A 139251-nucleotide genomic window follows, 5' to 3' on the forward strand; every position below is an offset into this window, starting at 1 on the left:
TTTCTCATGTGTGGGGACACAGTTATGTGGGACACTGTTGCCACTATCTGTAGAATTTTCTAATAAAAACAATGCTTTTTGTGTTACTTGGCAAAAACCACACTCAGTTTCTTAAATTTCAGGATTGCTTTTTGTGGCATAGTGCTGAATACCTGACAGCACTGAACACCATTGTTCGCTCAGTTCATTCCCAGTGAGCTTTGTACAATGTTACAACTAGCTGGTGAGGGTAATATTTATCCTTACATACTTGAGGATTCTTTGAAAGCATTTCCGTCCCCAAAATATCAATGTTTCTGATTTACTTCCTGTTATATCATTTAACCACCTTCCCTACACATTTGGAGGAGCTGTAAGGCAACTAACACAGAAGAAAAAACCCTCAACAGAGTTAAAAGATCAAGATTCTGAGTTTGATTCTAACTAAACAAATCATGGGCTTTCTCTGAGCTGGTTTCCTCCTCTGTAACATGAAAATGATAATCAGATTTACCCCACGATTGTTATTAAGGATCAAATGAGATTGTGGATGTGGACCAAATTGTTTCTACCACCAACACCGTGTTAGAAGAAGTCACGTGCACATGAGGCTTCTAAGAGCCGCTCAGTTAAAATGTTACTTTTTATAATCAGTCTTAATTAGCTCATAAAAGATGAGCATCCTGATAGAGCCTATAATCTTAATTTCCTAATCTTGCTTTATAGGCCAATAACCTTATTTTATCTTCTGATATTCTCTTTTGCTACCTTTGCTATCTGAAAATCAGTCTTTTCTTAAGATGACAAACAATGGGGAAAATAGCATCTAACCACTCCTCCAGGGAAGACCAGGGTAACAATCTTAGTATGTCATAGGTGTTGTGTTAAATTAGGCAGCCAAAAAAAAAGTGTTAAGAGTTGGATGACATAGTGGTTAAGAGCCAGTGCTCTGGGCTGGGACTGTGGGTTCAAATCTTGACCCACCCTTGATTAGCTATGTATTTTCCTCAAGTCTCTGACCTCACCTACAAAATGATATAATAACTACCCCTATTACATTATATTTTAAATTACCTAATTTGTGTAAAGCATTTAGCACAATGAGCAGTACGTACAAAACACTCCACACGTGTTGGCTGTAAGTATAAAACAGATCCAGATTCAGAAACACAAAACCACAGAAATCTGGAGACACAGAAGCACACAGCGGTAGACACCCATGACCCTTCCCAGGAAGTCTGTGGATTATCTGCACTTCTCCCTTTTCCCCTGACCACCCACTTCCCTGCACCATTATCCTCCAAAATGAGGCAGCATGGTAGACCAGCCAAGAGGGGAGTTCCAACCTCTAGCCAGGTGCTTTGTGGGAAGCAGGCAAGTAGAAAGCGGAAAGACAATTGAATTAAGTGGTGAATTCATATTCTGCTAAGGATACTAAGTTGAGAAAAGAAAAAAGGAAAGTAAAAACTTTGGGAAGGAGTTTGGCCACAGGCATTCAGGGCAGTAAAAACTTTCACTTTGCTTGTCTCAGTAATGACATTCCTTAGAATTCAGCTAGAGGAAATAACCCCAAAAGAAGGAAAAACTACACCCAAGAAGATAGAATTTTATATATATATATATATTTATTTATTTATTTATTTAGGGGCACGAGCTCTAGGCGCGCGGGCTCAGTAGTTGTGACACACGGGTTCAGTAGTTGTGGCACACGGGCTTCAGTAGTTGTGGCTCACAGGCTTAGTTGCTCCACAGCATGTGGGATCTTCCCAGACCAGGGCTCGAACCCATGTCCCCTGCATTGGTAGGTGGATTCTTAACCACTGTGCCACCAGGGAAGCCCAGAATTATATTTTTTAAACAGCTTTATAGAGGTACAATTCACCCCTTTAAAGTGTAAAATTCAATGGGTTGTGTTTGTTTTTTGGTGTATTCACAGAGTTGTACGAGCATCACTACTACCTAATTAGAAAACATTTTCATTAACCCAAAGCAATAAATCCATTCACAGTTACTTCCTATTCCTCCCTCTCTCCAGCCCTTAGCAACCACTAATCTACTTTTTTGTCTCTTAAAGCATTATTTTTGATGACCAAGAGGAAAAAAAAAAAGAAAAATTGAATAAAATAAACTCAATGTTACTGAATAACATAATATAAAGGTCTGTTAAATTATGGTATATCCATTCAATAAAATATTATCTTATTGGCTGTTAGAAATTACTACAATAAAAACTATATCAAAAGGCAATTCTGTTACAATGTTTAAAGTTTTTTTAAAGATAACAAAATGGTGAACATACTCTGATCTCAACTAGAGTATATTCTGGTTTGTGTGTGAACAGACTGGAAGAAATGTATAGAAATTTTAAGTGGCCATGTTAGGGTAATGAGATTGTGGACAATTTTTTCTTTAGCCTTTAAATATTTTATAACATTTTATATTTTTTTTAAAATGGAATTTTTAGAAAATCTATTTAAAATTATTGAAATAGAGAATATATTGTAGGGCACAGCCAGACAGCAGTCCAGCCCCTATGACTTGGATCCAGTTCTTACTTAACAAATCTCTCTAGTGCAGCCTCCTTCTAGCAACCAAGAGCCTTAAGCTACAAAGGTCCCACCTCACCCAGGCTGCATGACTTTTCACACTGTAGTCTTTCAGGCCTTCACCCTTTGGCCCTCTTACCTCTCAGCTGACACTCCCTAAACCCCCCAGAACTCACTCCTTAACTAAGCCTTCTTAGTTATCATCGCACACCAATGACTCTTGGCCAGTTTCCTTCTATTAATATATTCACTGTAGGTCCAAGTCCTTCTGATCCCAGCCATACTTTCTCCTTACGAGCTGAATAGTAAGAAAATTGGTGGAAACAAGATAGTCATCCCTCAGTATTGGTAGGGGATTGGTTCCAGGACCCCCAAATGTGATGGATGTGGAAAAGCCTTCATTCGAAGCTCACATCTCATTGGATATCATAGAGTACACACTGGAGTGAAACCCTACCAATGCTCAAAATCTGAGGAGGCTCAAGTCCCTTACATAAAATGGTGTAGTATTTGCATATAACTCAGCACATCCTCCTGTACACTTTAAAACCATCTCTATGTTACTTATAATACCCAACAATGTAAATGATTTGTAATAGTTGTAAATACAATGTACATGTTATATAAATAGTTGCCAGCACTCAGCAAATTCAAGTTTTGCTTGTTGGAACTTTCTAGACTTTTTTTTTTCTGAATATTTTCTATGCGAGGTGGGATGAATCTGAGTGAATGCGGAAGCCGCAGATTTAAAGGGCCAGCTGTAACTGAAACCGTGTCCCTCAGATTGGGACTTGAACTCAGCCTAAACCCAGATTGGGACTCGAACCCATGCAGCTGGGACTCAAACCCAGCCAAAACCCACAGTCTTCCAACTGAGATCACACACCCGGTTTCAGGACTTAATGAAGCTCAGGTTCTTGATGTCTCATCGCAGAAAGAATTCAGTGAGAGACAAACGGATAGATAAGAAGTGGATTTATTTAGAGAGAAACACACTCCACAGACTGTGGGCCATCTCAGAAGGCGAGAAAGGCACCAGGGTATGGGGTTGTCAGTTTTTATAGGGGTGGGTAATTTCCTAGGCTAAAGAGTGAGAGGAGAATTCCAGCTATTTTGGGAAGGGGCGGGGATTTCCAGGAATTGGGCCACCGCCCACTTTTTGATCCTTACGGTGGGTCTCGGAACTGTCATGGCACCTGTGGGTGGTGTCATTTAGCTTGCTGCTGTGTTACAGTGAGTGTATAGTGAGGCTCAAGGTCTAGTGGAAGTTGACTTGTCCGCCATCCTGGACCCATTTGGTTCTAATCAGTTTACATCATGTCCTCGGGCTATGTCATGCTTTCAAAGGTTGTGCCCTGCCCCCTTCCCTCCGGTTTCACAACAACCAGCTCTCCTCCAGTTACTGAGTCCAAGCTCCCTGTGCTCGCCACACGATGGGCCAGTAAATCGGGAGGCAAGGTGCTGAGGCAAGGAACATGGTTTTATTCGGAAAGCCGGTAGACCGAGAAGATGGCGGACTAGGGTCCCCCAAAAAACCATCTTATTGGGGTCTGGATGCCAGTTTCTTTTATAGAATCAGAGAGGGAAGTAAAGTAAAAAGGTAGACTAGAGAGAGAGAGGCAGGGAGGAAGTAAAGTAAAAAGGACTATCAGTCTTGCGAAACATCTCTTGGAATGGCCAGCCTCGGGGAGGGGATGTGTTAATTTCTTCTTTCTTGCAGCCATTCACAGGTGGGTAGGGTTCCCTGAGGCAGGCCACTATGTATGATTATAATAACAAAGGCAATGAGAAAGGCTACAGTCAAAGAAACAGATCCCACACGGAGTCAAAATTGGCTCTCTTCCCTGTTACACTCCCACCCTGCGTTCCCACTTCCTCGAGAGACACAGCTCACTTAGACTCCCATAGCCTTCCTGTTACGTCGATCTTCTCCCTCTCCGTTGTCAGTCTGGGACAGAGAATCAACACTGACGCCCCACCACTACGTACACACACAACCCCAGGCACACTCACTCTCATCCATGTCCTCATTTTGTTCTCCTCCTCTCTCTTCCGCCCCCCCCCCCAACTCCACACATCCTCTGCTGCAGTAGCCCTGGCTGTGCCCCAGGACTGCTACCCCTTCCGTTTGTCCACTAGTAACATTCTGAAGGCAAAGAGTCCAGCCCTGTCTCAAGAACAAAGTACACCTCCAGCACCTGCCTCACCCAGACTTACTGCCAGATCCATAACTGAAAAGAGTGGGTTCCAGAGCTCCAGTCTGTGGTGAGGCCAGGTGGGACGGGAGCCTTCTCATGAGAGCATTCAACTGTGTTCAGTGAGCACCTACCATGTGTCAGGAACTGTGTTAGCTTCAAAGATTCAGGATGGTTGACACTAATCACTCACCTTGAGAAGCTCACGACAGAAGTGTTGCCCAACACAAGTTCCCTTGTCTGCTCCTCAGTGAGGCCCAAGAAGCCCAAAAGTCAGCGTCTGGGGCAGAGAAAAGTTATTGCAAGGGCTGTGCAAGAAGAATGGGCAGCACTTGCTCAAAAGACCTGAACTCCTTGATGGTTTGGGGGAAGAGTTTTTAAAGGCAAAATATGAGGTGAGGGCTGTGATGTGTGCGACTTTCTTCTGATTGGTTGGTGGTGACGTAACACGGCAGTGCTCCAGTAATTTTGTGCTCAGCCTGAAGTTACCATCCTCCACCTGGGAGGGGGCCTTAGCTCCTGTAGAAGAACTCAAGGATAGATTGTTACTATATCCCCTGAGGAGGAACCAGGACTCGGCTTTATCGCAGAACTATTGTTTCTTGACTGCTCCTCCTCGGTTTCTACATTGCCTTACTTCCGTAATTAGAAACTTTGAATCTGCCCTTCGAAACTCAGGGAAAGTCTAGGAGGCTAAAGCCTTTTTCCTACCCACAAGAAACAGGGGACCCAGCAAGGCTTTTGTACCCAGGAGGGCTCCTCAGGGTCCTGCTCAGTTTCAGAAGGAAGGTATGTAAACAGAACGTCACTATATAGCGGGGAAAGGTGTGTGCAGGGGAGGAAGGAACGCCGTGCAAAAGCAGTGGAGACAGTCTCTGCAGCAGGCGGCACCTCGGAGGTGGCCTGTGAAGAATCAAGAGTTAACTGGGCCAAGAAGCATACACACAAACACGTCTTACTGGTCTGCAGAAAACAAGGAACTTACAGAAATGGTACCTTGGCAGCAGAAGCGGGACACATCACTCCATGCCCACAGCGGTGCCTACAGTGTGCAGAGCACTGCGTGATCCGCAGAGATCAAATAAACCGTGGCCTCTGCTCCCAGGCACAAAACGTATCACCTAATATAATGCAAACTGCTCGGGATACCAAGCGCATTGAGAAGGGAGAAGAAATGTGAATTTAACTCTGGTTCGAAGTACAAAGATCACTGGGGGTGAGTTTGGGGAGTACCCTCTTTAGGGCGCTGTAGGGGATGGGTGGAGTAAATAAGAGGCAGAAAAATCAAGGTGGGGCAGTAGTAGAAGTTCAGCCTTCAGCAGAAAAGGGGAGGAGGAATCTCTCGCGCAGGACTGGGGCAGAAAAGTGGGTGGAACCAGTGGGCTCCACCCCGTCTCCTCCTCCCACCCCCCTACCACCTACCTACCTTGCAGTCTGGTGAGACTGGTGAGGGAGGAACTCCTAGCGCTGGTAAGAGGGGCAGGGGGGTCGTGGCTTTGGGGCTGGCATGTAAGGAGGCGGTCTGGCCCCTTTGTAGAATCGGTGACTCCTTCCTCTGCCGAGCTCAGGGAGCTCCTGACAGGCTGGCTGGGGGTAGTGGCCGCCTAGGTGCTGCTGCTGTGTTGCAGGGGAATGAAAAGGCTTCTCCCCACCAGCCTCCCAGCCCCCGTGCTAAAAACTCCAGGCAGGAAACTTGAAATCTGAGTTTACCGAGTGAGGGCCGGTAGAGGGCGGGGGACCGTGACAGACATGGGGCACGGAGAGGTCAAGAATCATCTGGGCCTCTGTCCATTACCCTAGACCTCTGTCTATCGCCTTAGACCTCTGTCTGTAAGATTCTCAGGTAGTTGTGTCCTGTGGCTTTGTTGTGTCTATGTGCACTTTCTCCCTCCAGCTGGAGCGTGGGGCTGACGGGAGGAAATGGGAAGACGGGGTCAAACAGGGTAAGTGGTGCCCTACAGGGTCAGACTGAGGGACTCAGGCTGGGCAGGTGGGCGGTGGACCTTCGATGCAAGCAATAACAAAGGGTGGGGCCTGCCTATCACCTGGATTCCTGAGATGCCGTGAGTACTGAGGCCCCAGGCAGGGCCTGCCCAGGACTGGATCCTGGAATGGGTAGAAATACAGAGCTGGAAGGGAGCCCATAGGGAAGAAGGACAAAAGTAAGGAACGTAGGGCTCTGACATAGTAAACTCACATGAGGGCTGGGAGTCAGAACTCCCGGGCTGGTTTCCTGGCTATTCCACACATACTGATACCCTGGGACAACAGTGTGATCCTAGAGAGAATTCCAGAGCTGAAGGGGACCCTGCAAATCATTTCTTTGGGCCATTTATTTGATTTGAGATTGAAGAAACAAACCCAAACAAATGTGTCTAATATGCTTACTTTGAAATCTAACCCAGCGGTGATGCCAATTGCTAGTTTAGACACAACAGCTGTGTGTCTTTTTGCAGGAGCCTGGGGAGGGGCCATGGTGCCAAGCCAATTGTGGGGGACTCTGGAGAAGCCGCTTTTCTTCCTGTGTTGCACCTCCTTCCTCCTGGGGCTGGCTTTGCTGGGGATACGGCCGGACATCGCCCCTGTTGCTTATTTCTTTCTCACCTTGGGTGGCTTCTTTTTGTTGGCCTGCCTCCTGGCCTGTGTTTTGGAACGGGGGTCTCAATCAATGCAGACCGAGAGCCCAGGGGCCTCAAGCAATGCACGGTGAGTTAAAGGGTGGGCAGGATTGGAGGATTACATGTGGACCCATTCTCCCTGTGTCCCTCTAGACTCTAGGCGGACAGCCTCTGCTTTCCCCTGTCACTGGTAGCAGGGTCAGGGGCTAGTGGAGGGGCCTTTTGCTGGTAGAAGATAGAAAAGGGAAAAAAGGCTTCTTTCAGGAAGCCACTAATGACCTTATTTCTCATCCCCCCTCAGGGACAATGAAGCCTTTGAGGTGCCAACCTACGAAGAGGCCACAGTGTTGGAATCACAGCGCCACCCCCCAGAGGTGGATCAACCACCCTCCTACACCAGTGTTGTAATCCCCCCAGGACTTGAAGTGGGACAGCCTAGCCATCCAGAGGAGCCCAGGAGAGCCAGACTGGACAGGCGAGTGGGCTCAGAGGGGTCTGTGATCTCAGGAAGCCCTGGAAGACCTCCAGTCAGCCTGCGGCTTCGGGGACCACGAGTTGCGTCCACTGTTCCTGATCTGCAGAGCTTGTGGACGCCCCCCAAATTGGAACCTCTTACTCCACCCCCTGCCTATGATGTCAGCTTTGGTCACCTTGATGATGATGTTTTCTATGGAAACAACTGGACACGCCCCTAAAGGACTTTCCCAGGATATATCATCTTTCTGCACCAGACCCACTCATTCATTCGACCAATGCTTCCCAGTGCCTGTTACGTGTCAGGAACTGTGTCTCCACCTGGACGTCACAAATGATGACTTTAACCCAGAGGGGAGTGAGGCTATGGTGAGCCCTTCCCAGTTTTACAGTGGTACATCCCAGAGATGTAGGCGGCACAATTTGAGTCTTCAGGCAATATTCAGCGACCTACCCCATACCTGGTATTTCCAGAGTTAGACTGAGGGTGAGATGAGGAGATTCCAGAGAATCTAGTGAAGGAAGAAAAGAAACAATATCTGAGTGACAGCTCTGTTGCTTCCGTTCCAGGTGCTTTGCCTCTATTAGATCACAAAAATGAGGTATTATTGTCCTCATTTGGAAAACGAGGATCCTAAGGATCAGAAAAAATTGATAATTTGCACAGGGGCACACTGCTAGTAAATAACACACAAATGTCTTGAATTCTGCTCTTCTAATCCCATAGCCCTTGTGTTTTCAATACAAGGCAACAGAAGCCAGTTCATGCACACATCTCTCAATTTCTGTCTTGGTCAGTGGCTGGTGAGGGGTAGAAGACTTCATGTAGACAGAATGGGGGACCAGCTGTGTCTGCAGACAGGGAGTGCTGAGTTGGATCAGGAGTGTGCCCAGCCTCCTAGAGGAGCAGAGCTGATCAAAACTGTGATGGCCCCTGCTCCAGATGGGGAGAAGTTCCTGCCCCGGGGGGCTAGACAGCAGTCCCCAGTGCAGGGTCCCATCCTATCTAGAAGCAGTGGAGTAAACTGCCCCAAGGGGAGGGACATCTGATTCTGAGGATGGGTGGATATGATGGTCAGAAAAGAGAAAACCCGAGGTCCTTGGCGAGGGGTGGTGGAGCATCTAAGGATCCCTCTTGCATCATCTATTATGAAGCCCTGGAAACACCTGCACTGTCTGCAATAGCTTCAGCCTCACCCCTGCGCCTGACCCCGCTGGGTTTTACCCCAGGACGCCCTGCCCTGCTTCCTCAGATCCAAACAGAACACCAGCTTCTCTGTAATCATGTGCTGTGCCTGTGATGCAGGTTTGAGCCAACCATCGCCGACCGACGCTCATTCTTTGCGCGGGTATCTGTCTAGCGCCTTCTAGTGCTGTCCTTGTCCTCCTTACCCTTGTCCCAACAGTTCAACTTTAATAAAGTGAAAAGTCCGGCCACACCCATCTCCATACAGTTCTTGCAACAGGCGGGTGAGGAGAGGTGGGCGGTGCCGGGGAGGGAGCTGTGATTTCCGCGGGAACCGACGACCAATCGGATGGCCGAGTAGGGCGGGGCGGCTCCTCGCTTCCCTTTCCGCCGAGCGCGCTCGCTCACCCCATTGGACAGCGAGTCCACCGAGGGGGCTCTGCGCCTGCGCGCGCTCCGGGGACGACGCGGCCGGCCTCGCGTGGGGGCGGAGCTGGGATAGCAGCGCGCAGGCGCTTTGCGCGCCGGCGGACGGGGGACGGATGCGGAGGACGCGAGGGCTCGCGGTTTGTTTGGGTTGTGGGCGGTGCGCGCACAGCCTGGGAAAAGCGGGAAATGGCGGCGCCGAGCGCGGGTCCCCGGTTCGCCCTCCAGCAAAAGGGGCTGATGACCGCTGATAGGGGGCGCAGGTGAGTGGGGAGGGTCCCAGGGGTCCGTAGTGGGGCCCAGGGAGGGAGACGGGGGTTTCAGGCGTATGGCCCTGGCGCCCCCTCCCCTCGGAGCCCCTGGTAGCCGCGGTGTCCACGCTTCCAGCCAAGGGTGGGAGGCCGGCTGAGCCCTCAAGGGGAGCGCGGGCGGGCGAGCGAATCTCTTCTGGGCCTTGTCCCTCTCGAGCAAAGACTCCCCAGCCTCGATTCTTCCAACCCCGGAGGCTCTGAACCAGGGGAGCTCTTTCCAGTCGTGTCAAATCTCGGTTTCTCTTAAAAGATTCTTTATTCTTTCTTTCCCTCGGTTCCCTTTTGAGGAACTAAACTCTGTACTCATAAAAACTGATGAGACCTGCAGATCTCGGAATTCTGCCTGGTGTGCATTTGTTTCAGATTGAATATATCATGATCCGTATTGCGTTGGGTGTAATGACCAGACTTTCACAGCAGTCAACACAGATTTGGGGGTTTGAGTACTCTGAGACAAGGAGGTTCCCGAGGCTCCGAGTGTGTCTCAGCCTCTGCCCCAGTTAAATCGTATCATGGCAGACATCACCCAGGATAACATATTTTAATGCCTTCCGGTCCAGACCCAGGTGATGAATTGAGGACTTTGGAACCAGAACCTGCAGAAGGACACAGAATCAAGACTTAAGAATCGCCTTTGTGTCCTTTTCTCCACCCCCTTCCCCCTTTCCTGATGTGTCCTAAAGTTCTAGGTGATTGTGGTTGCTTTTGGAAAGTCCGCCTTTGAGACTTTCCCCGTAATATGGAATCCTGCAAGGAGCAGGTGTGTGTAGAATGGATAATGCTTCAGATTAAACCTAATAAGTTATTGATTGAAAGCTCAAGTCTACAACTTAGAGTTAAGAACTGGGAGTCGATTAGTGAATTGTGTGGATGATACTGAGTAGGGAGAGGCGTTTTGAGGGGGGTTCCTAATGGAATGTCAACATTTAAGGGCAGACCAAAGGTCCTGTGAAGGAAACGGGGACCTAGTAAGCAGAGAGGGAAACTGGAGAGAATGGTGTCATGGAAACCAAGGGAGAAGAAAGTTTTAAGGAGAAAATGCTACTGGTAAATTAAGGGGAAAAAGTCGAGTAAACCCACCCCACCATTGGTGTGTATCCTGAGGAAATAAATACCCAGAATCCAGCTGCGATGTTATTTTGCGACTGAACTATTAACACGTATTTTTACCAGAGTTCATACATGTTGTCACTGTTAACTGCTTTGGTGTGTTCCAAGGTGATTCTTTTTGTTTTTTAAAATTAATTAATTAATTTATTTATTTTTGGCTGTGTTGGGTCTTTGTTGCTGTGCTCAGGCTTTCTCTAGTTGTGGCGAGTGGGGTCTACTCATCGTTGTGGTGCGCGGGCTTCTCGTTGCCGTGGCTTCTCTTTGCGGAGCACGGGCTCTAGGCGTGCGGGCTTCAGTAGTTGTGCCACATGGGCTCAGTAGTTGTGGCTCGCGGGCTCTAGAGCACAGGCTCAGTAGTTGTGGCGCACGGGCTTAGTTGCTCCGCGGCACGTGGGATCTTCCCGGACCACGGCTCGAACCCGTGTCCCCTGCATTGGCAGGCGGATTCTTAACCACTGCACCACCAGGGAAACGCCCAGGATGCATTTTAAAATAAGTTTTTTAAGTTATAATCTGAAGCTGGTACCATATTTCTTTCTCACTGCTATCAGGTCCTTACTGTTGTCATGTATTTGGAAACTGTGACTAAGCAGGCTGGCACACCCTGGATTTATATAAATTAGGCACATAGATGTTATACACTGGAAATGGGATTCTTTTTTTTTTTTTGTAACATCTCTATTGGAGTATAATTGCTTTACAATACTGTGTTAGTTTCTGCTTTATAACAAAGTGAATCAGCTATACGTATACATATATCCCCATATCTCCTCCCTCTTGTGTCTCCCTCTCACCCGGAAATGGGATTCTTTTAGTTCATCAACAGAAGCTGAACTCTTTCTAAACGAATAGCAAAACTAAGGAATCCTTGAAATGAAGACATCCCTCGTAAACTAAATTACCAAAATAATTTCGCCTTTACATGCTTTAACTCTTTGAGTGATATCAGGTTATGTTGATTGTTTTCATCGTTGGCATTTATCTACTGTGACTTTCCGTCAGACTTTTTACTTAATTTGGTTCTTATAGGATCCTGGTCATTTCTAGTGTTATTTTGTCACAGGAACTTACCGTTTTAAAAACCACAGTTGTAATTGGTAAAAGTAGGCTCAAGAAAATGTGTGTTTATGTCTGATTTATTTTATGTTGAAGCTGTCCATTGGCTTGAGTTTTTGCCATTGTATTAAATTATTTTATCACAAAGGATTATTTTAGGGCTTCCCTGGTGGCGCAGTGGTTGAGAATCTGCCTGCCAATGCAGGGGACACGGGTTCAAGCCGTGGTCCGGGAAGATCCCACATGCTGTGGAGCAGCTAAGCCCATGTACCACAACTACTGAGCCTGCGCTCTAGAGCCCGCGCGCCACAACTACTGAGCCTGCATGCCGCAACTACTGAAGCCCACGCACCTATAGCCCGTGCTCCACAACAATAGAAGCCACCGCAGTGAGAAGCCCGCACACTGCAGCAAAGAGTAGCCCCCGCTTGCCGCAACTAGAGAAAGCCCGTGCGCAGCAACGAAGACCCAACACAGCCAAAAATAAATAAATAAAATAAATAAATTTATAAAAGAAAAAAAGGATTATTTTAGACTCATATCACTGTCAGCAGCTTAGCTAAATAATGTGAAATGTTTTCTGGAATACTTAATTAAAATTGGTCGGTCAGACGAAGGAATATTCCTTCTTGTGAGTATGTGTACTTGTGTGTGTATTATTTTTGTCACGATAGATATTTCCCCTCGTCAGACCATTCATCTCAGAAGATGGTCTCAGTTGAACATCCTCCATAAAGGATTGTATATCATTTCCTTATGATCAACGTGTTACTGCTTAATACTTCTTTGATTTTAAGCACGTTCAGTAAAATACGTCTGATTTTAGTCATTGTAAGTCCTGTTCTTTATGTTTCTCCTACCCACACCTCTTCCGCTCCGCTTCTCTGTGCCAGATCTTGTACTTGACAGCTTTTCTGTCTTTTATCTGTAGGATATTGGGAGTGTATGGCATGCATCCTGACCATCAGGAAGCTCTAAAAAAGAACCGAGTGGTGCTGGCCAAACAGCTGTTGCTGAGCGAACTGTTAGAACATCTCCTGGAGAAGGACATTATCACCTTGGAAATGAGGGAGCACATTCAGGTATCTGAAGGCAAAAGAGAAAAGCCAAGTAAATATATTAGTTGTAGGAAGAGGAACAGAGCATGGTAAAGTGTGAAAAAGATGTAGTGCTTTACTAAGGAAATGAAAATGCTCTTCTACCCTAGCGCATTTAACAGAAAAGACATATTGTTCAAGAATAATGGGGGAAGGACTTCACACGTACATATTTTTCTGTAAAAGGAGTTCTTGAGATGGATGATGCTGTTACTAGGAAGCTCATCTGGAGAAATAGAATCACAGCTGGATAAGTAAACGTGATTCCATGTTTTATTCTTGTATTGTAGGCCAAGGTGTGCAGTTTCAGCCAGAATGTGGAACTCCTCAACTTGCTGCCCAAGAGGGGCCCCCAGGCTTTTGATGCCTTCTGTGTGGCCCTGAGGGAGACCAAGCAGGGTCACCTGGAGGACCTGTTGCTCACGACCCTGGCTGGTCTTCAGCACATACTCCCACCGGTATGGAGCCCTAGACATGTGGTGTGTTGAGAAGGGTTGGTTTGGTGGGAAAGGCATTTTTGAGACTGTGGTGAAGTGGGGAACAGGACTAGATTTCTGTATTATTTGGACTGGACCAGCTCGCTAAGGCCTGCTACGGTGGGTCCTGCTTTCTTACAGTTGAGCTGCGACTACAACTTGAGTCTCCCTTTCCCGGTGTGTGAGTCCTGTCCCCGCCGCAAGCAGCGCCGCCTGTCTCCAGGTGAGAATGGATGGCGTAAAATGGGTCCCGCAGATTGACTTCTGTTTCCTTGACTGGCATCTGACTTTGCCCTAGTGTGAAGCCTATTTTCCTTCATATTGGAACAGTTTCCTCAGTGAATTCGTTAGGGACCAGCAGGACAGTTTAGATGGGCTATGGGTTGGACCTGTTTTTCTTCCATCATAGATGGTTTTGTTTTTTTTGTTTTTTTTTTTTGTTTTTTTTTTAATTTTTATTTATTTATTTATGGCCGTGTTGGGTCTTTGTTTCTGTGCGAGGACTTTCTCTAGTTGTGGCAAGCGGGGGCCACTCTTCATCGCGGTGCACGGGCCTCTCACTGTCACGGCCTCTCTTGTTGCGGAGCACAGGCTCCCGACGCGCAGGCTCAGTAATTGTGGCTCACGGGCCTAGTTGCTACGCGGCATGTGGGATCTTCCCAGACCAGGGCTCGAACCCGTGTCCCCTGCATTGGCAGGCAGATTCTCAACCACTGCGCCACCAGGGAAGCCCCGTAGATGGTTTTTTAATGGTGATTGGCCCGTGGAGCAACTTGTGCAGGTAGGAAGTCCCTGCACATAATTGGCCTATCTCCTCTGTAAAGCTTAGTTATTTTACGATGAGGAAAGGCTACATCGTGGGCCTCTACCCTGCTGATTGAGTAGCCTAGTGATGAGAACACGGGTTTTATCATACACCCCATTCAGTCATTCACTGAGCTGAGCACCTACTACTATATGCAGGCTAAGTGCAGAGGATCCAGTGGTGAGCAAAAGCAAACAGGGTCTCTGCCCCCATAGAGCTTACAAACAAGGGGAGTGAGCAAGACCAGTAATTATTTAAAGGGTGCCTGAAGTTATAATGAAGTACTAGGATTGCTGTGTAGATTGTATGCTAGTTTTTCTGCTCTCTATGCCGCAGATACCGTGGAACACTCCCTAGACCATGGAGATGGTCCTCCCGGCCTTCAGGTGAAGTCTTGCACTCCTGAGTTTTATCAAACGCACTACCAGCTGGTGAGTCTTGCAAAATGGCAAGAGGAAAAGCATTGGGAAATGAGATACCCTTCCTGGGCATCTGACCTTAGTTTGTGTATACATTTCTTTCCTGCCTTTATTAGTCAGAAGATAATTGCTGATTGAATGTCTTCTGTGGGTATTTCTTTATTTGACCTGGTGGGATTAAGAAGAAGAATGTGGTGCCTTTGTTTTCTTGAAATGCCTCATCTAGTGGGGGAGGCATAGTTTCTGTCCTCAAGAAGCTCATGGTCTAATCGGCCTCCCCTCCCCAGGCCTATAGGTTGCAGTCTCGGCCTCGTGGCCTGGCACTGGTGCTGAGCAACGTGCACTTCACTGGAGAGAAAGACCTGGAATTCCGCTCTGGAGGGGATGTGGACCACAGCACTCTAGTCACCCTCTTCAAGCTCTTGGGCTACAAAGTTCATGTTCTTCTTGACCAGACTGCACAGGTACCCGAGGCAGGACATGCTGACGTGTGCATTAGAGAATGGGACAACACTTGGGGGCCAGAAACGTCCATGCGCCTCTGCCTGCTGGGTTGTGCCTTACTAGAGTAATGTTCTCTCCCTACCTTTTACTTGCTGTGTTCTGCCTCCCATCTTGCAATCTAGTTTAAAAAAAAAAAAAGGGCCTCCTTGGTGGTGCAGTGGTTGAGAATCCGCCTGCCAATGCAGGGGACATCCCACATGCAGCAGAGCAACCAAGCCCGTGTGCCACAGCTACTGAGCCTGTGCTCTAGAGCCCACGAGCCACAACTACTGAGCCCACGTGCCGCAACTACTGAAGCCCGTGTGCCTAGAGCCTGTGCTCCACAATGAGAGAAGCCACCACAATGAGAAGCCCGGTTACCGCAACGAAGAGTAGCCCCCGCTCGCCGCAGCTAGAGAAAAGCCTGTACGCAGCAACGAAGACCCAACGCAGCCAAAAAATAAATAAATAAATAGAAAGAAAATGAAAGAAAAGAGAGAAAGGATTCAGGCCAGCCGGCTGCCTGGGTGTTGACTTCTCAGGGTGGCTGTGCACTCCGAGTCAGAATAGTCCAGGGTCGGGTTCTCGCGTTTACATGCTCAGCAACTAGATTCCCAGTCCCTCAGGAGCTGAGATACTGATATGCACCCAACCAACTAAGAAGAGATATTTATAAGTCAGGGTTACACAGGACAGTGACTTCTTGGTCGACGTTGCTGCTTAGGAGTCCAGTTCTCAAGATTACGTTGGCAGTTAAAATTCTTACAAATGAAAGTTTGCTAGAATTGTCCTTGTAAATACTGTTTTGTGGTCATTTCATGAATTAACCTATTCTTTTTTTTTTCCTTTGGGCTGTGTTGGGTCTTTGTTGCTGCGCGCAGGCTTCCTCTAGTTGCGGCGAGCGGGAGCTACTCTTTGTTGCAGTGTGCAGGCTTCTCATTGTGGTGTCTTCTCTTGGTGCGGAGCACGGGCTCTAGGCGCGTGGGATTCAGTAGTTGTGGCTCACGGGCTCTAGAGCACAGGCTCAGTAGTTGTGGCGCACGAGCTTAGTTGCTCCATGGCATGTGGGATCTTCCCAGACCAGGGCTCGAACCCATGTCCCCTGCATTGGCAGGCGGATTCTTAACCACTACGCCACCAGGGGAGTCCCTAACATAACCTATTCTTATCAGTTGTGTGGCCACAAGACAGATCTTAGCATAGATTACTTCTGAACTAGATTCCTGCAGGTCATACGCATTTTTGTTATGAGTTAGTCCCCTTTAGCCTCAATTACCGGGCTGTACCACTGACTTTGTTACCTTTAGGTAGTTCTGTTTTGAAATTGAAAATAGTCCATTGGTAAATTAGTACTAATTCTTTATTTTGATTCCAGAATAATAGTGCTTTCCTAAACTTGCCTTTGGGAATATCCGTGGTAAAATTAAGGTTTCTAGAAGATTCTCTTTGGTCTATTGAGGTAGCGTGGTCAGCATTGTCTGTGGTCTTCATTTCTATTTCTCAGCTGTCTTGCTTCTGTGAGAATAATTATGTATTTGCTAAATTTTGGGTAAGTCCAGATTCATTGGTAGGGACCTGAATGTTGTTCTTTACATGCTATTACCAGCTTCCCAATAATAGCTCAGGCAAAGAAGTAAACCCACCCTTGCTTCAAAGCCATGGCTGGAACAGCTCCTTTCTACATCAAGTATTCACGTAGGTTATATGCTTTCCTGAGAGATCTGCTGGGCATGAAGGGAATAAAGGTGGGACAACAGCTGTAATTCTTACAGAGGGAATCCTGTTAGGTCACTTAACAAAATGAATGCTATTTACATTTCTTTACAGCTTTTGGTCTAGTCATTTTTTTTACTAGGAATTTATTATGTCATGGTTTTCCAAATGTTATGCAGTTGATAAGGGATTTTATGTGCTTGATAGTTAAAGATACATCACTAAGCACCAGGTCAGCTGTGTACTACTGATTCTTATCTTAGAGACAGTAGCTTTGATGGGCCTATGGGCCCACTTCACAAATGCCATTCCCTGATGCAGATTCCAGGACCTGTTGGATTCTGATTCTCTGGTTATGTTGTTCTATAACTTGAATTGCAGTGGAGTTCAATTTTGAGCACCTTATAACAGGGGGCAACTATGTTAGCTGCCAGAGATTTTTTTAAATGTGGACCTTGAGTTCAAGGGACCTCAGTTAGATGAGGGAGTATTGACATCAGTTTAATAAAAAAAAAAAGGCACATCCCCTTATTTCCTAAGGACAACAGAAGACTGGAGACAGTGTCTTCTACAGTAGTTAAGAGGAAGAAACCATCACCTGGGTAGATGTGGTCAGAAGGATAAGTGGAGGATGTGAGACTTAGGCTGCCCATGAAGGATGGAAGCTACTGAGGCAGAGAGGAGGAGTGAAGGGGTCCTACGCGGGGAGAACAGCATACAGATTAGATATGTGTGTGTTAGGGACCTTGTGGGTGAACCAAATGTCTAGGGCACAGGAGTTCCAAAAATGAGAGTGGAGAAAAAGGGACCAGAATGCACAGGGCCTTGAATGTCTTCCCAAAGGAATTGGACTTCCTTGTGTTGACATTAGAACATCGTTAGTAGTTTTTGAATAGAAAGGTGATGCATTCACAGTGATGATTCAGGGAGATTAATATGACAGTAATGAATTAGGTAGAGACCAGTGGCAGGGAATACAGTTTGGAGTTAATATCATAAAGCCAGTATGAGATGGTGGGGGCCTGGACGGGATAGTGGAACAAAAGGAAAAGAATATATGTGAAAAATAGTATAACGGCATGATTGTACTGTCAGTGCTTTGGGATTAAATAACTACCTATGGAAGAAGATGGAAAACGTAATGAATTGAGAGCCTCAGAGGAAGTCAGGACCAAAGATGTAAATTTGGGAACTACTTGTGTAGGAAAAAGACTTTAAGTAATGAGAGATTATGATCTTTGAGAAAAAGCAAAAGGGCTAGGACTGAACCTTCGGGATGTCACCCTCCATGTATCCTAGTCCTCAGCTCTGGAGATTCAGAAACATGAGGAGGACGTTGCAGAATCAATTTCTGACAGTGGCCAATCGAACTTTCAGATGCAGTTAAAACCAGGTAGCGACAGTGGGTGTGATAATTTGGTGCACTAGGCATCTGTACAGGATACTATCTTTCTGATACAACATCTCAAGAGGCTCAATTCTTCTTTTTTTTTAAACTTTTTGGCCATGCCACAAGGCATGCAGGATCTTAGTTCCCCGACCAGGGATTGAACCTGTGCTCCCTGCAGTGGAAGCGTGGAGTCCTAACCACTGGACCTCAGGGGAAGTCCCTCAAGTCTTTTATATAATTATTTGGTGAGCAAAGAGACAGAACCAAGAAAATTCAGATCCTCTTTTTCTCCCCGTATTATTCCTTTTTGCTTTAGAGATAATTCCATTTAAAAATTGGAGCTAGTGTAGTCTCAGAGAATCATTTCGCCTGACAGCGCTGGAGAGCACGCTGGTACCCTCACCGCTCATGGAGGTGTTCAGTGCTCTGTTCATCGTCAGAGTCTTTTCTTCTTGCACCGACCTCATGAGTTTTACTAGTTCTAGAATTACAGTTTATTGTATGTTAGGAAGTGAGACACACTTTAAAGGGGCAGATGTCCTTTCACCATGTGGTGGGATTGGTTTGTAACTTGCATTTGGTTCCAGACGGCTTTGAGGGTGTAGGGGCAAGCTATGGGTCCTCTCTGGAAAATGCAGCTGCCAGTAAAATTTTGGGTATCATTTCAGGGAGTTCACAGGTTATTCTCTTCTTCTGTGTCCCCCAGCCAAAAACACATGGAAGCGTTAAGAGCCCTGCTATTTATAGAAGTTCTGTAATTTTATCAGAGATAGATCTAGAGATCCTATTTTAAGCTATGCTACTTTCGGAAGAATTCCCCCAAATGACTAACCCCCATTTATTGAATGGTTTAATCTTATTAAATTCAGTTACAAAGCCCGTGTGTTCTTAACTTTGGGCTTTGTTGTCTTCTATGTGCTGACCTAGTAATCTCACTTAAGTTCAAAATGCTCCTGAGTGCCTAACCTGTATATTTATTCCCTTCTTGGAGCAAAATGAACTTCACCGATTCCATGTTAAATTCTGTTACAGTCAACTCCAGAGGAGCAGTCATACTTATGTAGACTCTTGAGATGATATATTCTTAAAATGATTGAGTTTTGGATATCTTTTATTACCTTAAGATCTCCAATATTATGGTTGGGTTCTGTTTGCTCAGAAAATACACATGCTCTTTCAGCACAGCCAGTTTCTCCATTTCCAGTGAAATTGCAGACTTTCAAGTCTCTTATTAAGTCTCAATTATGTGCATACAGAACTATTCCAAACAGATAAGCAGTTCTCAAACGTTAGCACATCAGAATTACCTGGAGGGCTAGTGAAAACACAGTTTGCTGGGGGCCAAGACTTTGCAGTTCTTACAGGTTCCCAGGTGATGCTGACGCTGCTCTTTTACGGGCCACACTTGGAGAACCACCGCAACGTATTGTACAAGTGTGTGTTTTATTGGGGGCTGTGTATGGACTGTTAGATGTATGTGTACTATAAATGTTCTGCCTAGAGAGCATATTCTTCATTATATTTTGATCAAGTTCATAGTAAAATGAGCTTGTTTTCTCTCTGCTCATCTCAGAGACAATCCAGACATCTTGAGTTGTAGAGGGAGACATAGGTTTAAAAGTTTGTATCATATTATTATACTGTTAGGTATAATGCTTCAGTTAGAGTGTTATTGATATATGGCAGTCTAGTGCAAGATCAAAAAGATTCTTAAGTTAGACTACACGGTTTCTTTGAAAAAAATAATATTGTTACCCTTCATTAGACAAGCACATTGTAATGGCAGATCTTTGCAATATGTGCCAGACATAGTGATAAGTCCTTTCTATGCCATATCTCATTTAATCTTTACAAACTTGGAGGAAATTTACGCTTAATTGTCTTACAAAATGGGTATTAGAGCCTTGAGGGGCTAAATAACTTGTTCTAATTTATGAACCTAGGGATCCAACTTAGGTCTGTCTGATCCCTTAGCCCATATATGTAGTCATGACCCTGTACAGAATCCTCCATAGAGTGTCTTCCTCCATGGACAAAGCGTTTTATACAGACATCATCACTGTCTCTGGGAACTTAAATTCTCAGACAGAAAATAGCAAAGAAGTACTGCTGTTCTCTACTCTCACGATCCTGTGAGCCCTCTGTCACACAGCAGTTCCTGTAGCTGTTACAGTTTACCTGGCGGTCCCCCTTGTGCCACTTATAAGGGCATATGCTCTGAAGAAGGATCAGGTTGATGATTGGAGAATGGATAAAGTTAACTAGCTCGTGCATACTTAGCTTCATTAATAACTTGCTTTAATCCAGGAGTTCTTAACATACCTCAGTGAGTCTGTGAATTGTAAAATTATATTCAGAATTTTGTCTGAAGTCATGCAGTTTCCTGGTGCATCTCTGACTTCACTTATTATTGACCACAGGAAAGTAGGGAACACACTGTACCTTCTAATAGCTTAGGGTTTCAGACACTGAAGAAAAGCTTACATTGGTGCTGACTAGTGAACAACGCTAAAAGGTGTCTTTCTTCTAGGAAATGCAAGAGAAGCTCCGGAATTTTGCCCAGCTACCCGCTCACCGTGTCACGGACTCCTGCATAGTGGCGCTCCTCTCGCACGGTGTGGAGGGCGGTGTCTATGGCGTGGATGGCACACTGCTTCAGGTGCGTGCCATCCCGTGGCCGCAGCTCTGCAAGCTGGGCCGCTTCACCTCCTGCCTGCCCCTCTCTCCAGTGATGGCTGCTGTTGTGTGTAGGACTCAGGAGGTCCCACTGACCACCAACCTCCCCTCTCCCTTATTTGTTTCTGGCAGCTACAAGAGGTTTTTCGGCTCTTTGACAATGCCAACTGCCCGAGCCTACAGAACAAACCGAAAATGTTCTTCATCCAGGCGTGCCGTGGAGGTGAGTGCCCTGGCAGACCAGCACCTGGGTGTGGCTCCTGGGCAGCCTCCCACCAGCTCTCACTTTCCTGTTTGCTCCTCTCAGGTGCTATTGGATCCCTTGGGCACCTCCTTCTGTTCCCTGCTGCCACCGCCTCTCTTGCTCTGTAAGTGTCTCCCGATGCATGGGGTGTGCTGGGACTTGGGCAGCCCATGGCTCCCAGGTTGGTCAGCTCTCTGTGCACTGCCACGTCCCGTCCTCCAGACGCCCTTTACCAGTGTCTTCGCCTTCCTTCCTGAGGACGCTTCCTTCTCTCTGTGCTTATTAACCCTGATGCGCTGTTTTGGTTACTCATTCCACTTAAGGATTTTCCGGCTGTCTCTGCTTTGTAGCCCTCTCACTTTATCCTCTTCCTCTTTTTTTTCTCCACCTCTCCTCCCCCTTTCCACTTTCTCCCTTTACTTCTCGTCTCACCTACACTCCATTCTTGTCTCCTCCCTCCTCTGCGTCACTCACGGGTCGTGCAGGCAAGCGGCGCAGAAGCCCCGTGTCGGCCTTTGGCTCGTGCTCTTCTGTGAGCTGCTTCCGTCGCTCTTCTTTCTTGCACGCCGTCTCTTTTACCCCTTGCAGAGCCAGGACTCCCCGACTAGGCTCAGAAGACATGGAGGCCTGCTTCTCATCTTGGAGGAAAACAGTAATCATTCAAAGCTCTAAATGCGGAGTCAAATTCTGCCTCTACCACTGACTAGTTATGTCAAGTTAGAGGAGTTGCTCGATGTCCCTGCACCTTCGTTTTCCTCAGTATAAAATGTAGATAATCATCAGACCTACTTCATAAGGTCAGGCTGTTGTGATGATTAAGTGAAATGGTTCATATGAAGGACTTACTTAGCACAGTACCTGGCTCATAGGACATCCACGGAAAATGCCACCTCTGACTGTTAGGACGTGATCCGTGCCCTTAAGGGGCTTGTAGTTTGATTTAAAGGTCAGTTTGTCCAAACATTCAAATAATACATTTTTTACATGGGTGTGGAGTAGCGGATAGATCCTTTCAGGGAAAAGGGGGGAATGCAATATGACAAGCATACCAAGATTAAAAAGATATCCCCCTTCCCCCCCCCCCCAAAAAAAAGGTGTGCTGAGCCAGAAGTATGCCCGAATCTAATTTAAAAACGGAGCATCTGCATCAGTCACATGTAATGAGATGTGGCTGACCACGTGATAATAAACCTTGGCTACAGCTGAGATTTTGGACTTTGGGCTTTGACAGATAATAGTACAGAGCTATTGGGAGCTTAAGTAAGAAATAATGCGATAAATTTTTTTTTCAGGACGATTACCATGGCAGGGAACAGTGCTAAGAAAAGAGTATGTGCAGGCAGGAACTTACTTTTTTATGCACCTGCTGTATCCCCAGGCTCAGAGCACTACGTGATATGTAGTAGCACTTCATAAATATTGGATGAATGGATGGAAATTAATCTGCCTGAAAAGCGTAGCAATAATATAAAAAGCATATATGGGGATACTGTGAAAAAAGCCATTTATTGATTAATAGATCTGAGACACAAAGGCAAGGGAGGAGCCTCCTTTCTCTTGAGGGACACATTCAGTCTCCTTTCTCTTGAGGGACACATTCCTATTTCCTTTAGGAGGTGTCACTAGCAAAATAAAAGGAAATAAACATGTTCATGATCATTTTCTCCTATGTTCAGAGATTATATACAAATACTAGACCTGGATAGGAAAGAATTGCTCTCTTCTGAGCTAACGTGAATCTTCTCTCTAAAATTAAATCCTTCAAGGCATGACCAGTAGCCAGCTGTTCCTTTGAAAGCCTGAGCTCAACTGTCTTCTGCTGTATTTAGTTAACATAATTGATGCCTGTAAGAAGGACCGCCCCACCCCGGTTGACTGGCTCCTAAACTGGAGTGTAAGCTCCAGAAGGGCAGGGACTTGTTCTTCACTGTATCCCTAGGGCTTCAGACAGAAGCAGTGCCTGGCATATGGCAGTTGCTCAATAAATTTTTATTGGATCAGTGAATCCTGGTCATTTTCTGCACAGATCTTTAAGCTTCACTCCCGTTTTAGGCTGTCTTGGGTGTCATACGGAGCAGGAGATGTAAAAAAAAGCATACTTAGTCTTTTACCTTTGGCATGACAAGCTGTGTGTCCTTATGTCTCTCTCCTACCACCCCCAAAACAGTAGCATCAGAAAAAGAACATGTCTCGGGGTAGATAAGGCCTAGGTCAGGAGGTTGGGCATGTGCTCAGGGTATGTTGAGAATCTACTGCTAATATTGAATAATGGTGTTCTTTTTACATTGTGTAGGAGAAAATAGTCAAATTATCCCAATTTTAAGTTTCTTTAAATTTCTCTTAAATTTTGCACGCCAGCTACAATTTGGCTTATGAAATTAATAAACAAGTAATAAGTGATTTAAAAATACCCAAACACCCTGAGAACAGCTGATCATGCTTAGTTTTATAATTTTTTTATTGATACATAGATTTGAGGTTGTAGTTTTCATATAGCGTAAATGTAGTAATCATATTTTTGGTTTATTTTTTTTTTCTTATATAATAAGACTAAATATATCAATATTTTATTGTGTATTGCAATAAGGAGCACTTTGACTTCCAGGAATATTGACAATTGAACAAGTGAATCATGGACACAGATGGCTGTTCATTCTGTTTACAAGGAGTATTTGATTCAGCACTTTCCCTGTCTTACACAGAGTGGACAAAGCTCAGACTGTGTATATGTGCATGTGCTTGGGCACAGTGTCCGGCCTGTCATGGGCACCCTCTGTGTGATCGGTGTACTCTGGCAGAGGAATGGGAGTAATGGCGTTTGTTTGTTTGTTTGTTTTTTAATTCATCAGCCACAGGTTGGAGGCAACACCTGGAAATGGTTCTTCCCAGTCAAGGTTGCAGGGAACTCGGGCTTGCCTGTGACAGGCCCAAGAGAGGAAATAACATCTTTGTCCACTCTGTCTGCCTTTGTACAGATGAAACGGATCGTGGGGTCGACCAGCAAGACGGGAAGAACCATGAGAGGTCCCCTGAGTGCGAGGAGAGCGATGCCAGTAAAGAGGAGGGGCTGAAGATGCGACTACCCACTCGCTCGGACATGATTTGTGGCTACGCCTGCCTCAGAGGTATCGTGAGTTCCAAAGGAGAGATCCAAAAGGTGGCCGCCTCTCTCTGACTGGGGAGGGAGCGTGTGCCGGTGAGGTCCGTCCAGCTGTGTGAGGGTGCCCGGGACCTTCCCTGTGCGCTCACTGCTGTCCTGGTTGCAGGGACCGCTGCCATGCGCAACACCAAGCGGGGCTCCTGGTACGTGGAGGCCCTCGCTCAGGTGTTCTCTGAGAGGGCCTGTGACAAGCATGTGGCCGACATGCTCGTGGAGGTAAGTCGGCTCAGTGGCGCCTGGAACCTTCTGCATCCCCGCGCCGTTCTACCTTGCTCCGCCCTTGCCCTGTTTTTCACAGCCTCCCTACCCTTTCTCTTCTGCTGGGATCATGGAAACACCCGATTCTCAAACCGTGGGCCCTGGGTTTCTGCCTTTGCAGGTGAATGCGCTCATCAAGGAGCGTGAAGGCTACGCCCCGGGCACGGAGTTCCACCGATGCAAGGAGATGTCCGAGTACTGTAGCACTCTGTGCCGCCACCTCTATCTCTTCCCGGGACACCCTCCCACGTGATGCCACCTCCCATCACCCATGCCACGTGGAGGCTGCTGGACCACAGGAGGCGTGATAGAGCCGCCTCTCTCCAGGATGCACGGTTTCTGTCCCTCCCCCTCAGGGATTGGGAATCTCCCAGGCTCCTTTCACACGCCCATCATCTCCGCCCTTGACCTCGGACTGCAGGCCGGCTCCTCCCATGGGAGGCTCTCTCCCTGTGGAACCAGCTCCCTGTGGTTGGACTTGTTGCCAGGAGCATTTGGCCTCAGTTGAGGGACCTGGCAAATGATGTTATGAGCATAGTGTCTCGATGGGGAGAGGGCATGTGGATTTCCTCGATGTGTGTTCAGTTTCTGCCCCCAGGGCTCTTGTAGGAAGCGTTTGGTGATTGCTTTTATTACTTTAGTTGAGATGTCTCAGAGGTCATCTCCCATCTTTTCTGTCACATCCCAGCCCCATTTGTCTCAGAGTGAGAGTTTGGAAGGTGTCCTGGTTTAACATAGACCTTTTTCATTTGGTTTCAAAAGGCCAAGCAGGACAGGAGTCACTCTCTGCTCCTGTGGGTGGGCCCTTACCTGTGCATTCATTCCCTTCAGTTCCAGAATGTCGCCCCCTGGAAGGACCGTCTTCTCAACTCCACTCTTGGCTCCTTGGGGCTCAGGGAATCCAGCGTTCAATGGAGGTTAGGGTTTGGATGCCTTGTATCTGTTACTTGTTGATCTTTACCCTTGGAAGTTTCAAAGATCTTTTAATTGGTTGTTCTCTCTCTGAGCTTTGTACCTGAAATGAGCCTTGCAGGGAGTGTCAGCAGAGGCAGATAAGAGTGGTGTGCTTGCTCATACTTTGTAATCTGTCCCCTTATCCTCGTTTTTCTTCCTATGAAGTGTCCCCTCTATAAAAGCTTCCTAGTTGTTATCTCCCTGCTTCCTGTTTCTCCCCTCTTTACCTTCATCTCATCCTGTTTACTGCTGCCACCAACTCTGTCTAAAGTACTGCTTAATTGGATCATTTAGCTGCTCAAGGATGTGACGTACTACCTTGTTCCCTCTTTCTGCTTCAGTATTAAATCCCCTCTTGATTTTATGTGGCCTATTTCCCCTTCCCGTTATGACTCTCCATTTCAGGGAGACCAGTGCTATATATGTTATTTGTTCACCCTAGAAGCCATCTTTATCTGTGCTTTTATGAAACTTCCCTGTTCTTAAAGACCTTCTTTTTTGCTGCTGTTCTTGCCCCTTTCAATCCAGTCTCTGTATGACAGATTTTGGTTCGGGTTTTTAAATATAAATCTAATGCTGTTACTCCCCTGCTTGGAACCCTCTGGTTTCCTATCACACCTCAAATAAAATCCAGACTCTACCTTGGCCTGCAGGGCCTCATTAAGTGCTGATTTCCCTGTAAGCAACAGCCCACTGCCGTCCTCAGTTTCTCAAACATTCTGAGGTCTTTCCTGCCCTAGGCCATCAGACACTCTTCCAGGGTCCACTGAGCTCCACTCCTCACCACTCTTGGCTCTGGTGGCTTCTTTCTTTATCCTTCGAGTCTGAGCTTAAATGCCACCTTTTCGTGGAGGCCTTCCCAGGCCATTCTGTCTCTAAGAATCACGTTTCTTTATTACTGTGTCCTGTTTAATGCCCCTTATTGCACTTATCACAATGCATAATCATCAAATAGCGTGCTTCACTTGTTCATTCCTGTCTCCACTTTAAGCTCCATGAGAGCAGAAACCTTGTCTCTTTTGTTCACTAATACGTACCCAGTGCCTGGCATGTCGTAGGTCTTCAATAAATGTTTGCGGAAGGAAGGAAACAACCCTAGCTAGACTCCTACATTTTGACAAAATTTCCCTTTTGGCAAAATACCCAGTTTAGTATTTGTACTCTGTATTTTCCCACGTGTTTTGTTTTATCCACTCGAATTATTGGCTCCTGAAGACAGAGGTCACACGTAGGACAACTTCTTCCACACCTCCCGCGGTGCCGGGCACCGTGCTTAGCTCTCGTAGTTCAGGTGCTCAGTGAATACTTGTTCTGCAGGGGTTCGGGAACTTGTTGCCAAGTCCTGCCCTTGGCTCAGTATCGTATGGAAGTATTTGGGTGACAGAACCTTTCCTCTTCCCACTGCCAGGATTTTGTATTGCCATCTGGTGCCAAATAAACACTCATATTTATTACTGATGTGTGCCTGATGTCTCTGTAGATAATCTGTGTTCTGAAGCCCACTTGCTTCCATTGCCTTAGCTTCTTACAGCGTCCCTCACCACCTCACAAGGCATACCCAGAGCTGAACACCTCTTGTTTTGCTGCCAGATCTTTTTTATACAACTAGATCCACACCTCGAATGAGCCCATCTCCATTGTCGTGGCCACAGGCAACTGCCCAAAATATGGCTCCCAGCACTGGGATTCCTCATGGTCAGAAGAGATGGAAGAGTCATTGGCAAGCAGTGTTGGTTCTGGATTGCTTGGATTATGGGATGGAGGCTGGAGGAACAGATTGAGCTAGAATAGGGTGAGGAGGATCCTAGAATTCCCTATCTCACGTGATCCAACTTGGATTTAAGGTTTTCCAGGGTGGGCACAGATCGTAAGAGAATTCTCGGGCAGCATGGAAGAGGTCTAAGCAGTGGGCTGTGTCACCTGGGGAGTTCTCGGAGTGCGCTGTGTCTACGCCCAGAGAGGTAGGTGTACACGTGCAGGTGGGCTACGGGCGGTTAAGACGTTCTGTTGGAGCATTGTGGTAGGAAGCTGCTGTGGGCCCTGGGGGAAGGAAGCTTGTCCAGGAATCCAGAGGAGGGAGAGTTAACAGGGATGAGGTTGAGCTGAAACATCACTGGGTGGAGGAGGGGAACTGACCTGGGGAGTGGGCTGGACCCAGGGACCTTCTCCAGGGATGGGAGGTGGAGACACAGCCTCAGGGAGGGGCACGGGAATAGTGGGAGGAAAGAGTTTGGGAGGCGCGGGGTGTTGGGGATCAGAGAGCAGCTTATGCTGAGCTGGATTCCACGTCCTCCCCGCCCCACCCTTGAATAAGGGTATCAGGTTGAATTTCAGAGCTCTGTCCCCTCTGCCAGGGGATTTTCTAAAATTATACCCCATCCCTGAGCTGGGGGTGGCCGTTTGCTGCCCTCCCCCATCCTGTTTCCTGTAATAGGGAAGAGGAAAACAGGAAGCAATGGGGCAGATGGGATATGAGCAGAGGGGGAAAGTGGTCTGAGGCGAAGAGCTTCATAACAGCTATAGTTGCCCGAGCGCTCCGTGTGTCTCCCAGGTTGCTGTGCAGCTTTACACCATCCTCCCACAGGCCAGGAGGGCGTCATCTCCCTGGGTTCTTTTTCAGAAGTGGAAAATGAGGCTCAGAGACTTCAATTATCAAAAAAAAAAAAAAAGATGTAGCTTTAAGGACATGGACTCTAGAATTAAATAGATGGCAAATGGTGGCTTGGCCTTTTAAGGTATCAGAGACCGTGGCTAAGGTACCTAACCTCACCCTTATCTAAACACGGGGAAGCCATTGCTACCTTAAAAGGATGAAGGACGCTGCCCTATGAGGATGAGCATGAGAATGCATGGTGGATCCCACAGGGTTAGCACATTACAGATGCTGTTAACCATCACAGAATGAGCTTCGGTTTAGCGACACAAGTTAACATTCAGAGCTCACTTTGGGGCAGGCACTATGACTTTTGCATGTGTTCTTTTCTCTCTGTAACCCTCAAGTTACTGCCTTTCTGAGGAAACGGAGGCCAGGATGGGAAACAACCTGTCAACTTGAGTTCATGCTCTCAGCTAACAGTATTGCTTCTGTGACTTTTTTCTTAGCATGAGATTTTCTCCCTCCTCACTTTTTGGGGCCAGAGATTTTTCCCACTGAGCTGGGAGAAGGAGCCTGAGGCCAAAGACTTTATTCCATCTTAGCCCTTTTTGGGCAGAGAATAGGGAAAAAGTGTACTGTATCGTGTTCAGAAATACAGAAGGGGAGAAAGAGCCCTGTCCAGTGCTATCGGGAAGGCCTCATATGCAGGGTATGGGAAGGGACCAGGGATTTTTGAAGGATCTGGAAGGCAAGGTCCAATAAGCAGTAGAGGAGAAATGACTGCCAGTGAGGACAACTGCAAAGGGAAAGTGTGTTCAGAGGAAGTTGCAGTTGCCTAGGTGAAGTTTCAGAAAGTAGGTGGTCATGGGTTCCATGCTAGGCTGGATGTGCAGAGGGGAAGTCATGACTGAAAGCGCCTTAAAGAGAATGTAATGGTGTATCGTCCAATGGTTGGAGAGGCCAGACTTGAAGAGTTGGGAGTCTGAAAACAAGGGTGTAACCCAGGGAGAAAGTTCCTGCTTAAATTGATGTGGGGATGCCAAGGGGCTGGCTTGTTCACGACCACCTATACCCTAACACACGTCCCCTTGCACCTGTGTCCCAGATGGTCATTTCAACAACCTTCCTTCAAATAGAAATTCTATAAGCCTATAGGTTTTAACCTTCTAGTCTCATGGACCTCAAGAAAGTCTACTTAAAACCCCAAAAGAATACATATACAGTATACATATCTCAGATAAATGCATGCTTATGAATTTTTTTCAAAATTTAGGAGCTTTTCAAAGAACTCCCCAGAAACCCATCTTTGGCCTTCCAAATAAGAGCCTAAGCACTGTTACCCATGGGGTGTTGGGATGGAGGGGGGCACCGTTTACATTTTGTTTTCTTCTCTTGCAGGCTGATAACCCATGAGATTTTAACTGGTTCTAATCTCAAACTCAAGGTCATTACTCTCAAATCCTTGCCCTTCAGCACTAGCAGCTGTAGATTTCCTTGACCCTCCTGATTTCAGAATTTGGTTTTTAGAATTGCTGCTGGTTCTTCTAGGTGGCTTGGTGGAGTATGAGGGTTTTCTCAGTGCCAGTAACCTCTGCCTTCAAATTTTGGAATCCATAACCAGGACCTGATTTTCTCAGGAACAGTGAAGAAATAGCAATTGCCCTAGATACTTGTTTCTTGGGATTATTAAGCCCCTACAGAAACTGGCTACCTTCAGGGGAGCCATACTCCACAAAGGCGTGAAAATCTTTTCTGTTTCTGAAGCCCCCCGCAAAGAATGTAATTTCACTTTGGCATTCTATTTTCTTTATTAAGAAAGTATTTCTTTCATCTCACACCAACCCCTTAGATCTCTTTTCTGATATTCTGCCTGCAGAGGAGTGAGATGTTACAGAACCTCCAGGCCCTTAAATCACACATTTGTAATCTTTGTGGGTAGATTACAGGCCTTCAGATTTATGTTAGAAAAGGTGCTTTTAATGGTATTCATTTTCCCACCTGCTTTGGACAGTCCCATTTAGCCTAGAACAAAATGTAATTGTAGACCAGATGTTTGGTGTCCCTGAACTTTGGCTGTCCTGGGACAGACCTCACTTGGTGATGGATCCCGAACCACACATTGGCTCATGTTTATCAATTTTATTCTATAGTGATGAGCTCAGAGGGGAAGGACTGTACTAGGAAAATTGGTTTAAAGAAGTGTGATGCCAGGTAGAGTAGTTTGGCCTTGGCCAAAAATTATTTATTGACCTGAAAAGGGAAGAATGTCAGAGTACTTCCCTGTCATCTTTTATGTTTGTCGGGCTCATCACGAGAAACGCCCTTTCCCTTCCCTCCCCGGCCTCCCTCGTTCCCCTGGCCCACTTCCCCTTCTCCCCCCTTATCTAACCTGCCCTGATAGACCTCCGAGGGATGCGCCACCGTCTAAACGGAGGCTCAGTCCCTCCCTGTGCATCCAGGCTGCTGGCGTGGCTGACGTGTATCAGTCTGGGACGTGGGAGAGATGCCAGAGCGCAAGGCTATCACCCCTGTGTCCCACACCCAGGGGGTGATGAAGGTGTGGTCAAGGGGATGACCCCAAAGCATCACGAGCGGCCTCTGGCAGACAGAAAAGGCAGAGCTGGAGCAGAAAGCTGAACACTGGCTGGGTTGGGGGAGCTGGTCTGACAGATGAGAACTAAACCTCAGGAAGACACAGAGCTGGGAACAACCCCGCAGGGAAAGATGGCAGAGAGGCACCGGTTACTCTCCCAGGTGAGTTGCTCCCCAATGTTTCCAGACCCTAGGATTGCTCCATCCAGCCCCTCAGCCCTCACCTCCCCACAGACTGGAGAAAAGAGGGGGGTTGCTTAGAGGATGCAGACTCGGGGCAGCACACAGGTCTGAGAGCACGTGAAGCCGTTTTCCATCCTGGTCTGGGCAATACTTATAGCCGGGCCAGTCAGTGGCTTGGGGCTGGGAGCCTCCTAGTGACTAAGGAGGGGGACGGTGCTGGCCCTGCTGAGGGAATTCCCTGCGGGGCTGTCCCACAGGTTCTCATCCCAACCCCTCCCCCGCACGCCTCTCACACCTGCTTCGACCCCAAGCAGATCAGATGTGGCAAGGGGGGGGTCATGTGACGGAGAGATGGCTATAAATAGCTGGGGGTGGGCATGCTGCCCCAGACGCCTTGGGGACAGGCAGGCGGACAGGCTTAAGGAGCTGTACTGGGGGGAGGGCAGGGGCAAGCAGGCCGAGGCCTGGCCGGGGGAGGGAGCATGGAGCCATCTGGGTCCCAGCGGCATGGGGCTGAGCCCAGCTGGTGGGGTAGCGCCCCCCAGTACCAGTACATGCCCTTTGAACACTGCACCAGCTACGGACTGCCCTCCAAGAGTGGGGACCTGCAGCACAGGCTCCGGAGGGATGCAGGCCCCCGTCCCAACGCCCGCCCCACACAGGTAAAGTCCTAAGGGGAGGGGGCGGTGGATTCGAGGAGATGGTGGTGCCATGGATTGGGGGAAAAGAGGAATCAGGTGAAAAGAGGGAGCAGTGTGATCTTTTTAACTTGAAAAAGTACGTGGTCATGTGTTCAAAATATGAACATTCTTCAAAGGTCTGGGTTCAGCCTTGTGAGCTCCTTATACAGAGATACACGCGTACTTTAACACAAGCTTTACTAACAGAACCCCCGAATCCTGGGGGGAGATGGCAGAGCCACACATGCATGACAAGCTCGTGCTTACATAACCCACACGAGGTGAGTGGCAGAGGGGACCACACCTCTGAGCTGTCCTTACACCCTCACCCGCGCGCAGACACCACCGGATTTCTCCCTCCCCACCCTCGGCAGGACACACACAAATCAGCACTTCTGCAGAAGACAGAAGAGTTGGGATGAGTGGAGAAAAAGGACTGAATTGCGTATCAGTGATCAAAGATAGACCAGTGTCAAATGAGCAGAAGAAATATAATCAAACTTTCAGGTGGGAGGATTAATTAAGTAAGAACCGATGAAATGGCAGGCACCTGGAAAGGTACAGAGGTCTGTACCCAGAGAGAGGGGCTTGTGAACTAATTAGGGATGTCCAGGGATAAATACCCTCCAGGGCTTCTAGACATCTAGGGAAGGGCAATGGGATGAGCACCGCTGAAAGACAGGCTGGGAGCTTGTCGAAGATAAATACACAGGTTAGGATTAGCGAGTGAATGTGCATGCAGAGAGCGACAGGATGGAACCTGTCAGGAGGACCAGGAAAGCACGATTTAAAAGTGTTTTAGCCAGCGAGGGGGTGGGCTGTGGTTCCTCTAGTTTATGGGGTCTAGACAGGACTGGGAAGCTGAGGGCTGGCCTGGGCTGGTGGTCTCAGCGCAGGGGGTCAAGAGGATCCATGTCTCAGCCCTGATCCGTCCCGAGGGTGGTGGGTAAGGGTGGCCCCGGAGAATCAGGTGGGGACTGGGACACAAAAGCCAGCAGAGGCTCCAATGGTGAGTCAGAGTGGGCTTCCTGGAGGAGGGGACCCTGGAACACTGTGGGGTTGGACAGAAAGACCTCTCCTCATGGCCCTGGGCTCACTGTCACCGTGTAGGTGGTCTGGGTGGGATGACAACTTGAGTAAAGGTGCATGGCACCTTTATGGCACCTTCTGGTGACAGTGAGGAAACCAGGTACACTAGCGTGAAGCTTCCTGTTGAAAAGGAATGCTGAAGTGACTTGGGAAGTAGGGTTGGGCTGGTCTCCAAAGGGCACTGAAAGCAAAGAAGAGGAGTTTGGACTTAAGTTTTTCTCTGTTTAAATTTTATTACGGAAATTTCACACTTATACAAAAGCAGAAAGAGCAGTGTAATGAATGCCCAAGTACCCCTTGCCCAGTGATCAGTTATCAGTATTTTGTCAGCATCGTTTCATCCATCCTCCCAACCCCAGCCCCAGCCCTACACACACGGGTGTTTTTGTTCAGGAATCCAGACGCTGCGAATGCTTTCAGGCTTGACTTCTCCCTGCCCTCCCAGCCCTGCTCGACTGGTGAACGCTGGTCCAGCCAGCACCGATCCGGCTCTCTCAGTGTTTCCCAGCCCAGGTTTGGTATGCAGCACCCTCTTCTCGTCTCCACCAGCCTGGGAACCAAGGGGGCTGAGGCAGCCTGTGTGCTGGCCCCCTGTGGGCAGTGTCTTCTCTCGGGGGCCAGGTGGGGCACAGAGGGAAACACGGCTTCTCTCAGTCACACACCTCATCCCAGAAGACGAAAGAGCCGTGAGCGGGGTGTTAGTGCGCGCCTGTCCAGGACTCAGGCATAAACTCTACTTCTTGTATTGTGAAATCAGATCTCTTCCACCCAGGCTCTCCCAGAACCAGCAGCATGGCCTGGCCTGACCCCGGCTCCAGAGGATGGAGTTAGTGCAGTGGAGGAGGGGCAGTTAGAGACCTTGCGCACACACATGCACACACACACACACCCCCCCCAAACACACAAGCTGTACTTCAGGAGGAAGTGGACTGACTTGCTTTATCAGGACTGGGTCCAGTTTGTGCATTTGAGCACAGGAAGGGGAGGTGGATGGGCTTTCTCTAAGCCTGGCAGGGCATCTGAGGGGCCTCATTAAAGCTAGACACACCAAGGCCAAGAGCAACGAAGAGTCACCTGCTCGTCTTTCCTTACCCCATCCACATCAGTGTGAGGGGGTCTGGGGGAGCAAGAGAGAGGCTGAGACACAGGAAACAGTGACACAAAAACATGTAATTGATGCACATGCCCAGTATCAGCACAGTTTAAAAAAAAATACATTTATGTATGTATGTATGTATTTATTTATTTATGGCTACATCGGGTGTACATTGCTGTGCACGGGCTTTCTCTAGTTGTGGCAAGCAGGGGCTACTCTTCGTTGTGGTGCCGGCTTCTCATTGCGGTGGCTTCTCTTGTTGTGGAGCACAGACTCTAGGCGTGCGGGCTTCAGTAGTTGTGGCTCGCGGGCTGTAGAGCGCAGGCTCAGTAGTTGTGGCACACGGGCTTAGTTGCTCCGCGGCATGTGGTATCTTCCTGGACCAGGGCTCAAACCCGTGTCCCCTGCACTGGCAGGTGGATTCTTAACCGCTGCGCCACCAGGGAAGCCCTTAGCACGGTTTTGTATCCCTACTTCAGAGTAGAAATTGGTCCCCTTGATGAAGGCTGCTGTTGACCAAGATGACTACAGATGTGCAAGGGTGTGGATGGATAGACAAGGGTGAGGAGTGGGAAAAGTGCAGACGGAGAGTGGGGAGTGGAGGGCACGGATGACCACAAAGTGACCCTGCCCGAGGCCCTCAACACCCAGGATTTTAAAAAGCTGTTTGTTTGTTTTATCTGTGGGTCTATATGCTTCCCTCTATTTCTTTTAACTCTTCAACAAGACAGACCTTTCCCATCTCCCTCTGTCCAGATCTATGGCCATCACAAAGAGCAGTTCTCAGACAAGGAGCAGGACACGGGGATGCCCAAGACGACAGACTCCAGTGCTTCCATGGATAACAAGGATGAGAATCACTATTCTAAATGCCAAGGTGATGGGGACTGGGGAGTAAAGGAATGTGGGATGGAAGGAGGTACAGGGATTAGGACACTAACTCAGAAGACCTGTTGCATATTTCTGGCTCACCATCCCCACACGCACACCAAAGCCCTCCTCCAAGTATTAAGGAGAAGACATGGCTCCCATGTCCTTCTCACTCTGCCTTCCTACTATCCCTCCCACGCAGCCCCAAGAAACTAGGGTTTAGAAAGGAATCAAGTGGCCAATGGGGAATTGGACTTTGGTGCCTTCTGAAGGGCAGAGAGGTGAGAAGAAACTCAGGGAATGCGACGTATAGACAAGACGCCGAGGGCCCTACACCTCCCATCCTCGGCCACACACACAGAGCAGTGACTGGTTACCTGCTTCTCTTTACTTTCTTTCCCTAGGTTGTATCCACGGTCTGGGACTCGTGATGAGAAGAAAATTAGGGGAAGACTGGATCTTTCTGGTGCTTCTGGGGCTGCTTATGGCTCTGATTAGCTGGTGCATGGATTATGTCAGTGCCAAAACCCTTCAGGGTAGGTTTAACCTGGCCCTTTGCCCTCAGCCCTCCCCATACTGCAGTTGATCTAGAGTTTCGACCTAAGGTAAGCTGGGGGTGCTTTGGGAGGAGGATGGTGCAAAGAGGAGATCAGGTGTAGCTCTGGCCCAGGATGAGACCAGACCCAGACCCAGACCCAGACCCAGATCCATTTTTTCTGCCCCTCCCACCTGCTACCAGCCGAGCTGTGGGGACCCCTCTCACAGGGTGACCAACTTGTCCTAGTTCTCCTAGGACTTTTCAGTTCAGGCAACTGGAAACACCTGGAGTCCCAGGAGCCCCTCAGTGCCGGGTTAACCGGGGTGGCTGGGTGCGCCACAGCCTCTAATGAAGCGCCCACAGAGTGTGGTTTGCTGCACTGGCGCCCACTTGACCTCCTACAAGTGGTGGGAACTTGAACGGGTCACGTCTCATCCCCCAGCGTAGACCCCCCCCATGTGTCAAATGAGAACAGTGCCATCTCCGAGGTCGAACGGGATAGCCATGGCGGGAGCACGCTCCTAGCACGCTGTCCAATTCCGCGAGTGTGGGATGGCGGCAACATGCCATCCACATAGGACTAAGCCCAGACGCCTGTCTCTGCAGCCTACAAGTGGACCTACTACCAGATGCAGCCCAACCTGCCTCTGCAGTTCCTGGTCTGGGTCACCTTCCCACTCATCCTCATCCTCTTCAGTGCCCTCTTCTGCCACCTCATCTCTCCCCAGGCTGTCGGTGAGAACTTCCCAGATCCTACCCCATCATGCCATCAACATAATCCAGCAGAATCTCATTGGCCTGTAGACCTCGCGCTCCCCTCCCTCCCTCCCCACCCCCCCTGACAGTCCTTTCGCTGCTTTGCTACTGTCCTCCCCCACAGACCTCTCACCCCACCCCCATGTCCACTATCTGGATGTCCATCTACCTTTAACCTCCAGCTTGAACATGCACACAATCATTTTTTAAAAACCCTTTTAGGCTCTGGAATCCCTGAAATGAAGACAATACTTCGCGGTGTTGTCCTGAAGGAATATCTCACCCTCAAGGCCTTCGTGGCCAAGGTTGTGGCCCTGACTGCGGGGCTGGGCAGTGGCATCCCTGTGGGGAAAGAGGTAGGACTCCAGTTACTGTGGGGTGAGCTGGGCAGGTCCTCAGGCAGAGGGCAGCACTGAGTCTAGAGGGAGCTCCGGGGGCAGCCGTGGGCCATGGGGATTCCGGAGGAGAGAGACATGGGAAGGTCCTCATCAGCCCTGGGAGCACCTTAGAGCAGAATCTTGCATCCTGGGCACTGTGGGCATTTGGGGCTGAGTAAGTCTTGGTTCTGGGGGGCCGTCCCGTACATTGTAGGATGATTAGCAGCCTCCCTGGCCTCTACCCCCTACATGCCAGCAGCAGTCCTCCCGCCCCCCCCCCCGCCACCCCCCGCAACCCCCGTTGTGACAATCAGAATGTCTCCAGACGTTGCCAAATGTCCCCTGGGGGCAAAATCTCCCCCCGTTGAGAACCACTGACTTAGAGACAATCCAGACACATTCTGTGAAAACTGAGACCTAAAAGAGGCTGTGTGTTTTTTCAAGGTTATGCTCATGTACCTTCCCCCCCCCCCCCCACCGCTGCAGCCAGGGGGGCTATAGTGATCAGGCTGCCCCTCCTTCCCCGAGCTTGAGTGACAAGGCACTTCCTGCCACTCAGCTGCGCGAGCCTGCCCCCCTCTTGGGGCTCCTGCATTTGCTGTCCCCTCAGCCTGGAACATTCTTCTTCCCGGTGCCCATGCAGCTCACGCCTCATTTCCATCAAGGCCTTACTCAGCTGTGACCTTCGCCATCCCACCCTCAGCTTTCCTGTCTCTCTCTCTCCTCTGACCCTCCCTCAATTTCTTCTTAGCCCCTAGCATTTTCTTTGTTTCCCCCTTTTTTGAAACAAATGTATGTATGTATGTATGTATGTATGTATATATGCATTTATGGCTGCGTTGGGTCTTCGTTGCTGAGCGGGGGCTTTCTCTCGTTGTGGCGAGCGGGGGACATTTTCTGAAATGATAATATGCTGGCGTATCACCCCCCTTCCTCCCTGGGATGAAGCTCTGCGAAGGCAGAACCTCTATCTTGCTCACGTCTGTATTTCGAGCCCCTGGTACAGTGCCTGGAGCAACCAATGTCTGTCCAAGAATGCCACCAAGCCCCCCATCCGGCCCCCTGCCCCTGACCCCTCATCCCCCTCCTCTCTCCCAGGGCCCTTTTGTCCACATTGCCAGCATCTGCGCCGCTGTCCTCAGCAAGTTCATGTCCGTGCTCTGTGGGGTGTACGAGGTAAGGCTGAGAAGGTAAAAGGAGCTGGGGCTGTGCGAGCTGGCGGGTGGGGCAGGGCTGCCTTGGCCGTGATGCTGAGCTGGGCACTGCGCTAACCCACGCTCCCTCGTCCCCACACACGTGGCGCCACCCGCCTACTCCAGCCACGCGATGCCGCTGTTCAGCCTGTGCCCGTTCCTTGACGCCCACCCCCGCCCCCATCCCTGCCCCCGCATCGGGGCTCGGCACGTGGTCCGCTCCTCGGCCGCCCCGGTGTCAGTTCCCCTCCGGTGCCGCCCCGTCCCTTTGTTGTTCCTGCCCCTCCACCCCGTCTCGCGCGCTCTCCCCCGCCCCAGCCCTCCACCCGCCCTGTCCGCGAGCTTCTCTGTTGCAGACTGTGCCTGGGCGGCTTGATCTCCTGGTGTCGGCCTGCGCGGTGGGCGTGGGATGCTGCTTTGCCGCCCCTGTCGGAGGCAAGTCCCACTTCCTCCCTACCCCGGTGGCCTGAGGGGTTGGAGTGGTTGCCACAAGCTTTGGGGTGGAGAGTGGCGCTCGCGGCAGGGGCTGGTGGGGGTGGGCCTTCAGGGTGTGACCCTGGATCACAGGCCCTGGTATCCAGGCACCCGAGCTTTTTTTTTTTTTTTTTCTTACCAGAGAGCTGTTCTTTTGAGGCTGGTGGCTCTTTCTTGCCGGCTTTATTGGTGCTGTTTGTCTGAAGTCCTTTCCTGTCTCTCTTGCTATTGACACTTCTTGCCCTGATTGTCCCCATCTCCAGCCCCTCTCTGGTGACCATTTATTGGCTGACCTTCCTTCCATATATTTGCCTAACATTTATTTCATTTTCTATGTTTGGCCTTGTGCTAGGAGATCACTTCCTGTCTGCCAAACTAACTGAGTTTCTCTTGGCCTGGGATCGCAGGGGGGAGACGGGGCCACTGTGATTCCCTGTGACTTAAGCCGCTCCTTCTTTATTCCCCACCTTTGCCTGTTCTCCTCTCCTCTTCTGCCCCCCTGCCCATCCCTCCCATCTGGCTCTTTGTCTGTGTCTCCCCTAGTAGCAACCATACTATTACACTGACATGCTGACCGTGGGCTGTGCAGTAGGAGTCGGCTGTTGCTTTGGGACACCACTTGGAGGCAAGTGATTTACCCCCACCTACGTCTGTCCACTTGCCTGGGCTTGCTCCCAAAACAGTTTTTGTCAGCATCCCCAAGTTCGAGTATGAGCAGTTGAAACAAGAGTAAAGCAAGAATAGCGAACTTTTAATGAGCATTTACTATGCGCGGGCAATGTTCTAAGGACTTTACATCCCTTCCTGCCCAAAGCTGGATGAGATCTATATTAAGGAAGAGAGAGAGTTAGTGACTTGAGCAAGGTCATCCTGTTAATAAGTGGTAGCGCCAGGAAGGAAAACCGAGGCGGCCTTTATGGGTCCCGTACTTATATTAAAACCCTTTGTATTGTTGGATATTTTTGCCCTTCACTTATTACATCTTCTAACAGGGGACTTCTATGTATGTTCCTCTTGGTTTTTTGCTCTTGAATAATTCATTTTTGTCATTGTTGGTTTTAATTGAAGTATAATTGACATCTCTATGTATTTTCTTCTCCAAGGGAAGACTTACCTTTGGTTGTATGTTGTTAAGGACACAGAAGTTTAGATGGACCTTATTTAGATTAATAGTCAGCTTTATTTTTTGTTTTATGGCCGTGCCTTGGGGCATGTGGGATCTTAGTCCCCCGACGAGGGATCAAACCTGTGCCCCCTTCATTGGGAGCGCGGAGTCTTAACCACTGTACCGCTAGGGAAGTCCCAATAATCAGCTTTAAATGAGGACTACAGGTGGAAGTTAAAGTGTCGTTTTTCCTTGGCAGCAATTTAAGATTGAGTTTAGCTCTTTCTACTAATGTTAGACAAAGGGTAACCTTTCAGATTATTTTCCTTGTCCTGAATAACTAACAAGTGGGCATGGTCAGAGAAAGCTGTTGTATCTGTTTATTTACTCATTGGTAACAGTTATAACCAGATTAACAGAGCAAAGATTATATAGATCATTCATTGGATTCATTGGTGATAAAAAAAGACACCGTGTTGACAATCTGAGAAGCAAAACTGCAGGAAAGGCATATGCTTCTTAAACGCACCAGCTGTTAGAGGTATCTTTCAATTATGAACATGTAATCAGTCTTTTCATAGAGGAGTCTTCAGGAAACTCAGATGACTTGGCTCAGGAACGATATATGGATAAACATTTACAGTTAATGAAAATGTACCATGCTCTCTTGAACTGACACTGCACCAATGTCAGTGAACACGTCAGCTGGCATCCTGTTTGCACTCTTGTTGTCAGCTCTTGTCATTAAAGTCATAGTCTCCAGCCAGGGAAGGGTAGTGTGTTTGAATTTCTGCACACATTAAATGTTCACACTTGCATTTATACCCGCTTTCACCTTTATTTGGTCTTTTGCCTTACAAATCCAGAAGGTCTGAAGAACATTTTTAGAAAGGTAGCATTTTTTTGTTTTTATTTTTGTTTTTAATCAGATTCTTTTAAAGTGAAGAGAATATGAATTTTTTGCATAAAACTGGAATTTCTGGGGTGAATGAGGAAGGTTCTTCATGATCCTGTGTAGAGAATGGGAGAGGCAAATAGAAAAGTTACAGATAAAACATGGCTCTTGAGAAAATGTTAAGCATTGAAAAGTTAAAATGCTGTTTTCAAGATGTTTGTAATAAGTGGCAAATATTAAATGAATTTGCAGATAACATTACTTGATTGCTTTTATTTTATGAACATAGGCTAATTCTAAAATAAAAAAATTAGTATTAGAATATTTATTCACTATATGGTCAACTCTTAATTCCTTACACCGATGAAAGAAATTTGCTTCGGTGTTTGGCTAAAATGGCAAATATGTTTTTGCTTCCATATGTGCCCTGTGCCGTGAGCCCTCTGGGCGCTGTGCTGGTTCCTGTGCTCTCAGGTACCCACGGCTGAAAGGGTAGACAGGAAGGCAAGCAGACCATCACAGTTTACTCAAGAAGCATCCCAGTGGCAGCCTGGGCAAAGTGCAAGGAAGATATTCTGGAGAGAGAGGAGACAGCATTGCAAAGTCAAGATGTAAGGGACTAAAATTAACATATATGTGCATTTCTAGAGGATACAGGGGAAGGAATGACAGAAAATGGGTCTGGATAGGTACGTGGGGGCTGAATCATGAAGGTCCTCATAGGAAATGCACAAGAATGTCGATTTCATTTTCTAGGCTAGAATTAGCCCGAATGTGTTTTATGGAACACAGTTCATGGTGTTAATAGACATAACCTGTAAACAGTGCTCCAAGATCAGATAAGTTGGAAAATACTGGGTTCAAAAGGTAGTTTTTTAAACTGGAAGAGTTATCAGAACGTTTGATATGCTGACATGTATTGTGACTATCCCAAGTGTAGCATTTCCCACAGAATTCTTTTTGCAAGGACCTTCTTATGGAACTCATAGTATCTCATGGACCTGACCTTGGGAAACGCTGTCACGGGTGAAGGGGAGCCATGGAAGAATTTTAAATAAGGAAGTGACATGGCCAACTCTGGCAGATCTGTGCAGGACAGAACTGGCCTGTGGATTAACAGGATTTATCCAAGATTAACAAGAAGACTATTGTCATAGTGCTGATGCTAGATGATGAGAGACCGAACTGGGCAGAGGCAGAAGAGATAGAGAACAGGATGATATATATGGGTGATAGAAAATAAAATCGATGGGACCTGGTGGCTGATTTATGTGAGGATGTGAAAGGTAAGAAAGGAGGAGGAATCTACGCTAACTTCCATTTTTTAAGGAGGGAAATGGTGTGGATGCAAGCAAGATAGGGAATATAGGAAGTGAAACAGGTCTGGGGGAACTGATACATTTCACTCTGAATACCTTGCGTTTGAAGTTCCTGTGGCGGCTCCAAGTGATGTCAAATAGGCAGCTGGCTTGGTGAGTCTGAAGTTCAGGAACTGAGCTGAAAGCATGGCTTTGTTAACCAGTAGGTTAGCATGGAGGTGGTAGTTGAAGCCGTGGGCATGAATGAAATTGAGAGAGTGTGTCTATGAGTAGCAATTGTCGGAGACCAAGGACAAGGCGCTGGCTGGGCAGAGGCAAAGGCGCCAGGGGAGAAGACAGAGAGGAGCCTTCAGGGTGGGAAAGAGAGCAATATTACGGAACCTGGGAGACTAGAGAGTTTCCAAATGCTGTTTGTGTTTTTAATGCTTTGTTTCCTCTTAGCAGCACATTTTCTGTCTGGCTCAGGCGAATATGAAAATGAGCTCTCATTCCGAAGTACACAGTGACAGACTGTTAGAGAAGGTGTCCCAGAACCACATGGCAGGAAAGAAAATCTAGCCTAGGATTTCAAAAACTGGTCGTAAACTATTCATGAGTTGGATAGTTTACATCCGACAAGTCAAAGCCGACTTTGGTTTTGTTACTGGTAAAGGAAAGGAGAGACTTGCTCTACCTGACTCCCCACTGTGTCAAATCCTCCTTTTAGGCCAAGGAAACAGCTGCCTTACCTGATAAGATTTGGGGAGCAGGGGCGATAGGTGGTTAGCAAAGCTCTGTCCCTCAGCTTCCCTGTTTTCTGAAATGCCACCCATCTATTCTCTTCTGCTCTCGTTCTTCCTTCCCCGTCCCCCTCCCCCCTCTCCCTTCTGTGCATCCATAGAACAGGCCTCGAGCCCTGATTATGTTCCAGGCACTGTGTTAGGTGTTGGGTTCCAAGGAACTTTCAATCCTGGGGGAACTCAGAGATGTAAATAAACAACTATATCTGAAAGTGCTAAGTGCTCTGATGGTCCAGAATTCCGAGAGAACAAGGTAAGGGCAGGACTGTTTTTACCCGCGGAGGGGGATCGGGGATACCTTCCCAGAGAAGGCGCCATTGAGCCAACCATGAGGAATCCTCTGTCCAAATGCAGCAGCTACTCCACGAGGGAGTAACCACACTCCCTTGGCATAAATGACTTCCTGTCATCACTGACTGTCACCTGCGGAGGAGAGGGCTGGGGTTCTGAGGGATTCAGGAGATGTGACTTTTGAATCTAGAACAGGGAGAAGAAAATGGCTCAGATGTGAGAGGCCACCTGCAGGAAGAGCAGGTTGGGGGTCTTGGGCTGGCCGGCAGCCGTTCCCGCAGAGAGCAAGGGGAGACGAACCTTATCTAGTTCATGGGCTTTCCTAGGTCTGGGCCTCTTCTCCATTCATCTAATTATGGGCTGCATTTCCTTGTTTTCCTTCTTCATTTCCGATAAAAATGAGGCTTAGCCAGGTGTTAGGTAATTCTCTTGTAAGTTTTTACTTTGCATCTAATCACAGTCTATTCCCTGATTCTTGGTATGTTTAAAGACTTTTTTCTTTGCATCTTTTTTTTTTTCCTTTATTTATTTTTGGCTGCTTTGGGTCTTTGGTGCTGCATGGGGGCTTTCTCTAGTTGCGGCGAGCAGGGGCTACTCTTCGTTGCAGTGCGCGGGTTTCTCATTGCAGTGGCTTCTCTTGTTGCGGAGCATGGGCTCTAGGCTCACGGGCTTCAGTAGTTGTGGCATGTGGACTCAGTAGTTGTGGCTCACGGGCTCTAGAGCGCAGGCTCAGTAGTTGTGGCACACGGGCTTAGTTGCTTCGCGGCATGTGGGATCTTCCTGGACCAGGGCTCGACCCTGCTTTGGCAGGTGGATTCTTAACCACTGTGCCACCAGGGAAGCCCTCTTTGCATCTTTTGAGTCTATCTTTTATACCCTTATTAGCTTCCTTACTTTGTCTCCACCAACTCTTGCCATTTTTCTATCTATTTACCTTCTCTTTTGTGTTCCAGCAACTACTCTCAGAAACAGTACAACTTAGGACTCTTAATTAGGTTTCCTTCTACCTCACCCGCCTTTCTTTTTTTAAAAAAAGTATTTGTTTATTTGGTTGCATCAGGTCTTAGTTGCAGCACGCGAACTCTTAGTTGCGGCATGCACGTGGGATCTAGTTCCCTGACCGGGGATCATCACCCACCTTTCTTAAGCATAATTGTTTATAGCTTCTTCTGGCCTCTTGGTTTTCCCCCTGGATTTGGTCCTTTTCAGTCAGGTTTTTAATATTAATTTTTTTAAAAATGTGGATGAATCCTCTTTCCTTTCTTGCAATATTGAGTATTGTCAGCTCTCACAAAGCCCTTTCCTATTCATTTTTCTTATTTCTTCCCTAAAAGTTGCATGGTACGTGGTGCATGGGAGAAGGGAGGAGAGGTTGAAGGGGGTGTTAGGGAGAGTCCCTGGAAATCTTGAGCTCTGCTTGGCACTCTGGTGAGCACCTGCTCTGGAAGCTTTCTCTTTTGTAACTTTTCTTGCAGAAATTTTTCAGATCCCTGTGGATATCAGACAACTGTGAATCCCACCCAACCTTGCTTTCTAAGGGATGGAGAGGGCATGACCACCTGACCCTCAGGTTTTGTGGGTTAAACCCCCTCATTTCCCATTCTCTCTGTATCTTGTTGAACCACATCCCTGGCCTGCAAAAAACTGCTAGCATGAGCAGGTATATGGTTTAGAGCATGGCACACTCTAAGAGATCATCACCTCCCAGTACTGCTGCCCCTGTGATTGAAGTTTCAGCAAAAGCTCCTTGGGTCCACGGGGTGGGAGTGTGGGAGAGAGCCTCACACTTTTGTCTGCACCTGACCCTACTTCCTTGCCCCTACAGGAGTGCTGTTTAGCATCGAGGTCACCTCTACCTACTTTGCCGTGAGGAACTACTGGCGAGGATTCTTTGCAGCCACGTTCAGCGCCTTTGTTTTCCGAGTGCTAGCCGTGTGGAACAAGGATGCTGGTAACAGGGGAGCCCTGGGGTGGAGGCAATGTGAAATAGGGAGGCTGGTAATGGGGCGTGGAGGGAAGCTCTGTGGGGCAGTGCAGAAAAGGAGTGGATGGCATCATTTGGGAAGTGAGACCAAGGCCCAAGGGTATATATAGGTCAAGGATATAGGTCATGGAATAAGGGAGAGTGTCTCTGCCAGTAGTGTTAGAAAAAGGAAATCAAATAGAAGAGGAGACATTGGGATGGGAGGAAGCTTTAATCCTTAAAACCTATGACCCTGTTTCCTTCTCGGTGGGTTTCTGTGATGCTCCCACCATAATCCTTGGCCTTTCCATCCCATAGTCACCATCACAGCTCTCTTCAGAACCAATTTCCGAATGGATTTCCCCTTTGACCTGCAGGAACTCCCAGCCTTTGCAGCCATCGGGTCAGTGGGTTTGTCTGCTCTGGGGGATAGTGGGGAACCAGGGCTGGGGCGTGGCTTTGCATTGGAAGGGACCCAAGCTGGGAAGGTGGGGTTGGTGTGGGTGAAGTGTAAATTGTTGGGGGGAGGTGGGTAGAAAGGGAAGGTGTGTGCCTGGCATTTGTTTCCCTGCGGTGGCCAGGCCCGAGGGATGAGGGTTTCACTTCTGCATAACTTACACCCTCAGGATTTGCTGTGGGTTCCTGGGAGCTGTATTTGTGTACCTGCATCGCCAAGTCATGCTCAGCGTCCGAAAGCACAAGGCCCTCAGCCGGTTTCTGGCTAAGCAGTGAGTCACCGCCCTTCTTCTGCCCTACCTGTTTACCTTCTGGTTTCTCCAAGAGTTCCTCCCTTTTAATCTTTGTGGAAGGCGTTAAATGCCTTTAGGTGGCTTGTGATAAAATATAGAAGCCCTGATACTCTACCAGGGCTGAATGGTGCGGTTTCCCCTTTAAAGATTGCTTGTTGGTGGAGAGAATGCTCTGTCTAATGGCCTGAGACTACTGTAGACTCCAGGAAACTTCGGCTTACCAGAGTCCAGAGAGTTGTCCGCTGTGGCCTGGCTAAATTAGGGTGAGGATTAATTCTGTTTCTTTTTCAGCCGCCTGCTCTATCCTGGAATTGTTACCTTTGTCATCGCCTCCTTCACCTTTCCACCAGGAATGGGACAATTCATGGCTGGAGAGGTCAGCTCCAAGGGTGACCTCTGAGGGTGGGAGTCAGGTCACTGAGCACATGACTGGAACCAAGCCAGGACGGGGCCACATGGAAAAGAGGAAAGAGCACAGGTGTCCCTCAGGCTTCTGAGCATATGTGCTTTTGCCCAAGGATAGACTCTCTCCCTGAGAAAAAAGCAAAAGGGTCCCATGAAAAATGAAACTGGGGAATTAGTTCTCTTAGAAAAATGGAAGTACCGAACATCCCTGGAGAACTGCTCCCTTTTGCTTCCTCCTCTCACAGTTGATGCCTCGGGAAGCCATCAGTACCCTATTTGACAACAACACATGGGTAAAGCATGTAGGGGACCCTGAGAGCCTGGGCCAGTCAGCTGTGTGGATCCACCCAAAAGTCAATGTTGTCATCATCATCACGCTCTTCTTCATCATGAAGGTACCGCTCCCTACACTCCTGGCTCCCTGGGCTTCTAGGTTTTCAACCTAGGAACCTGGGTGTGCATAGGGTAAGGAAGGGTAAAACTTCATTTGGTCTTCGTCCAACCTAATAAAAAAACAGTTTGGAAACCAGAACATAAGTAAGTTGCTCATCTAGAGAAGTGAGCCAATATCTGGGTTAATGTTCCATTCATGTCAGCTTAGTGATGTTGCCATAATTATTATAACCCTTCTAAAGGTTCCGCTTGCTAAATTATTGAGACATCACAGCAGCCAAGTAAATAAGGACAAGAGCTTAGCAATACAGATAACTGTGGAAAGACCTCAGATAAATTAACCAAATCCCCCTACGTGTTAGATAATTAGGTACTTCATTCTCCATGCATCTGATTATCCATTTTCAGATGATTTGCATATCCATTTTTTCCCCAGTCTAGTGGATGATCTCTTTTCTAGAATTACAAAAGGGATAAAATATTTAAATCCACTTTATTAGTGACTATAAATAATTTTTATAAACATTATTCTCTATTTAGGTAGTGAGGCTGTGAGGATTTTGCCATTCTTAAACCATTTTCTTCTAACTTCAATTAGGAAACAAAAGCTGATCTCTTTTATAACAGTTCTTTTTCATATCTGCCCATCAAGGATCACGTGTTTATAGACTTCTCAATTACTGCCTTATACAAGTATATTTTTATTTCCACCACTGGTTGTGACATCTGTTATAATTGCTGATTGCCTTTTTTTTCTCTTTTTTGATGATTGCCTCATTATTAATAGTATGACTTGCTTGAATAACCCAACATTTTCCTCTATATATTAGGGCCTTCATTTGAAAGTCTGTCCACATTAAACTTTCATGTTTTTTCGTACCTTGCTATTAACTTATTCTTGATATTTATTGTGAATCTATATTTCCCCAGGATATGAGTCACTAAGTTATATTTATATTGTAATAGCTGTAGTGGGTTCATTTATTCAATAAATGTTCTCATGCACCTACTGTGTGCCAAATATGTAATACTTGATTATTGATCTTTTGTGAATCTAATACTTATGGTTGAAAAAAATTATTTTAAAATTTCCTTCGTGGTTTTTTTGCTGCTCATTTAATGTGCTTGTCAATGGTCTTATCCTTAGAGATACCAGGTGCTTGACACACCAGTTTCCAATTCTGTCACTTATGTTCTCAGGATTTGCTGTGGTGTTTCTGGAGGCTGTATTTATTTATGTTCTTTTTCATTCCATTCCAGGGGGATTAATTGGGTCTGTGGCTTCCATATTTTGCACACCCTCTTTATTAATTAGATCATTTTCATTTCTTCCTTCAAAAGATTTGATATTTTTATCATAAAGAAGTTCTCAGTGTCTTGTTAGGGGTCTGATTTTTGGACTTCCGTTATAGAGTTTATCTTCTCTAATTTATAAACCCCAGCTTCCTGTAATTGGTTGTTGAGCATACAAACCCATCTGCAGTAACCAAGTCCAAGTTTTGATGGCATCTCAGAATTTCTTGTTCAATGATAATAATGCTGTTTTTCTGATACTCCTCTAGACTGAGCTGTATGGTAACTTTGGGATCATATATACTTTTGAAATGTTAAGCGTTTGAAAATTTTTGGAGAAACAAAATTCTGTATGTATTTTCAACATTTCCTTCCCACCTGACCTCATTTCCTCAGATTCCCAAGTATATCTCTGGATTTCACTTTACAGATTAAAATTTATTCTGAGAAACCTACTTGGATTATATAGCAGGACTCAACTGTATGTCATTCTTATTAATTTCTCACTGAATTACATCCTCAACAATGTCTACATAATAAGTGAATCGAGAAGAAACTCACATTTCTTGGGCTATATTTCAAGCCCAACAGTTTGCAGCAGGCCTATGCTATTCTATAATATTTTAAATGTAAAACCATTCACTGCTATAAATCCATGATATTACCTAGTTATCACTGCTTCCAGCATTTTCACTGTCTTATCATTGGACACATAACCATACTCTTATTATTTCCAAAGTGTGGACAACAGGGTGCGTAGGCACATTAAAACATACAAGTGACTAGAACGATTTTTCCACAGTTTGATTTGAAATTTAGCTTATGTGGTCTCCTGGCAGTCTCAGTGCTCACAGATAAGATTCTCATTTCAGCTCTTTATAACATTGATGAAGGGAACTTCCATCTTCTCAATTTTTTTTTTAAATTTATTTTATTTATTTATTTTTAGCTGTGTTGGGTCTTTGTTGCTGCGTGCGGGCTTTCTCTAGGTGCAGCGAGCAAAGGCTACTCTTCGTTGTGGTGCACGGGCTTCTCATTGTGGTGGCTTCTCTTGTTTCAGGGTATGGGCTCTAGGCACGCGGGCTTCAGTAGTTGTGGCACGCGGGCTCAGTAGTTGTGGCTCGCAAGTTCTAGAGCGCAGGCTCAGTAGTTGTGGCACACGGGCTTAGTTGCTCCACGGCATGTGGGATCTTCCCGGACAAGGGCTCAAACCCATGTCCTCTGCATTGATAGGTGGATTCTTAACCACTGCGCCACCAGGGAAGCCCATCTTTTCAATTTTAAGACATGGAAGACATCACCATGTCGTAACTCTGGAGTGTTTATAATGAGTATGAATATAATTACAACATCTCAGTTTCCTTTTTAATAAGTCTAACATTATTACCTAGGTCACTGAGTTCTCAGTACAGCCTGAGGCTGTGTAGCATTCTTGCCTAATCTTCCTATGGTTCCTTCCTGTGAAGGGTTTAAATAAAGTAGAATCTGTGATAAGGGGTCTCTAGTTTCCCAGTTCTCTAGACCTGGGTGTCTAAAATCTTGGGAATTATTGGTGTTCCAGATCACTTACCCTGCTTCTGGATCTTCCCTTTCATGTGCTAATAGCTCAAAAAGAATGCTAGTCTCAAGTGTCATTCTCTGCGCTATAGGAGTTGATAACTTCAGTGTCCTCTGATCCTGATGCTATTCTTACACTTATCTTGGAGGATAATCCGAAGTTCATCCTCTGAAATCAGACCAATCAGCCACCTATTATCTTTATTACTGGAGCTTTCAGATTAACCTGAGCCTACAAAATCCCTTATGGCTTTCATGTACTTATTCCAAAGAGATAGTACAGAATAGTTCAAGGGGTCTCAAAATGTTATATGTCAGGATCACTTAAGCAGCGCCTACAAGCGCCTAGAACTCTGTCTCCAGACAGTCTGATGGGGTAGCCTCCAGTGGTGTCTGGTCATCCGCAGTTTAAACAAGTTCCCCCCGAAAGCATTACTGTTGGATGTTTTAAGCAAATATTAGCTCTAAGTGTTTCTGCTTTGCATGAATACTGTTTGACCAAACTCTCTTCTTTCTTTTCCTTCCTTCCTTCCTTCCTACCTACTTACTTAACTTACCTACCTACATCCTGCCTGCATTTACTGAGCACTGTGCCAGTGCTGAGAGAAGGCAAAGACAACAAGATACACTCTTGCTACACACTCGAAGAATTTGCAATCTGTATCCTCTTCAATTGTACATTTAACTTTGCTGTTCTCAACTGTTTTAAACAGTCCTATTCTGACATGGCGACATATGTATTTTGCCTCTTCTCAGAGCTTCAGGGATGAAGGCTTCTCAGAGCTTTCATCATTGTCTCTTGAGGACAGCCCTGGCTCAAAAGAATCTCTCTCTAAGGTTCAGAAAATTAGGAAATGTATTTCTCATTAGTTTACAATAAAGTTGGTGCAGTGTTTAAATTGTAAATATTTTGAGCCTCGCAATTTTTTTTTGGACCTTTAGCTGTTGTCATCTTTCACCAAATTAGTTTAAGATCTTTTTCTAAGATCGGCTTACTTATTTTGGAAATGATATGTAAACCTGTTGCTTAATTTATATATTATGTCTCATATGTTTATTTCTTTTACAGATATTTCAAAAGTTCGACCACTACTCCTTTTCCCATTCGGTTTCTCAGTTCTTTTGCATTCTTTGCTGCAGAATATACATATTGCTTTTGCTAATATCATCCCAATTCCTGTTGGAATACTACCTTGGCCTTGGAGGTCTTTTCTATCACGCTGGCTGATTTAGCTGGCTCTCTCAATGTGCTCTTGCAGGATGGTCAGGACAGATCTGATTTTCTGATCCTTTGTTGAAGGTGATTTGATGTTAAAGGAAATGGCTCAGGCAGGACTGTCTTCACTCCAGGTTCCCTTGTGAGGCTTGCCATATAGATGGCTTTGTAAATGACCATATTGAAGCTAAAGCAGTCATGCAGTAAGTCACTATGACTTTAAGGTATCTGCCACTTAGAACTGGGGCTTTTTTATTTTCAGAAACATAGTCTGGCCAGGAAAAGATATCCTCCACGTTCAAGAGCTCAGGCTGCTTAGCTGAGGTGACCTTTTTGGGCTAAGAGGATACAGTAGGCTAGGGCCCTTTTGGGGGCAGTGACAGAGGAGTCCTCTGGGGCCTCACCCCTTGTTTTGATTGCCTAAAGGCAAATATTGTCACTCCAGGTAGGAGCAATTTGGGTTGATTGCCAGGAGGAACCTTCTTATAGTGTTGTCTTTGGTGAGCTCTTAGCCTGAGCGCTGCACGTGTTTTTGGTTCTGGAGGATGGCTTCCAGAAGGATTAGCTATCCCAGGATTTCTGTAACTCTTGAAGCAAGAAGGAGGAGGGTAGTGGGAAGGAGGTTGAGTGTGTGTGTGTGTGAGAGTGTGTGTGTGTGTGTGTGTGAGAGTGTGTGTGTGTGTGAGTGTGTGTGTGTGTGAGTGAGTGTGTGTGTGTGTGAGTGTGTGTGTGTGTGAGTGTGTGTGTGCATATTGGGCCGAGTTGAGAGGGTGTCCTGACGCCTCTTTTTACCCCAGTTCTGGATGTCCATCGTGGCCACCACTATGCCCATACCCTGCGGAGGCTTCATGCCTGTGTTTGTGCTCGGTAAGTTCTGATGGGAAGCCTGGGATCTTACTGATGGCTGCAATCTAGTGTACTGAGAAAATAAGGAAAGACCTGGAAGGCTGGGGGTTTGTATTTAGTCTTAGCGCCCAAGGAGGTGTGGCTCTGAAAAAAGAGGATGAAGACCTTGAATCTCTCAACACCTTCCTTCCTTTTGTCTCTCCCTAGGAGCTGCATTTGGAAGGCTGGTAGGAGAGATCATGGCCATGCTTTTCCCAGATGGTATCTTATTTGACGACATCATCTACAAGATCCTACCTGGGGGCTACGCAGTAATTGGTGAGACACGTTCCACCCTCCTGTCACCCCGAATACCCACACTCGAACTCTCCCATGACATCTGCATTCCAGGCTACACAATATGGTTTTAATTTAATGCTGTTTAATTCAACTTTTATTCACATAATCAACCCTTGGCTCTGACTCTCATTAGCTCTTATTAAACATCTCTGAGCCTTAGTTTCTTCATGTAGAAAAGGGATTATGGGGATTAAATGAGATAATAAGGATGAGAGCACCTAGAATCACCTCTGAATGCTTGGTAAGGGCTTTTTTTTTTTTTTTTTTCCAAAGAATCGTGGAAACAACAGTGCAGGTGACTGGCTTGAATACTCCTAACCTGCAGATGTGCTCTTGTTAACGGGTCTTGAGAGCACATGACTAAGAGCTAAGAAACATGGGCTCTGGACTCATCCCTGTCTTTTGTCACTGGATGACCGTGGGGCAAGTTAGTGGCCTTTCTGCACCTTAGTTTCTTTATTGTAAAATGACTTCTGAGATGTCTTACAGCCCTAACATTTTGAGAGTCTGAGGTAATCTTTTTCCATTAAATCTATAGTCCCTTCCAACCAAAAGCCATGTCTAACAAAATGACCCAGTATATGCCCCAGAATTATTATGCTTCCTCCCTCCCTCCCCTCCTCACTGAAATCCCATAACCTCTAAGGCCATGCCTCCCTTTGATTTAGAACTAACCAGCTTTATAGTACATACAGTGACCTTACTCCCCCCGTCATAGTTCTTTACAAAAACCTCCTTCATCAGTAAGAGTCATCTGCTCTTATTCCACATCTTCATGCCTCTCAGGTATCCCCACAATCTCCCTGGTGGACATTTGCCAGTATATCTCCTGTGTCAGTTTATGTTCTGAAGGATATTGGGTATACCAGCCAGTTGAATCATTCCTCCCAATATTCCCTTTTGTGACTTGTTCTTGTTCCATTTTGATGTATGGCTTCCCCAGCATCTTTTCTCATAGAATATCTTCCCATATTTAAATAACAGATATAGTTAACGCACTAGGGACTATTCTGGTTGGTGGGAAAACATAACCAAAAACAAGTAAGACAGATGCTATCATCAAAGAGCTTATGGAATCATAATGTTTTAGATCTGCAAGGGCCTTAGAACTTATCTAATGACCCCTTTCACCTTAGAGATGAGAGCATGGGATTCCAGAAGAATTAAGTTCTATTCATACAGTTGAGAAATAGTAGAATCAGGATCTCATTGATCCAAGTCCACAGCATGATTCCTGAATTTTGACTCTATCCACTCATAAATTGTTGGCATCAAAACCTGAGGTCTGGGCTTCTCTGGTGGCGCAGTGGTTAAGAACCTGCCTGCCAACGCAGGGGACACGGGTTCGACCCCTGGTCCGGGAAGATCCCACGTGCCGCAGAGCAACGAAGCCCATGCGCCACAACTACTGAAGCCTGTGCACCTAGAGCCCGTGCTCCGCAACAAGAGAAGCCACCGCAATGAGAAGCCCGCGAACCACAACGAAGAGTAGCCCCCTCTCGCCACAACTAGAGAAAGCCCGCGGAGCAACAAAGGCCCAACGCAGCCAAAAATAAACAAATAAATTTATAAACAAAACAGAACAAAACCTGAGGTCCAAGGTAAAACACTGTAAATGGGTTTTTAAATGCTCAGTTAAGAGTGATCCAAACTTTTAAAAGCAAGGAATAGATGCCACATCACCATCTTTATTTTATAAATGAAACTTTGGCCACACACGAAATTTTTGTAAATTGCCGAAGGTCATAGAATGAGATCAAAATGACGATTTTCTAACAGTTCGGCATTCTAACCCTTACTCCCGACAAATGGTTATCTCAGGAGTGTTGGCACTGCCCAGGATCATGTGTCCCCACCCTGTGTCACTCCCGTCACATCCCCACGTAGCCCCCCCATGACAAGAATGGCAGCCCTAACCCACCGGTACACTCCTGTGTCTCATTCTAGGAGCAGCAGCACTGACTGGTGCAGTATCCCACACAGTCTCCACAGCCGTGATTTGCTTCGAACTCACGGGTCAGATCGCTCACATCCTCCCCATGATGGTGGCTGTGATCTTGGCCAACATGGTGGCTCAGAGCCTGCAGCCCTCCCTTTACGACAGCATCATCCAGGTCAAGAGGCTGCCCTACTTGCCTGACCTTGGCTGGAACCAGCTCAGGTCAGGGGCACCAGCTGGAATTAGTTCAGATTTGATGGGGTTGGTGTGGGAGGTTCTGAGACTGAGCACGAGGTGAAGGTCAACGTCTGGAAGCACTGCTTTTTTACTTATTTTTATATTCCCATGCACTTCATAAATATTATGAGTGATCAAATGCATGGCAGACCTCACGGGAGGAGTGGAAGGGACAGGCGTATGGTAAGGCTAACGCTGCCTGTGCTTTCTCCCTCTGCAGCAAATTTACAGTCTTTGTTGAGGACATCATGGTACGGGACGTGAAGTTTGTTTCAGCTTCTTGCACTTATGGGGATTTGCGAAACTTGCTCCAGACCACCACAGTCAAGACTTTACCACTGGTCGATTCAAAAGGTCAGTGGTAGGGAAGGAAGCAGTTTCCTGAGCTAGTGACCTGAACACGGGCTCCACAGAAGTGGAGGCGGCACTGTGGTGTGGGCTTGTCTAAGGGGCCACCCAGGCTGCTGCAGGACGCCCAGCCTTAGGGAACATGGTCATCTTCAAGGAAGGAAAAACACAGCCATAACACAAGCACAAGAAGACAGTTAAAAAAACCAATGAAAGAAATACAGTTGATTCTCATTAGTCCTTGTAGTTATGTTCTATAAAGTTTCCAAGAACACTGAATTAGGGACACTATACTGAACCATTGCTCCTAGAGGAAATTCAGGGTGAGGTTCCTGCAAGCCTCTGGTCACAACACTTTCTTCAGGTAATCAAAGCATACACTTGTCTTAGGTGTGTTTCTCCTTAAAGACACCTTATTTAATATCTATTGTTAATTCATCAACATTGAACTCACCACGACCAACAGAAGGTTAGCTCATGGCTGAACAAAGCTTTTATCTAGCACACTTCTTTTCTCCATAAGGCACAGCACAGCCTTCTTGCTTAGGGGCAATTTTAAACAGCAAAATTGGGCTTCCCTGGTGGTGCAGTCGTTAAGACTCCGCCTGCCAATGCAGGGGACACGGGTTCGAGCCCTGGTCCGGGAAGACCCCACATGCCGCTGAGCAACTAAGCCCGTGCGCCACAACTACTGAGCCTGTGCTCTAGAGCCCGTGAGACACAACTACTGAGCCCATGTGCCACAACTACTGAGCCTGCACTCTAGAGCCTGTGCTCCGCAACAAGAGAAGCCACCGCAATGAGAAGCCCGTGCACCGCAACGAAGACCCAATGCAGCCAAAAATAAATAAATAAAATAAATAAATTTTTTAAAAAACCCTTAAAAAACAGCAAAATCACCAATACAAAACACAAAAAATGCAAAAAACATGGCATTCAATGGACCACGAAAGAACATTTGTTTACAACATGAAAGCTGGAAAAAAAAAAAAGGCAGAGCATCACTTTGTTCAGACTCAGCTTGGAACGTGTGCGTGGGGTAACTCAAATTTTTTGCTGCTCTGCACATGTCTGTGAATGATGGGAAAAGTACTGCAAATATTGATTTTGGGTTACAAAGATATTTAAGCCCGTAGGTGAATTCACAAATAGGGAATCCGAGAATAATGAGGCTTGGCTATAAATCTTACAGCCCCTTATGTGGTTCTCATTGCTACCTAGCTAAGTGATAGCTGTTCTTTAATGCCCAATTTGAGGAGCAGATGAAACTGTTCCATGTGAAGGAGTGAACGTGTTTAATGAGCAGTGATTTCACCTCCTTCACCATCCTTTCTGCCCACCTTTGGCACTTAATCTTGCTTTGTATTATTTCTTATTGTGGTTTCTATGTCTATGTCTTATCTTCCTCAGTAGATTGTGTATCCCTTGAGGGCAGAGACTATAACACCTGTCTCACTCAGACTGCCTCCCTATAGGTATTTACTGGATATTAAATAAATACGTGTCTAATGTTTGTATTAGTGTAATAGAATCATTTAGGGAGATTTGGAGCCATTTAAATTGTTAGCTCTAATTTCAGATAATCAGAGTATCCAAACTACTCAAATTAGCTTAGTTTTAATATTTTCCCAAATCCCAAATACCTTTCAGTGGCCTCTAAACCAGTGGCCTCTCACTGGAATAGGGGTACAGCCGATGGGCTGCAGGATTTTCATAATAATGACTGAGACCTCATGGTAAGATTTGTCTCAGTAACACTGCTGCAATCTTATGGCCTCAAAACTTAATGAAAATGTTAATTATAGTAGCAGAATTCTGATAAATATATAAAAGACCTTCCCAGGAAAAGTAGGCATTCTGTTTATACCTACAAGGACCCAGAGTCTTTAAGTGATTAAGCATCAGCTATCCTTGTAGACTTCTTTCAAAGTATATTCGTTCATCTCAGTATGAATGGCTTTTAATGTGTCTTCTTTTGGAGACAGTGTTGATTAGCCTATTTTAATACCAAGTTCACCTGTTTACAAACAATCTGTGTAAGGGCTGCATCAAAATAAGTACAAATTAGCACCAATTAGTGTACTACCAATTGGGGCTCTAAGCGCTAAATGGGTGAAATAATAGGGATTGAGTGAGATCAATCCTGGAAGACTTTTGAAATGAGTTTTTAGGAAGAGAGGGTAAGAGCTGAAAAAAGATTGGGTGCTGGGCTTCTGTCCCTGACTCCATCCTGCCGAGCAGGGCGAGGGGGTAATTGAGCGGGCCCTCAGGCTGAGCTTGGATCTCCCCCAGATTCGATGATCCTGCTGGGCTCCGTGGAGCGGTCAGAACTGCAGTCCCTTCTGCAGCATCACCTGTGTCCTGAGCGGAGGCTCCAGTTAGCCCAGGACATGGCAAGGAAGTTGTCAGAGCTGCCCTTCGACGGGAAGGTGCGGCAGGCTGGGGAGGGGCGCCGTGGCGTCTGGCCCCAGGGTCGACCTGAGTCTTTTGCCTTTGTGGATGAGGATGAAGATGAGGACCTCCATGGGAAGCCCGAGGTGAGTGGGCTGGGAAGGGCCAGGTGAACAGGATAGATGGGGCAAAGGGAAAATAGGAAGAGAGAGGGAAGATGCTGATCATTGACAAAGTCAAAGAGACAAGTGCCCCTGGGTCCAGGGACTGAAGGAGATAAGGTTGCAAATGATGGTACCGAGAGAATTCAAAGTGCTGTAAGGACTTCTGAACTGAATAGAGTTAGATAGATTTCCCAGGACACCAGCTGGTAAAGGCAGGAAAAGGTAGCCTCTTCTCTAGGACTGAGAATTTTTACTATTCTTTACAGCTGCCTCCTCTTCCTCCTCCTCACCCCTTTCCTACTGCTTCACTGACCCCCGAAGAGCCCAATGGGCCCCTGCCCGGCCACAAACAGCAGTTGGAAGCACCGGAGCTTGAAGGTAAAGACTTTCCCATCATGCACCTCATCCCTGAGACTGCAGGTAAAGATTCTCCCATCATGCACCTCACCCTTGCCTCATACCTTCTGGTTATCTCTGGGCACTCCTCAACCTAAGGGCTCCTACTATGAGGAGGGGTGAGGCCTGAGGATGGTGGGAGGGGGCTTCTATTCTTCGAGTCTCCATGTTACCATCCCAAGGCATGGGGGCAAGGACTGGATTAGGAGGATGGAAGGGGAGAGTTCCTATGGAGGTGAACCACCTAGAAGTACGGACCTTTTGTGGCAAAGTGTCAGGACCACTTGAAGCCCCTGACCATTTCCTCCCAGGATGGATATTGCTTTCTTTCCATTTCCATTCACTCACCACTCCTCTCAGGTCAAAGACCCTCCATCTTTCAGTCCCTGCTGCGCTGCTTGCTGGGCAGAGCTCGCCCCACAAAGAAGAAAGTGACCCAGGTGAGAGGAGATGTGTTGGGGGCGGGGGGGCGGGGGTGGGGACATGGGACAGGGAGCTTGTCTTTGAGGAGCAAGAAACCCATGATCCTTAAATCAGGAGAGAAGAGGTCCCACCAAGAAGAAACTTCATCATATGGAAGGGATGATGGGTTGGAAAGAGGCATCTGTGGCTTGGCCAGGGAGAGATGGCTATGGTTCCACTTGGAAGAAAAGGGAAGGAACTTGGACCTATGTCTTTCTTCTCTAGGATTCAGAGGATTTAGTGGATAACATGTCACCTGAAGAGGTAAGTAAAGGAAACAGGAACCTGGGGTGGATTGTTTTGTCAAATGAAGATATTGCTCATTTTTTTCGACCTTCTTCATTGTGTTGTTGTAAGAGTAACATGTGAGTCTAGGCAGGAAAGCATTTTGAGAGGTTGGAAATGAGGCGTGACTATGGAGACAGTACTGAGCACGTTGCTCGGAGGTAGGGGAACATGGCGGTGTCCTCATGGGGACCAGCGTCATTTCAGGAGAGGGAAGTTTTGAGCCTCTGTGTGTGGATGGGCCCATGGTGCTAGGATGACCCTTAGAGCTTTTAGACATTAGGGAAGTTCTAGACCAGGCAGAGGCTATGCGGGATGGATGAGATTTACCTGCAGGAAAATGGCACCGGGCAGCCAGCACTTACACAAACCAATGTGGAAGAACAGCATCGAAACTAAGATGGGGAATTCAGTGTCTGGTGAGGTTACTATGCTGGATTGATCAGGCTCCTGAGACAGTGGACAATGAGAAGATTCCAGGAAGCGAGACTAGGAAGAACCACAAACTGAGGGCAAATTTTGACAGTGGTGCCTCATTGGGACAAATCGCTATCCCCCTATAGAATCCATGAGAGAGAAAATCAAGCACTGAGTGGGTTTGGTTGTGCCGAGTGAACAGAACGTGGCACAGTGACCGGGAGCAGGTGGCTGAGCCGTGCCGATCAGAACTACCCTGGCGTGTGGAGAGACGCCCACAACGTCCATTAGCAACCGTTCCATTTAGTAAAAGAGAATGCAGCTTGCTTCGAAGACTGAAAGGTAGAGCTTTAAATGTATGTAGCTGGGCTTCCCCGGTGGCGCAGTGGTTGAGAGTCTGCCTGCCAATGCAGGGGACACGGGTTCGAGCCCTGGTCTGGGAAGATCCCACATGCCGCGGAGCAACTAGGCCCGTGAGCCACAACTACTGAGCCTGCGCGTCTGGAGCTTGTGCTCCGCAACAAGAGAGGCCGCGACAGTGAGAGGCCCGCGCACCGCGCTGAAGAGTGGCCCCCGCTTGCCTCAACTAGAGAAAGCCCTCGCACAGAAATGAAGACCCAACACAGCCAAAAATAAATTAAAAAAAAAAAAAAAAAGTATGTAGCTGACAAAATACCGTAATGTGTATTATCTTTAAATAAACATCCACTGGATGTCCAGAATATATATGTGCTAAAAATTAAAAGTACTCAGGGTTGGAGGAGGGGGTGGTAAGTGACAAGAGAGAAAGGCAGTCTTCGCCTTCTCCCCTTGACACCCCTCGAGACACACACATTTCTGATAAATGACCTAAAAAATCAAATGGATGATCACAGAAGAAAAAAATCAAACTATTCCTTCTGCCCACAAGCAGGAATCAGATAGGTCATAACTACAATTAAGGAGTGCCTTACTAGGGTGCTGACACCAATAATACTTTTTCTTTAAATACACCGAAGAAAGCCAACTAGTTGATCAGTGAGGTTGTTTAATGACCGCTGGAAATAAAATGCAACTAGGGATCAAAAGAAGATAGATTATACATTTTTAGCTGATATCTTTCTCAAGGAAGATTTTAAGCAGCTCTCAACTCCCATGGGAACAACCAAGACTTTTTGAAAGGATAAGATTCAATAGGAGTCAAACTTCAGGATATTTTGAACACGGTTTTCAGGCTAGATCGAGATGACACCCTTGACAATATCAAGATGATACCTCTGGGAATAGTCAAATAATTCAGTTCTAGGTTGCCAGAAGTCCTTGCTGTGACTTTTTTTTTTTTTTTTAATTTATTTTTGGTTGCATTGGGTCTTCGTTGCTGCACGCGGGCTTTCTCCAGTTGCGGCGAGCGGGGGCTACTCTTCGTTGTGGTGCGTGGGCTTCTCATTGAGGTGGCTTCTCTTGTTGCGGAGCACAGGCTCTAGGCACCCGGGCTTCAGTAGTTGCGGCACGCAGGCTCAGTAGCTGTGGCAGACGGGCTTAGTTGCTCCGCGGCATGTGGGATCTTCCCAGACTAGGGATCGAACCCGTGCCCCCTGCATTGGCAGGTGGATTCTTAACTACTGAGCCACCAGGGAAGTCCTATGACTTGTTTAATTCTGCTGCTCTGTTAGGGATACACACAGTTAGAGCCCTGGTTTGTAATTGATGCTAAGATTTTTCAACTCATGGAACACATCAGACAAAGAGCAGAAAAAAGCTGGGGGTCCCAGGAACATGACCAGCAGTCAAGGTCAGAAGCCCACCTCTGTGTAATCTTGGGCAAACACTTAAGCACTCCATGCCTTTGTTTTCTCATCTGTAGAATGGAGATAATGATAGGGTTGTTGCAGAGGATTCAATGAGTGAAGCAATTAGAATAATGCTTGGCACCGAGGAAGTGCTTGGTGCCTGTACACTGGAAATGGTTCTGTTATTGTTGTTCCCTAAGGGCAGGCAAAAATGGAACCAGGGAGGCCAGAAATGATCATAGACTGCTCCAGGAGGACAGGACCAACCAAACCAGGGTTGGCAAGGGTCTGCCCCCCGTCCTATAAGTAAATCCTTTCTGCAACATACCTGCTAAGTGGTCATCCATCCTGTGAGAATTTTGTGTGAACCTTTAGTCAGGGAAGGTGAGAGTTTAGAGGAGGTGTGATTGCAGTCCAGAAAGAGCAGGACGGGACAGATGGAAAGCACAGCACTGTGGACCAAACACTGGACACGAGAACTAGGGGATGGCCTTCGGTGACGTCCTCTGAAGCTTGAAACATATAGATTTGGACAAACAGGAAAACAAAGTAGTACCTCATTCAGAAGGGACTGCCTGAAAAGAGATTACAGAAAATTTAAAAATCATTTATGAGAACCAGAGCGATACTGGATTATTTAGAATCTTCGGGATTTTTGGTGTGCAAATCTAAAATCCAGAGGAAAGTTGAACCTTTGCCTTAATGCTTCAGTCATAGACAAAACAATGTAAACCAAACCAAACAAACACACACACAAAAACGGCTTGTCTGAGTCAACAAAGTGCCAGGTGACCCAGTACAGCTCTTCAAATCCTACAAACCTTTGCCATGATCTGCTGTGTAAAAGGTCAGTCTGCTGGCTTCTCCATGACACACAGCAACGGATGCCACACAGCACTCTGGAGGAGTTCCGCCCAGAGGGCAGAATTCAGACAAACGCCAGCCTAAGATGGAACGCGATCCACGCCGTTTCTGAAAAGGAGGGCCTGGCAGAGCTCGTCTGACCAGGAGTGCAGGAGTAGGGTATGGGCGCAGGGTGGGGTTCTTGGGGAAACCCAGAACCGCAGTCGCAGAAGCGGAAGCACACCTGGCTTGACTGGAGCTGTGGGTGTTAACAGGAGTAGTGGAAAATAAGGCTGGAGAGATGGGTTGGAAATAAGCGTTTGGGGCACCAGGAAGAAGGAGCGTGTTCTGAGCACCTGAGGGTGAAGGTGGATTTGGGGCTGGAGGAGGGAGGAGGGTGGTGCGGTCCCCTGGGGAAAAGGGAAGCGGGCTAGTGGTCTGGAGCAGCTGTGACGGTTCACTGTGTATTTCAGGCTTCTGGGCCAGGGCCAGGGGGGCTGTTTGGGGTCAAGATCGGAGGTTTGAGGGGGCTCTGATATTGGGTGACGGCCCTCCTCTCCGGCAGATCGAGGCCTGGGAGCGAGAGCAGCTGAGCCAGCCTGTCTGTTTTGACTCTTGCTGTATCGATCAGTCCCCCTTCCAGCTGGTGGAGCAGACGTCGCTGCACAAGGCAAGTCCCTGCCCGATGCCCACCGCCCACCGAGCGGGGCTGCTGGGAGGGCCGGGAGGGGCGGGGCCTCCGCGTGCTCACCTGCTGCTCTTTCCTCGCAGACTCACACGCTCTTCTCCCTGCTGGGCCTCCACCTTGCGTACGTGACCAGCATGGGGAAGCTCACGGGGGTGCTGGCCTTGGAGGAGGTAAGAGCGATTGTCCCATTTGAGCAGCGAGGAAGAGGGGGGCACAGGATACAGGGGGAGGGGGGGAGGGGTGGCCTTAACATCCGGAAGGTTCCTCCAGATTTCCCTCCTATTTTTCATGCAGAGACTGGAGGGGGGCGGGAGGGCAGCCCTGTGCCCTTCTAAGGACGGCATGGGCTTGGGATGGGGGTTCAGGGCCCGAGTCATGGTTTCATAGGGGTGCGCTGTGGTGGTGCATGGAAGGAGGGAGGGGATGGGAAGTGGCTGAAGAAGGCCTGCGGGTTGCTAGGAAGGGGCCGAAGGAGGTCCTGGGTCAGGGGTCTTGAGATTCGCTGCTCTGTAGGTGGGGCTTTCCGCCCATCATGCCCCTTTTTTCCGTTTTCTGTCTCCTCCCTTTGATCCATCCTCGCCGTGCATCTTGCTTGCCACTCGATAGCTTTCCCATTTTTTTTCCTTTTATCGTCTGCGCCTCTCTTGTGTCTGTTTCTCTCACTGCTCCTATCTTCTCTTCCTCCCAATGTTGTACCCTCTCTCCCCTTCCCTCTGCTCTCCAGCTGCAGAAGGCCATTGAGGGGCACACCAAGTCTGGGGTGCAGCTCCGCCCTCCCCTTGCCAGCTTCCGGAGTACAACTTCGACTCGAAAGACTCCTGGGGGCCCACTCCCTCCTGCAGAGGCCTGGAGCCTGCCTCAGGATGGAAGTGGGGCCACTGGGGCAGGGGATGTGGCTGCTGCCTCCCCAGAGACCCCTGTGCCACCCGCCTCCCCTGAGCCCCCTCTCTCCTGGGCTCCGGCCAAGGCAGAGAGCGAGCTGGAGGAGCTGGAGCTGGTGGAGGGTCCGGGGCCGGAGGAGGAGCTGGCCGACATCTTGCAGGGCCCCAGTCTGCGATCCACCGATGACGAGGATGAGGATGAACTGGTCCTTTGACCACCTCCCAGACCGCCTCATAAAGACTGTCCGGAGATCCAGGCTAGAGGGTGGACCTGTGTGGAAGAGGGTATTTCCTGAAGCTGGAGAGATCGCACCAATATCCGGCCTCTCCTAGGAATTTTAAAATGTCATCCTGATCGTGTTGGAGGAGGAGCCAGAATTTGGGCAGGAGTAGCCTTGGTCAGTCATTTGGGCATGTCCCCCCATCCCCAGACAGGCGGTGGTTCTAACCCCTGCGAAGGGCCCCTGATAGTCCATGGGCTTCTTGAGTTGGCCTGTGTGTGGGTGGGGAGTACCTGCCTCTCCCTGGCCCCCCTCATCCCCCCACAGCTCCCCAGTGCCTTCCTGGCCTGCCCATCCCCCATCAGTTTCCCCAGGGGGTGGGTTAAGGGAGGCCCAGGGTGACTGTGGTCCTGTCAGTGCCATGCTGGAGGAGGAGGTGGGATCACCTCATGGCCTCATGGGCTGATGGCCCCAGGATATACCCGCAAACTGTCCACAGCCCCTTCTCTCAGAGCCCCCCACCCCGTCCTCCACTTGCCCACAGCCATTCCCTGAAATTTGCCTCTAGACTCCATCCTGGCTCCCACTATGTGTCCCCGGGCAGAGCCATTACTAGGGCGGGAAAAGGCCAGTCCCATTTCCCCCTGCTTTGTCCTCCATGTAAGCAGTGAGGCATGGATAAAGAGCCTGTGGGGGAACAGCCTGGAAGAGGAAAGGTCGAAGGAAGGCTCTGTGTGGAAGGGGCGGTACCAAACAGTCCTGCGGCCCCAATGGATTTATTTAACTCCCTCTGGCAGAAATTCCTCCCATCTCACATCACAGCTTCCTCACCCTCCAGTTTCCAGGTCACTCCCTCTCCACTGTAGTCCTTGATCTGTCCCGCGCAAGGGTCAGCTCTGCCCTTGAGGTGCTCTAGCTGGGGCTTCTCCTTCCAAGAGGGGAAGCTCAGGGCAGCTGGGCCACTGGTTTACCCAGAGACTATACCTTCTTAGGGACTGGTTCTTTGTGTTTCTCTTCTAGGGGTTCAGCGTCAAGATGGCAGACCTTTTTGATGCTTCCCACACTTGGGAAGTCAGATCCTTATTCTCCCCAAACCAGCGACAGGGAGCCTGCCATCACCCTGCCTTTTCTGTAAGCGGTCCCAGGTGCTCTGAGCAGCCAGAGACCCTTGCTCCCACCCCCAAGGCTTTTGTCCATCCCTTCTTTTATGCCCCGTTTGGTTCTGCCGTTGTGCCCCCTCGCCAGCATTCTCCTCCTTCCCCACCCTGTGCCCGGCCTCCATCATCCCCCAAATAAGACACTCATAGCCGAAGGTGCCACCACATTCTGTTTAGTGCCATTGAACACAGCCTGGAGCCCTCTCCAACAGTACATCCCTCCCGCCCCCCAGAGGCCGAGAGAGAGAGCGAGGCTGTAGCCCGGGGCGGGGACTGGCAGTGGGCCTTCGAGCCCAGGCCCATGTGTATATAATCTATAATATTTATATATGTATTTATATATAATTCTCTCTGTAATATATGTCATAGAATCTCTCTTGGGCCTGGGGTGGAAATGTCACATTAAGAAAACATGCTAAGACTGGCCATGAAAATGGATATTCCCTAGACCTGGAAGATGGAGTATGGGATGTACAGGTGGGGGTGAGAAGAGGTAATAAACTCATTCACCAAGATTCCCTCCTTGACACAAGGATAAGAAGGAAGGTGTGGGTGAGGGTGGGGCGGGGTTGGGGGCGGCGGGAGGGGAGGGATGGAAGATTTGGATTTTCCTTTAATAAAGTGAACTCAAAATGAAAGGGCACCCCCCCCCACCACCACCAGAAGAAAATCATTTAGCAAGAGCAGTTTCATTCACCATGATATGAAAACAGCCCCGTTCTGGGACTGCTGTAAAACGTGCGGCACAGCCTTTAACCCCAACGGAAAAGCAACCCTCCCCCATCCCCCAACAGCCTCTTCCTGCACATGCCCCTCCCCTCCCCCTAAAATAGGCTATAAGCAAACCCCATGCACCCTGCCCGCCCCAGCACCAGAGAGACAGTTCCTCCCTCCAGAAGAGTCCTGAGAGGGTCTCAGGCCAGCGCCTCAGGTTTTCTCCCTCTTCAGAGTGGAGACGCCTCCCCCCCACCTGACCTCTGGTCAGCAGCGATGCCAGCACCCGGGGATGCTGGGCCCCGCTCACGCTCACGTCCGAACTCTGCTAGAACCCTTCAGAGTTTTAGTCATCTTTTGGCAGGGACCAGCAGGGACCGTCTGGCTTCCTCAGGGAAGGAGGGAGGAAAGAACGCTGCTTTAGATGACCTTTCCTAACTCCACAGAGCCCTGAGCGAGAAGGGAACCGTGATGCATGAACCCGCTCCCTGGACTGGATGTCCGCTGTGGTCCGGGGGCGGAATATGGGACACGAAGGGGGTGAGAGTAAGAGAAAAGGATGATGCCCTAGAGAGGGCAGGTTGCACAGGGTAAGGAAACGGGGACCCCGTGAGAGGAGGGAACTGTGACACGCAAAACCCCAAGGACCTGCGGCAGGAGTGCAGGGCGAGGCCAGCAGCGGGGCCACGTGAGCACGCACAACCCTTTAACAGTTTTAGATGAGGTGACCTCAGCTGCCTGTGCTCGCCGTGCCTACTCCTGTTTCCTCCAAGGACCGACTTCAGGTAGCCATCCTCCCCCTCCCCAGAAGATGTGGGACCTGGCCTCGGCTGCATTTCAGGGGCGCGAGTGTGTGACACTGTGGGCTTGATGGAGGCAGGGTCGCAGATGGACAGAAACACCCCACCTCTCAACCTCCTCATTCTGGGACACCGCTGCAGCAGGGGAGGGGCAGTGTGCTGCCGTCACTTCACTCTACCCTTCGAGCCTGTCCTCTGCCCTCAGGATGTCTTACAGAAGTGCTGGGGCTCCAGGTGCTGCGCAGAAGTCCCCACCAGAAGGGAAAGTGGGTGTGGAGGGCAAGCAGTTTCAGGGGCTTATGCCTCATTGTAAAACATCCTGGAAGGAAGAATACCCAGGTCCTCCTCTCGAGGCCTGGGGGGTGGGGGGGGGGACACCTGTGAGGCCCTCCTGGGAGCCCCGGGAGGAGGTGAAGAGGGGCAAAGGGAGCCCAGAACCCACGCTGCTCCTCGGCAAACACCCTGCCCCGGCTGGGGGCCTGACAGCACCGGACCCCTCCCTCCACCCTACTCAACCCTGAGTCCCCAAGAAGTTATAAAAATGTAGAAAAGGCAGAGAGAAAAGTGTAAACAGCTCCAGAGAATTAGGGGTGGATGGAGGGAGACACAGCCTCATGCTTCCCCATCTAGCCAGGACACCTGCATTCTGTGTCACCCCCACCCCCTCGGGGCCCCGGGGCTCCCAGAGCAGGAGATGGAAGAAGGCAGAAAAGGGAAGCAAGAGCTGGAGTAGCCAGCCCTGGCGGGGTCCTTTCCCAGGTCCTTAGGGTCCTCCTTTCAGCCACAGGATAGTCAAGATCCCAGAACAAGTGGCCATGTTTGTCCTCGGTCTCACCAGTGGCTGCCTGGTCTCTGGACAGGCCTTGTGCCCCTGTGCATCCCAGCGGCCACGTCCACCTCCTCTGTGACTCCGGATCTCAGAAGCCAAGTTACCTCTGAGGGCAGAGCCCCCGCACTCTAAAGAGACGTGGTCTGTATGTTGCTTCCCCTGTGCCCATCGAACCATGTCCAACAGCCCCTGAGGTCTGTTCCTCATAGGAGGGATGAGCTTGGGCCACAGCCAGAGAAAACAGTCGGGAAAAGCAAGAGTGACGTGGAGAAAGGAGGCCTTCAGGCAGCTGCAGTCAAGGCTCCTGGAAGACGAGATCAGGGAGCAAAGAACTGAGATCCAGGGGGCCGGCCACGGGCCGCTCTGCGCTCCTGTGCTCAGGATACACACTGGAGCTCCACCACCACAGACCCAGAAGCCCACAGCCAAGCAAAGTTCATGGCCGTCTAGTTGCCTGGGCCTCAGTTCCTGGACCTGTGGTCTCTACAGTGTAAGCCTGGATAAAATCCCACCCCGGCCCTCCGTTTTGCTGGCAAGGAGTCCTGGGCTCGTGACAGTCTTCTGCCCAGGTTTCAGCCGTACTGCTGGGGGAAGGGAGGGTGTGGGTGCAGCCCTGCCCCTCAGGTGGGAGTGGAAGGTGGGGCATTCAGTGGGAGGAAGCTAGTTGTTGGCCTCTCCCTCCTCCTCATCAAAGGACTGCACGCCTGAGGATGTGACGTCAGACACCTTCCGGCTGAGAGCGGTGGGCATCTCGGGGTCTTCTCGTGGGGAAAGCGACTCCAGGTCCCGGCATCCCGCATCCTCTTCCTCCTCGGGCGCCAACGGCCTCTTCTCCTCCTCAGCAGGGCCCCTTGCCAGGTCCACCCCGCCCACCCCTGGAGCCCAGTCGGTGTCTCCCCCCAGCAAAGCTGGAGGCTCCTGAGCAGAGTATCCGGAAGCAGGTTGGGAAGGTCCCATTTCGTGCAAGCTAGGCTGTGAGTCATCAAATGCAGGGCCGAGATAGGATCCTGTGGCTGGAGAGGCAATGAGGGACTGGTCACTTGCTTCCCAGGCATCCGATGACCCCAGACAGTACATGCCCTGGGACACGTAGGAGTGAGGCCATCCATCCATTGGGGCTTGAGCAAGGGCATCTGTAAAGAGAATCATGGCGGTTGGTGGGGTCACAGAATATCAAAGGCAGTAATAAAAACACAGAGAATTGAGGGTGAGATGTGGGGCGGGGGGTGAGAGAGGGAGTAGGAAAGCCTATATGAACAGAAAGTCATAGAACAGAGATGCGTGGAGGTAGCCTAGATAGTTGAGGAGGCCTCTTGGGCCTCTGGGGTCGGATTCTGGAACCATCCCTCACCCTGACTCTCCATCAACTCCTGGTAGTTGTCACTGTAATTGCAGCCCAATGGCTCCTGGGTGGAGTTGACACTCATGTCCTCACCATCCATGGAGGACCAGGCCATGAGAGTGGCCTCGGAGATAGCAAACTGTTCCATGACGCCTGGGAGAAGAAACGTAGTTAGCACGAGATACCTCGGGGAAGCCTTAGACACATGCATGGGGCGGGGGACATCAGTGCAGCGCTGTTCAATAGAAATATAACGCAAGCTACTTATGCAATTTTAAATTTTCTAGTAGCCATATTAAAAAAAATTAAAAAGAAATAGGTGAAATTAATTTTAATAATACATCTTATTTAACCTAATCTATATAAAACATTATCATTTCAATGTATAATCCATATAAAACTATTGAGATATTTTACATTCTTTTATTCATACGAAATCTTTGAAATCCAGTCGATATTTTACACTTACAGCACATCTCCATTCGGACTAGCCACATTTCAAGTTCTCAATAGCCACATGTGGCCAGTGGCTACTGTATTGGACAGCACAGCCTTGGTATATGCCCCGAAACAAGGCAAAATCGTGGGGGACTTCCCAGAAGGTCAGATTTAGGATTCCTAGGGGAAAGAGTTGGGGGGGTCTTCTGGTGAGATATCCTAAGGGATTGAAATTGGGGATTTCCAGAAGTTTATCTTTGGAATTTTTTTAGGAATGGTAGCTAGTGCTAGGTAGTCAAGGCCAGAGGAGTCTAAATGGGAGGGATTGTAGGTCCACAGTGGTATCAAGTTCAAGGTCTGGGAAGGACAAGGGAGGAAGGATAGAATAATGAAGATGGGTACACTTGGGGTTCCCATGTTGGTCAAAGCCGTAAGTTGAAGCTTACATTGCTAGCTGCCCTACACTACCCACTACATGTTTGTCTCCCCTCCCCACTGATATTTCTTCCACCACCCATACCACCAACCAAAGAACCCTCTTGTCTATTCCAGATCTATCATTTTTCCTAGGTATCTTATTGAGATCTGCCACTAGGGCTCGGGCAGGGTTGTAGGTACACCGTATGCCTGCCTCGTACCTATACTGAATAAAAGCTCCTCTGTACACACCCTCTCCTCACCCAGGTCCCTTGATCTTCTGGTGGTTGTCACAAGTAATGTGCCCTGTAATTGAATTCATGACTGCAATGTGCTGACGGGCAAAGGCTAGAAGAGAACCCCAAGGCTTTTCTTTCATTTTCATCATAAAACATGAGTAGAAGCACAGACTTTTGAAGCCTAAGACCCCTGCCTTTTATTTTTTTTCCTCCTGTACTGAGGGAATCCAGGGTTTGGACAGTCCCACCATGTAGGAGAGAAAGCATCAGGTGGACCTACAATCCCATGTTAATTCCCCTCAACTTCTGAGACGATAATAAAAATAAGTTTGAGGGTACTTAGAATAAACAAGTCAGAGTCCTTGAAATTAGAGCTAGTTGGGAAATTAAGTCTGATGGTATCACATGAACAGAGCCAATCCTGCCATAGGGGATCAGGCTGAAGGGTCGGTCTCTGGCCATCCTGAAAATGTGTCTCTTGAGGGGCTGGGGAACAAGTACCTGCTAGGAAACGTGCCTCCTTCTCGCCATCGCTGAGGTCGGAGTAGGCATCTGTATCCCTGCGCACGGCCTCGTGGCTGTGTTGCGGCTGAATGGCTGGTGCCTTCCCCCAGCCCTGCCACTCAATCATGTGAGCCACCCGGCCCTGCCCCATGGCTGTGGGCTTTGTCACATGGTCCTTCATGCTTCGCGAAATCCCTGAGGGGCCAGACATTCCCCAGGTCCTCCAGAACATCACACAATACCCACACCAGATCTGCCCCTCCCCCGCCCCCGCCCCCGCCATTACCCCCACCCTAGTCCCATGGGACTCCATCCCATGAAGGGGGCAGGTATGCTCTAAGACTCTGTCTATGAGGGGCAGCCTGGAGGATGGGAGAGGCTTGACAGAAAGGGCAAATAGGTCCGGGGTCTGGGGATGAGGGTCTTCTTCAGGTCTGAAGGGGCAGGGAGACTGAGACCAGGAGCCCCTAGGGAGTCTCCTGTCTGCACGCATGCCCAGGTCAGAGTCTCACCTGAGAACGATGACTTGGCCAGGGCCCCAATGCCATAGGCGTTAGAGTTTCGCTTAAGCTTCGGAAGAATGGAAGTGGTGTCCTCCATGGAGAGCTGGGATAGGGAATGTGGGAGGAGGGGCAGAGGAATAAGAGGGTATGGGGTGCTTTATATGTGGAGGACAGTCCACGGTTTCCAGGAGGAAGGATATGAGCTAGGCGGGTGGTAAGGCTACCATTATACCCAGGAGTCCCTAGGAGGCCTATCCCCCAACCACCCTTGAAAGTCTGGGGGTAGGTAAAGAAGGTGAGGGCTCCCAGTGCCCGCTGGAGGAAGGGGGCGCTGTGCTCTATGGCAGCAGATGGGAGAGAACAAGGAAGAGGAGTTAGGGGGGACTGGAGAGGTCTGGGGGGGCTGCACTCACATTGATGCCATCCCAGGAGAAGTCAGTCCGGGTTTGCTGTGAGGAAAGAGGAGAGGGAGTGGGTACCCGGGGCACTTCCTCAGAGGGGCTTCCAGAAGTGTGTGAAGTAGGGAGGGCTTTCCTGAGATTAACACAGGGAATTGGGATCTCAGCGAGGAGCATTTGGCTTGTGTTTGAGGAAAGGAGGAGAGATGTTCTGTGAGCGTGTCAGTCTGGAGGTGTGTTTGGGAGGCTGGCCTGGGATTGAGGAAGGTGGCTGAAGGACTAGGCTTATGCATGGTGGCTCCGGGGGTGTTCCCGAGGTCCCTTGGGAGGGCGGCTGGGCGCCGAGGGCCTCACCTCAGCGGATGGCCGGTGGAGACTGCTCCCGTGCAGCGAGCTGGTGCTCATGTCCATGTTGATCTGGTCCACATCCTTGAGGCCCTTCCATTCCACGGCAATCACCTCATTTCCTGAGACGGGCACATGCTTAGCTGCTTCCCTTTCACCTCCCTATGCCCACCCCGGAGGCCCCTCCTCGTTCTTTTCCTTCAGAATGCTGAAGCCACAAATGGGGGCCAGGCCCTCCAGACCCCTCCCTACCCTCCCGCTACCACTCCCTCTTCTGATCGCCTATTTTCTTTTACATCCCCACTCGCCCCAAATTTTTGTTAGGAGACATAATAATGCTGAGCTCAATCAAGAACAGCACACTCGGAAAAAGTGTTCTGTGGCCTTATTTGTTGTTGTTTACATGGAAGGGCCAGTGGCTGGGTTTTGGAAGGAAAACACGTCTCCATTCGATCCTGAGGAATCTCTGAGGGTTTCTGTACGGGAGTGCACGGGAGCTGTGCTTTTCCTCTAATATGTTCCTGCACGTAAGGGCAGAACTTCTCCAGGGGCAAGCTTCCCTACGTGTTGGCTTTATTATTTGTGAGGTGGAAGGATTGCATCTTCCCTAGTGGACCCTCCAGAGGAGTTGGTGGATTTGTCTGACAGGAAGGAGATTTGGTGGGGATAGAGGCAAGAGCTGGGTGTGTACACCTAGAAGCAATGAGAGCAGAGAAAGCAAAGAGTGAGATGGAATCATTTTACCTGACTCTTGGGAGACAAGTGATGGATTAAAGAGGAGAGAAGGGGGACAGCAGGAGGAGAGCAGGGGACTTTTTTAAATAGGAACTAAAAGAATAGGAATTCGAGTCAGAGAGAAGACAAAAGACAATGGGAGAGGGTCGACAGGGTTTGAGGGCTGACTGGCAAACTGGAGGACCTAGGAAGATGGTAATTCTGCAGCCGAGGCCACAGCTCCTTGTAAAGGGAGACTGCTGTCGTGAGGGGTGGGTATGCCAACTGGAAGCCTTGGGGAAGAATCACTTGGGTGGTAGACCCAAGTGAACCACCTGACCTTATAGATCTTTTCTACACATAAAGTTTTTTGATTCTGAATTTAGGATTAGGCGTCCACTCTTGAGGAGGGGTGAATTGAATGGGGTCTTGGGCAACAGGAGGCATTTGGCATGCAACAACATAGCTGCTGCAAGAGGAAGGGATTGTGCTTGACAGGTCTGAGAGAGGTAGGGCCCCTCCAAAGTGGGCACACTCTCCCTTGGGGCTACAGGGGAATGGTGAGACGGGTCAGACCAGAGGCTGTGGCTGGGAGGGAAGAGGAAAGACGGACATCTGGGCGGACAGAGCAGGAATGGGGCAGGCAGAGGACAACCTCTGAGGGGAAGGGAGATGGCGAGGGCAGAGTGGGAGAGAGGGGTGGGGGGGGTGGCCTTTGTAGAAGAGGGAGAGCTGAGTCAGAGCCGTGGGGGGCAGGGAGGGGGAGGGAAAGAACCCAGAGAAGAGGGGAAAGCAGAGGAGGAAGTGGGGGTATCCATGGAAATAAATCGGGTCTCAGAGAAATCAGGCTTCCGGAGAGTGAGTTTGTTTGTAATAATAATACGAATTATTCTCTCAGCCTGAGGTCACTGTGGCATGTAGGCGGGAGAAATTGGGAGTTGGAATAGGAAAAATTGGGGGGTTGGGGAGAGGGTTGAATCAATCTGCTGAGCCGTGAGAGCTGAGTGGGTGCATGGGGTGGAGGAGAAGGCACTGGGTAGCAAGGCAAATGCTGAGGCGAGAAGAATTCGGAGGCGCCTCTCTTCCTTCCCCCGGTCAAAGGTAAATAAAGAGCTGGCCCCGCCCCGCCAGCCCCCGCTGACAGGTGCAGTCAGGTCCCCGGGTTCCCTGGCTCGGCCAGCCCCACCCTCCTGGGAGCGGGCTCCCGACCCCTCTCTGGCCCTCGAACCCCCTGCCTCCCCCCGGCGTCCCCGGCTCTTCCCCTCCACCCCAACCCAGCCCGGCCCCATTCCCTTCGGCCGTGGAACCCATTCCCCTCCCCGAGGCACCAGGCTCACCCCGCCCCCGCCCCGGAGGGAAAATGCACGTGAACAAAGCAAATGGGGGAGGCAGAAACGAGCGAAAAAGGCAACGGAGAGGGAAAGAGATGGGGGCAAAACACCCAAGCCAGATGGAGGCGGGGCGGGGGTGGGGGGCGTGCGAAAAGGACTCGGGGCTGAGACTGAGACTGGGGGTCCTTAGAACGGGGGTTGCTCCAGAAATGGAGGTGGGGCGAGGAGGCGCTGGGAAAGGCAGAGTCGAGGCCGATGGCCTGGAGATGGAGGGTGCGGGCACGGGAGAGTCGGGGAGAGCGACGGAGGAGAGAGAGGAGGTTGGCGGGTAGATGATGGAGAGGGACCGCGCCTGGGCAAGGGCAATGGAAGGAAGCCGGAGGGAGACGGAGGGAACGGAGAGTCCAGAGGGATGCAAGGCCCGGAGGCGCGAGGGGAGAGCGGGGAGGAGAGAGGGAGGCAGGGACCGCGAGGGCACAGAGGGAAAGTGAGGGAGCGCGGCGGGGCCGGGCGGTGCGGAGAGAGGGAGCCGGAGGGGCGCGGGGATTGGTGGGGGTGGGGGCCAGAGGACCAGACCCCGCCGAGCCCTGCCTCCGCCCGCGCCCGCGCCGCCGCGGTACCCACCCACGGTCCGGGAGCCGATGCAGCCCATGGCTCCGGGCCTCCAGGCCGGGCCCTCACCGACGCGGGGCGGGCGCCGGGGGGAGCACCGGGAGCCGCGCCGCCGCCCCAGCCGCTCTGCAGCGCCGCGGCTGTCTCCGCTCGGCTCCGCTCCCCCCTCCCCTCTCCATCCCTCCCCACGGCAGCCTCCGTCGTCGCCGCCGCCGCCGCCGCCGCCGCCGCCGCCGCCTGGCTCCCCCGCCCCGGCTCGGCTCGCGGCGGCGGGGAGGGGGCGGCCCGGGGATTGGCTGCGCCGGCGCCTCCCCGCCCTGCCCTCGACCCCGCCGCCGCGCTCCCTCGGGGAGCCGGGCTGTCTGGGGGCCTTGCCGCCGCTTGCCTCTCTCGCCCTTCCCCAGACCCACTCGGGGGCTGCTCGCCGGTTCCCCGCTGGGCTCGCGCCCGGGTGCTGCTGGAGACCCGGAGGATGCCCGCCTTGGGTCTCAGGAGCCGGGTAAAGAACCCCGGGCCCACCCTTCGGATCTGGGGGATTGATTTTGAGGCTCGGGGTTGGGGATGTCTACTGAGAAAGTGGGGCGGGAGTGAGAATAAAGCCTGGATGAAGGGCCTTGGCAGCTAAATTCCGCAAACACTTGTTTTCTTCCTGGGGCTGCATCTGGGACACAAACGGGAGCGTGATTGGATACAGCTCCGGTTGCTCTGCGTTTCCTGTGCTCTGTTTTATCCACCCAAACAGATCGCGAAGTCTTTGCAAGTGGATCGTGTTTTAGACTTCCCGGTGCTCGGCGCTCGCGGGAAAATCGGGCATGGGTGTGGGGATGGTGCAGGTAATCTTACTCCAGTTCTGATCGGGGAGGGGGATAGAAGATAATTCAATCCCATCTCGAGGAAAATAAAAATGTCAGGACCTGAGGCTGGCTAGAAGACAGTTTTATATCCAATGTAACTTTTCTGAGCCTCGGTCTTCTCTGACAAACGAGCGCAAGGATGTCAGAAGAGGTCAAGAGCGTGGTGGATTGCCCTCTCGCTAGTGGGGTCGGATGGGGTAGGTACCAAGGGCCTCTTGGGTAAGAGACAGAGAGACATCTAAGTGGCAAGGGTTAGGTGGGCACTACAGTTACAGCAGGCAAGAAGTGGAATCCAGAAAAGTCGCATGAGAGAAGAAGGAGACCCTTTTATCTAAGCAGTACCCCAAAGTGCGAGAGAGCAGACTTGGTGAGCGCCAATGTCAGAAGCAAATGCTAGTCTACGATCTGTTTGCTGCCCACCTGATTTTATGTCCCTCCTGAGGTTGGACAGGGAATAGGGCAGTGGGCCGGGGGGCCCTGGTGTGGACATGGAACAGGGAGAGAGACCAAGTCTTTATGGATGCAATTTTTTGATCTTTAGATTATGAATAGGAAGCTAAACTTTAGGGTGATAACCACTGCCTTCTGTGGAATCCCAGACGAGAGATATAGGGGAAGATACTAATAACTTAATTGCAGATCTAGGAGATAGGATGATGGAAAGGGAACTAATCTTTGGTCTCTGTGCATGAAGAAACAAACCAAATCTACATCTATAGAACCATGAGAGAGAAGAGAGAAAGGTCATTGGTGGGTGGGCTTAGATTTTAATTGTCCAGTATGCTTCGTGGCAGGATCTGCTATCTTATTTTGACAGTGGAGGCAATTAGAAAGTATTTTCCACCCCCCATGTCAGCTTTTGTTGGTTATACAAAAGAGGTACTAAGTGGTTTCTGCCCTCCTGGAATATAGTGTCTAGATGCAAAAGAAAGAAAATGGAAAGATGGTTAAAAAAAAAAAAAAAAAGATAAAAGGAAGAAACAGCCTCCATTACTATAGTAATGCTCCCAAACCCCTATTGTTTGAGCAGAGAAGGCACTGACTCTCCAGGTCAGGAGTAATGGGCCAGGTGGCCAGCTCTGCTCATGCCTTCTCACCTGAAACTGCTCTTCCCTTGGGGTGCTTTCTGATTCCACTATTCTCAGTATTACTCTGGTCCAAACATGGATACAAACCCTTCCTTGGGTCCCCTTAGCACAGCTGTATAAGGCTGGATTTATCCAAATGGTTTAAATCAAGTCAGCACAAGGGATCCCAGGTCTAGAAGACTCAGTCCCATCCCATATTCTGTCTTAAAGGTATTTCCAGCATCAGAGAAAAGGAGACTATCATAGGCACAACACTGGCATGCTTCCTTCCTGCTTCTTGTACTGAATCCTCTTACTTCTCACCATTTAGAGACATTCTTCCAGTCTCTTTGCTGTGTTCTGAGCCAAGGTCAAAGATTCTAGTTCTGTTATGAACAGGAACAACCTTTCTGGAGGACAATTTGACCGTACAGATCGAAAAATCTTTAAAATATGCATTACTATTGTTACTAAGTTGTGACACAGCAATTCCATTTATAGAAGTAGTCTAAGAAAATAAAAATAGCATGTGGACAAAGATTAAATCTACAGCATCCATCAGAGCACAATTTCATAATAATTATAAAGATTGTACATAGCCCACATGTTCAAACCTGGGGCTTAATTAAATAAATTATGCTATATGCCTGTAACAGAATATTATGGAGCCATTAATACTATCTTATAACTGTATTTGTTGAAAATTATTCATGATACATTGTGATATTATAAAAAAGCAGGCTATAAGAATTACAGTATATCAATTTTTGTTTAAAAATCACACACACACACATACGTACACACACATAGATTCTTCTCCTGCCTTTTGTCAGGCTTTCCATCCCAAATAATTTATGGGATTCCTTGAAGAAAGCCTATGTTTTACAAACGTCCAATTCCACTCATCAGTCACAGATTAACTCTCAATGAAATTACAATATTAATCAGTCCATTTCCAAGTCTAAAAATATAGGACTTTGGCAGAATGCCCAAGCATGACACTGGCACTTCCTTATTGGTTCCCTTTGGGACACAACACCAAGGTGAAATTACGCTTCCATCCTCTCTGTGGTTGCTGCTTCGTGCTCCTAATCTCCTGTGGACAGGTCTTGGACAGAAGGACAAACCAAGTTGAGAGCCAGTGCTGCCTAAAATGGGGACTCTTGTCCCAGGATTCATGAACAGAATCCAGAATCCATAACCTTGGATGGGAAAAAAAATTATGTTCACTGCCTTGTAACTGAAATTCCCCATGCACTTAAATTAGGCATGTAGGCAGCAAACCATAGTCGTATTAGAGGTATTGTACTGTGTCTTTATCAGCCATGAAAATTGCAGATGTTTCTATTATACAACAGTTGTTGCAGATTTTTTACAATATCCTTTATGTTCGTCACTACTTTGAAATTATAGTAGTATTGAACCTGCCTCTACGTTTACTTATTTAATGCTTTTATAAAGAAGCAGATATACTACTATACCACAATTTTATAACTGTATTTTTATATAATTGGTACCCTTTGTAATCTGTATTTTGTTTTATGCATTTAATATTATTCTGAGAGGGAAACCATGGATTTTCCAGATTGCCAAGGGATCCAGGGCACAAAAAAGTTTAAGAACCCCTGGCCTCTAAATATTTGGTGGTGATAGTGGTGGTTGAGGTCTCTAATTCTGCAAGAGCTTAATAGTCCGGTTAGTAGTACCACCTTAAAGGACCAAGCAAGATACTTATCATCCCATTTTGAAGACTGGGTCCCCAAGAACAAATATATGTCCCTTTTTATCTGCAGGACTGAAAGAGACACACCAAAGGCAGGACTGCCCCCCCAAAATGGAGAGGCAGCTCTAAAACATGACACCAAAGACCTGTACTATCACAAAGTACTGATGACAGGAGCATCTCAGTTCCTACTTATCAACATCTGTGAATTGTATCTGAGTCTGTATCTCGAGGCAACAAGTAGGTGATTCAGGCTGCTTCCAAATTTAGTCAGCTTGGGGGCAGCCCTTAGTGGCTCACAGGAGGCCCTATTTGCTTAAGGCACCAGAAGTGGGTGTGCTGATACTAGAGAAGCTCAGTAAAAGGGCTGGGGTAGATTGTTTGGCAGTGGCTTGCCTGGAATAGCATGGGGTCTGGGTGGAAATCAGAAGAGTCTGAGAAAGGGGATGGAAGTCTGTATTCTTTTAAAAGGGATTAATTTCCTCAATACCCAGTGAACAGGAAGACGAAGACTGGGGCGTGGGGGTTGGGTTGCTGACACATCAAGGCAGACTCAGACTTAAGTCATGGATGAGTCCACGGCGGGAATGTTGGTAGTGTGTAAGTTGTATTTCCACGGAATAGGAAGTGGCCACAGAATCTGTGCTGGTGGTCTGTGGAGCTCTCTTTCCCACGCCCACCGTCAGCTGGATTCCCAATGGAATTAGTAGATGTGGTTCCTGGCTGTTATGCTGGGGCAGGGGGTTTCCTGAGCAGAAAAGTTTGCTGAGGAAGGAAGGACTTCTCAGGGCAGCTAGTTATGTAGAATGACATGTTCCATAGCAGAAATTCTCTGGTTTCAAATGAGCCTAAAGACCTCATTTGACCAATCTCTGTTCTGTTGAACACCAAGGAAGATAAAACCTTTTACACCAGCACAGGTTATTGTGCGTTTGACTTTTTAGATGAGGTCTGAAACCTTTGCAAAATATTAGGGATTTAAGGTGAGCTCATTCCAGTGTGGAGTACGATAAGGAAGCTTAGTAGCGTGGGTGGTGGTGGCTCCCCCACTCACCCCTGCCCACCTTGGTTCTGTCCCCAGGTGCACACCTCCCTACATGAGCCAAAGCTTCCAGGGGCGGGTCAGCAGGACTGAATACGCATTTCGCAGGAAGGATCCTATGGTTCCCATTCAGCAGAGAAGAATGCTTGAACAAATGTTTCCCTGGTGACTCTAATAGTCTATTCTTTAGATTATCAAGGGAATGCATTTGCCCTGTCTTTTCTTGGAGAAACAGGACTGTGGGAAAGTCTGGAACAGAATCACGTCAGATTTGGAGGTATTATCCAAACATTCTGATGAGAAAAGCCTGGGTTCTGGGCTGATGGGCTCCTACGTCTCTCTCAGAGAAGGGGAGGGTTTAATCCAGAGGACCTGGAACAGTGTCTGTGCTTTACTGCTTCCTGCCCCAAAGCATATGCAGGGGCTCAGGGTACCATCATCATGTCCTGGTCACAGGCAGCAGCAGACCAGGCAGGATGCCAGGACCAAGGAAGCAGGCCTAGAGTTTGGGCAACCATGAGTCAGAGGCCAGGTAGGCAATCGACACTGGAGTTCATCAATCCCAGACAGCTGGACCAGATGGGATCTTTAGAGATCAAGCGAGTTCTCAGCACTCATAAATCCCAGAGCCACTGACAGAGCAAGGAAGAATCAAATAGGTAACATCAGGCAGTTGCTTCTTCTAGCCACAGTGACCAGAAAACTGGGTTTATGGAAGGAGTAGGAGTAATTTCTGCATTCTAAGGTAAGAGCTGGAATTTGCCACTTGATCTTTCTCTCCCTGTATCTCTCAAGTTTCCTTCACAGCCAACGTTTTTGAAAGAACTTCTGACATTCATCTTCAGTTCCTCACCTCCATTCAGCCCTCATCCCACTCCAATCTGGCATCTTCACCCTCCTGAAACAGCTCACACAGGGGTCTCCTATATCCTCTATGTCAGTAGATTTTGTTCATTTCTAATCTTTGCACATCAGGAGCATTCCACACTGTTGACCACTCCCTTGTCCCCACTCTTTCCTGGTTTTCTACCTGCCTTTCTGACTGCTCGTTAATTCATTCCATTCATTCATTCATTCTATATTACAGGTATTTATTGAGCTCCTACTATATGTCAGTACTATTCTAGGCGGTAGAAGCTGAAACTCATGCCTTTATGGGGCTTAGAGTCTAGTGAGAAGCAGTGGAAAGGAGACAGCAATAAGCGAATTAGATAAGTGATGTAGTGGTTTTTGGTGCTGAAACCCAGGACTGAATGATATATTTAAGGTGATAAATGATATGAAGAAAAGTGAAGGAAAGGAGATAACCAGTAAAGCGTGTTGGTATATGTAGTTCTAAATACAGTGGTCAGGGATGGCCTCACTGAGAAGGTGGCATTTGAGGAAAGACGAGAAGGAGATAATAGAGTGATCAAGGCAGATGTCTGGGGAAGAGCCTTCCAAGCAGAGGGAACAGCAAGTGCAAAGCTCAGAGGTGGGAATGTGCTTTGCACATTGGAAGGAGAGCAGAGAGAACAGTGTGGCTGAAGAATGAGTCACAGGAGATGAGCTCAGAGAATAGGTGGGGCCAGTTTGGGGAGAGCCTTGTACTCTGCTATAACTTTGCTCCCTGATTTCAAACTATATCACAATGCTATAGTAATTAAGACAGTATGGTACTGGCATAGAAACAGACATATAGATCAATGGAATAGAATAAAAAGCCCAGAAATAAGTCCACCCATATATGGCCAATTAATTTCTGACAAAGGAGCTAAGAATATACAATGGGGAAAGGACAGTCTTCAATACATAGTGGTGAGAAAACTGACAAGCCACATGCAAAAGTATGAAACTCGACCACTGTCTTACACCATACACAGAAGTTAACTCAAAATGGATTAAAGACTTGAATGTAAGACCTAAAACCATAAAACTCCTTGAAGAAAACACAGGTTGTAAGTTCCTTGACCTTGGTCTTGGAGATGATTTTTTGAATCTGACACCAAAAGCAAAAGCAACAAAAGCAAAAATAAGTGGGACTACATCAAACTAAAAAGCTTCTGCACAGCAAAGGAGACAGTCAGCAAAATGAAAAGGCAACCTCTGGAATGGGAGAGAATATTTGAAAATCATATATCTGATAAGGTCTAATACCCAGAATATATAAAGAACTCCTACAACTCAATAGCAAAGAAAACAAAAAACTTGATTGAAAAATGGGCAGAAGATCTGAATAGAGATTTCTCCAAAGAAGACATACAGATGGCCAATAGGTACATGAAAAGATGATCAACATTATTAATTATCAGGGAAATGCAAATCCAAACCACAATGAAATATCACCTTATACCTGTTAGAATGGCTATTATCAAAAAGATAAGAAATAACAAGTGTTGGCAAGCATGTGGATAAAAGGAAACCCCTGAGCACTGTTGGTGAGAATGTAAACTGGTGTAGCCACCATGGAAAACAGTATGGAGATTCCTCAAAAAATTAAAAATGGAACAACCATATGACCCAGCAATTCCACTTTGGGGTATTTATCCTAAGAAAATGAAAACACTAGCTCGAAAAGATATCTGCACCGCCATATTCATTGCAGCATTATTTACAATTGCCAGGATATGGAAACAACCTAAGTGTCCATCAATAGCTAACTGGATAAAGAATTGTGGTATATATATATAATGGAATATTATTCAGCCAAAAAAAAAGGAAATCTTGCCGTTTGTGGAAACATAGGTGGATCTTGAGGGCATTATGCTAAGTGAAATTTGTCAGACAGAGAAAGACAAACACCATATGAACTCTCTTATATGTGGAATCTAAAAAGAAAAACCCCAAACAAAAAACAAGCTCACAGATGCAGAGAACAGATTGGTGGTTGCCAGAGGTGGGGGGTGAGGAGTGGGAGAAAAGGGTGAAGGAGGTCAAAAGGCAAAGAAAAAAATTGCAGTCAATTTAAAACAGACATTGAAATTTTGAATCATACTTAAAATATTTACTTCATATATATACACACATATATGTTTATATATACGCTAATATATATGACATAGGTATATTATAGAAAATATACATAAAAACACTTATGCATACCTATTATTTCCAAAATAATGAAAATGAAAAAAGACATTATATTAAAAAAAAAACAACTGTGGTTTTCATTCTGAGTGAAATAGGGAAGAAGGGTTTTGATCAGAATAACATGCTCTGAAGTAAGATGAAAGGATAACATTGGCTGCTATATTGAGAGTAGATTGTAGGGATGTGAGCTATTGCAGTAAATCAGGAGAGATGATGGAGTCTTTGACCAAAAAGGCAGTGGTGGAAATGGTGAGAAGTGGTCAGATTCTGGAAATGTTTTGAAGACAGAATCAGCAGGATGTGATGGATTTGGAGTGCCAAAGAAAGAGTGATGTTGATGATGACTCCAAAGCTTTTGGCCTGAGCCAAAGGATAGAATTTCTAGTAGTGACATGAAGAAGATTATGGGTAGAACAGGTTTTAGGGGGAAAGAGTAGGAATTAAGTTTTGGACATATTTAATTTGAAATGTCTATTCAATAATCAAGTGGCAGGGACTTCCCTGGTGGAGCAGTGGTTTAAGACTCCGTGCTCCCAATGCAGGGGGCCTGGGTTCGATCCCTGGTCAGGGAACTAGATCCCACATGCATGCCACAACTAGAGTTTGCATGCCACAAATAAGGAGCCTGTGTGCCACAACTAAGGAGCCAGTGAACCGCAACTAAGGAGCCAGTAAGCCACAACTAAGACCCGGTGCAACCAAATAAATTAATTAAACAAATAAATAAATATTAAAAAAAATAATCAAGTGGAAATTGTGAGTAAGAGTTTGGATATATGTGTTGTTAGGTCATAGGAAAGGTCCAACACAGAGATATAAATTTGGGAATTATTAGCATATAGATGGCATTTAGGGGCTTAAGACTGGGTATAATCAGCAAAGAAAGAGTAAAAGAAGAGAAGAGGTACCAGGACTCAACCCTGGGGCACCCCAACATTTAGAGGCTTAGCAGAGAAGCTGTAGACAAACAAGGAGACTGAGAAACATGGACCAGTGAGGTAGATGGAAAAGTAGAAGTATGTGATATGCAGAAAGTGAGGCAACCAACGACTGTTTCACAAAGGAGAGAGCAAACAACTGAATCAAATATAGCTGATATGTCAAGAAAAGTGGGAACCAAGTGTTTATTGAGTTTAGCAAAATGGAGGTCATTGCTGACCTTGAGAAGAGTAATTTCGGTGAAGTGGTAGGGGTAAAAGATAATTGCAGGACTTCCCTGGTGGCACAGTGGTTAAGAATCCACCTGACAATGCAGGGGACACGAGTTTGAGCCCTGGTCCAGGAAGATCCCACATGCCGTGGAGCAACTAAGCCCATGCACCACAACTACTGAGCTGTGCTCTACAGTCCGCAAGCCACAACTACTGAGCCTGCGCACCACAACCACTGAAGCCCGCAAGCCTAGAGCCTGTGCTCCGCAACAAGAGAAGCCACTGCTATGAGAAGCCCACGCACTGCAACGAAGAGTAGCCCCCAGTCGCCGCAACTAGAGAAAGCCCGTGCACAGCAACGAAGACCCAACGCAGCCAAAAATAAATAAATAAATAAATTTATATAAAAAAAGATAATTGCAGCAAGTTAAGAGAAAATGAGAGAAGAGAAATCAGAGATAGCAAGTATAGAAAACTCAAGTTTTGCTGCAAAAATGAGCAGAGAAATGGAGTGGCAGAGAGGGGAAAATTTTTTTCTTAAGGTGGGGCAAACGATAGCCTATCAGTACACTGATGAGAAGGATCAAGTAGAGAGGGAAAGGCTGAAATTCAAGGAAGTGCATTAATTGCTGGAGCAACCTCCTGGAGCAGGTGAGAGGGAATAGAATCTAGTACAAGAGTGGCGGAGGAGGCTTTAAATAGGATTATGGGTAGTTTGTTATACTGCAGTAAGAGGAAGAAAGGCAAAGGGCAGGAATGCACACTCAGGTGGGAGAGGGGATGTCAGGGGAGCCCAAGCAGTCTTTTCAATTCCTTCAATTTTCCCCGTGCAACAGGAGGCAAGTTCATCGGCTGTGTGTGAGGATGAGGAAAGAGAAGTTGAAGAGAGAGAAGTCTTTTGAAAGAGTGGGAAGTGAGTGGACAAGAGAAATTAGTATGCTTACCGGAAGTAGCTTTGCTGAGTGGCACCTGAAACTCGTCATGAATTTCAAATAAGACTCGGCAGAAGGGCTGTGTGTTTTTCTCCAGCCCCACTGAGCTGCCTGGGTGCAGGTGTGGGGTTGGTAGAGTAGGGTTGAACCCAGGTTTGGGTTTTGCCCAGTGAGTACCAGAGTGAGAGAGAGGCACAAGAGAGCTGAGAGCAGATTCAAGGGAGTAACTCTCCTGATTGCCCAAGGAATTTAAACTGGGTAAGGAGGGCATGATGGGAAAGGGAGAGAGAGAAGCTGACATGAAGTCAGCTGGGTCTAATCCTGGGTCTAAGGATTGTTAGGGTTAATGTAAAAGAAGGTAGTGAGCTGGAAAGACAGAAGGAGCTTGTTGGAGAGAAAGTTACTTAAAATTGAGATTGTGAGGGAGTGGTACAAGGTCTGTCTAGAACTGGGTCCAATGCAGTAGCCACTAGCTACTAGTGACTAGTCCGAATGAAGATGCACTATAAGGGCAAAATTCATATCAAGTTCCCAGGACTTAGCACCAAAGAAAGGTAACATATTTCAACAATAATTTTTAAAATATGTATTATATATTAAAATAATATTTTGGATATATTGGGTTAAAGTATATTATTAAAATTACAATTACTAGTTTCTTTTTTAGTTTCTTTTAAAATTACATATGGGTCTCACACCATATTTCTATTGGTCAACATTGGTTGAGGTATTATCGTGAGAATAGTGAGGTACAGCCAACTGGTGGGAGGAGAGAAGGTAGAGAGGCAAGGGGTAGGAAGAATCATCTGTGTGGTGTTGAAATCACCAAGAATTAATAGTAAAGTCATATTGGAGAGAGTGCCACTGAGCTAGGACATAACAATGTTTGAGGAATGAGGATGAACAACCCAGGCAACAGATGGCTGTACAAGGACGGGCAGTGCGTCTCTGAGCTCCGAAGGGCACCTGCGATGGATTCAGGAGCTGAGCAGGGAGCAAGATGTGGGGTGAGCTGGGAATATGTGGCTGACAACTCGGGGTTAAGGGGCTTGATGTAATGAGTTCTGGTGGTCTCGGGGCAGGGCACGTGGAGGCAAGGCGGTGAGTGTAAGAGGATTAGAGGGAAGAGGGGTCCTTTCTTCACTCCTGTTGGAGGAGACACGGAGGCTTGGAAAGCGTAGCCTACGGAGTCTGTGGAAGGGCTTCCTGACTCTGAGAGTCAGGCCTACCGCTTCCAACTGTCCATCAAACATTATCATCGGGGCTTCCCTGGTGGCGCAGTGGTTGGGAATCTGCCTGCCAATGCAGGGGATACGGGTTCGAGCCCTGGTCTGGGAGGATCCCACATGCCGCGGAGCGACTAGGCCCGTGAGCCACAATTGCTGAGCCTGCGCGTCTGGAGCCTGTGCTCCGCAGCAAGAGAGGCCGCGATAGTGAGAGGCCCGCGCACCGCGATGAAGAGTGGCCCCCGCTTGCCGCAACTGGGGAAAGCCCTCGCACGGAAACGAGGACCCAACACAGAAATAAATAAATAAATAAATAAATAAATAAATAAAATAAAAAAAAAAAAAAGAGTTCGCATGCCGCAACTAAGACCCAGCACAGCCAAATAAATACATAAATAAAAATATTTTTTAAAAAAAAACATTATCATCCATCAAAGCCCATCCTAGGCCTTCTCAGCTTCTCAGGTAATACTCGCTAGGTGACTTTGTCATCCAATAACAGATTTGAATCACTCTTGGAGGCCGATGACTCATAAATGTGGACTCTCAGCACCGTCCTCTTTTCTCTGCTCTAGACCTGGATATCCCACTGCTTACCATACACCCTCTGTTTCTCAGCACGTCCAGAACAAAACACACAGTCTTCTTCCCAGACCTGCTCCTCTCAGCAGAGAGCACGACATTCTGAGCCAGAAGCTGCGCTGGATCCCTGATGTCTCTTTCTCCCTGCCTACCAACCCGCAGCCCCAAATTCAGTCCATCACTCGGTTCCGTCGATGATTTCATGTCCTATATAGCCCTATCATCTATCCACTCGGTTCACCTCCACAAACCTCCCCGTTGCACCTAGAGCTCTACCATAGCCTCTGAACTGGTCTGTCCACATCTGTACTGGACCCTTCTGTTATTCTCCACACTGTCCCAAGATTGGAAATCTTGGGAGATTTTCAAAGCTCTCAAGCCTTTTCATGCCATTCTTTTCAACCTGAAACTCTGCAGCAGCTCCTTACTGTTCTCAGGACAAAGTCAAAATGCTTTCACATGATCAGCATCTGCACAACCACCTCTCCAGCTCTTCTGCAGCCTGTGTCTACACCTTGCTCTCAGACACCCCAGTCACGCCTGCCTCCTTCAGTGCAAGCAAGGGACAGGCTGTGCTCACAGCCATCCCAGGGCTTTGCAAATGCTGCACCCTCTGCATGGAATGCTTCCCCTCCCACTCTGCCTGGTTAAGGCCTCCTAATCTTTCAGATCTCAGCTTGGACATCCCTCCCTCAAGCTCCCCAGCCAGGACACATCTCCCAGTTAGTTACGTGCTCAATCACTTGCATCATCAATCTTTCTCCTGAGGTTCTGGTAACAGTGGCAGTTTTACATTTTGTTTGTGATTATTTGATTAATATCTCTCCTGGCCAACTCCCCGAGGGCATGGACCCTCCATGAGAGCTTGAGATCATGTCTGGTTTTGCTCAATATTACATTTCCAGCACCTAACAAAGTGTCCCACACCTAGTAGATCTTCAATAAATACTTGTTGAGTAAACAAATGAATGATCCAAGATGTTATAAAAAGCCTTTAAGCTTTACCAAACGCAGGATCTCCCTTGATCTAGTACGAGATTTCAATGGTTCTGGAACTCTATTTCAGTCAGTAAATGTATCTGAGGTCCTGGCTTGGCGGCAGGCACTGTGCTAGGCCTCCTCTGCTGTGCTGGAAACGGGTAGGTTGCTCTGTGGCCTAAGTGTCCTCTGGTAGCATCTCACACATGGGAACAGAAGACCTGTCTCCAGCTCTCTCAAGCATGCTGAGAAGCCTCGGTATGAAGCCACCTGCTGTTCGGGGTGGGTCCCCGTCCCTTTTTCTGAGACTGAGCGTCCATTTGCCATGTTCTGAAGCAGCATATATCTGGATGGCAAGGTCAACAACAACTAAATGGGTGGCAGGAAGGTGCTTGAGGAAGCTTGAGCAAGCTTTGAGGGTCGGCTCAGGGGCACTCACTTCCTGCGTCAGGCTAGCCTGGTGGGTTTCTTTACATTAGGACCACCTTATTAAAGGGACTGGGGTGGGGTGGCAACTAGGTTATTTATCTGTATTTAACATCCCCACTCCCTGACATGTCTACTTCCTGTACTGACTTAGTTGGCTATTTTCAGTGACAAACAATCTAGCTTCTAGCCCTGGCTCTCTCTGGTTTTTTGGCTTCCCCTGGGTTCAGGGAGAAGGAAAGCAGCAGATGCTCCGCTAGCGGTGGCCTCAGTGCCAGCAACCTGCCGGTGCTACTGTTGGTACCCTGGGCCTCTTTTCCTGTCTGCCCTTCCCAGCTCCCTTGGCTGCTGACTCTTTGCCATCTGACCATCTGCCTTGCTCTGCCCCTATAACCGCCACACATTTCTGCCTGGCTGGTGCTTGCAGGCTCTCTGGGTGTCCATCTGGCTCAGACCTTGGGATGTATGGAGGCTTCGGTGCCTCTTCTTCTTTTTTTTAAAATTTATTTTATTTATTTATTTTTGGCTGCGTTGGGTCTTTGTTGCTGCGTGCCGGTTTTCTCTAGTTGCGGTGAGCGGGGGCTACTCTTCCTTGCGGTGCGCGGGCTTCTCTTTGCAGTGGCTTCTCTTGTTTTTGCAGTGGCTTCTCTTGTTTTGGAGCATGGGCTCTAGGCGCGCGGGCTTCAGTAGCTGTGGCGCGCGGGCTTAGTTGCTCCACAGCATGTGGGATCTTCCCGGACCAGGGCTCGAACCCGTGTCCCCTGCATTGGCAGGCGGATTCTTAACCACTGCGCCACCAGGGAAGCCCCCGTGCCTCTTTTGACCTCTGTTCCCTAAACGCCCTATGCAGGCTTTGCTCCCCTAGTCCTGGAATCCTCACTGCTGCTTCAAACCTGGTGGGATAATAATAATGAGGTTTAAATAATGAGAAGTCCACCCAGCTACTGTAATTAGTGTAGCCACACCAAGCCAGCACTATTGGGTGGGTGAAAACTTTGTAATCTCATCTTAGCACTTACTTGATTATACTAAAATGCCTACTTAAGTATGTTTACTCTAGATGAAGAGTACCTTGAAGGAAAGAACTGGGCTTATCTATCTTTATATCCCGGGTGCCTATAACATAGACGTTATTGGTAAATGTTGGTTGAACTGAGGTTGGGGAATGGAAGAGAAAAGTGCACAGACGATGATGTCCTGATGTCAGGAAGAAAGGAGGAAAAGGTGGGTATTTGTGGCTTTAAGTTCATCCCTTCCATTTTGGAGGTGGGCGTAGGGAGAGGGATGAGGGGTAGACTGGAGGGGTGGGGCGCGGGGTGTGGGTGCCCCTGGGCAGAGCAGGGAGCTGCTCTTCCTTGGCTTTGCCACAAAGATCCCTGGGCCTTGCTGGGCACTTCACCCACCTCCACCTCCATTCCCACCCTACCCTCCATCATGCCTGCAGTCCCACCCATGAGAGATTCTTTTGTCCTGACAAGCAAATGCAAGTGGCACTAAGAGAGGAGTAAATTTGGGAGGAAGTGGGAAAGCTGTAGACCACGTGCACCCAGTATTCAGTGCAAGAAAACACTCTGATATAAGGAAAAAGAGATGATGTCTCTGTCATTTCTCTCCTTTCTTTTCCTTTTTTAAAATGATAAGAGTAATACGTATTCACTGAGGAAAAGGCAGTTATAAAAGACTTCTGCCTTCCCCCAATTCTATGTCCTAACACCAACCACTGTTAACAGTTCTTTGAGAAGGCTCTGGAAATGTTCTATTACACCAATATATAATACATATATATATCTCACATACACAAAACGTGTGTGTGTATACACACATGCAGATGGACAGATAGATAGAGAGGCAGATGGACACAATTTGATGATACGATGTAATGGAAGAAGAAAATGGTGGCCCAGGGACTTAAAGTGGGGGATGGAGTTGGAGGCTGACCTGAAGAGGCTGTAGATGCACCAAGCGGGGGCTCCTGAGGGAGCAAGTGATGCACTGCAAGGATGTAAGTAGGGGGCAGGGCTGTATTCAAATAATAAAATACTTGCACTGCAAGAAACTTTTTGCAGTTTAGGAGGTGGAAAATCTAACATCCAGTTGGCCTCAGTTTTCTTAACTGAAAAATGGGATAATAATGTACATTCCTCACAGGTTTATTGTGAAGATTAAGTGGGGTAACAGGTATTGTGCTTAGCGCCCCATGCTAAGCTTTATCTAAGTGCGTGCTGTCATTGTTGTGGTTGTTACGGTGGTCGCTGTTCTTGCTGTTGTTTGTGCGCCTAGCACAGCACCTGGCACATAATTGACCCTCTGTCCGTCTGCAGCCAGCATATGGAAAGACCCTCGTGATCGCATCCCTCTTCTCATTTCAGAATTTATTTTTTTGCCATTGCCCTTGTTCCTTCCTTTTTTTTTTCCTTCTTTTTCTTTACTACTTTCTGACTTCTTACTTTATGTTGTGCGCCCTTGAAGAAAACTTTCTGGCACCTGGTGGATATAAATCCTTGGAGGTGTGTAGAGATGTTTTAAGTAGCAAAGGTCACTGCCCATTTTCTTACTTCCTCTCTCTTGTCTGGCCTCAAGCTGTTGGAAACGATTAGGCGGAACATCTACTTATGCACTACACTTTACACACACTACCTGAGGAGATCAATTAGAATTGCTTACTTAAGAAAAATAACTAAAAATCATTAGGACTGCTCCTATTCATTGTGTGCATTTAATTAAATTAATTTACTTATTTTGGTTGTGTGCATTTTAAAAGTATTGACGTTGCAACTCCACTTGAGACATCCTGGCCTAGTGAATCTGTCCTTCTGGGATACTCTGTGTGTTTCTACCTGTATTTAGAATGCCTGGCTTAAAACTCTTAGCTTCCCGAATAGCATTCTGCATCCCCAATGCTCTTAGTTGTCACTAAAACTGCGCTTGCCTACGCACTCTTCTATTCTTGATTTATAAATAGGTTCAGCTGCCTAACAATTAAATATACTATATTTTGCACATGCATATTCCTTAAGGAGACATTTAGAGGGCAGATGGCTTTTACTGTCGTGATGCTTTCCGGAAACCATCTTCCTAACTTTCCTAAGTGGGTATGTTTTGAAGGATTGGTGATGAGACTTTTGGTCTCACAGGAAATCTAGTATCAAATTTCTAGCAGATCTTCACAGGGACAGGCCCAGGACCAGCTTATACGTGTCAGAGAAGGTCTGCACTGCATGCTTTAAGTTATACATGGCTACACATGCTTGCGGCTGTGAGAAATACCAGTGACAAAGGCAATAAGACACCAGAGAAAAGAAAGATCAGTGGGGTCTGAGAAGGAGACAAAGAGGTAGTCTTAGGTGTAATTAAATATTTGATCAAGTTGAAGGAAGGAGACGGCATGCATAAACCAAGGCCCATGAGAGACGTGCCTGGCAACCTGGAAGGGGACATATGGGGAAAACGGCCTTAGGTTAACCTGTCAGAACTGCGAATTGAATAATAATACTGGGTATTACACAGCATTTTCAGATATGATATTGCATTTATTTCTTTATATAATTCAATAAGGTACGTGGATTAAATATCATCACTCTTTTATACATAGAGAAAATGATGCAGAGAGAACAAAGAGACTTGTCCCTTAGTTTGGGCACTCCGGCTGGGTCTCTCCCCCCTCTGACCTCACGCTGCTCTCCTGTACCCAGGGTTGCTTCACCTGACACCAGGGTGGAGAGGAATGAGCTCTGACATCAGAGCCCTCAAAGAGACACAGTTGTAGCATAGATCCTGCAGTTTACTGGGCATGACCCTGGGCCCATCTCTTAAGTTCCCAGCCTGTTTTCTCATGGTAAATGTAAGGGGTGAGTCTGGACAATCCCTAGAGCGTAGCACAGATGCTGGTTGACCGTAGGATGTAGCCAATTTGGAAGGCCAGGGACTGGAAATACTGGGTAGAGTGTGCACGAGGGGACTGCCTTAGATGGCAGTGAAGTCTGGCAGTACAGAGCGAGAGAAAAGGAAGCGTCTGAGGGTGATAAGCTGGACTTACAAGCCAAAAGGCCATGTGAATCCATAGTTTGTAGGTAGTGAGTGTGGAAGAATTCAGGAGGCAATTCGGTAAGTTTCCATGTTCGATTAAAAAAAAGACAAGAGAAAGAAAGAACGAACCCAGGTTTGTCCCTTTCCTGTGACCTAGGGCACAAGAAGGCTGAGGAATCCGCTCGGACCAATGGGGGGCTCCACCGAGCGCAGTCTCCGAATCCCCCGAGGGCCGCCCGGCCGCGCACCGCCTCCTCGAGGGGTGGGTCACGGTGGGCGAAAAAGGACCGGCGCAGACGTGCAGCCCGCGCCCACGTCCGTTCTCCCCGGCCCCAAGTGCGCTGGCCGCTCTCGCCTCCGCCCCGCCCTCCCACCTCCATTGCCCGGCCCCACCCGCCGCAACTCTCCCTCCTGCAATGTTTAACTGATCCGCAGGCGGGTCGCGGGTGATGCGAATTCCTCGAAGCCTTAAGTAGCTGCCCAGGATTTGAAGTTAGGATCCCCCAAAGGATCCTTGAGGTTCGTGCTCACGCCGCCCACCCCTGCCCCAGGTCACAGAGGGCCTGGGGGGCGTAGGCGGGGAGGACGCCCCCCACTCACCATCCCCGTCCACCTAGGAGCCCAGTTCCATCCCAGTCCCGCCTGTCTGGGCTGACCCTGAGGGGATTTGGGGCGCGGGGCTGGCGGCTGGCTGGGAAGGCGGAGGAGCCACTGGAGGTGGCGGAGGCAGGTAACTGCAGGCCCAGAGAGGAGGGGGCTGGGCCGGGGCGGAGGTGCCACCGGGTTGCTTGGGCACCTCTGGGGCCCCCGCCCGACCTCCGCCGGCGTAGCCCGGAGTGGGGACGGTGAGTCAGATCTCGGGCACCCGCGGGAGTGTGGAGGGGGTCAAGTCAGGAAATGACATCAGAGGCCTGTGTTTGGGGAGGGGCGGTCCGTGCCCGGCCGGGGCGGCGGGGGCGGGGGCGGGAGGACCTTGCTGAAGCCTCCGGCCCCGGGGCAGGATCAGGGCCCCTTCCTGGGGGAGTTTCCTGCCCCGTCCACCCTCCCCGCCTCTCCCCGCCCCCTCCCCGGGCCGCTCCTTGTATGGTCTCGGCGCCGCTCTCTCCCCGCCCTCTCCCTCCCTCCCTCTTCCCGCGTCCCTCCCCGCCGGGCTGGAGGCGGCTCGGGACCGGGACGCAGAGTCTGCGGACCCGGCTGCGAGGCGGCCACCCGAGACGCGGCGCGCACGCTCCGGCCCGCGGTGAGGCGCGGGGAGCCGCTCCGCGGCCGCCCACGGGGTCGGGGGGGCGGGGGCGCAGAGGGGAGCCGGGCCGGCGAGGGCGTCCTCCCCGGCTCGGCGCTGCGTAACCCGGCCACCCACCCCCCGCAGCACGGCCTGGCCATGGCGGCCCCCCGCCCGCCTCGCGCGATCTCCGTCTCGGCTCCAGTGTTTTACGCCCCGCAGAAGAAGTTCGGCCCGGTGGTGGCCCCAAAGCCCAAAGTGAATCCTTTCCGGCCCGGGGACAGCGAGCCTCCCTCGGCCGCTGGGGCCCAACGCGCACAGATGGGCCGCGTGGGCGAGATTCCCCCACCGCCCCCGGAAGGTATGTGTCCGAGCTTGGGGGCTGGACCTCGGCGGGCGCCGGCCTGGGGGAAGTGGTTTTGGGAATTTGGGGATGTCTGGAGAGGTCGCAGCGGAGGGGGCTGGGCGCAGCCACCGAGTCCCGAGCAGATGTTCTTACCTCATCGTGGAGCTCATGGCTGGGGGCCAGGGCTCCTGGGACCGTTCCAGGTCCCCCGCCTGGGGGTGGGAGGCGGGAATGTGGGGCACGAATCTTCCCCTCTGGGTCCGTTTTCCGAAGTGTAATGGGAGATGTACCACTCCGCGGCTGAGTCCCGGCCTTTCCTGACCCAGTGCTCCCAGGGCGTCCTGCGCCCAGCCCCCCACCCCCTTGACTTCCCGTACGCTCCAGGACCCTCGAGAGAGTTCTTGGGTTAGGGGTTAGAGCTGCTGCTTCAAGGAAGGGAACTTGAAGGAAGCGTAGAGGGGTCCCTGCTGACTGCTCTCTCTCTCCTTCCAACACCAGACTTTCCCTTACCGCCTCCTCCCGTGCTGGGGGAGGCCGACGACGCCGAGGGCGCTCTGGGAGGTGCCTTCCCCCCTCCCCCTCCCCCGATCGAGGAACCGTTTCCCCCTGCGCCTTTGGAGGAGGAGATCTTCCCTTCCCCACCGCCTCCGCTAGTGGAGGAGGGAGGGCCTGAGGCCCCCATACAGCTCCCACCACAGGTATGGAGGCCTGGGAGAGGCAGCTACGGTGGACACCCCAAGGAAAGGAGAGGCGGGTCCTCTCCGCTGACCTCCCGCATCTCTGCCCTCATGGGGGTCGGGTGGCAGTGGAGAACTGGGATGGGTGGTCTGACCCCTGACCCTCTAGCCCAGGGAGAAGGTGAGCAGTATTGATCTGGAGATCGACTCTCTGTCTTCGTTGCTGGATGACATGACCAAGAATGATCCCTTCAAAGCCCGGGTAAGGGGCAGGAGAGTAGGAAAGGCAGGGCAGGGAGGAAGGGCGTGGGGATGGAGTTATGGAGGGCAGTAGCCTCTCTAAGGCACTTCTCTCCCCTCTGCCTTCCCTTGCAGGTGTCATCTGGATATGTACTCCCACCGGTCACCACTCCATTCATTTCCAAGTCCAGTTCTAAGCCAGCAACTGGGGGCACAGCACCCCTGCCTCCCTGGAAGTCCCCTGCTAGCTCCCAGCCTGTGTCCCAGGCTCAGCCTCAGAGCCAGACACATTTCCATGTGCAGTCTCAGCCCCAGGCCCAGGCCCAGGCCCAGCCTCAGGTCCAGCTCCACGTCCAGCCCCAGCCCCAGCCTGTGCCTTTGGCTAACACCCAGCCCCGAGGTCCCCCTGCCCCATCTCCAGCCCCTAAGTTTTCTCCAGTGACTCCCAAGTTTACTCCTGTGGCTTCCAAGTTCAGCCCTGGAGCTCCAGGTGGACCCGGGTCACAGCCCACTCAGAAGTTGGGGCCCCCTGAAGCTCCCTCTTCCACTGGCACAGGCTCCCCTCAGCCCCCCAGCTTCACCTATGCTCAGCAGAAGGAAAAGCCCCAAGTGCAGGAGAAGCAGCACTCAGTGCCGCCACCGGCTCAAAACCAAAACCAGGTGAGGGAGGGTGGGAAGACCAGGCTGACACCAGGGGGCTGGGGGTAAGGCTAAGTCAGGAGCCCGAGAATGAGGAGGAAGGTGGTCCTGGAAAGTGGGCTGGGTGTGGGGTGGTGGGATAGGAGTTTTCAGCCTCTGGGGTTGGAATGGTGGGACAATGGCAAGAGAAAGCGCTTCTGGAGGAGAGCCTGGCAGGGTCTGGGGCTGGGTGGGGCCCGACTGGGAGTCGGGGTGGGGCAGGGGGGAGCGCACAGGCTCTGAGTTAGGAGGAGGATTTGGTTGACCTTCCCTTGCGCCCTGCCCCAGAAAGTTAAAGAGGAGGGATGAGATCATCACCAGTCCAACTTCAGATCTTCCCCCTTCTTGGAGTCTTGAGTTAATCTCTGCTCCTCTGAGCGCTTTCACTGCCCGAGGGCCCATCTGGTGATAAGAGCCATTGGTAAACACTGGCTGAGCCAGCCAGCTTCTGCTCAGTGCCAGGCACTGTGCTCTGTACTCGGGAGGGAAGAGATCTCAAAGAGGTTGAGCCCGAGGGCGTCAGTGGACCTGGAATAGAATTGCGGCTCACAAGACCCCGGGCAAGTTAGGTGAACTTTGAGCCTCAGTTCACTATCCATCCTTACAGTGGTTGGGAAGATGAAGTGAGCTAATGTGTGGAAAGTGCTGTGGGTCTGTTTCTAGCACATGAAAGCCCAAAGCAGAACAGTTATCATTCCTGCCTGACCGTTCCTGCCTTCCAGTTCAGGAGACTGATCTTCTGGGTTGAAGGGACCCTGCCAGTCATCTATCTAGTCCAGCCAGCCACGGAGTTAACTGACAGCATGGATGTCTGTGTGTGCACAGGCACAGGGTGGGAAGAGATGCCAAGTGCCAATGAGTTTTGCAGAATCCTGTGTTACAGGAACTCCAAACAGGGAGCCAATGTGGAGGCTGGGAAGTTAGGAAAAGGCATCATGGTGCTAGTGTGCCTTGAAGGATGGTGGGACTTAAGAATCCAGAGAGGAGAGGGACGGCCATTCGGGTGGGAACAGCATGAGCAAAACTCAAGGGCACGGATACACCAGGGGTGTCTGGAGGATAGAAAGTGGAAGGTCCCTGTGGGGAAATTATAGAGCCATGCTTAGAGAGGTGGGTGGGCGCTTAGTGGGAAGGAAATGAAATAGCGCACCCAGGGAGCCTGTGGGTCCTGGGGAGGCAGTAATGATTTTTGAGGTGGTGTGTGTCTGGGTGGGGAGGTCTAGTGACAGCCGTGCTTTTGGAAGCTTTTGGGAAAGTTTTTCCAGCAGAGGTGTGGACTAGACGCAGGAGGTTAGCGACGTCCTGGGTGACAGTAACATTAGTGGAAATGAAAAATAAGGTCCAGAGAGGAGAGCTTTTACAGAGGAAGAGCCTCCAGGCTCAGTAACTGACACAGTTGCAAGAGGAGAGGGAGGAGTTAAAAAAAAAAAAAAGCCCTGGTGTGTTGGGGAATGACAGTGTTGCTGACAAAATAGAGAAGTCTAGAAGGGGAAATGGTGTGAACCGGAAGAGGCGGGTCCAGCTGTCAGCATGTTGAGCAACAGGTTCCAGGAGGACCTTCCTTCAGCTGGAACCGTCATTCAGTTAGAAATGGGGGACGGGTGGCAGGAGAGGGCCTGGGCTTGAGGTGCGCATATGTGCAGTGGTTGTATGTGGTGATACTGAAGCCCGGGGGACACTTACACAGGAGGGGCCGGGTCCCTGGAAAGAGCCTTGGACCAGGGGGAAGAAAGGCAGAAGGAGGAGGAGAGTCACAGGTCAGGGTGGCATCTCAGAGAAGAGAATGATGGCCGAGGAGCTCTCCAGTGGGGGTCTGAGGAGGATGAGAACTAAAATAAGGCCAGAGATTGGATGATTCGGAAGCTGTGTCCTGTGGTGGGGACGGAGTTGAGCAGTGAGTGGATGGTGAGAAAATGCAGTTGCCAGAGTGGCCTGTTCTCAGAGGTTGGCAGGGAGAGGAAGGACTGAGGGAAGGCGTGTGTGTGTGTGTGTGTGTGTGTGTGTGTGTGTGTGTGTGTGTGTGTGTGTGTGTGTGTGTGTGTGTGTCTGTGTGTGTGTGTGTGTGTGTCTGTGTGTGTGTGTGTGTGTGTCTGTGTGTAGGGCTGACATTAGGGGAGGAGGGCTCAGGTATGTGTGTGAACCAGGGGGAAGAAGCCCATGGAAGAGGGGTTCTTTTGCCTGAGTGCGGGGAGCAGAGCGCCGCTGGTGACCGCCCCGCCCCCAGGGCTTTCCCAGCCCAGAGACCCTGGACGGTGTGGCCACAGTCTTGTGCGGAGAGGAGGAGCGAGAGGGAGCGAGAGCTGGCCAGCTCCCAGCTCCTCGGTCACGTAGGAGGTGAGGTCATCTGTGAGAGCGAGGGGGCGACGCGGTTGGGGGCTGGAGGAGATGGAAAGGTTTGGAACAGCTGCTGTGGGGAAGGCGACTGGGAATCCACAGGAGCCAAATACCAGACAGCCGAGCTGAGGCTGGAGGGCCGGAGGGCGCTGCCGTGTTTGGTGAACTCCCTCTGCAGCATTCAGGAATCTCTCCACCTACTTTCTGCAGTTGGGAGGCAGAAACAGGAAGCGGATGGTGGCGTGACCCAGGGTTGAGATTGGATCAGATAAGCGATGGTGGCTGAAGGTGGCAAGAGTGGCCATGAGAGCCTTGTAGAAGTCGATGGTCAAGGGGCTGGGCTTCAGGGGAGGCAAGCCAGAATGGCTGGATGCAAAAGGCTCATGGAGAGGGTTGGGAGTCCGAGGAACCAAAGCCTTTCTGAGCAGGTTCATTCAGTAGGTGCGGATGGGAAGAGGGGGAGGAGGTGATGGCTGGGAGGTCAAGCCCAGGGTCTTGGAGGCAGAGACCAATAATAAATCTCAGGTCCAAGGTGTCCCATGGTGGAAGGTGCCTGAGCTGGAGGGACGTTTGGAGCTGTTGGAGTTGCAGAGGTCCGAGTGCCATGCATGTTGAAGCTGGGACATCGGTGCTTGCAGGCAGAGAGGGAAAACAGTGGCTGGATTGAGTGTGTCGTGGCGGAGCGTGGGTACCCAAGGAGGGCTGATGTCTGAATAGTTCATACTTCCACAGAATGGAAGAGGCATTTAAGTGGCACCAGAGAGAAAGGGCTGGCTGTGTCCTCTTTGTCTGTCCCCGAGATGCCAGGAAGGGATGACTGGGAGAGGAAAAGGTGAAGCTTACATAGAAGAGGGGGCTTACAGGGGACTTACACAGTCAGTTACGGGCAGGAGGTAGCAGGAGTCTGTGGAGAAAATGGCTGAGAGCTAGAGCATCAATAGATCTGTGCTTCCCCGGGCGGATGCAACTCTGGATGCAGACAGGTGTGAGGCTGGTGGAGCCAGGGCTGAGGGGAAGGTGGCCACGGGAGGAGGGACCTGGGAGGCTTTGAGTTCTGGGTGTTAGGGGAGTGAAGGCATGGGCAGGTAGAGCATTCAGTATCGGGGGCCACGGTCCCGGGTGGACTTAGTAATGGAGACCCAGCCAGCATTCCCGTGGGGCTGTGTCATGGAAACGTTGCTACAGGCCAGACAGCCCCTGCAGCGCCTCCTCCCGGGAGATCTCAGGGTTCCTGGCACTGCCCCCCTAACCTCACCCCCACCCCCCGTCTCCAGCTGTCTCAGGATCCCCTAACAGGAGGGCTGAGCTGGCCTAGAGAGTGGCCCTTCTCTGAGGCCTACTGGGGTCAGGTGGTCCAGGAACCCCCTCTAAGGAGGGACCCCGGGACCTCTTCGTGGGAGCTGGGGGCTGGGCTCCTGCAGACAGCCCTGGGGTTTAACCTGACTCCCGCCTGTGTTGTATCCTCACGCTGACAGGGGCTGCTCGGCAGCCGGCGGGACGGGTAGGTGTGTGTGCGCGTGTGGGTGCACACGCCGTCGCGTGCCGGTCTCTTCACGGGGGCCATGTCCCAGCATGCTCTGTGGAGTTGATGCGTGGCCTGGTGTGTTCAGTGCTTCGGTGACCTGAGCTGCTGTGTGCGTGGCCTCCGTCCGCTCAGTCCTTCTGGCCTGCCTGTGACTGCCCAGGGGCTTTGGGCAAAGCGGGTGGAAGGGCCGTCCTCTTCCCCTTACTTGTGTGGTGCTGGGGTCTGGGGAGGGAGGATGAGGAGCTTTTTGGGTCCAGCCAACTTGAGTATCTGGGAAACGGGAGGGGAGTTAGTCCTTTTTGGAAGAAGGTGGATAAGGCGGCTGGGGTGGGTTCTTGGAGGGCGTGGCCCTTCGGAGAGTACGAAGGAAGTGTTGGGGTTTCAGGTGCGCTCCTCTGGGGCTCCAGGACCCTTGACTCTGAAGGAGGTGGAGGAGCTGGAGCGGCTGACCCGGCAGCTGATGCAGGACATGGAGCACCCTCAGAGGCAGAACGTGGCCGCCAGCGGTGAGCCCACCGCCCGCCCGTGGGGCCGTCGCCTCCGTTACCGTTACCGTGCCTCCCGGTGTCTGTGGTTCCACTCCCCGCCCAAGCCAGCCAGCTCGACCCTTGCACGCTTCCCGCCCTCCTTCCTATTCATTTCCGTCTTCTGTGGCTTTCCCAGAGTCCTGTGGCCGGTGTCACCAGCCCCTGGCACGTGCTCAGCCCGCGGTGCGCGCTCTGGGGCAGCTGTTCCACATCACCTGCTTTACCTGCCATCAGTGTGAGCAGCAGCTGCAGGGACAGCAGTTCTACAGCCTGGAGGGGGCGCCGTACTGTGAGGGCTGCTATACTGTGAGTCGGGGTTGGGCTGGGGACACCCGGGGCTCAGCCCGGGGGTGGGGGTGAGCGTGGGGCAGACCTGCCCTGGCAGCTGGCCCGTGGGTGCCAGCTCCCTGCCAGCCTCCTGCTGCTGCCTCCTCAGGACACCCTGGAGAAGTGCAACACCTGTGGGCAGCCCATCACTGACCGCATGCTGAGGGCCACAGGCAAGGCCTACCACCCGCAGTGCTTCACCTGTGTGGTCTGCGCCTGCCCCCTTGAGGGCACCTCCTTCATCGTGGACCAGGCCAACCGGCCCCACTGCGTCCCCGACTACCACAAGTGAGGACCCTCCACCCCCCCCCCCCCCCCCCCCCCGCCGGGCTCTTCTCTGGGCGCCAGCTCCCATTTGTCTGGGAGCCAGGCTGCCCCCTGACCCCAAGACAGCTCCAGATCCCTGGACTTGCTTTCTGTCCCCACATCCTGTCTGTAGACAGCAGAGACCAGTTCCTCTGGACTTAGCTGACCAGCGGCCTTTGGCCTGGATAGCAAGTCTTGCTGCTGGCTCGTCCCCCTCCCCCGGCCCGTGGCTCTCTTTATTTTGGGTGTGGTCTTGCATTCAGCACTGTGTGCTGGAGTGATTTCATCTCACACACAGGCTGGATTCTAAAAGTTCCTTTGGAGATCAGCTGTTTGGAACTCGGGTTTCCCCTTAGAAACGGTGTTTACAAGGTGGCTACCCGCTCAGGCCAGTGGCAGGATCCCGTGATGTAGCTAAAGGGCGGGAGCAGGGACGCCGCAGACTCGGATTCCCACCTCTGAGTGTGCGGGAGGCGTACGTTTCAGGGCTCCACCTTGGGTGGCCAGAACGTCACACCCCTCTGTGCCCCTCAGCAGTTGGCCAGAGGCAGCCACGTGGTGCGGGGTAGGCGAGGGGCAGGGTTCCAGGTGTGGGGTCCTCTGGGGGTGCTTTCTGCAGGAGCTGCGGGGTGGGTGTGGCAGGGGGTAAGGACCTGGTGGCAGAGGTTCCTGGAGCTGATGGTGCTTCGGGAGGGTGACGGGAGAGGTGGGCAGTTCCCCTGATGAGGGCCAGTTACGGTGGCCAGTCTTAGGCCTTTCTGTTGAGCCTCTTCCACCTAGAGATGTGAGGCAAGGCGGGCAAAGAAGTCTGCCATCTCATGTCCCTGCGCTCTTGGGGGCAGCGCCAGTGCCCCTCGCCCCCATTCTGACTCGCGTCCGGCTCTCTGCCCCGCAGGCAGTATGCCCCCAGGTGCTCCGTCTGCACAGAGCCCATCATGCCCGAGCCTGGCCGAGAGGAGACCGTGCGTGTGGTCGCTCTGGACAAGAACTTCCATATGAAGTGCTACAAGTGTGAGGTCGGCCATCACTCCGGCCCCCTGGGGACGGGAGGTGGTGGGACGCTGCTCACCAACTGAGCGATGGACGGCGCCGGGCCCTGGAGGAAATCAGTGCTGCAATTCTGCGGGCGGACAGTGGCGGCATCCACGCCCGCCCAGCAGAGATGCTTCCCCGTCACTCCAGGACAGCGGGGTGTGGGTTCTCTGTGAGGTCACCGAGTGTCCGATAAACCAAGAAAGGGGACCGACCGATGGGAGGGAAGCATGTTGTTTTGTTTTGGTAGGGCCGGGGGTCTCAGTGAGGTTAAAGCAGAGTCAGAATAGAGGTGGGAGAGGCCACACATCCTTTATTGGGGTGGGCGCCTCGGAAGCGGCTCTACCCACTGCCCCGTCCTCCTGGGGAGAGTCCTAGGGGACAACAGTGAAAGTGGTGATGGAGGCAGGGATAGGAGTGGAGGTGGCAGTGACTTGGGGGACACAGACAACGAGGGCATGGCTGAGCCACGAAGCATCCGGCCTTCCTCATTTGAAGAGGGGAGGTGGGGTGCTTAGGGGGCCTCCCCGCCAGTGCGCTCTTTTTCCTTCTCCCAGGACTGTGGGAAGCCACTGTCCATTGAGGCGGACGACAACGGCTGCTTCCCCTTGGATGGCCACGTGCTCTGCCGGAAATGCCACACCGCCAGAGCCCAGACCTGAGTGAGGACCGGCCCCCTTCTTGACTGCAAATCCATTCCCCATTAGCAGACCACCCACAATGAGACCACTTCCCCCCTTCACCCTCCCCACAGTTAGTTTTTGATGTCGAGCCCCTCCCTCCATACCAGACCCCACCCCAGTATCCCTTGTGCCCTGATTCAGGGTCCCAATGTGGCCTAGGGCTGCAGAGTCCCAGCCCTGGGGTCCAGTCCTCCCCGAACCTGCAGGGACCACCCACCATCGTCTAGGTACCCCACCTGAGGGGGCACCAGACTGAGCGCTGCTGCTTTCACTGCTGCACCGATGCCCTCAGCTGGCCCTCAAGCAGCCTCTTATTCTGCTTGCCGAGGGCCAGGAAACGCCCTGACCTGCTGGGAGGCTGGGCTGGGCCCACCAGCCTGGACGTTCCCACCCACCCCTGTGCTGCCGGGTTGTGGCTACAGCTACAAATAAAAGACGTTTTCCAGAATTCTTAGTAGTTGACTCTTTTGTGCCTACAGCCCTCGAGGGTGAGATGGAGGAGACAGAGGGATAAAAACCCTGGGGTAAAGTTGAAAATTCAGTTTCTGTTTATTTACAAAAATATATATGTATATGTATATAATATATATTAAACCCTCCCCCAACTCCCACAATTATCTTTTTACTTCTTCCCCCTCCCCCACCCCCCCCACGTTTTAAACAATGGGCTTCCTGGCTCCAGAGGCAGTTCCTCAGGGAAGGGTGGGCAGGAGCAGCGCCGAAGCCCTACGTCTGGCAGGTCGAGGGACCACGGTCCCATCCTTGCTCCCTGAGGACGGGGTGGGTGAGGCGAAGGCTCAGTCCTTGAACCCCTGAATACTGCAAAGGATGCGCTTCTGGTGTCCCGGCAGTGTGATCCCCATCTGCGCCAGGTCCCTGTGGGCAAGGAGAGGGAATCGGTGAGTCCTGGGCCTCCAACCCCAGCAGCCCTCCCCTGCCCGGGCCCCCAGGGTCCTCACTCGGCCGTCAGATCCAGCACACGCTCCATGGTGTCCAGCCCGGCGGACTGGAAGTGCAGGATGTAGCGTTTCATTCGGATGGACTCCAGCCATTCAGCCACGCTCCGGTAGGGGATCCCATCTGAGCCACTCAAGCTGGGCAAGCGAAGGGTCACCCTGTGGGACATGGGCTACCTCAGTCACACGCAGGGGGATGCAGGGCTTTCCTGAAACTGGGGCTCTGCCTCTATGCATCTGCAGGCAGCGTTCAAGTTGGGTGTCTGAGCACAGAGATTATCTAGACTTTGTGGATTAGCCCGGCCATTGTCAGTGAACCCGTTTCCTGGCCGGCTTCCTGGCAACAGCAACGGGCAGGCTGACGGTCCTGCTGCGCTGACAGACCCGGGGCAAGTGGCAGCCGTGGAGGTCCAAACGGAAGGTACCACCAGCCCTACTGCACTGCAGTGGCCAGCTTTGGGCAACTGATGGGGGCCAGTAAAGACATGAAGTATCAACTATCCCAGCTGAGAGGAAGCAGGAAGACGCAGTGAGCAGAGGCCCTGGAAGGCCGGTGTGGTCTCGGCTGTTTTCAGGGTGGCCCCCCGAGTTCTGGGAGCAGCCCCCTGCTTGCCACCTCCAACCTTGGCTGTTATTCTTGCACTCTGACACCCACAATACAATGAGTGTTCCTGTCCTAAAGCCAGCCAGAGCCAAAAACCATTAGTAAAGTAAATCTGCTGGGGGAAAAATATCCAACATTCCAGAAAGATTAGCACATGCGGTCTCCAGTGTATAAGGGAGTTGTGCTCCAAAAGATAGTTTCAAAAGTTGGAACTTGGAGCACATTTTCTCCCAGAAACAAGGTTATATATGGTGGTTTGATACAGAGGCCAGCACGCCAGGGCTGGTTTACCCGATAAAGCATTTGAAGCCTTGCCCGTCTCTCCCATCTTACCCCCGGCAAACAGCTGATTCTCCATATTCTGGCAATGTTTTTGGTAAAATGCAATGATCATGTCCCTCCCATGGACAGTTTTAAAACATTGGTCAGTAGTTCTCTAGGCTCAGGATAAAGTCCAAACTTCTCTGCACCCTGCACTATTTGCGATTGGCATGCCCTCAGCTCCCCAACCCTTGCTGGCTACAGGATCTGGGCGCCTTCCCAGATCCCACAAGGTTGCCCCTCTCAGTCACGACATGCATCCCCCGTCTGGCTCTTGTTGGTTTCTCTGTCTTCCCTACCCCATTCTAAGTGACCAAGCTCCCTGGAGCAGGTATCAGGTTGGCAGCTGCTTATATGTACTTTGCATCTTAGTGTGTTTGCTTCCTATCTTCCATCAAACCAGAGCTATCGAGGGCGAGACACCGCATCTCCTCCATCAGAGCGCTCTCTTCCCAAAGGTGCAGATTTTGGGCTGCCTCCTATGCCTGACTCTGTCGGGAGCTCCACAGGCCCAGCGCTTGATGGATGTGGCCAAATGTCCATTTCCATTCTCCTAGATCTGCCCTCCCCAGGGTGGTTACCTGGGATCAAAGTTGGCAATGGTTCGCAGGGAGTGGGGGTTGGCATGCAGATGTTCCAGCTGTGCCTTCAGCCGGTGGAAGGGGGGCCGACGGGCACAGTCATAGGCCCAGCAGTTCTTCATGAGTTCATAGAGGGGGGCAGGGCAGTCCACGGGCGGGGGCAGCTGGTACCCATCCTCAATGCTCTTCATTACCTGCAGCGAGGAAGAGGGTAAGAAGCTAACCCGGCAGGCCACGAGGAAGCTCTGTTCACACAAGATCGTTGCAGTGGAGCCTCTAGACCCCGTGACCAGGATGGCTATAGTCAAGACAACAGGGCGTGAGGTGAAGGGGACGAGAGTGGATAGGAATGCAGACAAACTGTGGGTCAGAAAGAAGAAATGAGGCTACTTGAAGGAAAGGGCCACGGAGGATCTGGGGAGGGGATGAGATACGTGAGAAACACCTGGGCTCACCTCCTGATTGCTCATCTCCCCATAGGGCTTGTCCCCAAAGCTGAGCACCTCCCACATCACGATCCCAAAGCTCCACACGTCGCTGGCTGTGGTGAAGATCCGGTGGGCAATGGCTTCGGGGGCTGTCCAACGGATGGGGATCTTTCCTCCCTAATAGGGCACGTGGGGCAGAAGGCTGATGTGTTTCAGGGCACAGAAGGGCATGGGAAGTTATTGTGCCCACATAAGCATGCATCGTGTACTCTGTACATACTGACTGTACGTACGGCAGGTAAGTGTGTGTGTGTGTGTGTGTGAATGTGTATGTGATAAGTACAAGGCTCTAACCTGGGTTTCATAGGTGCCATCAAAGTTGTCCAGGAGGCGGGTCAGGCCAAAGTCAGACACCTTGCAGCACAGGTTCTGACTCACCAAGATGTTCCTGGCGGCCAGGTCCCGGTGGACGTAACTGTGGTCACTGAGGTAGTTCATGCCAGATGCTATGCCCTGCAGCATGGCCACCAGCTGCCCAGGGACCAGCTGGTCCTCCCGCTCCTGCAGCAGGGAGTGGGCGAGTTAGGGGATGGGCCGGGTCTCCTCTTCCTGGACCCAGAGCCAACGCCCAGGGCTCCGTGGCTCATCCCCCTTCCAAGCTGGTCCTCCGCCCTCCTTACCCTCAGGAAGGCATCCAGGGCTCCATTCTCCATAAACTCCGTGATGATCATGATGGGCTTTCCTGAGACACGAAGCACACGTCACCACGGCAGCCTCCACCCCGTCTCCACCCAGAACCAGACTTCCTGCCTCTGACAGCACATCGTCCCTCCACTTCCGGTGGTCTCACCCCTCCTCTACCGCTCCCTCCCCGCACGCTCTTAGACACCACCCCTCGTACTCTTTGTGACAACGCCTTCCAGGTGCAGAATGTGCGGGTGGTTGAACTGGCCCATGATAGTTGCCTCTCGAAGGAAGTTCCACCACTGGCCATCGGGAGATGTGTCTTTCAAGGTCTTAATGGCCACAGTCTTGGCATCCTGGCCGGGGATCCTCAGGGACCCTCGATATACTTCCCCAAACTCTCCTGGGTGGAAAGAAAACAGGGTCATGGCCAGAGGCATCGTCAGGCTGCCCAGGGGGACAGGCAGCGATATCTCCAGTCCTCCAGTTCCCTTTTCTTCTCTGGACCAGAGGATCAGAAACGTGGTGTACCTTCCTCCCTGAGACAAGGGCTTGGCTGTACTTCCCAGGGCCAGGGGCCGGGAGTCTGGAACAGGAGTGCAGCTTTGCAAGCTGTTCGGCACTGTCTCCCCAGTTAGCAGAGTTCTGATACTCAGGAGGTGCTGGGTGAGTGGGAGTCGTGCAGTGGGGCTGGGTTATGTTCACGAAGGGCAGGCTGGTCAGGGCCAGTACACAAGTGACCGGGGAAGCTGACCACTGCCACCTCTCTTCCGCAAGCTCCTCCGGTCACTTGGCCACACAATCAGCAAAGACACTGCTGAGCTTTGTTCTCTGTTCAGATCCATTTTCCCTGGTGACCCAAGGGATCGGGGCAGCCCAAGGACACTGGGCCCCTGGTGGGGTGGAATGTGGGGCTGGGGAGGCTCTGAATCCCTGCCATGTTTGGGAACCATCTGAGAATAGCCTGAGCCTGGGCACAGCGACCCCTCTCCTGACAAAGATGATGTGTGTAACGCTCTGTATCAGAAATTCCACAACCACAAAAGCAGGTGGTGCAGGAGGCGGGAGCTGCTCCAGGACACCTGATCAGGGGGTTAAGACATGAACACAGTGGTTGCAGGACACGGGGTAGAGCAGGGAGGAAACTCATCTGGGAGCTCTTGGGCCAGAGGAGAGGCCGGCTGGGCTCCACAGGGAAGGGCCGGAAGGAAGGGGCCTGCTGGCCGCCCTGTGCTGCCACACAGAGGGGACCACAGGGCTCACCTTCCCCTATGACGGTGTCCACAACCAGCCAGGCCGGATCGAGCTCCTGGGTGAAGTCCAGGGCTCCCTGGGCAGGGTCCTCATACGCCTGGAGGTCCACGTAAGGCTTCAGCCACAGCTTGTCCTCTGCGGGGAGAACAGGGAGGGCTCAGCCCACCTCCAGGGCTCAGGCGTACTGGGGGGAGGGGGAGGGAGGGGCCAGCACACCCCAGCGCTCATTCTTCTGTTCCCCGAGGAGCCCTGTCCTGGCTGAAGTGAAAGACAGTCTCTGTCCTCAGCAACGACGTCTCCATAGCCCAGCCATTCCTCCTGCTGTCTACACGCAAAGCTCGTGTGTCCTCACCGTCCAGGGCCCAGAGCAGTGGGCCGGAACCCAGACCCGAAAGCGTGCTCACGGCCTCAAGTGACCCAACAGTCCCGTGGCTCATTGACCCTAATTCCTTGCCTCCCTCCTCCCCGCCGCTCACCATACTCCTCCGGTCACTCACAGCTCGTTCACATTCCCAGACAAGCCTCGCTCCCGCTCTGTTACTTGGATGGCCCCCAGACTCCCCCTTTTGTGGGGCATCTAATGAGGTGACCAGCAGGAAGCCCACATGCCTGGGAGGACTTCAGGGAGCCTGCGGGCAATCGCCCTCCCAGCCAGCCTCAGCCCACAGACCCAGCCAGGGAGGATGAGGAAGGCTGCCTGGAGCCCAGGTGTCGGTACAGTGGCACCAACAGCTAACAGGCAATTGCACAGAGCCTCTGGGGGACTGTCAGTATGAAGTTAATTAACCAAAGTTAATGAAGTAGCAAAACACAAGAGCCCTGGGGACAAGAGAGCCCACCTGTGCCCCCAGAGTTGCCCTAGCAAATGTGGGTCCCTTGGTCCCATCCCAGTGGCGCCTCCCAACACACACACGTGTGCATACACAGGTGCTCCTGGCTCACCTCTGTCCCCATCAGCGACACGATCATGCTGCCTCTGCCGCCTCTGGTGCCGTCGCCGCTGAGCTTTCCTGTGAGGGTTGGGGACCAGGTTCTTCAGGGGCCCAGGACCACCTCAGGGGCCCAAACGTGCTGCAGCTGAGATCTCCCCAGAAACAACGGGGGGTGGGGAGCTGGTGGTGCGGGGACACTTGGGTACCAGGGGATGGGAGGGCTGTTGGACTGCATTCAGGAGCTTCCGCCAGGGCAAAGGGACCCAGGGTGGTGCAAGCGGGGGGAGGGAGCAGGAACAGCACCTGGAACGGAAGACAAGCATTCCGAGAAGCAGAGCCACACCCAGCAGCAGCCCACAGATGATGGCCACGATCTCTCCTCCAGTCACGACCCTGGAAACTATAGGCACGTGGGGTGAAGAAGTCTGGGGGTGCCCAGAGCCCACAGGGATGATGGAGGCTGGCAGGGCACACGGTGGGGGGGGGAGGCGGTCTCTCGGTGGCTTTGGGCGTGCATTCCCCAGCCAGGGAGATGGGTGTGAGTGTGGGTGAGAGAGCCTGCGGAAAGGGCCCCACCCAGGGCCCACCAGCTTGCTCTGTCTGCCAATGGACACTAACCTGAGGGGTTAGGAGACAGGACAGGATGCTGGCTGGCGGGATACAGCATCAGAATGTGTGTCTGAGGAGGAGGTGTGGTGTGACTCTGCACGGGCTATCCGCCCAGGCAGCTTCTACGTGTGTGTGTGTGTGTGTGTGTGTGTGTGTGTGTGTGTGTGTGTGTGTGTGTGTGTGTGTGTGTGTGTGTGTGTGTGTGTGTGCGCGTAGATGAAGAAGGAAGATCACTGACTGGAACAGGGTCTGAGAAACCTCAGGGGGATGACAGTCGCATGTGTGTTTGGGCCAGAACAGAGTAACCCACCCACCTGGTGGGCTGGTCCGAAACTCATGGTCAGGGGAGAAGGGGCCGGGGCCCAGAGGGGTCACCATCCGGACTCTGACGGTGTACGTGGTGTCTGGCTGCAGTTCAGTCAGCAAGACCCGGGGCTCTAGAACCAGCTGGTACCGTTCTTCATCCTGTGGATGGGGACTCGTGTTAGCTGGGCCGTGCCAAACCACACCTGCTGGAGGAGAAGGGCAGCCCTGGGAACCCGGGGGAGGGGTGGGCTGCGGAGCGGTCAGGGTAGGGCTCTTTCGAGGGTTCCGTCCCGAGAAAGCCACACGGTTCACTGCGGGCAGCTTTCTCCCATCCTACGCCCCAGGCGAGCAACGCTGGGGTGTGCCCAGGCATGGACAGCGGAGGCGCCCCGCCGTGCGCTCACCTGGTTCAGCACGTGCAGCTCGTAGCTGAGGTTCCCCCCGGGGCTGCGAGGCCGGGACCCCGCCCAGGTCAGCTCCAGCTGCCGCGGAGCCTTCTTCACCAGCCTCAGGGACAAGCCTGACGGGGTCTCTGTGAGTCCAGAGGGAGGGAATCACTTAAGAAGCCTCTTCTTGCTTCCCGCTCATCAATTTGTCCCTGTGGTCCTACGCCCTCCGGCCTCCTCCAGGCCCTGCTGGCCCCCCAGATCCCTCACCTGCACGCCCCATGCTGACGCTGAGTGAGGCGCTGGCGGGCTTGGAGGCGCCCAGCTCCGACACTCCGTTCTGGGCTTCAACGTTAAAGGTGTAGTTGGCGTCGGGCTCGAGGCCATCCACGCACACAGCGGCCGAAGTGAGCCCGCTGGGCCCCGGGGAGAAGCGCACGCTTCCCCCGCAGGGCTGGCAGGGCTCCCCGTCCAGCGCTGCTCCCCGACACTGAGAACACCCCACGTCGTATCTGACATCCTCGCGTCCTCCCAGGTCTACTGGGGGCTCCCAGCGCAGGGAGAGCTGGGTCCCCGAAACAGAGAAGCTCAGGTTTCGGGGGACGGAGGGGGGACCTGTGGGAGAAGACAGGCCATCAATAGGAACCAGCACGGTCCTCACCGGAGCTGCTGGCCCCTAGCCTCCTCCCAACACCGATTCTCCAAGTCCTCCGCAGCCTTTGCCCGGAGATGCGATTCCTAGTGGGGAAAAGGTAGCTTAACTTCATCTCTGCATTGTTCCAGGGAGAGCAGGGGTGCGCGTTGGGGGCTTTAAGTGGCCGGCACCCTGGATGGTCCCCGATATCTGATAGGCTCTGGAAAGTTCTGACCCCAACACGGGTTTAGCCGAGGTCCTGCACCTCCTCACGGGCGGCCAGGCCCCGGCCCCGGACTCACGCGTGCACGCTGCGGCGGGGCCCTCCCCAGGAACGCGGTAGTGCCCGCTCTCGCAGGTGCACATGGTGGCGCCTTCAGACTCGGCTGTGCTGTGTTGCGGGCACTTGAGACAACTGGGTGTGTTCACGTCAGCCCTGTAGGAGCCTTTCGGGCAGGCTGGAGAGAGAATGACACAGAGCCAAGGTTGTCCAGTGTTTTACTGGGAGAATCACACCCCTCCCGCAAATCGCTTGTGCTGGGGACACCCCTGCGTGTGTCTCCCTAGGGCCTTGGGACTCAGTTTAAAAATCACTGAGATGGAGCGTCGGCTTCCTTCCTTCCCTTGGCACCCGGTAGACCCTCTCCTGAGTGGTCCCTCCAGGTTCTTACCACCTCTTCGAGTCTCCTTACCAAGGCATCCCTCGACACCGCCGCCGCCGCCGCCTTCCTCGTAACCAGGCTCACAGTGGCACCGCCCCACTGGCACCAACCACTGGCCGTCGGGGCTGCAGTGCATGCGGGGTGCACCCGAGGGGCCAGGGGTGACGTGGGCGTGGGGCAAGCAGGTCCCTGCCACTTCGGCCAACCCGCCTGGTCCGGGGAGAGTGTCGGGGAATTGGGCCAAGCCGTGCACAGTCTCGGGGCAGAGCTGGTAGAAGACCCGGACAGATACCAGGGCCACACAGGCACCCGGGTTGTGGAAAGCGAGATAGAGGCCTCGGCGGGTCAGGTGGCCCAAGGAGCAGCGCTCCACGTTCAGTTTCACGGCTCCAGACGCAAGGTCTCGAATGGTGAAGCTCTGGTCTGCAGCCACTGTGGTTACCTGGGAAGAAGGCGTGGGGAAGAGGGAAAAATGGTAAAGTCGTGCTTCATTCCCACATAACAGAAACGACTGTTGGCTTAATACTTTGCAGTTTACACAGGCATAAACAGAGGGCTGATTACACGGGAGCTACCGACCCAAGCATTTTTATGTGCATTACTGTCGAGTCCGTGCAATAATCCTACAAGGTGGGATGCATCACCTTCCTCATCTGACAGATGAAGAAACTAAGGCTAAGAGAAGGTGAAGACCTCGGACAAGATGATACAGCTACTACATGGTGGGGCTGGGATTGGAACCCAGCTGTGGGATGCGACAGCCCAGATAATTTCCACTATTCAAAGGTGTTCCCAACCTCAGTGCCAACGAGGTGATCAGTTATAAAGTGTGTCATCGTTAATTTATTACTAATAACAAACTTTACAACAGCTGCTCTTTGGAAGAAAAATGAGAGTACATCCTATAATAATATGTTCCCTTCTCTTTTGCATTCCAGTACGTTTCCTTGAGTAGGAAAGAAAGGGAAGGGATTAAAAAGTAGCCTGCAGAGAACTGTCTTCCTGCACAACTCTAGGGATACTCATGGGCGTGTGTCACACACGAATGTAGTGAGCATGGGCGGAACAAGTCCAAATACCTCTCCCCTGCCTCCACCATGCCATGCTCTTATCTCAGTGGATGCTTGTAAAAGCCTCTCAAATAGATGAGGCTGGCAGTCATACTATTAATAATAAAATATTATTATCACTACTTTAAGACAAGGAAAAACAGCTCAGAGAGGTTACGTGACACGCCCCATGTCGGGACACAGCTGAAAAGGTGCTCAAATCCAGACCTTCTGGTTTCTAGTCCCACATTCTTTCCACTATTCCACACCTACGCTCTCTTCCTGTTTCTGCCACCTTCTCTTTATCTGAGCGGAACGGGGTCATGGAAGGGAGTGGGGCAAGGATCAGTGTCAGGGCTGAAATGGCCCCGAGGGGTAGAAGCACCTTCTGGAACAGGGGCCGCCGGAGCTGAATGCCCACATCCTGGTCACTCTCCATGTACAGGAGGTTGAAGGTCTCTTTGCAGCCCAGAGGCCCAGCTTCCCCGGGGAAACTCTTGCAGTCCCGCACGGTGAACTGCAGCTCCACGTGGACACGCGAGGCCTCCTCCCCCCGGTAGATCCAATTGGAGCGAAGCCAGTGGTCAGTGTCTCTGCTTTCTTGCACTGGGCAGTCCTGGTACATGTACAGTGGTGTCCCGTTCAGTATCTGCTGCACCTCACTCCACTGCGAGAGGAAAACGAGTGTCAGCCTCCAAGCCATCGTCACCTTCTCCCCAAATGCTCCCTTTCTAGAGTGGATGGCGAGGAAGCTGGTGTCAGAGCTGCCCAGGTTCACGCTACTTGTCCTGCCCTCTCCCCACCCCGCGGCCCCAGGATAGTAGGTTAAATGTTTAGGGTCGGGGATTTATTTGGATATAGCATGGGCAAGACAACACCCCCTTGACAACCCTGGCCAGCTCTGGACCCTTCAATGAGCCCACTCCAACTGCAACAGTATGAGCACCATTTTTACCATCAGCAGAGCTGTCAGGTACCCCAAAGGCAGAGTTTTGTAGCAAAAGCTCATGCACAAAAACTTTCTGCCTATTTGTTCAGAGACGAGGAGACTGCGTTTAATATTAAGGCCTCTGACCTTTGGAGGGTGAGAACAAGCATAAAACTCTTCTGTATGAGGGAATCTCACTCTCTCCAATATTCCTTCCAGTTCACAGCCACTATCAAAATCATCAACGGAACGAGTTGGTTGGACCCCTAGATACCATCCAGACCATCCTCCTTAACTTCTTTTACATTAAAAATCTTAATAATAATAACAACGGCCAGCACTAATGTAGCGCTTACCATGGGCCAGTCACTATTCTAAGCACTTTCGATGAGGAAACTGAGTCACAGTGAGGTTAAAGGACGTACTGCCCAAGGCACCAGCTATTAAGAGGAGAAGCTGGGAGGTGCACCCAGACACTCTAAGTTCCAGAGTTTATGCTCTTAATCATTATGCCTCTATGTGCTTATTACAAAAAGTCAAAGAATAAAAACTTACATATAACAAGAAGTGAAAGTCCTCCCATCCATCCACCCATTCTTAACAACTTGGAGTAAAACTTTCCAGATCATTTTCAGCGCCTCTAGAGAAACATTTGAATGTTTTTTTCGTGTGCGTGTGTTTTTAACATAATTTAAAAAAATATACAAGTGCTATTCTATAACCTACTTTTTTTTTTTTAACGAATAAAAAGTCTTTGAAAGATGTCCACAAGAGTATATGGACCTACCTAATTTATTTTAGCAATCCATAAAATCGTATCCCATTGTATGGATGTACCACAATTTATTTAATCATTCATCTACCGTTGGACATTTAAGTAACTTCTAGTGATTTTTTACTTTTTAAGTAAACATGTACAGATTCCTGTACGATTTCTGTAGACCTGCTGTATGAAAGGGTAAATATAGTACAAATTTTATAAGACGATATTGCCAAATTGTCCTCCACAAAGTCTTTATCAATTTACACTTTCACAACGCAGGAGGGCGCATTTTCTCAAAACCCCATCAACACTGGATATTAATGAGCTTTTTACTTTTGGCAATCTTATGGACAAAACAGCTTCTGGCCATTTTAATTTACCTTTCTTTGAGGAGGAGGTTGTGCATTTCTCTTTTGTTCACTGTCTATTTGTATTTTTATGCAGTTACGTATTTATAACTTTGCCTGATATTCTACTGTTATCTTTTGAGTGTTCATTTGGATGACCTTTTTTTTTTTTACATTATAGACATTAATCATTTGCTTGAAATGCATATTTCATATATTTTCTCCGTCATGCCATTTAATTTTGCTAATGATGTCTCTGAAGTTGACATACTTTTAAAATTTTTACATAATACCATTTATCTTCTTTCCTTTTTGTGTTGTGTATTTTGCTTGGGAAACTCTCCCATCCCAAACTTATAAAGATCTTCTATATTTCTCCTAACATTCTTTTAGGTTTGGTTTTTAGGTTTAGACTTTAATCTTCCTAGAATTAATTTTGTTGTGTGTAGAGTGTGAAGATGTAACTTTACCTTCTTCCTTTTTTTAAAAAAAAATTATGGACACCAAATTGTCAGTTTATTGACTAGTCTATACCTTCCATATTGATTTGCAATTCCAATGTTATCACATACTAAAATCTCAAATATGCGGGTTTGTTTGGGGACTTTCTATTCTGTTCCATTGACCTGAATATTCTCGTGCAATGCCAAATGTTTTAATTATAATTGATGTACTGTATGGTACGTTCTGATATCTGGTAGGACAAGTTTCCTACTTCATTCTTCTTCTTTTTTCAAAAGAATTCTCAGACATTCTTAAGTACATTCTCTGCCAGATGAATTTAAAAAGCTCTCAAATTCTATAAAATATTCCATTGATATTTTGGTTGCAACTCCCTTATTTTATAAAGAAGAGACTGAGGCCCATAGAAAGTTCACTTTCCCAAGGGTTTTCATTGTTACCCGCAGCTTTGGGAAAAGGCGAGAAAAAGCACCATTATCTAAAGTTTGGGGTGGCATGGGGGCAGGGGCAGAAGTATATGTTGCTGTGAGGCACATATTTTTGTATTACGTTAGGGAGTTCAAAGATCAGACAAGGGGTGTCCAGGCTGCAATGATAGAAGGCACCTAGAGCCTGTTCTTAGGAAGAAGCTGTGACGGGGAAGCGGAGTGGAAGGCCTGGGGTGGAGGTCAGGTGGAAAGGTGGCGAGTGGTTAATGCGCAGTTCATTAGCTAGACCACCAGGGCTGCAGCTGGAACAGGCGCAGCAGATGTTCCCAGCTATGACTCGCCTCCCCCAGTTCCAGCAGTGACAGATGGGGGACACCAGCTGCCCAGGATCAGCAACAAGGACCCTTTCACTTATCACTCTGGTTGCTGGCTGCTACATAGGTACATTCTGGGGAGCGTGAATCTGAATGTGTGTGTGTGTGTGTGTGTGTGTGTGTGTGTGTTTTGAAAAGATGGGGAGGGGTAGAGGGGGGACAAGGCAGACAGTGGGAATGTGACTGCTGCTGTCTCCTTGCCTTCCTAGTACAAAGCTGTTTAGCCTGAGCTGCAGAAGGGGCCTTGCTTCCACTCCAGCCCAATTAGGGAAGAGTTATTTGGGTGGGTGGGGTGGCAGGGGCGGCCCATGGGAGCCAGCAGATGGACCTGCAGCCCTCACTGTGGAGTGATTAGCTGCTTTATGAGATGAGGTGCCTATCAGAGCTGGCCTAATCCAGGATTTTCTGAGCAGCCCCTCCTGTAGGATACATTACGGTTTAGTCTATTCATTCTAATTACAGGCCACTCCATGGGAGAGCCGAGAGTGGAGCCAGGGCTCTAGGACTCCAAGGGAAAGAAAGCAAGTAACCCCAACCCCAGAAATACAGGCTGGATTCCTCCTGGAGTAGGAAAGAGAAAAGGGAACACCCAGAGAACAGGGTCTAGGACCAGAGGGAAGAGGCCTGAGGCCAGAGTCCTGGAGGCTGCAGCACCTGGGGAGGCTCCCGTGTTTCCAGGGCCAGCTCTGCTGAGTGACAGAAAGGTGCTCTATGGGACTCACAAGATCCTACCTCTGCTCACTGGGTCTTCGGAATATCCAAGGAGGGAAGGGGCTTGGAATGCATGGTGTGCCTGGGCTGGGGAAGGCGGAGGAGGTGTCAAGGGCTCAGGGACCTCTAATGGGGCAGCTTTTAACTCTGGGAGAGTCAAAGACCCTTTGAAGAATTTGATGAAAACTCTGGCTCTCTTCTCCAGAAAAAAAAAAAAAAAAAAGTCCTCATACAGCTACACAACTTTGAATACTCTTTTATGGGGTTCCCAGACCCCCTTGAAACCTGTCTATGCAACTCCATTGGGATGGATGGACCTCAGATTGAGGACACTCTTCTGTGTTTGGGTCTCAGCTCTCAACCATCCCAGGGATGGTCCATTCTCTTCCCAGGAGGTGTCACTCTCATCTTCCCCCAGGTCCTCACAAGTATTCAGCCCTCCCTCGCTGGGGCAGGGAGAGGAGGAGCCAGGCATTGACTGGGTCCCCATGGGGTGAAGCCTGACACCCCCCCTTCCAAGGCTCCACACATTCAGGAGGCTCTGACTCACCTCCCCTCCCCTCCCCCTCCCAGAGGAGACACTTCCAGTTTTTCCTGCTCTTTTCTACGTTCCTGCACCCACCTCACCACCCCATTTCACACTGGCCTTCAGCCTTGAGCCACCCTAGGTCCTTCCCTCCCCTGACACTTACCCCATCCTCTGGGGGATCCAGCAGCCAGCCCAGCTCTCCCTGTGCCTTGCTAGTATCCATCAGAGTGACTGAAGGTGGAGAGAAAGGGGGCCTGTCATCTCTGGGGGAGACGGTCCCCGCACACGTGCAACCCACATTCCTCTTCCTGGGCCCCCCAGCCCCAAGGCTTCAGCATCCTGTTAATAGCTGTGAGTTCCTGAGATTTAGGGGAGGAAACCGGCCCAGGAAGGAGGAGTGAAGGGCTACGATGATTAGTCTGTCTTCCTCCCGAGTGTGAAGGGAGGAAAGCAGAGTGGGGCAAGGGTTGGAGGGCTGGACCTTTGACCAAAGTCAATGCAGGAAGCGTTAGGAAGAGCAGCCCCAGAGAGGACGGGCAGCCTCTCACTCAGCGGGGCTGGTGCAGCCTGGGGGACCCATCAGCCGCAGAACTGGAAGGGTGGATGGGCGAGAGAGGAGCTCAGCCTCTGGGGGTCATGAGTGGGCTGGGTGTGGACAGGGGACTTTGGAGGGGTGTCCTGGGTGCGGAGGCTCCCTCCCCCTGGCAAAGGGCCTGCCTTGCCCCCGATTGGGGGTGTGGACTGGGGGTAGAGACACAGCGGAGAGTCCAGGAAGCGGGGGTAGTAGGGTCAGAGAGCATGCAAGTGTCCACATGGAAGGCTTGACCCCTGCCTCCAGGAGCCCCTGCCCCCCGAGTCCTAACCCATCCCCCAGCGGCAGGTCCCTCTGTCCCCCGGCCTAGGTTGGCATAAAGCGACTTCCACTTCTGACTTCAGAGGGTTCAGATCTCTGGGTTGGGCGCCTGAGGCCGGGGCTGCCTGGGAATGAGGGGTCCCCACCATTGCTGGGGTAGGAGGTCTGGACGCTGCTTCCGCCAGAAACTCACTCCCCACCCCCAGGAGAAAACTGCTGGCCAGCAGGGGCGAGGGTGACTGACCCGGGAAAGCAGCTGTTTGGGGTTAAAGACCAAAGACTGGCCTGGCCAGTCGATCGCCCGGCAGCCGGGCAAAACAAGAGCGCTGGAGAGGGGCTCTTGGAGAGGGCCTCCTCAGGAATGCCGACTCCAGGAGGAGGGGGAGGGGCGGGGCGGGGGTCGGTACCTTCCATGGCGCGCGCCCCCGGGGGCAGCGGCGCGCAGAGAAGCAGCAGCAGCCCGAGCCCCAGGGGCCAGCGCCGCTCCATGGCGCGGGGCCGGGACCTGGGACCGAGGCCCGGACGGCTGGGCCTGGGTGCGAGGACTGGGCGAGCCGGGCCGGCCGAGCAGGGGCGGGGGGCGGGGCCAGAGCCCGGGGCGGAGTCCAGGCCTCACCTGGATCACCTTCTTAAAGGGACAGTAGGGCAGGAAGGAAACTTGTAAAACAGGTAATAAACTTCAAAAAGCGGAGGCGTCTTGACCGGAATGAGACTGCGGGCGCCGCCTAGTGGGTGGGATTGGGAATTGACTCACCCTGTGCTAATTCTAACCCTAAACCCAACCCTGTCTCGATCCAGCCTTTCGCCTAATTCTACCTCGAACTTGTGTTCCTCCCTCTCCCTTTCTTCAGGGCCCAGCACTGTAATAGACACAGGGGGAGGCCGGGTAAGAGACACATCTTGATGTTCCCGTCGCGGAAACTTGGATGACCATAATGCAAGGCGAGGTTGGTTGGCAGAGGAAGCAAGCCCAGCCGGGAGCACATTGAGTCTCCAGGGAGTAGACTGTGTGAGCCGGGTTTGGGTTTCGGTGGTAGAGGTTGGGCAAGACGTGAGCAAGGGCCTGAAGGCAGGGAGCCTCAAGGGGCCTCTGGGAGTGGTGAAGGGACCAGTCTGACTGCTGGGGCTCAGGATTGTCTTGGGAACCAGGCAGAAAGACAGGTGTGGGCCGGGGCAGGGAAGGTCTCGATAAACATGTTAAGGAGTTTGAACGTTACCATGCACTTTACGAAGCAACATGAGAAACTGGTGAGGGCTTCTGAGCGCAAGTGGTAGAGAATCTAGTGGTGTAGACCCACGGCCCTCCCACCTGTTTGAGACTGGCTTCCAGTATATTCGATACATGTTTCTTCAGTTTCTACTCTGCGTGCAGCAAGCTCTGAAAGCTTCAAAGAAGAGTAAGACAGTCTTGGCCCTAAACAAATTGTTGTCTGAGGGGTGTCGGGGGCCAGGGCGTAAAGCAAGCACACAGATGGCTAAAATGACAGGTAGGAGAGGACTCCAGCAGAGGTACAAATCAGGGGTGACAGTGGCTCCAAGGGGAGTGATCATCCGCTGAGGAATGGCGGCCAGCTCCACTCCTGGGGTCTCTCCTTCCTACACCCCTCTCTGGCTCCATCTCATTTGGGTGAATTATTCATAGTTTTTCTATCATTTCAATTGTTGCATGTTTTGGTCACCCTGGAGGAAGGGAGGTGATGCGTTTTAGGTGCTTATTTTATTTTCAAAAATTAATCCTTCTCGTGTTTCTTTTTTTATATACAGATAAGTATAAGAAGAAAATGGCTCATAGTTTCCCGGCCCAGACTAGCCTCACCGGCATAAATAAATAAATGTAATCCAAGTACATTGGTTGGAAAATTCACATTGAACAGCAAAGAAACAAAATGGAAAGTAGAATCCTCCCTCCTCCCACCCTCCAATTCCTGTCCCCAAAGTTACACACCGTCAATTGTCTCTTGTGATTCACCCAGGATGTTTTCCCCTATGGACACACCATCATATATGTCTCGCTCTAACCCCCTCTCCCCCCGCCCAACACACACGCATGCTTTTAGAATGTATATACAGAGGGGCTGTAGGATACACAGGCTCTGCCCCATGGGCCTCTTTCTAAAGTAAAGGACTTTAGAAGGGAGGGGGGAAGGAGGGGGAGGCTCCTGCAGGCTCACTCGGGGCAGAGCTTTGTGATTTCAGCAGGGAGGAATGGGCTAAGGGTGCACAGCCAACAGAGGGGGGAAATGGAGCAAGCTCTGGACAATCGTGCTAGGAAATAAGCCAGACTGTGGTGAGGTAATGCATGGGCTCGGTGCTGTGCTTCGTTATAGTAACAAGACCCTTGGGACTCAAGGGAGCAGGGTGGGGGCAGCCCCCTGCAGGGAGAGGTGGAGCCCAGAGGAGCCTGGCTCTTGTTTTCCGTCTGTCTCTCTGTGCTGGGTCTGGAAGTGTCGCAGAAGGGGAAGGAAAGGGCCACCTGTATTCAGGATGACCCCAACTGGACAATTCCTCATTCCCTTTGTTGTAGGAGGGGACACGCCTTCAATTTTGGCCTCTCTCCTTAACGAACAGTGCAGCTTTGTAGAGTTATTTCCACTCTCTGAACCTTAGTTTTCTTGGACCTAGGTGATCTCCGAGGCCATTTCCAGGAAAGATGTTGGGATATGGAGTTAGAAGACATAGGCCAGCTCTTTTAGCGTGTGTGTGTCTCTGTTTCCCTAGCTACAAAATGGGGTTAATCATGCCCACCTTGTAGGGAGGGTGTGATGGTCAAAAGAGGAGAAAGTGCTTTGCTAACTGTAAGGTACTGAGCAAACATTAATGTGCTGGAAGAATGATAGAGGCCAGGACTTTCCTGACCTTCTCCTACAGGCCTCCCCGGTTACTCCCAGAGTGGAACAACCGTGAGGACTAAGACATCAATTTTCTTTTTCTTTTAAAAGCAACTTTAGGGACTTCCCTGGTGGTACAGTGGTTAAGAATCTGCCTGCCAATGTAGGGGACACAGGTTTGATCCCTGATCGGGGAAGATCCCACATGCCGCGGAGCAACAAAGCCCATGCGTCATAACTACTGAAACCTGTGTGCCACAACTACTGAGCCCACGTGCCACAACTACTGAAGCACACGTGCCTAGAGCCCGCGCGCAGCAACAAAGACCCAAAACAGCCATAAATAAATAAATAAATAAATGTATTTTTAAAAAAAAGCAACTTTATTGCGGGATAATTTGCACAAATCACACCCATCCCAGGTGTACAGTTCAGTGGGTTCTGACAAGTGCATACACCCTGGTAACCACTGTATCAGTGAAGTTACAGGACACTGCCATCACCCAAAAACTTTCGTGCCCTTTGCTGTCAATCCCACCTCTGGCCCCAGGCTTTCTGTTTTGCCTGGTTCAGAACTTCATGTAGTCTCCTGAGTCTGGCTTTCCCCCTTCAGCGTGACGCCCCCAAGTCCATCTATGTTGTGGGCGACAGCGGTTTGCTTCTCCTGTAGGGATGCCCTTGGATGTCAGTTAACAATACAAAATGCAAATCAAAGAGTCTTCCCCAGCTCTATTCTCCCAGGAGCTATAGATCTTTTAGCTGATAGGCCTTCCCAGAGGGACAGCTGCCCCTCTCTCAGGTGGAGGGAACCCAAGTTCTCTGGCTCTGTTCTCATTCTGTAGTCAGGAAGGGAAGCCTGCACATCCCTACAGCCTGGAGCTTCTGGGCTCTGGCTTCTCTCCTACAGCACCAACCTTAGTACTACACTGTTGAAGTTGTCCGCTGCACCCCATCCCACCTGGTTCCTTGCTGACCTGGCATAAGGTGAGATCCACCCAGCCTAGGTCAGGGCCTTGTACATCCATAAGTCTCTGGATAACATGCAGCTTAACCAGGAGGGTAACCCAGTAAGCTGCCAGCGACCACTATGAGAGCATCAATACAAACTGGTTTATCAGATTAGTATCCGGTCCCTAGCAAGGGCCAACATGGATGGGACCAAAGCAGCTTTGTTTTGGCTGCATCTGGCTGGCCTGCACTTGCAGGCAGCCCTATCCAGGAGACTGTGTGTGCAGTGGGAAGAGAAGAAACAGCACTGTCCGTGTGGCATTCGAGTGGATTCTGCACATCTTTGATCCCTTTCCTTCTGTCTGTGCTCTTACCCATCTGTTCTCTGATCCTGCTTTACCATCAGGCGACAGGGGCAGGACCGTCATCGTTACCATTTATTACGGCACCTACGCACGCTGCCATGGCATTTCACATACATTATTTCATTTACTTCTCACACCAGCCCTTTGAGGAAGGTATTATCAGTCCCATTTTATAGATGCAAAAACCTGAGGCACAGGGATTTAAGTTACTTGTTTAAAATCACTCAGTTGCAGAACTAGGATTTGATCCCAGGTCTGTCTGACTCGGGGGCCCGTGGCCTCTACTCAGGGTTTCCAGAAGCAAAGAAGGTAAGGGACACCTAAATTTTATTTTATTACCCCCTCTACTCCCCACTCCACCCCTTAAAACACCATGGATTAGGTTTGCCTTTTTCCAACTTCATAAAATGGAATCACCTGATGTGTATTCTTTGGTGTCTGAGTTCTTTCATTTCCTCTGCTGTTTGTGAGATTTATTCATGTAGTTGTGTACTGATTCATTCCTATCGCTGTGTGGTATTCCATTGTATACAGAACACCTTATTTTTAAAGACCTCTTGACTGGCGGTTAAAGTACTACCCTTGAATTGCTCTACTGGGCAACTCCCGAAGTTGATCCAGCTTGTCTGGGTGTCTCTGAAAGCTGCTTAACCTGCCCAGAAGGTATGTCTGTTTTTAAAGGAGACTTTTTGCTAGCCCCATGGCTCCTTAATTGATTAAATACATGCAGAGGTGGTCTGTGAGCAATGCCGCTGGCCTGTTTACCTCCTTCCCCCCACCCCCGTATGTCCCGCCCCTCTTCCTTGTCACTTTGCCAAGAGGAAAACACCTGATGTTTAAGTAGCTGCAACTCTTCATACAAGAAGTAGGACTGTTTTGAGATAAAGGCAGTCTGAAGTTTTCTCTGAGATGTCAGGAGCAAAGCTGGCTATTAGAAAGTTCTAATATTGTCACTTCATAGCCGTGTGATCCTGGGCAAATCATCTAGTTTTCTTGAGCCTCAGCTTCCTCATCTACAAATGATGTTGGTTCTAAACACCTACCTCACGGTAAATGAGAGTATAAATATGATCAAGTATGCAAACAGATATTCCTGGTACCCCACATAACTTAAGGCCACTTCCTTTTCATTTTCGTGTTCTCCTACACAGTGTTATTTGCAAGACAGATTTGGGAGAATCAAAGGAAAAGTCTCCTGAAGGATGGCAGAGTCTGAGTAGCATCAGCCCCTGAATTAAAAGGGATGTTATGTTGAAGTTCAGATCTCAAGAAGAGGCAAGAGAAGAGTAATGAAAGAGCTGGGAGAAATCACTCTGGAGCCATTTAGACTGTGAGGCATTATGGGAATAAAACCACTCTAACACTGTCAGGTCGTATTGCAATTCTCCCTGCACTTAAAAAATTCCCGTCTCTCTTTTCAATGTTAACATCCTCCAAAGCATTCTGTTTGTCTTAGAGGCAAGAAGGTGGCGGAGAAGCTGTAAGCCTCCGTTGCATTGCAGCATGGGCCACAGAGAAGAGGAAACTTGAGTTGAAGAATGGATAGTAGCAGACGCAGAGACGGAAGTCAGATTGTTTCTGGTGCTGATGGGAGAGACAAAGGGGGTGAAATGGGAATTCTCTTGGGGTTATGCATTACATCCAAGCACGTATCTAGGTACAAGCTTGACCACACCTTCCTCATTCCCATTCTTAACTGACCTCACTCCAAAGTAAAAATAAAACCAATTCACAACCATCCTATTATTTCCTTTGGTTTCTGGAGCAGTGACATGAAATCGTGGAAGGGTCAGTCACATGAAGACTCAAAATTCCTTATACTGATATTTGTGTGTGTCTCATGAGAAATTGTTGTGTTTCTACTTTAACCTGTTTGCTTGACTGCCTGAGAAGATAACATTGCTGACCTGAGAAATTAATACGCTGCGTGAATGCTTGGGCAGGTAGGAGGGAGGAAAAGAAGGAAGAGAACAAATGAGTCTCAGTGAACTGGGGCATGTCAGAAATTTAATAAGAACAAGTCGAGACAAGTGTTAAACCAGAATCCCCTGGGTGAAGAGAGATAGCTTTGTCCTCATCAAAAAACGTTTGCGGGTTAGACCGCTGGAAGAGAAGAGAAAGAGGTAAACTAGTTATGTTTCCAAGTCATTTTTAGTTTAGCTAGTATGAGAGAGGAGAAGGTCGAAATAAACTGTCAGCTTTGGTTAACCAAGATTATTTGTAAAGTTGCCAATTTTATTGCTAGTCTAGGCTGGGAGTTCTGGGGAACTAACCTCTAGAGAGGGCTGAGATGTAGATGGTTATAACCCACACTTATGGTTTTCATTTACTGGTCCTATGGTCTGGAGGCAATAGTTATTGTTGTCTTATAAAAGAAGTATTAGATAAGTATGGGGCCTATTAACTGAGCATAAATTTGATTCCTTTTAAATTTTGCTTTGAAGAAGTTTTTAATAAAAGGATTCTAATAGGACAATCTATAACTTCTTCCAACAAGTTCTAGTTAGGAAATTACTGTTATAAATGTATACACACAGAAACATACATGTTTGAATGGTACAGATACCAACCACCTCTGTGAAAACGTTAATGTACACTTCTCCAAATACATCCCTGAGTTTAGAAGGTACCCAGGCCACAGGTCATAAAGTGTGAGCGCCACCTGGTGAGGAAAGTGGGTAACTGCATCTGTATCCTCAGATTCCAGGTATGCCATCAGCAGATAATTACTGTTTATAAAATTTTAGAATGTCCTGGGGATATTCATCAGCATGATATGAAGGTGACAGTGATTTTTTAAAAATTCTAATTATTATGATAATGATAATGGGTAGGCTTTAGGCTAGAAAGTAGCTTTCTTAGCTTGTCGGTGTCATCCCAGTAATGACAGCCTCTGAGAGGAGGGAAGGTAAGACCCAGGCAGGAAAGGAAGGGGGGGGCGGCTCATAGTGGTATGATGAAGGGTTTGCCTTACCTTCTGGCTTCAGTTCTAGACACAGACAGAAAAGCAGAAACCAAATCGTCTAGGAGGTGCTGGCTGGGAAGAAAGAACGACCATTATTTGAAAGTGTCTTTTGATACGAGCTAGAGGGAGAGGCTTCACTCTGCTTAAGCCTTCTTGTTGACAAGCTCCCCATCATCTGGACAGAGCACCGACTAAGCAAAAGTGGCAGCACTGTTTCTTTTCTTTTTCTTTCTTTCTTCCACTCCTCCTTCCTTCCCTTCTTTCTTTCTTTTTAAATAATTCTTGGAAAGTGCTATTTATTAGACTAAAGTTAAGACCTGTACTCATTGTACTGGGTGTTTACTTCAGAAATTTCTGTTTGTTTTTGAGAGGCACTGAGGGTTAGTGGAAGAGATGTTTAGCAACCATTGGATCCGTACTGACCTGGAGTAGAATTCTGGCTTTCTGCCTCCTGGGTGTAAGGCCATGGGCATTTTTTTAACCTCTCTGAGACTCAGCTTCCTCACATGGAAATGATTCCTTTACCTTCTCGGAGCACTTCTCTGTGTGTTTTTTATTTTGGGGGGATCTCCCCAAGTGGAAGGCAGCTCCTGTAAGCCCTAAGGCGGAGGCAGAAGCAAACAGCCATGGAATACAGGATGCTGATTTTGACAGGAATAATATGGGAAAAAGGGTGGACTTTGGGTTGGGCCTGGCAGTGTGACTTCAATAGGGCACTTTGTTTCATTCACTCAACAACTATTTATTGAGTTCCTATTATGAGCGAGGCACCATTCTAGGTGCTGTGGATACACCTATAAACAAGGAAACAGAAACAAACTGCCCTCACTGAGCTTGCATTCTAGGGGGAGGAACCAGACCATACACAAATAAATAACAAAATATGTTTTTCAGACAGTGAGAAATCCTGGGAGAAAAATTAAAGCAGTGTAAAGGGATAGGCGTTCTACCAGGAAGTCCCGATTTTATACCGATAAGGTGAGTTTGGGGCAGAGAATTGAAGAAGGGGAGGGAATGCACGAGGTAGATCCAGATGGGAGGGAAAAGCAACCCACATGGAAGACACAGCCCCAGAGCTGTGGGCAAGCTTGTGCAGAAGTTCATGGAAGGGCAAGGAGGCTGGTGTTTTAGGTCAGAGAGCAAGAGGGGGAGGGGTAATAGAGAGGTATTGGGAGGGAACAGCACATATAGGGCCTTCCAAGACATTTTGGCTTTTCCTTTGAGTGAGATGGCAACCCTTCTTTCCTTTGAGGGAAGGGGTCAGTCAAGGGAGATGCACATTTATTTATTTATTTTTTCTATAGTTGATTTACAATGTTGTGTTAGTTTCAGGTGTACAGCAAAGTGATTCAGTTATACATATACATATATTCATTCTCTTTCAGATTCTTTTCCCATATAGCTTATTACAGAATATTGAGAAGAGTTCCCTGTGCTATACAGTAGGTCATTGTTGATTATCTATTTTATATATAGTAGTATATACATATTAATCCCAAACACCTAATTTATCCCTTCCCCCCACATTGCCCCTTTGGTAACCATAAGTTTGTTCTCTAAGTCTGAGTCTGTTTCTGTTTTGTAAATAAGTTCATTTGTACCATTTTTCTAGATTCCACATATGAGTGATATCATATGATATTTGTTTTTTTCTGTCTGACTTACTTCTCTTAGTATGATAATCTCTAGGTCCATCCATGTTGCTGCAAATGGCATTGTTTCATTCTTTTTTATGGCTGAGTAGTATTCCATTGTATATATGTACCACATCTTTATCCATTCCTCTGTCAATGGACATTTAGGTTATTCCCAGGTCCTGGCTATTGTGAATAGTGCTACTACGAACATAGGGGTGCATATATCTTTTTGAATTATAGTTTTGTCTGGATATATGCCCAGGAGTGGGATTCCTGAATCATATGGTAGCTCTATTTTTAGCTTTTTAAGAAACCTCCATACTGTTCTCCATAATGATTGTACCAATTTACATTCCCACCAACAGTGTAGGAGGGTTCCCTTTAAGGGAGATGCACATTCTGACTTACCTTTTCAAGGGGTCACTCTGGCCTGTGTGCAGAGAATAGATGGGAGTGGGGTTGGGGAGGAGGGCCAAGGGCAGAAGCAGGGTCAAGTCATGAGGCTGAGTCTTAGTCCCAGGGAGAGAGGAGAGGGCTTGAGGCAGAGTGTTGATGGGCTGTGCAGGGGCTGGTGAGAGTCAGGTGTGTAGCAAAGGTTGTTTTAGGTCCAGGCAGGCAGCAGCTGGATACGTATACTGTGTGGGAAATGGCGGTCTGTCCAGGAAACGGCCTGCAATGCAGTGTGATGGGCTGGGGTGAGGAGGGAGAAATGGGAGATAAGCTCAGGAAGGCAGGTTGGCATTGGCTTTGGGGAACAGCTTCCAGAGTTTGAACTTTCTTCTCTGTATAATCTGGGGGCAGCAACAGTTTTGAACATAAGAGCCACGTGATCAGAGAGGGTTTTGAGCTCTGGTGGTCAATGGAGGTAAGACTACAGAGGAAGGAGAGAATCAGAGACAATGGCCTTGGTAAGAATAATAAGGCTCAAACTTAGGCAGTGAGTGGAAAGCATGTATGAGTGATGTTTCACCAGTAGAACAACAGGGAACTGAGGGAAGTTAACCAACTGATATACATTTGACCCTTGAACCACCTGGGGGTTAGGGGCGCTGACCCACTGCACACTCAAAAATCCAAATATAACTTCATAGTTGGCCCTCCATATCTGCGATTCTGCACCCGGAGGATTCAACCAACCTCAGATCGTGTAGTACTGTAGTACATATTTATTGAAAAAAAATCAACATGGAAGTTGATCCAGGCAGTTCAAACTCGGGTTATTCATGGGTCAACTGTATAATCATTGATAGAGGCATATTTTTGATTTTAAAAAATTATTTATTTATTTATTTATTTTTGGCTGCCTTGGGTCTTCGTTGCTGTGCACGGGCTTTCTCTAGTTGCGGCGAGCGGGGGCTACTCTTTGTTGTGGTGCGCAGGCTTCTCATTGCGGTGGCTTCTCTTGTCGCCGAGCACGGGCTGTAGGTGTGCGGGCTTCAGTAGTTGCAGCACACGGGCTCAGTAGTTGTGGCGCACGGGCGTAGCTGCTTTGCAGCATGTGGGATCTTCCCGGACCAGGGCTCAAACCCATGTCCCCTGCATTGGCAGGCAGATTCTTAACCACTGCGCCACCAAGGAAGTCCCATATTTTTGATTTTTAAAAGACATATCTCATTGTGGAAGTAGGTGTTCTGGAATGAATATCTGCTCTTCTCCTCCCCCTCCCCCTGGGTTAAATGCTTTAGAGATAATTGTGATGAATCAATGTGCTATTGTAATTTAATAAATATACATTTGGTCTTTGTCCCTGTTTCTGACCAGCACCTAAAACTCTTGGAATTTCTTCTGATGAGAGTGATAAAAAGTGTCTTTTGTTATGTTAATGAGGCAACTTGTGGAAAGCCCCTCGGTAGCCTAAGGATAGGGGCCCTGGTTGCCAGGAGAACCTATCATGTGATTAGAGGGTTGGAACTTTCAGTCCCACCCCAATCTCTTGGGAGAAGAGAGGGGCTCCATCAATCACTAATGGCCTGCAATTTAACCAATCATGACTCATAATGAAGTCTCCGTAAAAACCCAAAAGGACAGCATCTGGAGCGCTTATGGGTTGGTGAACACATGAAGATTCTGGGAGACTGGTGCCTGGAGAGGAAGCTTCATCCTCTACCCCCTGCCTTACCTCGTGCATCTCTTCCATCTGGCAGTTCCTGAATTATATCCTTTTATAATAAAACAGTAATCTAATAAGTAAACTGTTTTCCTGAGTTCTGTGAGCCGCTCTAGCAAATTAATCCAACCCGAGGAGGGGGTCATGGGAGCCTCTGATCTATAGACTTGCTATTGGTGTTGGAAGTGGGGGCACTCTGGTGGGAATGAGCCCTTAACCTGGGGTAGATAACGTCAGAATTCTGTTGAATTGTAGGACACTCAGCCAGTGTTGAGGAATTGTTTGGTGCTGTGGGAAAAAACGCATAGGAATTGGGAACAGGACCGTAGTTGGAATCAGAATCGTTAACGGGGATTTTGTTTGGCTGAGTGGGGCGTGCGTGCTGGGGAAACTGAGAAACGGGATTGGCGGTGACGAGGGAGAGGCAGAGAACCAGAGAGGCCTTGGAAAAAGGTGGCTCGAGAGAGAACAAGAGAGTAGGCGGACATGTGGCAGGTGCCTTCTGTTACTGACCCTTTCGAGTCAGGCCCCAACACGGGTCCTCCTGCCTGGTGTCGCTCGAGCCCACAGAATGAGACCAAGTTTGGTTCAGAAGCAAAGGAAAGCTTTATTATCTGGTCAAAAACTGGAGAGATGCGAGCTCTGCTTTAGATCACAGTGCTCGCCCCTAGGCCGTGGGTGGGGCTGCTTTATAGGGATCTCCTCAGCGGGGAGGGGAGGGGACGGGACAGACTTCTCCCCCTTCCAGCGCAGCAGTGCTGCTCGCCGCTCCAGATGTCAGCTCCACGTGCAGCCTCTCTGCACACGGCCCCCGGTCGCCATCTTGGGTGGCACTGTCACGTGCAGCCTCTCTGCACACGGCCCCGGTCGCCATCTTGGATTGCACCGTCACGTGCAGCCTCTCTGCACACGGCCCCGACCGCCATCTTGGATTGCACCGTCACGTGCAGCCTCTCTGCACACGGCCCCGGTCGCCATCTTGGATGGCACCATCACGTGCAGCCTCTCTGCACACGGCCCCTGGTCGCCATCTTGGGGGCACCGTCACGTGCAGCCTCTCTGCACACGGCCCCGGTCGCCATCTTGGATGGCACCATCACGTGCAGCCTCTCTGCACACGGCCCCCGGTCGCCATCTTGGATGCACTGTCGTTCGCCTCACTTCTGCACACGCCCGCCTGAGGCGAGGTGCTGGCGGCAGCCATTCCACACTAGGAACTCTGGTCGGAAGAGCCGGGTGCGAGGCCTCTGCACGGTGACCCGCTGTGAGCAAGTGAAACCGGACTAAGCACAAGGAAAAAAAAAAGGTTAGGCTTTATTTTATTACCCAGATTGTATTTTTATTGTCAGGAAATAGTTAATGGGCTTCCCTGGTGACACTTCTGGGGCAGAACATGGGTTGAAAACTGCCCGGATACTTCAAGGGGACATTTGCGAAGCTGTGCAGTGAGGTGTGATGGGGGATGCAGCCGCCGCCTCTGTCTCCCCAGAGAGGCTCTGTCCCAACGAAGTCATGGTGTGGGGCTCTGCGTTCAGACCTCGGTTTTCTTGGGAGGAGCGGGTGCCGGTGCCGGGGACGGTTACCCGTGAGCAGGCCAGTCTTTTGTTTGCCGTGTTGCTGGGCGCCTGGTAGGAGAATGAAGCGAATGGAAATTCCAGCCACACAATGATATTTTCTCTGTCTAATGTGTCCTGTTCCTGCTTCTGCTCTGCGACGGAGGCTTTGCTTCTGTCTCCCCGCAGTCCAGCTGGATTGAAAATGAAGGTCACTCTCTCCCGCCCCTTTGCCCTCCAGCTCGCTCCCTCGGGCCGGGTCTTCGGCTCCTCCCCGTGGGCCTGGCCTTCTGCCCAAAGCGGGGATTTGTCCCGAGAGGCACCGGAGCTTACTTTGTCCTTTACTTGTCTTTTTAAAAAATATTTGTTTTTATTTTTGGCTGTGTTGGGTCTTCGTTGCTGGGCGCGGGCTTTCTCTAGCTGCAGCGAGCGGGGGCTGCTCTTCGTTGCGGTGCGTGGGCTCCTCATTGTCGTGGCTTCTCTTGTTGCGGAGCACGCGCTCTAGGCACGCAGGCTTCAGTAGTTGTGGCGCATGGGCCCAGTAGTTGTGGCTCGCGGGCTCTAGAGCGCAGGCTCAGTAGTTGTGGCGCACGGGCTTAGTTGCTCCGCGGCATGTGGGATCTTCCCGGACCAGGGCTTGAACCCGTGTCCCTTGCACTGGCAGGCGGATTCTTAACCACTGCGCCACCAGGGAAGCCCCTTTACTTGTCTTTTATTTCCTGGTGAGGATTTGTTTCTGTTCCCTCTTCCTTTGTCACTTGTCCAGCTTGAAATACATCCCTCGCTGTCATTTTGCAATTCTCAGAACTAGAAAGAAAACCAGTAGGAAAACAGAAAAATGGCATTAACCTGTTATTCTCATAATTATTGTTCCTTTTATAGCTGAGTCTTGAGGAAGCATCTAATTGTAAGTGGCCTTTGGGGACAGCAGTGAACAAGCATAGTTTTTGTACAGAAATGCCCTTGGTTCTTAGGAAGTTGAGGGTTTGACACCAAGAGCCATGGACACTCACATACAATGGAAGTGACCAAATGTCCTAATTTTATTGGATTAATCCTAACTTCTTTCTGCCTTTGATCCCTCATCCTTTACTATGAGACCCTAGCCAGGTCTCTTGAGCTCTCTTGGCTTCCACTGGGGCTAATAAGATCTTACCTGAAGTCAGGGGCAGGACCACACCATCTCTGAAGGCCCCTGGGTCCTAAGAGCTACAATCCTATGAATACTCTTTACTAAGAAGTCCCCCAAACAAAGTCACAATCCAGCATAATTTTAGAATTCCCATTCTCCACGGAAGCATTATGAGATAAGAAAACAGTGCTAAAGAAAGGAGACAGTATACACATCAGAATACAGGTCTCTAAAATGCTCACCTCTGCGTCGGGAAGTTGTGGTGGGGGTTTCCTCTGCACTCTTTCCAGGTGGCCCTGGGAGAGAACACTGATGCTCTTCTGGAGTCTTGCGTGAACCAGGACCGTGCTGAGCACTGCACGCATGTTGCCATTTAACGTTTAGAGGAAACCTGTGTGGTTTATAGATGAGGAAGCTGAAAGCCAGGAAATTAACTAGCTCAGGCTAAGTGATGGTAAAGGTGACCTTCAAACCCCGTGGGCCTGACACCAGAACGCACACTCTAAATCACATTTAATGCTTGTCTGTGTAGACACCAGGAATCTTATGTCTGTGAAGAGTTTGTTAGTGACGGCTAGGTTCTGGGGACTCGGGGGTAAAAAATAAAGAAGCAGTAAAGAATGTCACCTAACTGGACGCCTGGAAGGCAGGGAACTCCCATCGGGGTTTGGAGAGAGTGAAGGTGTGTGACCTCTCATAGCACTCTGGTCTTGCCATCAGGGAAGTGTTCTCAGGTGTTCTGGTCCTGACCTATCTGTCTAAGGTGTGTCTAAGGTTGAAGGTTGAAGGAAAGAGCATGCTCCTCTGAGGCAGGAACATTCCTCTGGGAACCGCAGGGCGTGGTGGTGACGTGAGGACATGGGCAGGCAGAGCAGCCACATGCATGGGCAGCCACGGTGGGGAGCCTGACAGCTGTGGGAGCAGAGCCCTGCACAGCTGTGTGGGGATGTGGAGGCCCGGGGGGCTGGGCGTGGGGATCCACAGAGCAGGCTGGGGCACACACAGCCTAGTGCCATTGTGATGCGTCACCTGTCCTCCAGGCTGCTGGGACTTGGGGAAATGACTGTTCCACGCATGCAGGTGGATCTGTTATGTTTAGAACATCTTCCTCCAAACTGGGTTGTCTAAATGTACTCTTCTACTGCTATAGCTGCCTTTCCAAAAGGTGATTCCAAGTTTTCTGTTGTATTTAATATGGACAGTAAGCCCAGCGAACTTCAGAGAGGGGGCCCTTTGTGCTGACCATAACCACAAATCCTTATGACTTAGTCACATGGCACTGTGGGATCAGGTACCCACTTTCTTTCTCAGAGTACATTGAGCCCTTGATCCTATGGTGATAGCAGAAGGCCCAGGGGTTCCCTGTAACCCTTCTGTCATGCTCCTATCTCCTTCCTGTCATGGGGCTGGGGTCTCCTAATGCTTCACTGAGTCTTGGTCTGGAACAGAGGGAGGGAGCCCAGTTTGGCTCAGTCCCGTCTTGACGGCTGCATGAAATTGGCCCTACTCTCCTGTGTGTAAAGCCCAAAAGCAAGGAGGCTTACGTAAGGGCCGCCTTTATGGCTGATGGTGAAAATGCAACGCTGTTCCCTGGAGTGGCAGACCTTTGAATTGGAAAGCCCATTTCCCACTGGTGTCACGCTCAGTGGAGGGCTCCACCTGGGCTAGGTGGGGACCCGGGTCAAAGTGTTTTCTATTCCAGTCTCCTGTGCAGGATGCAGGAATCCAGACGTGGCCGACTGTTGCGGAGGGACTGCAGGTGGGGCTCAGAGAGCCTTCAGATTGCCTGGCACGGGTGAAGTGCCTCCAGCAGGAGAGCTGGCTCCAGGGGCAGTGGCCTAGCTATGCTCGGGCTGCTCTTGCAGACGGCCTCCCTGAAGTTCAAGCCAAGAACAAGGGAGTGACAACTGTGAGAACCCAAGCATAGCTTTTTTTTCCAGCAGTTATTTTCAAAATTTTAATTTTAGCAGTTTTTAATTATGTAATGAATACCTGCATATATTCTCTGTACACATTTAAGCATTACAAATAAAGTGGAAATCCACTTTGGCTACCATTCCTGATTCCATCCCCTTGCTATAAGTTTTACAGACTTTCAGATGTTTCCTCCATGCAGTTTTTCCTCTATATATATGTATATCATCTCATACATAGTGTGGTTTTGTGTGCATGTATTTTTATTTAATTGGTATTAGCTGTACATACCATATAAATTTCTCTGAAACAGCTTTCTTCACTCAACTATCTGTCTTAACGATATTTCCATATGAGTATATGCAGATTTAGCTAATTCTTCTAAGTGTTGCAGAATTTTCCATAATATAATGTATCATATTTTATTATAGATACTCTGTCTGGACCAATGACTCCTTTTTATAAAAACATCGGAGAATACCCCCATACTGTCCTGAAATGAAATTCATAAATAATACAAGTTACTTAAAATATGATTAAAAATCAATATAATGTTCTAATTGTAATATAAGGATATAAAGAAAAAACATTTACAATAAATTAACATGTGCTTTGATATATAAATGACTTGTGCACACTGCAGCAGATGACATCATCAAGTAGACAGATGCTTGTACCAATATAGACTCAAGTGAGTGCTACATTCCCAAATGCAGACAGATCTGGGTGTGATTTGTTGCTGAATTAAATACCCTGGATGACATTGCCATGGACTTCATGATTTTTCTGAGATGATGAACAGCTCGTGGTAAAGATTCAAACTAAACAAAGTTCCAATGTGCCTCAGTTTATTTGGTGGTTCCATTCTTAGAAATCAACATATATTAAAACTGTGCAAAATTTGCTTTGTGTTTATATATAGTGGAGTTAAGTTCTTGGCTTAGATGTTTTTCACCGACAGTACTGTGGCAGGACACCCAGAGTCCTTGCTGGATGGGGAAAATTCTTCCTTGTGTGAGATACATCATGGCCCCCAACCAGTAACCAGTGGTAACCCCGAAGATCATGACAATCAACACCTGCATAAATTTCCTAGATATCTCTTGGGGGGTGGCACTGAGAACTAATGATTTAATGAGGACATTTATGCTTTTATTTTTTTCTCTAGATTTTTTGCTATTATAAGCAAAGTAGCAAAGAGTATCTTTATATTTGCCTTTTTACGTACATGTCAGAACAGGTCTTGGGGGTAAGATAGATCCCCAAACGATTTCAACTGAGTTGTCCTCACAGGTTGGCTGGGGTGTGAAGTATGACTTCTCTAGAGGATGGCTCTTTCTGTTCCACTTTTTTCTCCTTCCCAGTTAGCTCCCAGACCTGGATCAGAGCTGGTTCTGGTTCACTGGGAAAATTCAGAGCCATGGTCTCCCATCCATCTCCAGGCAGGCAGCTGTCCTCTGGGTCAGCTGCTCTTAACCTGTCCTTCTAATGGAGCTGGCACATTCATGATTTCCAAGAGCTCACCCCACTCTTCCCACATATCAGGTTCAGAATAGGGCAAAATAATTAGAATTGTTATTATTAGACTGATTTTTGGATTAATAAGGTATCTTAATTGTGCATAGTGAAAATTATGAGTAGCTTTAAGGCATTGGAGAGATGGTGAAGTTGCACTTTTTCCCAGAGAGACTGATGAAAAAGAAGGAGGTAAAAAGTTTTCCCACAGCGACTGGGAAAGAGAGAAGAGTCAGAAACAGGCACTCTCAGGCTGGCAGAGAACTTTGAGGACATTTAGTCTGAGTCTTTGATGCCCATTCTACAAGAGAGACCCCTTTAGAAAGCATCGGATGAAGCAGGTGCTGCTGAATGTTCTGAGAGAAAGAAGCAGAATTTCAGAACTTTACAAAGAAGCTGTTACAAGATTTGAGATTTATTCATTAGTAAGAAACATAAAAGGCATTTTGTTTTTTAAATGAGGAAAGGTATTGGAGCAGGAATGTTGTGGGAATAAGTTTCCCTTCAGAAAAGGAAAACAATAGACAGAAAACTTGAGCTTGCATTTTGTTTCTTTTGCTTTGTCGGTACCATCTTTTGTGGGTTGTGCCTGTTTTACTCTGTAACTAATATACAGGCCTCAGCAATGGACAAAATATTTATATATATATATTGCTTGGTGACAGTTCACAAACTTGCCAAGTTTTTATTGTTAAGTTGTACACACCGAGGTTGAAAAAGAGGAGATTTAATCCTAGGTTACATGTTGAGAAAATGACAAATAAAACCAAGTCCAAGTCTTCTGAAACTTAATTACGTACCCTTTACAACAAACTGGCTCTAAGTTAATTTAAACTTGTAGAATGTTAAGATGAGCATTTATTTTTGTAAATTTCTTTGGAATGTCATATTTTCTTAGATTCTCCCTAATGTTTGCCTGCTTGGGCATATTTATTCATTGCCACCTGGTGGTAAATAAGAAATATTATGGGGAAGAGGAGAAACAGGGAGATGGCAAAAACATTTGTTAGTTTTTCCAAACAGCAATCTTGGTTCAGAAATTTGAGATTCAGACACTGAAAAAATGCAGGTAGGTAGAGCTGGTTTCTTCTGGCCCCACCGGGCAATGGAAAACCCTGTCAAGCCACGTGGCTTCCTGATTTTCCATCAAGGGTAAAGGCAGAGTTGCAGGAGCTTCTTGATATTTTCCTGCAGAAAAAAAACAAAGGCATAGACAGTGTATCTAATAATAAAGAGCAAAATCTGGAGCACATATGGCATCCTTAAATAAGATTAAATGAGAAAATGCTATATGCAGACGTGCTTAGCCTAATGCCAGCCACAAATTAGATTTTCAATGAATGATGGTTCAATTTGAGATTATATTTATTTCCTAGAACTTTCTACTTAATAACTTGTGATTTTAAAAATTATTTCTTGCCTCTTATTTTTATTTTTTGCCCGCGTGGCTTGCAGGATCTTAGCTCCCAGACCAGGGATTGAACCCATGCCCTCGGCAATGAAAGCGCAGAGTCCTAACCACTGGACTGCCAGGGGATTCCTTTTCCTCTTACTTATATTGCCATGGTCTGATGGGCAAAAACTAACTACTCCGCCAGCCTACCTGCCTGGGAGGCCAGTGCTCATTCCCTACTGGTTCCACGCTCACCCAGTGTTCCTGCCACCATTCTGCCATCCTTCCCTACGTTTACCCAGTTGGAAACTACCACTGCAGCCCACTGAAATCCCTCTTTCCTTCATTTCTGGAGATGCAGACAAAATGATGGGAATTTTCTATGGGGATTGTCAGGAGGAGCTGGAAAGTTGGGAATGCTTTTTTTTTTTTTCTTCCAGGTTTATTGAGATACAATTGATGCACAGCACTATATAAGTTTAGGGTATATAGCATAATGATTAGACATACTTATGTCATGAAATGGTTATCACAGTAAGTTTAGTAAACATCCATCATTTCATATAGATACAAAATTAAAGAAATAGAAAAAATTTTTTTCCTTGTGATGAGAACTCTTAGGATTTGCTCTCAACTTTCCTATATAACATACCACAGTGTTAATTGTATTTATTATGTTGTACTTTATATCCCTAGCACTTGTTTATCTTATAAGCGGAACTTTGTACCTTTTGACTGCTTCTGGTAACTACAAATCCTATCTCTTTTTCTATGAGTTTGTTTTTGAAGTATAATTGACTTATAACACTGTGTTAGTTCCTGGTACACAACATAGTGATTCATTATTTCTATACATTTCACAATGATCACCATGATAAGTCTAGTTACCATGTGTCACCACACAAAGATAATATATAATTATTGACTATATTCCCCACACTGTACATTTCATACCTGTGACTCATTTATTTTGTAATCGGAAGTTTGTACCTCTTAATCTCCCTCACCTGTCCTCCCCACCCTGCCCCGCTTCCCCTGGCAACCACCTGTTTGTTCTCTGTATCTGTGACTTTGTTTCTGTTTTGTTATGTTTGTTCATTTGTTTTATTTTTTAGATTTTATATACAAGTGAAATCATACAATATTTATCTTTCTCTGACTGAGTTATTTCACTTAGCATAATGCCCTCTAGGCCCATCCATGTTGTTGCAAACGGCAACATTCTTTTTAATGGCGGAGTAATATCCCATTATATATATCACATCTTCTTTATCTATTCATCCTTTGATGGGCACCTTGGTTGCTCCCATATCTTGGCTATGTTCTTTTTTAACTCCTTCTCTTCTCCACTGAGTTTAAGAGGAAATCTGTGAACTTCCACATCATTGTGGCAGCACATTGGATGCTATGTTCTTCGTTTGCCTCTTTATTTTATCACCCAGTTCCCACTAATAGTGGTATATAGGTCAGCACATTTTGGCCTCATCCCAAGAAGTGTTTCATAATCGGCTACCACCAACACTTCCTTCACCCCTTATGCCTCCAGGAAGCTGTATGATGCTGAGTGGCGGGGGTGACGGTGTTCAAGGGTCTGAGGAGGCACAAGATGGAGGGGTTGGAAGGAAAAAATAAGGAGAAAAATCACCATTTGAAAAATGGAAATCTTAGATTATGATTTTTTGAAGCAAAATGATTAAGCCATTTTAGAAACATGACTCATATTGACTTCTGCCCTTTCTTCCTCCAAATGATTATGAAAAACACGTACTTGGAAGATTTTAATAAAATTATGAATAATATTAGATCATTATAATTCCTGTTTATGGAGGACAGCAGTCCAATACTTAATTGCAAGAGGAAAATGAATCTGTGCTTCTACGAGGCACTGCCACTTAACAAAAACCAAGGAAGAATAACTTGGATATCTTAGTTTATAGCCCTCTACTTGTTGCCTTTTCTCATTTTTCCTTAAAATTTAATCAAAATTATATATGCATCTAGTTTAAAGAGCCAGATATTTCTACCAGTTTGTTTTGAAAAACAGTGGTTCTTGTTCCCATCTTCTTCCATTCCCCCTTTCCTAAGGCAACTACTTTCACTTCCTTTGATGTGTGCACGTGTGTGTGTGTGTGTGTGTGTGTGTGTGTGTGTGTCTGTCTTTGTCTCTAAATTATATGCTTGTATTGCTGCTTTTGATTTTTCAGTCTCAGGCATTCATTCCACTATGGAATGTGAAAACTTAGTTCTTCCTCACTTCATTTCCATGGCAGACACTTTCATCCCACTTTTCAATATAGTTTAATTGTGATGTTGGCTAGATCAATATTCAGTATTTGAAATATTAGGACTGTGATATGATAAGAAATATACATTTGGTCCCTGCCTTCAGTTCCTGACACAGAACTCCTAAACCCTTGTAATTTCCTGAGTGTTAGGGGTAACAGGAGCATCTTTTGTTCTACTATATGGTCTTTGATCCCAATTCCTGACAAAAGAGCTTCTAAGACTCTTGGCTTCCCTGGAGTGGTAGGAGTGCCTTTTTGTATGCTAATGAGATGATTGGGGGGCCCCAGCTTCAGGATGGGGGCAGGTCACCAGAAAGACCCAGGCTTGATTAGAAGGCTGGAACTTTCACCTCCACCACCAGCCTTGGGGAGATGAGGGGTCTGAAGATTGAGTTAATCACCAGTGGTCGATGATTTAATTAATCATACCTACATAATAGAGCCTCCATAAAAACCCTAAACAAGGGGATTCAGAGGCCATTGGTGAACACATCCACATGCTGTAAGGGTGGGGAACTGCACTCAGAAGCCTTCTGCACCTTGTCTTGTTAAGAAGAAACAGGCCCCAAGTGGAGTCACTTGTGTTAAGGCCCCATATCAGCAAACCAAGACTTAAATACCTAACCTAATTGCAGTTATGACCTCTCCCAGAAACGTAAACTTTTCCAGTCAACCTTGAATTACCTGATCAGCAATAATGAGATAGTCCACTGGATGGGCCCCTTCTGTTCCCCTTAGGAGGGCAACTTTGCCTAAAAGAATGCATTTTTTTGCTAATACAGTAATTTCCTTTTTCCTCCTCCTCTCCACCTTTAAAAACTTTTCCATTTCTGTAGCTGAGTGGAGCTCCTTTCTATTGCTGGGATAGATGGCATGCTGTCTGATTCCTTCATTGTTCAATAAAGTCAATTAGATGTTAAATTTTACTACGATGAATTTTGTTTTTTAACAGCCCTATGTAGTTTTCCATCTAGCTGTTCATCTGAATCCTTTATAATAAACCCCAAAACGTAAGTTAATTGTTCCCCTGAGTTCTGTGAGTTGTTATAGCAAATTATTAAACCTAAGGTGGTGGTGTGGGAACCCCCAATTTATAGCTGATTGGTCAGAAGTACAGGTGACAAGTGGAAAGCAGTCTTGTGGGACTGAGCCCTTAACCTGTGAGTCTGCACTAGCTTCAAGTAGTCAGTGCCAGAATTCAACTGTAGGCCATCCGGTTGATGACTGGAGACTGGAGAATTTGTTGGTGTGAAACCCTCTCGCCATTTGGTGTCAGAAGTGTTGTGAGTGGACAAACAAGTTTTCTTTTATTGAAAATGTAAATGTTATTCATGATGGAACCATTTATTAAACAATATTTTTTCCTTTCCTGTACGGATTTTTGCTTTCTGTTCAGTTAGTAATTGTTATGTTTGCTTTTGCTCTCAAACTTTTTTTTTTTTTAATAAAACACTTCATTTCTTTTTTTTAATAACTTTTAAAAAATATTTATTTTATTTCTTTATTTGGCTCTGTCGGGTGTTACTTGTGGCACACAGGATCTTTGTTGCGGCATGCAGGATCTTTCATTGTGGTGCGCAGGGTTATCTCTAGTTGTGGCGTGCGGGCTCTAGGGTGTGCAGGCTCAGTGCCACATGTGGAATCCGCATTGACCAGGGATCGAACCCGCAACCTGCATCCCCTGCATTGGAAGGCGGATTCTTAACCATTGGACCACCAGGGAGGTCCCTCAAGCTCTTTATCAGTGGTTTAAATCTTTCTCAACAATTTTGGTCTCATCAGGTATTCAGAGATTTTGTCTGAGAAAGTCTCTCCTGGAGGCTCTTGTCCTGCTTCTAAATGGACGTGTCCCCATGCTTGGTGCACCTCCCTTCATTTAGAGATCTGCCTTTTCAATCATCCTAGTGATTTGTTTGTGTCTCTCTTATCTTGGATCTTGTATTGTCTGTACACCATGTCTTCCTTTATCATGGTGTACTCTCTAGCTTTGGAGGAGTAGTTCCCAGAGAAAGTATATAGAAAGTAAAGTATATAGAAGTATATAGAAAGTAAAGTATATAGAAAGTAAAGTATATAGAACATCTTTTATTGAGACTTGGCTTGGCTTGTCTGAATATTCTTTATTTCCACCTTGCACTTGAGTATCCAGATAGAGGACCTAGGTTAGAGATAATTGTTAACATTGCCTTTTAGTTTCCAAAATTACTTTCAAGAAGACTAAAACCACTCAATTTCTAATATTTTGCATTTGGTATCCTCCCTCTTTTCCCTCTGTAGAAGCATTGTAGGATCTTCTCTTTATGCTCAGTATTCTGAAATTTTATGATGATGTGCCAGATACTTGGTGGATCCTTTTAATATGAAAATCCATATCCTTTAGTTCTGGGAATTTTTCTTCATTTATTTTGTTGATGCTTTTCTGCTCTCTATTTATTATATTTCTCTTTTTAGAATTTCTGTTACTTGGGTATTGGATATTGTGGACTGGTGTTCTCTGTTTTTTCACTACTTTTTTTTGTTTTTGGCTGTATTTTCTGAGATACTTCATAAATTTTATCTTCCAACTTTTCTACTGAGTTTTAAATTTCAGATGTGCTTTTATTTACAAAGAGCTCCCCTTTTGAAAATTTTGAGTGTTGCTTTTAAACAACATTCTCTTATTTTATATAGTTTTGTCATTTTCTCTTAATTCTCTGGGAATATTGATATTGGGGGGTGGGGGGAAGATTTCTTTATCTTGCTTTGTTTTTTCCTCCAAGTAGCTGTTTTATTTCTTTGTTTTGGTCTTATCTTCCATCTTTTCTCAGATGTCCCAAACTCCTTGTTGTCTGCTGAGTGAGGGATGGAAAGGCTGGTTGGAAACCAAGCTCATGAATGGGACTTGTTGACCATAGGCTTCACTGTAGAGTGATTGACTGGGCCAATTATTTGAGGACTCTGATATCAGTGTCTTTAGAGGACTCTCTGATGTCTTCCTTTGGGAAAGTTCAAATTCTTGGAAAAAGGCTATTCTTACCTCCTGCCTGGAGGGTGAAGGCCTGGGTGCCAATGTTCTGGACTCGAAGTGAGGGGAAAGCATTTGTCTACCTAATTTCACAGTTTTCAATATACCTTTGCCTCAAATGTATTTAATATGCACCCAGCTCAAAGATCCTGTTTAACCCTCTCCAGAGGATACACCTCCAGTCTTTTCCTGGGGTAGGCAGGAGTGGTTGCTCAGTTATGCAAAAGGGGAGAAGTGATCTGGGAATCTGAACCTTAAACTGACTTTTTGCTAATTTTTACCATTTTTTCTTTGATAGTACCTGGTACCACAAATCCTGAGTAAAAGTCAGGTTATTTTTTGATTTTTCCTTCTGCCTGCACAGAGTTCAGTTTCCTCACCTCTGCTCTGTTTTTACCACTCTTCCATCTACATACTTTCCAGCCTCCCAAATGTTTGTGCTGTCATTGTGAATTGGTGCCTTGAAGATAATTTTTTAAAAATTCCTTTACAGTCAATTTAGAAGAGGTTTGGAAGGGAGTGAAAGAAGATGCATTGACTCAATCTGTCTTTTTCCCTCTTGATAACTTTTGATCTAGGACAGTAGTTTCAAATTTGTTTTTTCAGTGGAGTTCTGTCTTTAACTTAGATCTTATGCAGAAGCTCAGTCTAGAAAGCAGATATAAACAGAGCTGCTTTGTGTGAAGAGAAGATGAGAAGCTGTGGTTCTACTTTCTCAGTTTTCCTTTGCCCCTTCACTACTAGCAGGAGCCCATGGAAGGCATGGCTTCTAAACCACAGAGTTAGAAGTTGTTGAACATGATTTCTCTCTCCAGTAGACATTAGAGTGAACTTTATGGCAGTATGGAAGGAGCATTGATTTATTCTTTAAGAGATTAATTGTATTGCTTCCAATTTGTTTAAATGGTGCAAGACAGAGAAAGAACTATTCAAAAAATTTTTGATTTGAAATAAAATTGGACTCTGGACCTCCTTGCAGGCTAACCTTATCATAAAAATGCTATTTTTATTTGAAAGGAAACTGTATAAATTTACCTGAATATTAAAAAATGTTTAACTTGCTTATACATTTTGATAATTGAGGATGTTGGAAATTCCCAATTTAATTTTAGAGAGCTAAAATGCTGTTTTATATTGGATTGCTGTCAGATCCAATGTTTTATCCAAAATTATTTACTTAAATAGAAGAGTGAGAGGAAGTCTGTAGGGCCAAAATATTATTTAGAACTCATTCTGTATGAGCATCATTGAAACTGTGCATGATTTAGCTTCATATT

The 139251-nt window shown here is 49.1% G+C and overlaps 6 protein-coding genes across 13 annotated transcripts; 4 read left to right on the forward strand and 2 right to left on the reverse strand.

The window, feature by feature from the left end:
• Positions 1 to 6039: 6039 nt before the first annotated feature.
• Positions 6040 to 9249, forward strand: TMEM139 (transmembrane protein 139). Of its 3 annotated transcripts, XM_082473282.1 has the most exons (4): positions 6040 to 6190; positions 6615 to 6663; positions 7177 to 7426; positions 7640 to 9249. In XM_082473282.1, exons 3-4 carry the CDS (start codon positions 7194 to 7196, stop codon positions 8031 to 8033), a joined length of 627 nt encoding a protein of 208 aa, XP_082329408.1. In that variant the 5' UTR covers positions 6040 to 6190; positions 6615 to 6663; positions 7177 to 7193; the 3' UTR covers positions 8034 to 9249. The 3 variants fall into 3 exon arrangements, with proteins under 3 accessions (XP_082329408.1, XP_082329407.1, XP_082329406.1); XM_082473281.1 differs by lacking the exon at positions 6615 to 6663 and having other exon boundaries at positions 6123 to 6190; XM_082473280.1 differs by lacking the exon at positions 6040 to 6190 and having other exon boundaries at positions 6205 to 6663.
• Positions 9250 to 9515: 266 nt separating this feature from the next.
• Positions 9516 to 27034, forward strand: CASP2 (caspase 2). 3 transcript variants are annotated; one of them, XM_082473877.1, is made up of 11 exons: positions 9518 to 9687; positions 12833 to 12983; positions 13289 to 13456; positions 13616 to 13697; positions 14616 to 14710; positions 14986 to 15162; positions 20815 to 20943; positions 21093 to 21183; positions 24180 to 24329; positions 24471 to 24580; positions 24744 to 27034. In XM_082473877.1, the coding sequence occupies exons 1-11, from the start codon at positions 9614 to 9616 to the stop codon at positions 24873 to 24875; spliced, it is 1359 nt and encodes a 452-aa protein (XP_082330003.1). In that variant the 5' UTR covers positions 9518 to 9613; the 3' UTR covers positions 24876 to 27034. The 3 variants fall into 3 exon arrangements, with proteins under 3 accessions (XP_082330002.1, XP_082330001.1, XP_082330003.1); XM_082473875.1 differs by lacking the exon at positions 14986 to 15162 and having other exon boundaries at positions 9517 to 9687; XM_082473876.1 differs by lacking the exons at positions 24180 to 24329; positions 24471 to 24580; positions 24744 to 27034 and adding an exon at positions 21268 to 24173 and having other exon boundaries at positions 9516 to 9687.
• A 4306-nt stretch (positions 27035 to 31340) lies between these two features.
• CLCN1 (chloride voltage-gated channel 1) lies at positions 31341 to 63883 on the forward strand. Its single transcript, XM_082473852.1, has 23 exons — positions 31341 to 31609; positions 34569 to 34689; positions 35087 to 35218; positions 35827 to 35955; positions 36199 to 36332; positions 37452 to 37529; positions 38567 to 38645; positions 44235 to 44360; positions 44691 to 44775; positions 44999 to 45100; positions 45413 to 45497; positions 45772 to 45921; positions 50783 to 50852; positions 51039 to 51149; positions 53118 to 53331; positions 53567 to 53700; positions 55987 to 56231; positions 56516 to 56627; positions 57006 to 57085; positions 57333 to 57371; positions 60987 to 61091; positions 61193 to 61279; positions 61834 to 63883. The coding sequence occupies exons 1-23, from the start codon at positions 31430 to 31432 to the stop codon at positions 62203 to 62205; spliced, it is 2970 nt and encodes a 989-aa protein (XP_082329978.1). The 5' UTR covers positions 31341 to 31429; the 3' UTR covers positions 62206 to 63883.
• A 1558-nt stretch (positions 63884 to 65441) lies between these two features.
• FAM131B (family with sequence similarity 131 member B) lies at positions 65442 to 91689 on the reverse strand. Of its 3 annotated transcripts, none has more exons than XM_082473880.1 (7): positions 91352 to 91689; positions 69907 to 70019; positions 69568 to 69603; positions 69164 to 69257; positions 68649 to 68846; positions 67063 to 67206; positions 65442 to 66844 (listed from the first exon to the last, which is right to left on the reverse strand). In XM_082473880.1, exons 2-7 carry the CDS (start codon positions 69961 to 69963, stop codon positions 66372 to 66374), a joined length of 1002 nt encoding a protein of 333 aa, XP_082330006.1. In that variant the 5' UTR covers positions 69964 to 70019; positions 91352 to 91689; the 3' UTR covers positions 65442 to 66371. The 3 variants fall into 3 exon arrangements, with proteins under 3 accessions (XP_082330006.1, XP_082330005.1, XP_082330007.1); XM_082473879.1 differs by lacking the exon at positions 91352 to 91689 and adding an exon at positions 72567 to 72800; XM_082473881.1 differs by lacking the exons at positions 68649 to 68846; positions 91352 to 91689 and adding an exon at positions 72567 to 72804.
• On the forward strand, positions 90588 to 99975 carry ZYX (zyxin). The gene is made up of 10 exons (XM_082473874.1): positions 90588 to 90870; positions 91000 to 91213; positions 91697 to 91896; positions 92045 to 92137; positions 92251 to 92775; positions 97038 to 97158; positions 97316 to 97485; positions 97616 to 97794; positions 98708 to 98828; positions 99402 to 99975. The coding sequence occupies exons 2-10, from the start codon at positions 91012 to 91014 to the stop codon at positions 99504 to 99506; spliced, it is 1716 nt and encodes a 571-aa protein (XP_082330000.1). The 5' UTR covers positions 90588 to 90870; positions 91000 to 91011; the 3' UTR covers positions 99507 to 99975.
• Positions 99976 to 100052: 77 nt separating this feature from the next.
• On the reverse strand, positions 100053 to 114909 carry EPHA1 (EPH receptor A1). Of its 2 annotated transcripts, XM_082473853.1 has the most exons (18): positions 114736 to 114908; positions 113639 to 113706; positions 109319 to 109600; positions 107915 to 108326; positions 107525 to 107680; positions 106859 to 107203; positions 106607 to 106734; positions 106211 to 106361; positions 105591 to 105687; positions 105298 to 105365; positions 104365 to 104490; positions 103319 to 103504; positions 103098 to 103159; positions 102772 to 102978; positions 102445 to 102594; positions 101990 to 102183; positions 100487 to 100642; positions 100053 to 100403 (listed from the first exon to the last, which is right to left on the reverse strand). In XM_082473853.1, the coding sequence occupies exons 1-18, from the start codon at positions 114815 to 114817 to the stop codon at positions 100325 to 100327; spliced, it is 2949 nt and encodes a 982-aa protein (XP_082329979.1). In that variant the 5' UTR covers positions 114818 to 114908; the 3' UTR covers positions 100053 to 100324. The 2 variants fall into 2 exon arrangements, with proteins under 2 accessions (XP_082329979.1, XP_082329980.1); XM_082473854.1 differs by lacking the exon at positions 102445 to 102594 and having other exon boundaries at positions 114736 to 114909.
• Positions 114910 to 139251: the final 24342 nt, after the last annotated feature.

Source organism: Balaenoptera physalus (genome assembly GCF_965194825.1).
Source record: "Balaenoptera physalus genome assembly, chromosome: 8".
In the NCBI taxonomy this organism is placed as follows: Eukaryota; Metazoa; Chordata; class Mammalia; order Artiodactyla; family Balaenopteridae; genus Balaenoptera; species Balaenoptera physalus.

Coding starts and splice junctions, on each gene's coding strand:
- TMEM139 (XM_082473280.1), top strand. CDS start 6,594: ATGTGCACTTTCTCCCTCCAGCTGGAGCGTGGGGCTGACGGGAGGAAA. Junction 6,664..7,176: donor GGAAGACGGGGTCAAACAGG/GTAAGTGGTGCC, acceptor GTCTTTTTGCAG/GAGCCTGGGGAGGGGCCATG. Junction 7,427..7,639: donor GGGGCCTCAAGCAATGCACG/GTGAGTTAAAGG, acceptor ATCCCCCCTCAG/GGACAATGAAGCCTTTGAGG.
- CASP2 (XM_082473877.1), top strand. CDS start 9,614: ATGGCGGCGCCGAGCGCGGGTCCCCGGTTCGCCCTCCAGCAAAAGGGG. Junction 21,184..24,179: donor CATCCAGGCGTGCCGTGGAG/GTGAGTGCCCTG, acceptor GCCTTTGTACAG/ATGAAACGGATCGTGGGGTC. Junction 24,330..24,470: donor TGGCTACGCCTGCCTCAGAG/GTATCGTGAGTT, acceptor TCCTGGTTGCAG/GGACCGCTGCCATGCGCAAC.
- CLCN1 (XM_082473852.1), top strand. CDS start 31,430: ATGGAGCCATCTGGGTCCCAGCGGCATGGGGCTGAGCCCAGCTGGTGG. Junction 31,610..34,568: donor CCAACGCCCGCCCCACACAG/GTAAAGTCCTAA, acceptor CCCTCTGTCCAG/ATCTATGGCCATCACAAAGA. Junction 35,219..35,826: donor CAGTGCCAAAACCCTTCAGG/GTAGGTTTAACC, acceptor CTGTCTCTGCAG/CCTACAAGTGGACCTACTAC.
- FAM131B (XM_082473879.1), bottom strand. CDS start 72,594: ATGGGCTGCATCGGCTCCCGGACCGTGG. Junction 70,020..72,566: donor CATCGGCTCCCGGACCGTGG/GTGGGTACCGCG, acceptor TGCCCGTCTCAG/GAAATGAGGTGATTGCCGTG. Junction 66,845..67,062: donor GGAGTTGATGGAGAGTCAGG/GTGAGGGATGGT, acceptor TTCTCTTTACAG/ATGCCCTTGCTCAAGCCCCA.
- ZYX (XM_082473874.1), top strand. CDS start 91,012: ATGGCGGCCCCCCGCCCGCCTCGCGCGATCTCCGTCTCGGCTCCAGTG. Junction 97,795..98,707: donor TGCGTCCCCGACTACCACAA/GTGAGGACCCTC, acceptor TCTGCCCCGCAG/GCAGTATGCCCCCAGGTGCT. Junction 98,829..99,401: donor TGAAGTGCTACAAGTGTGAG/GTCGGCCATCAC, acceptor TCCTTCTCCCAG/GACTGTGGGAAGCCACTGTC.
- EPHA1 (XM_082473853.1), bottom strand. CDS start 114,817: ATGGAGCGGCGCTGGCCCCTGGGGCTCGGGCTGCTGCTGCTTCTCTGC. Junction 109,601..113,638: donor TGGATCCCCCAGAGGATGGG/GTAAGTGTCAGG, acceptor TTCCTCTCGCAG/TGGAGTGAGGTGCAGCAGAT. Junction 105,688..106,210: donor GTTTCGGACCAGCCCACCAG/GTGGGTGGGTTA, acceptor ACGTGCCTATAG/TTTCCAGGGTCGTGACTGGA.